The following is a 124,649-nucleotide window of genomic DNA, read 5'->3' as shown; positions in this document are numbered from 1 at the left end:
CCCAGGGGGTAAATCGATCCCAGGGAGACAACCTCGGACATTTCTTGTTAAGTTATTGGCTACAGGGGATAGGGATATGCTATTGAGAAGGGCGAGGGAATGTTCACCGGTTATATATAATGATAATAGACTGGCTTTTTTTCCGGATTTTTCAAAAGACATACAAGAAAGGAGACGCACATTTACGACGATAAAGGAGAAGTTAAGAGAAAGGGACATTAAATATTCCCTCATGTTCCCAGCAAAATTGCGGATTATTTTTAAAGATAAAACTCTATTTTTTGATACTCCAGAAAAAGCCGCGGACTGGCTCGAACAAAATGATCAGTGACTTAATAGTTGCAGAATTTGGTGGGAACAATAACCGCTACGGGGGGTTTATACCCCCAATTGCCCCCTTTTTCTTTTTCTTTATCTTCTGCTTTCTAATGGGGAGGGCCGAGTGTGGGGAGTGCGGGAGGGATGGTCATAGGAGAGAAATCTACTACAACACGTGGTGGATTACCTATATGGGGGGATGGGGTGTGGGGTTCGGGGTGGGAGATGGGCTGTGGTGCGTCAAGTTTATCTACTTTTTTTTTTTTTTTTTTTTTTTTTTTTTTTTTTTTCTTTCTTTCTTTTTTCCTCTAACCACTTTTGATAATGACAACTAGAATCCTTGCCTGGAATATACGTGGATTGGGGGATAGAGGAAAAAGACAAGCGATCTTTGATTTGATACAGGTTCACTTACCAGCAATAGTATGTTTGTTAGAAACTCATCTTACTGAAGAGACCTCTAGGGTGGTCGGCAGGGGATGGGCTGCGCACACGTATCATTCTACCTTTTCCAGCCACTCTAGAGGTGTGACTGTCTTGATACATAGACAGATTGATTTCGTCTGCGAGGCATCCTCTGTCGACCGTCAGGGGAGATTTATCTTTTTGTACTGTAAATTAAGGGGGAAGACATGTATCTTGGCTTTTGTCTATATCCCGCCGCCATTTTCCTTTTTGGTTCTTAATTCTTTGTTATTGTTTATGGATAAATGGCCAGAGTGTCCAACAACGATTATTGGCGACTTCAACTGTGTCATTGATCCTCTGCGTGACAGGGTCTCTACAAGTGTCAGGAGAGATAGCCCGATTCAGGGATCTCCCCTGGCACGGTTTTGTTCTGAGGCGGACTTTGAAGATGTGTGGGGACATCTAGGACAGGGGAAAAGGGCCTTTTCATGCTTCAGTAAAGCAGGTAAATCTATGTCTAGAATAGATCTAGCATTGATAAATAGTAAATATGTGAAACTCGCAAAACGAATGAAATATGAAACAAGGTCAATTTCGGACCATTCACCGCTACTCCTTGAACTCTGTTTAACTCAGGAAAGACACACACAAAAACCCCCTTTTAGATTAAACCCTTACTGGTTAACAGTAATTAAGACACACGAAACAATTCAGAAGGAAATTTGTCGATTTTGGGATAACAACTATGGCTCAGTAAAAATCCAAGTGGTATGGGATACATTTAAGGCATACATGAGGGGAATAATGGTCAGTAATATTGCGAACCTTAGAAAGGAGTATGGGAAAAAACAGAAAAATCTGGAAGAACTCGCATCAATGGCGACACAATCCTTTTATATGAATAAGACGGAGGAGAACAGAGAAAGTATGCAAATGGCCACACAAGCATACTCCAACTTTTTATTGGACAAGGCCCAACAGAGCCTTTTCTTTAAAGGGCAAAAATATTTTGTGGAATCTGGGCGACCTGGTAAACTTTTGGCCAGAGTAATCTCAAGCCAACAATCCAAAAAATATATAGATAATATTAGATTGGTCAATGGTAAGATGGTCAGCGGGCAGGGCCCTGTAGAGAGGGCTTTTGTGGACTATTTTTTGGATCTGTATAAAGCTGATCTAAATATCACAGATGATAAGATGGATGCCTATCTTGATGACATTTCTTTTCCAACTATCTCGGAAGCGCAAAAGAAAGCACTGGAATTGGATGTCTCAATACAGGAACTTGAGGGAGCGATTAAACTATGTTCGGCCAATTCCACCCCTGGCCCAGACGGACTCCCATTTGAATTTTACAATAAATATGGGGACTTCATTTTCCCCAGACTGCTGGAGGTCCTTTCTGATTCAGTGGAGGACGGGAAGCTACCAGATTCAATGTTGGAAGCCGTAATAACATTAATTCCAAAAAAAGGTAAAGACCCCGTAGATCTAGAATCATATAGACCAATCTCACTGCTCAACGCAGATGTAAAGCTCTTTGCGAGGATTTTTGCCACAAGGCTTTCTGGGGTTATCTCCTCCATTGTCCATCCGGATCAGAATGGCTTTATTCCAAATAAGGGCACACACCACAATCTCCATCGGCTCTTTGCTAATATCCAGGCCCCTGGAGGGACCGCTCGCTCCATCCTGTCACTGGATGCCTCTAAGGCCTTTGACCGGGTGGAGTGGCGATTCCTCTGGAAGATTCTGGTAAGGATGGGCTTTGGGGAAAGATTCATAGGCATTCTGAAATTGCTGTACAGATCCCCCAGCGCAAAATTGAGTCTTAATGGAATCCTGACAACTAGCTTTGATTTAAACAGAGGGACGCGTCAGGGCTGCCCACTATCCCCATTGCTATTTGATATTTATATTGAACCTCTTGCGCTGGCCATTAGGCAGGATTATCAAGTCAAGGGATTTGGTACGCTAGGAGCGCAGGACCGTATTTCCTTATACGCGGATGATGTTCTTTTTTTTATAGACCATACGGAAACAACTCTCCCCAGAATTATTCAAATGGTTAAGTCATTCGGTGAGGTGTCCGGTTTTCTTATAAACTGGTCTAAGACCAGTTTGATGCCAATAGACCCCCTGCCACAGAAAGAGGTTCATGTGACGCAGCTGGATATCGTTGATTCTTTTCAGTATCTGGGTTTGATTATCTCATCCAGGGTTCAAAATTTTCTACAACTTAATCTGATCCCCATGATGACAAAGATTAGAGCTAAAATAGGGATCTGGTTGAGACTTCCCCTGTCTAGAGCTGACCGAGTTTCATTGGTCAAAATGGTGATACTACCACAACTTCTTTATGTGCTTAGGAATACACCCATTTGGATACAGGATAAACATTTTAAACTTATGGAAAGAATAATTAATGATTTAATATGGGGAAGAAAACGAGTGCGAATAAAGTTAGAACATTTGTATAAATCATTGGAGTGCGGGGGTTTAAATCTCCCTTACTTTAAAGGCTATTTCATTGCTACCCAGCTATTGATGTGCTATGAATCAGAAAGTAGTGCATGTCTAGGGAAAATAGTGGGTAGCCACGTTCATGGTAATATATTCACTCTTCTGGAATCTGGGCTATTGAGGAGCCATGAGCAGGTCTATAGCGAGACTATAAAATTACTCCTGAAAGTGTGGGCTACTACTAGGACATGGTTGAAGGTAAAGGGTTCACTTACATTTACGCCTCTTTGGCATAATCTGCACCTCCAAAGGTTAGATGATATTGCAGTTGACACATTTTGGCAAAAAAATAAAATTCTGTATATTTCACAGGTAATTAAGGATAGAGAGATTAAGTCATTTACAGAGATATCACATAATATAGAAAATGTTTCATGGTTTAGATATCTTCAACTGCGTTCAGCATTATCCAGTTTGGATGATAAATCTGTGTTGGATATAGATAGTTCATCTTTTTTGAATGATTGGGTAGGGAGGACACCGCATAGAATGAAGATTTCAAATATATATAAACTATTACTTAAGGCACGATTTAGTGATACACAATCACCAGGACAAAGAGCGTGGGAGATGAACTGTCCGAATATACAAATAGAAGGGTGGGAGAATATTTTTGGGAATCTAGGTTCACTATCCCAGAACTTTAACCATGTGCTAGTACATTTTAATATTTGTCACAGACTATATGTTACCCCTTTATGGATGAATAAATGTGGATTAAGAGACACGTCTAACTGCCCTAAATGTGACACCTTAGGTGCGGATTATTTTCATATGATCTGGACGTGCCCAGAACTTATAAAATACTGGAACAGTATTCACAACTTCATCCGCTACAAATTAAAAATACGAATTCCTCTTGAACCACAAGTGTTTGTGCTTAACGATCTTTCCAAAATAAATAACCATAAGTACCAAAAGATTTTCCTAGGCAGAATACTGATGTTGGCCAGAGTTTTGGTCAGTCGGACCTGGTTTGCTCGATATACTCCAGAGATAAATACATGGATAAACCTAACTAACAAGGTAAAAAACTATGAGAAAATTATGTACAAACAGAGGGAAGCTGAGGAGAAGTGGATCAAGATATGGGGCGGTTGGAGGACTTGATTAGTTTGGATAATCCCTTTTTTTTTTTTTTTTTTTTTTTTGACGCACCACAGGTATGGGGAGGGGGGTGGTTACGGGGGCAAGGGGAAAGGAAAAAAGGAAAAAAATACTTTTGTACTGTAATTCTCTGTTCTTTTATATACTTCAAGTAATAAAGATATTAAAAAAAAAAAAAAAAAAAAGAAGGCTTAGAAGTTTAAAAGCAAATCTACTTTTTAAGGACCAGTTCAGGTCTGAAGTCACTTTGTGGGGCTTACATAATAGAAACCACCCAAAAATGACCCCACTACACCCCTCAAGGTATACAAAACTGATTTTACAAACTTTGTTAACCCTTTAGGTGTTCCACAAGAATTAATGGAAAATGGAGATGAAATTTCAGAATTTCACTTTTTTGGCAGATTTTAAATTTTAATCAATTTTTTCCAGTAGCAAAGCAAGGTTTAACAGCCAAATAAAACTCAATATTTATGACCCTGATTCTGCGGTTTACAGAAACACCCCACATGTGATCGTAAACTGCTGTATGGGCACATGGCAGGGCGCAGTAGGAAAGGAACGCCATATGGTTTTTGAAAGGCAGATTTAGCTGAACTGGTTTTTAGATGCCATGTCCTATTTGAAGCCCCCCTGATGCACCCCTACAGTAGAAACTCAAAAAAGTGACCACATTTTGGAAACTACTGAATAAGGTGCCAGTTTTATTGGTACCATTTTGGGGTACATATGATTTTTAATCGCTCTATATTACATTTCTTGTTAGGCAAGGTAACCAAAAAATGGATGTTTTGGCACAGTTTTTATTCATCTGACAGGTTAGATATTGCGCTATTTTTATAGAGCAGGTTGTTACGGATGCAATGATATCAAATATGTCTACTTTCTATGATGTTTGTTTCAGTTTTACATAATAAAGCATTTTTAAAAACAAAAATTTGGTTTTTGTATCTCCATTTTCTGAACGCCCTATTTTTTTATTTTTCTGCCGATCGTCTTGTGCAGGGACTTGTTTTTTGCAGGAAGAGTTTAAGTTTTTATTGGTATCAATTATGGGTACTTATGATTTTTTTTATCATTCATTATTACACTTTATGGGGCAAGGTGACCAAAAAATTGGTTGTTTTGGCGCAGTTTTTTTTTATTTATGCATTTTTACAGCGTTTACCTGTGGGATTAGGTCATATTGACTTTTTTATAGAGCAGATTGATACGCACGTGGCAATACCTAATATGTCTACTTTTTCTTATTTATTTAAGTTTTACACAATAATAGCATTTTTAAAACCTAAATAATTATATTTTAGTGTATCCATAGCCTGAGAGCCATAGCTTTTTTATTTTTTGACCGATTCTCTTAGGTAGGTCTCATTTTTTGAGGGATGAGGTGACGGTCTGATTGGTACCATTTTTGGGGGCATACGCCTTTTTGATCACTTGCTGTTGCAATTTTTGTGATGTAATGTGACAAAAATTGCTTTTTTTGCACAGTTTTTTTTTTTTTTAAAGGTGTTCATCTGAGGGGTTAGGTCATGTGATATTTTTATAGAGCTGGTTGTTAATATGTATACCTAATATATATAATTTTTTTTATGTATTTCACTTTAGCACAATAATAGCAGTTTTGAAACAAAAAAAAAGATGTTTTAGTGTCTCCATGTTCTGAGAGCTATAGTTTTATTTTATTTTTTGGGTGATTGTCTTAGGTAGGGGCTCATTTTTTGCAGGATGATGTGACGGTTTTATTGATACCATTTTGTGGGACATACTCCTTTTTGATCGCTTGGTGTTGAACTTTTTGTGATGTAAGGTGACAAAAATGGCTTTTTTTAACGCTGTTTTTATCTATTTATTTTTTATGGTGTTTATCAGACAGGGTGGATCATGTGATATATTTATAGATATTACGGAAGCGGCGATGCCTAATATGTGTGGGTTTTGTTTTTTTATTTCAGTTTTTTATTATAAAACAAGGGGAAAGGGACTTTTTTTCTTTTTTACTTTATTAATTTTATTACTTTATTAATTTTATTAAAAATACTTTTTACCTTTTTTTTCTTTACTTTGTTTCTGATGTTCGATCCCTTCTGCAATACATCTGTATTGTAATGCATTGCCTGTTAGTGTATGACACTGAGTCATACACTAAGACCTCTTTCACACGGGTGTCACGTGTGAGGGCCGGATAAGATGTGGGTGCGTCGAGGGAAAATGCGCGATTTTTCCGTGCGAGTGCAAAGCGTTTTAATGCGTTTTTCACGCGTGTGAGAAAAATCTGCATATTTGGTACCCATAGTCAGACTTCTTCACAGAAGTTAAAAATAATAAACAAATTTAACTCACCCCATTCACTTGGTCGCGTAGCGGATCCCCTATTCTTTCTTCAGGACCTGGGTAAAGGACCTTTGATGACATCACTGCGCTCATCACATGGTCCATCACATGATCCATCACCATGGTAAAGGATTATGTAACGGACCATGTGATTAGCTCAGTGACGTCACCACAGGTCCCTTTCCTCCTGGTCATCAAAGAAGAAGACAGAAGAGAAGCCGGGCTGTGCAAACAAGTGGATGAGGTGAGTTAAATAATTTTGTATTATTTTTTAACCCCTCCATCCTTATTTTACTAAGCATTCTGTAATAATAATGCTATTATTTTCCATTATAACTGTAACAGAACGCCTAGCACCCCAACCGGGTACCTCCGTTGATAGATGCTCCTAGTACTTCCAGAGGACTCCAAGCCCTCCACTTGACACTGTCAGCGCTGCAGACCCCACGAACCGCTGAAGCTTGGTTGAGGTCTCGCTGTCTCCTACCCACCCTGGACCTACGACAAGGCTCCAGGCTCCAGTGGGTGAACCTCTCCTAAATCCAGAGATCAGGAACCAGGAACAAGCTCTTACAAGAGCTTATACTCAGGGGAGTATTATGATATAGCAATCCCCAAGAGTGTAGTTATCCCATCCCCCAACCATGAGCCAAGACTTCATAAAGGGGCAAAGCAGGAACTCTCTTTATTTGAACACACAAGCATTGATTTATACACATCTTCCAACAAGGTTACCACCTACAGGGTTTTGTAAAAACAGCCAATCACATGCATTTACAGTATTCAAACCTTCCCAGCAATTGTACACAAAATCCCCTTCCCTCTGTCTGTAACGCAATCAACAAAATATGATGAGCATTGTCTGAGACGCAATTAACTAACACACTGGCATTGTCTGAGACGCAATCCACAAAATACAATTACCAAACGTAATGGGCTAACTTAATCACTACCAGATAGAAAACACACATTTTTCCCAACACACAGAAAACACCTCAAAACCCCACACATCCCCATAATGTATACATCCATGGATAGCTCTGATCTGGTTGAACAACATATCCAAAAATCACCCAGATCCGAGCAGGGGTTCCCGAATTCCATGGAAGTCACATTTGGCCGGCCGCAAGCATGGCTTTCCTACCCAAAACAGTTCCACAGATTTAAGTCTGTCTTCTCCTTCAAAGTTACTATGGGCCATAATCCTGGGGCAGGAGGCTGGCAAACAGCCCCCTCCAAAACACCGTGTCGAGGTTGGTTTCGCCACAATAACCATGTTAAAAGGGAAAATAATAATCGGGTCCCCATCCCGATCATCTCCTAGCAACCATGCGTGAAAATCGCACCGCATCAGCACTTGCTTGTGGATGCTTGTGATTTTCACGCAGCCCCATTCCCTTCTATGGGGCCTGCGTTGCTTGAAAAGCGCACAATATAGAGCATTCTGCAGTTTTCTGAAAAATCACCGCTCATGTGCACAGCCCCATAGAAATGAATGGGTTCAGATTCAGTGCGGGTGCAATGTGTTCACCTCACGCATTGCACCCGCGCGGAAATCTCGCCCGTCTGAAAGAGGCCTAACAGGTTGCCTAGGAGACCCAGCCTGAGGCTGGATCTCCTCGGCACCCGTAGAAGGCAGTTCCCGATGCCGTGCAAGGCATTGGGCAGACTTTGCACGGTATCGGGCTGCCTTGTCAAGCATCGGGTCCCCGCCACAGCAGCGCGGGGACTCGATGCGATCACTCACCCGACACACACCCCTTCTATGTCGCGGTCAGCGCGGACCGTGGCATAGAAGAGGTTAATCCGCTGGCATCGGCTTTTACAGCGATGCCGGCGGATACAGCAGGGGCCCGGCTACCAGGGACCACTGGGCCCCTGCAGTGATCGCGCACGCACCGCTCTGGTGCCCACACAATCACCATGACGTACTATTACGTCAAATTGCAGGAACGCAGGGGTTCCCATGACGTAGTTTTACTTCATAGGTCGGGAAGGGGTTAAATCTTCTACTTTCAGTTCAACATACATGAGTTACATCTATCCAATCAAAATGCATTTGAATTGTAATAGTTCTTATGTTATTTGCATGATTAATCTTCAGTACACAGGATGCACCTCACGACCTTAAAAAAAAATGCATCAGTGAATACATCACAGGTGCGTGTTCAGACTGGAGTCTGTCAGATCCATCTTTGCATTTTAAACAAATACAGCAGGGCAATGTTGGCAGCCTACGAGTAATTGCGATGAAAAAAGTGAGTAAACCAGTATGAATTTGTGATAGGAATAGCTTGCTTCTTGCCCGAGAAGCATACTGGATTTTGACTTTGAATTCAATTAAACCTTATGGAATGAATTATAGAACAGATTTATACTATCATTATTGATTAACAACTTGCATATGCTCTATGGGGCTTTGCTAAAACTGCCTGGTGTGATGAATAGGTGATTTGTATCAGTATGCAAATGTTGGCGAAATTACTTTGGTGTCCTTACTAGAGATGAGCGAAGTTTTGAAAAATTCGATTCGACAACTTTGCCAAGAAATTTGATTTGTTCCAAATTAATTTGTCATAATTTGCTATAAATCAGGTATACCCAGGCAACTCTGTATAGCCAGCAAAAGATGAGGATGGTCATCAGTAAGTCCTGGCCTCCCTAAGGGGTGCAGCCTGGATGGCACTGGAATAATAAAGGCTTCCATCTTATTAGTATTGAATTACATATCTTAGTTTAAGGCTGATGTAGGAATAAGTAAATGTAGGACTAAATAAATAAAACTGACGCAGCATAAGTCTCCCTGCAGTTTCCCTACACTCTCCTTCTCCAATATCCTTCTATTAATCGTTTTCAGCAACACTGCCCCTAGCACATGAGCGCTTGCCAAGTTGCTCCCTATGCTCAGCTCACGGGACAATGGCGGAGACCACGAGGGATGAGGGTTTTATAGGGCTGTGACATCACAAGTAGGGATGAGCGAACCCGAACTGTATAGTTCGGGTTCGTACCGAATTTTGGGGTGTCCGTGACACGGACCCGAACCCGAACATTTTCGTAAAAGTTCGAGTTCGGTGTTCGGCGCATTCTTGGCGCTTTTTGAAAGGCTGCAAAGCAGCCAATCAACAAGCATCATACTACTTGGCCCAAGAGGCCATCACAGCCATGACTACTATTGGCATGACTGTGATTGGCCAGTGCACCATGTGACCCAGCCTCTATTTAAGCTGGAGTCACGTAGCGCCGCACGTCACTCTGCTATGATCAGTATAGGGAGAGGTTGCAGCTGCGACGTTAGGGCGAGGTTAGGCAGATTAACTCCTCCAAAAGACTTCATTCTGTGATCGATCTACAGCTGAGGATCATTGAAGTGCTATTATTGACTTGCTCACTTTTTTGAAGCTGCCCAGAGCGTTTTTAGATCACTTTTTTTCTGGGGTGATCGGCGGCCATTTTGTGACTTGTGGTGCGCCAGCACGAGCTATCACCAAGTGTATTTAACCATCGATAGTGTGGTTATTTTGTGCTATATCCTACATCAGCTGCAGGCTGAGCCTGTGTCACCGAAGTGCATTTAACCATCAACAGTCTGGTTATTTTTTGGCCATATATTACATCAGGGGCAAGTTGAGCCTGTCACCCAGCGCCTAAAAAAATTGACCTGACATTTCTATTCAACCAAATCTGCACAGTTTTAGCTGGTCAAGTTATTTGTAGTGACCGTCAAAGCAGACTTTTTGTTCTGGGTTGAAAAAGCATTCCCAAATTTGCCATTCTGAAAATAACTAGTTTGTGGTATTTCAGGCCTACTTGAAATCTATCCCAAAAAGAAAATCTTACATTGAAGTTATTGATAGTATCATTCAGAAAAACCTAAGACACACGCTAGCGTGCTGATAGAAGTGTCATTCTGTGATTAAACCTATAACTGTCACACAGCACAAAAAAAAACAGGTCTCACATCTCTATTCAACCAAATCTGCACAGTTTTAGCTGGTCAAGTTATTTGTAGTGACCGTCAAAGCTGACTTTTTGTTCTGGGTTGAAAAAGCATTCCCAAATTTGCCATTCTGAAAATAACTAGTTTGTGGTATTTCAGGCCTACTTGAAATCTATCCCAAAAAGAAAATCTTACATTGAAGTTATTTATAGTATCATTCAGAAAAACCTAAGACACACGCTAGCGTGCTGATAGAAGTGTCATTCTGTGATTAAACCTATAACTGTCACACAGCGCAAAAAAAAAACAGGTCTCACATCTCTATTCAACCAAATCTGCACAGTTTTAGCTGGTCAAGTTATTTGTAGTGACCGTCAAAGCAGACTTTTTGTTCTGGGTTGAAAAAGCATTCCCAAATTTGCCATTCTGAAAATAACTAGTTTGTGGTATTTCAGGCCTACTTGAAATCTATCCCAAAAAGAAAATCTTACATTGAAGTTATTGATAGTATCATTCAGAAAAACCTAAGACACACGCTAGCGTGCTGATAGAAGTGTCATTCTGTGATTAAACCTATAACTGTCACACAGCGCAAAAAAAACAGGTCTCACATCTCTATTCAACCAAATCTGCACAGTTTTAGCTGGTCAAGTTATTTGTAGTGACCGTCAAAGCAGACTTTATGTTCTGGGTTGAAAAAGCATTCCCAAATTTGCCATTCTGAAAATAACTAGTTTGTGGTATTTCAGGCCTACTTGAAATCTATCCCAAAAATAAAATATTACATTGAAGTTATTGATAGTATCATTCAGAAAAACCTAAGACACACGCTAGCGTGCTGATAGAAGTGTCATTCTGTGATTAAACCTATAACTGTCACACAGCGCAAAAAAAAATAGGTCTCACATCTCTATTCAACCAAATCTGCACAGTTTTAGCTGGTCAAGTTATTTGTAGTGACCGTCAAAGCAGACTTTTTGTTCTGGGTTGAAAAAGCATTCCCAAATTTGCCATTCTGAAAATAACTAGTTTGTGGTATTTCAGGCCTACTTGAAATCTATCCCAAAAAGAAAATCTTACATTGAAGTTATTGATAGTATCATTCAGAAAAACCTAAGACACACGCTAGCGTGCTGATAGAAGTGTCATTCTGTGATTAAACCTATAACTGTCACACAGCGCAAAAAAAAAACAGGTCTCACATCTCTATTCAACCAAATCTGCACAGTTTTAGCTGGTCAAGTTATTTGTAGTGACCGTCAAAGCAGACTTTTTGTTCTGGGTTGAAAAAGCATTCCCAAATTTGCCATTCTGAAAATAACTAGTTTGTGGTATTTCAGGCCTACTTGAAATCTATCCCAAAAAGAAAATATTACATTGAAGTTATTGATAGTATCATTCAGAAAAACCTAAGACACACGCTAGCGTGCTGATAGAAGTGTCATTCTGTGATTAAACCTATAACTGTCACACAGCGCAAAAAAAAATAGGTCTCACATCTCTATTCAACCAAATCTGCACAGTTTTAGCTGGTCAAGTTATTTGTAGTGACCGTCAAAGCAGACTTTTTGTTCTGGGTTGAAAAAGCATTCCCAAATTTGCCATTCTGAAAATAACTAGTTTGTGGTATTTCAGGCCTACTTGAAATCTATCCCAAAAAGAAAATCTTACATTGAAGTTATTGATAGTATCATTCAGAAAAACCTAAGACACACGCTAGCGTGCTGATAGAAGTGTCATTCTGTGATTAAACCTATAACTGTCACACAGCGCAAAAAAAAAACAGGTCTCACATCTCTATTCAACCAAATCTGCACAGTTTTAGCTGGTCAAGTTATTTGTAGTGACCGTAAAAGCAGACTTTTTGTTCTGGGTTGAAAAAAAGCATTCCCAAATTTGCAATTCTCAAAATTGTGGTGAACGGGAACAATGAGGAAAACATCTAATAAGGGACGCTGACGCGGACGTGGACATGGTCGTGGTGGTGTTAGTGGACCCTCTGGTGCTGAGAGAGGACGTGGCCGTTCTGCCACAGCCACACGTCCTAGTGAACCAACTACCTCAGGTCCCAGTAGCCAGCAGAATTTACAGCGATATTTGGTGGGGCCCAATGCCGTTCTAAGGATGGTAAGGCCTGAGCAGGTACAGGCATTAGTCAATTGGGTGGCCGACAGTGGATCCAGCACGTTCAAATTATCTCCCACCCAGTCTTCTGCAGAAAGCGCACAGATGGAGCATTTAAACCAAGCCCATCGGTCTGTCACATCACCCCCATGCATATCAGGGAAACTGTCTGAGCCTCAAGTTATGCAGCAGTCTCTTATGCTGTTTGAAGACTCTGCTGCCAGGGTTTCCCAAGGGCATACACCTAGCCCTTCCCCAGGGGTGGAAGAGATAGAATGCACTAACGCACAACCACTTATTTTTCCTGATGATGAGGACATAGGAATACCACCTCAGCACGTCTCTGATGATGACGAAACACAGGTGCCAACTGCTGCGTCTTTCTGCAGTGTGCAGACTGAACAGGAGGTCAGGGATCAAGACTGCGTGGAAGATGATGCAGGGGACGATGAGGTCCTAGACCCCACATGGAATGAAGGTCGTGCCACTGACTTTCACAGTTCGTAGGAAGAGGCAGTGGTGAGACCGAGCCAACAGCGTAGCAAAAGAGGGAGCAGTGGGAAAAATCAGAACACCCGCCGCCAAGAGACTCCGCCTGCTACTGACCGCCGCCATCTGGGACCGAGCACCCCAAAGGCAGCTTCAAGGAGTTCCCTGGCATGGCACTTCTTCAAACAATGTGCTGACGACAAGACCCGAGTGGTTTGCACGCTGTGCCATCAGAGCCTGAAGCGAGGCATTAACGTTCTGAACCTTAGCACAACCTGCATGACCAGGCACCTGCATGCAAAGCATGAACTGCAGTGGAGTAAACACCTTAAAAACAAGGAAGTCACTCAGGCTCCCCCTGCTACATCTTCTGCTGCTGCCGCCTCGGCCTCTTCTGCTGCTGCTGCCGCCGCCTCGGCCTCTTCCTCCGCCTCTGGAGGAACGTTGGCACCTGCCGCCCAGCAAACATGGGATGTACCACCAACACCACCACCTGCGTCACCAAGCATCTCAACCATGTCACACGGCAGCGTTCGGCTCTCCATCTCACAAACATTTGAGAGAAAGCGTAAATTCTCACCTAGCCACCCTCGATCCCTGGCCCTTAATGCCAGCATTTCTAAACTACTGGCCTATGAAATGCTGTCATTTAGGCTGGTGGACACACACAGCTTCAAACAGCTCATGTCACTTGCTGTCCCACAGTATGTTGTTCCCAGCCGCCACTACTTCTCTAAGAGAGCCGTGCCTTCCCTGCACAAACAAGTGTCCGATAAAATCAAGTGTGCACTGCGCAACGCCATCTGTGGCAAGGTCCACCTAACCACAGATACGTGGACCAGTAAGCACGGCCAGGGACGCTATATCTCCCTAACTGCACACTGGGTAAATGTAGTGGCGACTGGGCCCCAGGCGGAGAGCTATTTGGCGCACGTCCTTCCGCCGCCAAGGATCGCAGGGCAACATTCTTTGCCTCCTGTCTCCTCCTCCTCCTACTCAGCTTCCTCCTCCTCTTCTTCCACCTGCTCATCCAGTCAGCCACACACCTTCACTACCAACTTCAGCACAGCACGGGGTGAACGTCAGCAGGCCATTCTGAAACTCATATGTTTGGGGGACAGGCCCCACACCGCACAGGAGTTGTGGCGGGGTATAGAACAACAGACCGACGAGTGGTTGCTGCCGGTGAGCCTCAAGCCCGGCCTGGTGGTGTGCGATAATGGGCGAAATCTCGTTGCAGCTCTGGGACTAGCCGGTTTGACGCACATCCCTTGCCTGGCGCATGTGCTGAATTTGGTGGTGCAGAAGTTCATTCGCAACTACCCCGACATGTCAGAGCTGCTGCATAAAGTGCGGGCCGTCTGTTCGCGCTTCCGGCGTTCACACCCTGCCGCTGCTCGCCTGTCTGCGCTACAGCGTAACTTCGGCCTTCCCGCTCACCGCCTCATATGCGACGTGCCCACCAGGTGGAACTCCACCTTGCATATGCTGGACAGACTGTGCGAGCAGCAGCAGGCCATAGTGGAGTTTCAGCTGCAACACGCATGGGTCAGTCGCACTGCGGATCAGACCCACTTCACCACCAATGACTGGGCCTCCATGCGAGACCTGTGTGCCCTGTTGCGCTGTTTCGAGTACTCCACCAACATGGCCAGTGGCGATGACGCCGTTATCAGCGTTACAATACCACTTCTATGTCTCCTTGAGAAAACACTTAGGGCGATGATGGAAGAGGAGGTGGCCCAGGAGGAAGAGGAGGAAGAGGGGTCATTTTTAGCACTTTCAGGCCAGTCTCTTCAAAGTGACTCAGAGGGAGGTTTTTTGCAACACCAGAGGCCATGTACAAATGTGGCCAGACAGGGCCCACTACTGGAGAACGAGGAGGACGAGGATGAGGAGGAGGTGGAGGAGGATGAGGATGAAGCATGTTCACAGCGGGGTGGCACCCAATGCAGCTCGGGCCCATCACTGGTGCGTGGCTGGGGGGAAACACAGGACGATGACGATACGCCTCCCACAGAGGACAGCTTGTCCTTACCTCTGGGCAGCCTGGCACACATAAGCGACTACATGCTGCAGTGCCTGCGCAACGACAGCAGAGTTGCCCACATTTTAACGTGTGCAGACTATTGGGTTGCCACCCTGCTGGATCCCCGGTACAAAGACAATGTGCCCACCTTACTTCCTACACTGGAGCGTGATAGGAAGATGCGCGAGTACAAGCGCACGTTGGTAGACGCGCTACTGAGAGCATTCCCAAATGTCACAGGGGAACCAGTGGAAGCCCAAGGCGAAGGCAGAGGAGGAGCAAGAGGTCGCCAACGCAGCTGTGTCACGGCCAGCTCCTCTGAGGGCAGGGTTAGCATGGCAGAGATGTGGAAAAGTTTTGTCACCACGCCACAGCTAACTGCACCACCTCCTGATACGGAACGTGTTAGCAGGAGGCAACATTTCACTAACATGGTGGAACAGTACCTGTGCACACCCCTCCACGTACTGACTGATGGTTCGGCCCCATTCAACTTCTGGGTCTCCAAATTGTCCACGTGCCAGAGCTAGCCTTTTATGCCTTGGAGGTGCTGGCCTGCCCGGCGGCAAGCGTTTTGTCTGAACGTGTATTCAGCACGGCAGGGGGCGTCATTACAGACAAACGCAGCCGCCTGTCTACAGCCAATGTGGACAAGCTGAGGTTCATAAAAATGAACCAGGCATGGATCCCACAGGACCTGTCCATCCCTTGTGCAGATTAGATATTAACTACCTCCCCTTAACAATATATTATTCTACTCCAGGGCACTTCCTCATTCAATACTATTTTTAATTTCATTTTACCATTATATTGTGGGGCAACCCAAAGTTGAATGAACCTCTCCTCTGTCTGGGTGCCGGGCCTAAATGTGTGACAGTGGCCTGTTCCAGTGGTGGGTGACGTGATGCCTGATTCTCTGCTATGACATGAAGACAGATTCTGTGCTGACATAAGGCCAGCTTCTCTGTTACAGGACCTCTCTCCTCTGTCTGGGTGCCGGGGCCTAAATGTGTGACAGTGGCCTGTACCAGTGGTGGGTGACGTGAAGCTTGATTCTCTGCTATGACATGAAGACAGATTCTGCGCTGACATAAGGCCAGATTCTCTGTTACGGGACCGCTCTCCTCTGTCTGGGTGCCGGGGCCTAAATGTGTGACAGTGGCCTGTTCCAGTGGTGGGTGACGTGAAGCCTGATTCTCTGCTATGACATGAATACAGATTCTGCGCTGACATAAGGCCAGATTCTCTGTTACGGGACCGCTCTCCTCTGCCTGGGTGCCTGGGCCTAAATGTGTGACAGTGGCCTGTTCCAGTGGTGGCTGACGTGAAGCCTGATTCTCTGCTATGACATGAAGACAGATTCTGCGCTGACATAAGGCCAGATTCTCTGTTACAGGACCGCTCTCCTCTGTCTGGGTGCCGGGGCCTAAATGTGTGACAGTGGCCTGTTCCAGTGGTGGGTGACGTGATGCCTGATTCTCTGCTATGACATGAAGACAGATTCTGCGCTGACATAAGGCCAAATTCTCTGTTACGGGACCTCTCTCCTCTGCCTGGGTGCCTGGGCCTAAATGTGTGACAGTGGCCTGTTCCAGTGGTGGGTGACGTGATGCCTGATTCTCTGCTATGACATGAAGACAGATTCTGTGCTGACATATGGCCAGATTCTCTGTTACAGGACCTCTCTCCTCTGTCTGGGTGCCGGGGCCTAAATGTGTGACAGTGGCCTGTTCCAGTGGTGGGTGACGTGAAGCTTGATTCTCTGCTATGACATGAAGACAGATTCTGCGCTGACATAAGGCCAGATTCTCTGTTACGGGACCGCTCTCCTCTGTCTGGGTGCCGGGGCCTAAATGTGTGACAGTGGCCTGTTCCAGTGGTGGGTGACGTGAAGCCTGATTCTCTGCTATGACATGAAGACTGATTCTGCGCTGACATGAAGCCAGATTCTCTGCTATGGCATGAAGAGACTGATTCTGTGCTGACATGAAGCCAGATTCTTTGCTATGGCATGAAGAGACTGATTCTCTGCTGACGTGAAGCCAGATTCTCTGCTATGGGACCTCTGTCCAATTGATATTGGTTCATTTTTATTTTTTTAATTTTAATTTTAATTTATTTCCCTATCCACATTTGTTTGCAGGGGATTTACCTACATGTTGCTGCCTTTTGCAGCCCTCTAGCTCTTTCCTGGGCTGTTTTACAGCCTTTTTAGTGCCCAAAAGTTCGGGTCCCCATTGACTTTAATGGGGTTCAAGACAAAGTTCGGGTCGGGTTCGGATCCCGAACCCGAACATTTCCGGGAAGTTCGGCCGAACTTCTCGAACCCGAACATCCAGGTGTTCGCTCAACTCTAATCACAAGGGCTGGCTATCTGCGGATCGGCTGGCACGGCATTATAGGTGATCTTGTGTTCCCGGGCTTGCCTCCTCTACACTTTCTAACACGTGCAGCCGCCATTTTAGGAAAACTGATTTGTTACCAGCGAAGAAATTTGGATTTGTTTATAATCAAAGTTTTCCTAAACTTCAGACCAATTTCCACTTCTGATACTTCGCTTCACTCAACAGTAGTCTTAACATATTTGCATAGGTTTGTATAATTATACAATTATAAATGTTTAGCTACAATTAAGAAAGCATTGTGTGTCTGAAACACGTCAGCATTTTAGTGATGTGTACACTCTGTTTTTAAGATACTTTCTATGGAAATTAAAGCTTGCAACATTTTAATGGAAGATATGCTTGCAGGACATTTTTCCTTGGATTATTTCTCTGATTACATGACATTCGCTGAAGTCAGACAACCCCTTTAACACTGTCTTATGTGCTGTTGAGGATGTGTTGTCAGAAACAGGACCATTAGATACAGCTCCAGTCAAATGTTTGGGGTCTAGACACATCTTTTCAAAACCAAATGGGAATATTTAGGCTCGGGCTATACCGCGCAACAATAAGTTGCATGACAAAAAGGGAACAACTACACCGCAACACAACAGTTGCACAAAAATACAATTGGATGGATTTTTTGCGACTGTTGTATTGCAGTCACAGTATGTCGCCTGACACAGTGCAACACCATTGCCTGTCATTATAAAAAATGCTGCAAATCTTTTCTGCAACATGTTGCCGCGTAGCCCTAGCCTTATCAAAGCAAGTGCAAAGAAAAACTGGATTAGTTGCCCATAGCAGATTCCACCTTTTATTTTTCAGAGCACCTTTGGAAAATGAGAAGATTGGCTTCTATTGGTTCCCATTTCCTTTGTACCAGTTTTGATAAATCTGTCCTAATATGTTTTATAGTTAAGATTCTCTAAAGTAGCTCCTTTTGCTCTGAAGACAGCGATGCACACTTTTGGCATTCTCTCAATCAGCTTCATGAGGTAGTCATGTGGAATTATTTTCAGTTAACTGGTACTGTATGCCTTGTCAAAAGTTAATTTGTGGAATTTGTTACCTTCAGAATGTTTTTGAGATCATCAGTTGTGTTGTGGAGGTACACAGTTCCATTAGCCCTATACTACTAATGTTCTAATCCACATTATGGCAAAAAAACACTCTACTGACTAAAGACAAACGACTATCCATCAGTACTTTAAGACATGAAGATCAGTCAATCTGGAAACTTTTTTGAACTTTGATGGTATCCTCAAGTGCAATCATGAAAATCATGTGTTTTTCCATATGTGTTTCTTTGTTTTCATGTCTCCAATATGAATCTACAATGTAGAAAAGAGAAAAATAATAATTTGGTGAACATCAGCACTATTTTGGTAAATTATGCATACTGGCAGCTAAAAAAAAATGTTATGCAGTTTATACTCTAAACTTCTCATTTAACCCTTAGGCTCCCAGTGCCGTACATGTCACTGGGAGCCTAAGGGTTAAATGAGAAGTCTATATCATAAACTCTATGCTCATGGGTCTTTAAACATGGCGACTACTCGCATGTGCAAGCAAGCAGTAAGCAGTAATGCTGAATGTAGGCATTTAACCCTTTAGATGCCATGGTCAAGCACTACCATGGCATCTAAATAGCTAAAAACCCAGAAGCATGCGATTCCAGGTTAAGGCCAGCTTCCCCGTGCAGCTATCGTGGAAGTCGGTCCTTCGATCTAATACCCAGAATTTTTGTCTGAAGAGACCGAGTATTAGAGATGCAGTTCCTACGTAGGCCTGCAGGTGGCAGGCCAACATAGGATGAAAGCAAATTCAGCTTAGACTGTAGTTCTATGGAAAGCTAAAAATAATTTGACTAGTGAATATTGTATCCTCCTAGAAGAAAATTTTAAAAAAGTATTAAAGAATAAAATAAAAAATATAAAAATTTATATCAGCACCATTTCCCTAGAATAAAAAATGAATGCATAACAAATATAAACATCTGAAAAGGCCCATACTATTAAAAAGGGTAAGAATATGGCGATGTAAAAACATTTTTTGTCTAAGTTTTTATTATCTTTTCAGTATTAAAATACAGAAATCCATACACATATACACATATGTGGTATTGTTGTAATCCTACTGACCCAGAGAATGAAGGACATAGGTCAGTTTTGCCCCATAAAAACCCATAAAGCTATGGCGGAATTGCGTTTTTTTCCTATTCCACTCCATTTGGATTTTTTTTCCCGCTTCCCACTGCATTGTATGCCATATTAAAACGTGACATTAGAAAGTACAACTTGTTCCTCAAAAAACAAGCCCTCATAAGGCTATGTGAAAATAGAAAAATAAAAAAGTTATGGCTACGGGAAGACAGAGAAACAACATGAAAAAGCAAAAACGAAAAAAAAACTCTGGTATCCAAGAGGTTAATTAGCTTCGGGTAAAGGAAGTATCTTTTTAAAAGCTACCACACAACCATATTAGCTTGATGTAGATAATTACTGTGTCAGGACTGTGTCAGGTTCTCCTCCTTCGCCTCTCAGGTTTTCTATGGCAGTTAATAACATTTTGAGAAGCCAACCCTATCTCATCTCACTATTCAGATTCATCTAACGTGTATGATGGTCTCCCAACTCTCTTCTGACAGACAATGTTGGGGGGAGAGAAGGATCGAGTGAGTTACGGTAAATTTCAATGCCTGAGTAGGGATGAGCGAACCCAAACTGTATAGTTCGGGTTCGTACCGAATTTTGGGGTGTTCGTGACACGGACCCGAACCCGAACATTTATGTAAAAGTCCGGGTTCAGTGTTTGGCGCTTTCTTGGCGCTTTTTGAAAGGCTGCAAAGCAGCCAATCAACAAGCGTCATACATACTACTTGCCCCAAGAGGCCACCACAGCCATGCCTACTATTGGCATGGCTGTGATTGGCCAGTGCAGCATGTGACCCAGCCTCTATTTAAGCTGGAGTCACGTAGCGCCGCACGTCACTCTGCTCTGATCAGTGTAGGGATAGGATGCAGCTGCTGCTGTTAGGGCCAGATTAGGCAGGGATTTACTCATCAAAAACACTTAATGAAGTGATCGATCTACAGCTGTGTATCATTCAACTTCTGCTAGTTAATTGCTCATTGTTTTTAGGCAGCCCAGAGCGTTTTTCTGTCACTTTTTTCTGGGGTGATCGGTGGCCATTTTGTGTCTTGTGGTGCGCCAGCACAAGCTGCCACCAAGTCCATTTAACCATCAATAGTGTGTTGTTGTTTTTTTGCTATATCCTACATCAGGGGCTTGGTTGTGCTTGCTATTTTATTGAGGGGTGAAATACAATTGCCAAAATAGCAGTACCCTAAATCTGGTGTTTTAGCTGTGGCTAGCCAATTGTAATACTGTCTGCTGTCTGGCAAAGGATATTTTTTTCTGGGGTGAAATTCAATTCCCAAAATAGCAATACCCTAAATCTGGTGTATCAGCTGTGGCTGGACAAGTTTTCTAGTGTCCGTCAAAGCACAGTTTTTGTTCTGAGTTGAAATTAAATTCCCAAAATAGCAATTCCCTAAATCAGTGGTTTATGCTGTAGCAGGCCAAGTTTAAATCTATCCATAAAAGGGTATATTACATCGAAGGTGCAAATTCAAGTGCTGATAGGGTCATCCTCAATAACTTCACACGCTACCGTGCATCTCCAAGTCTAATTCTGTCCGTAAAGGGATACCTGTCATCCAGGGCCTAAATACTAGGCCTACAATTTATATTCAGCTAAATCTGTGGTTATTGCTGTGCCTGTATTAGTGTAATACGGTACCTAAATAGATAGCCAGATAGTGTCAGGTGCCTGTAAAAAAAGGCCTGAATTTGAATTCAATACATTGGGCCAAATAATTTTTTTTTTATTGTGGGGAACAGTAACAATGAGGAAAACATCTAGTAAGGGACGCGGACGCGGACATGGTCGTGGTGGTGTTAATAGACCCTCTGGTGCTGGGAGAGGACGTGGCCGTTCTGCCACAGCCACACGTCCTAGTGTACCAACTACCTCAGGCCCCAGTAGACGCCAGAATTTACAGCGTTATTTGGTAGGGCCCAATGCCGTTCTAAGGATGGTAAGGCCTGAGCAGGTACAGGCATTAGTCAATTGGGTGGCCGACAGTGGATCCAGCACGTTCACATTATCTCCCACCCAGTCTTCTGCAGAAAGCGCACAGATGGCGCCTGAAAACCAAGTCCATCAGTCTGTCACATCACCCCCATGCATATCAGGGAAACTGTCTGAGCCTCAAGTTATGCAGCAGTCTCTTATGCTGTTTGAAGACTCTGCTGGCAGGGTTTCCCAAGGGCATCCACCTAGCTCTTCCCCAGGGGTGGAAGAGATAGAATGCACTAACGCACAACCACTTATGTTTCCTAATGATGAGGACATGGGAATACCACCTCAGCACGTCTCTGGTGATGATGAAAAACAGGTGCCAACTGCTGCGTCTTTCTGCAGTGTGCAGACTGAACAGGAGGTCAGGGAGGAAGACTGGGTGGAAGACGATGCAGGGGACGATGAGGTCCTAGACCCCACATGGAATGAAGGTCGTGCCACTGACTTTCAGAATTCTGAGGAAGAGGCAGTGGTGAGACCGAGCCAACAGCGTAGCAAAAGAGGGAGCAGTGGGCAAAAGCAGAACACCCGCCGCCAAGAGAGTCCGTCTGCTATTGGCCACCGCCATCTGGGACCCAGCACCCCAAAGGCAGCTTCAAGGAGTTCCCTGGCGTGGCAGTTCTTCAAACAATGTGCTGACGACAAGACCCGAGTGGTTTGCACGCTGTGCCATCAGAGCCTGAAGCGAGGCATTAACGTTCTGAACCTTAGCACAACCTGCATGACCAGGCACCTACATGCAAAGCATGAACTGCAGTGGAGTAAACACCTTAAAAACAAGGAACTCACTCAGGCTCCCCCTGCTACCTCTTCTGCTGCTGCCGCCTCGGCCTCTTCCTCCGCCTCTGGAGGAACGTTGGCATCTGCCGCCCAGCAAACATGGGATGTACCACCAACACCACCACCTGCATCACCAAGCATCTCAACCATGTCACACGGCAGCGTTCAGCTCTCCATCTCACAAACATTTGAGAGAAAGCGTAAATTCCCACCTAGCCACCCTCGATCCCTGGCCCTGAATGCCAGCATTTCTAAACTACTGGCCTATGAAATGCTGTCATTCAGGCTGGTGGACACAGACAGCTTCAAACCGCTCATGTCGCTTGCTGTCCCACAGTATGTTGTTCCCAGCCGCCACTACTTCTCCAAGAGAGACGTGCCTTCCCTGCACAACCAAGTATCCGATAAAATCAAGTGTGCACTGCGGAACGCCATCTGTGGCAAGGTCCACGTAACCACAGATACGTGGACCAGTAAGCACGGCCAGGGACGCTATATCTCCCTAACTGCACACTGGGTAAATGTAGTGGCGGCTGGGCCCCAGGCGAAGAGCTGTTTGGCGCACGTCCTTCCGTTTGCCCGCTGTGGCCCCCATTACCGTCTCCTGCGCTGTATGCTAATTACTACTATCAGAACACCAGGGAGGAGACATCAGCTTCTCTCCCTGGGCGTTGTCCAATCACTGCGCTGAGCATCACAGCCAGGGAGAAAAAAAAAAACTCACCTATGACGCTCTGCTCTACGATTGGAAAGTGCTACAGCCAGGGAGAAGGAACGCCCAGGGAGAGAAGCTGATGTCTCCTCCCTGGTGTTCCCATAGTAGTAATTAGCATACAGCGCAGGAGACGGTAATGGGGGCCACAGCGGGCAAACGGAGCAGCACACAGTTATAATAGTAAGTGCAGGGAGATCCCTGGACGCCGCTCTACATGTCCTGCTACTTAGTTAATAAAGTATGGACCCATGAAAGGTCCTCTACAGATACAGGAGGCGGGTGAGGCACCTGAGGGGTTAACTACTGCTGATCGCAGCTCCCTGTCAGAGGTCTAGTGCCAGCTATGTGATTCTGCTGCACCTGCCTGTATTAAAGGTTAATTATCATTGGTGGCGCAGTGCACCCCCCCAGTATTAAAAACATTGGTGGCGCAGTGCACCCCCCCCAGTATTAAAATCATTGGTGGCAGTGGCCACAGGGTCCCCTCTCCCCTCCTCCTCATTGGTGGCATTGGCAGCTTCTGATCGGAGCCCCAGCAGTGTAATCCTGGGGCTTTGATAGGTTACCATGGCAGCCAGGATGCTACTGAAGCCCTGGCTGCCATGGTAATCTCCCTGCTGCTGTGTGTACTATGCACAGGGCAGCAGGGACAGTGTAAAGTCCTATTCACCCTAATAGAGCTCTATCAGGGTGAATAGGACAAGGGATGAAAAGATCCTAGGTTCTAGCCCCTAAGGGGGGAAATAGTTATTAAATAAAAAGTAAACACTAAAATATTAAGTATAAATCGCCCCCTTTCCCAATTTTACATATAAAACAATAAATAAATAAACATATTACATATCGCCACGTCTGAAAAGTCCAAACTATTAAAATATAAATAAAAAAATCCTATGTGGTAAGCGCCATAACAGAAAAAAATTAATAAATAAAAACCCTAAGCCCCGCCACAGAACTCCCTCCCCCTTCCCACCCCACCCAGTCCCTGGGAAAATTGTCTTGCATGAAACTGGTTGAGGACCACTGATCTAGACAACCTACAAGACAGAACAGCATGTATACAGTACAATGTAAGATATGTACATGTATAAGCAGTCACTCAGCAAAATGATTCAGAGGCAGATTTATCAATTCTACCTAATATTTAGATCATGTAAACTAAAGTAGGCAGTCTAAAGATATAACAAATATATCACTTACACTTAAAGTATGTCTGACCTCACACCACCTATTGAATGGTTTACTTTGTGCCAAAATTTTGATGCATGTTGTAACATTTAAACCAAGCAGTAAGTGTAAGTGTGGCCTCATTCAATAACAAAAAATACCTAGTGAGGCTCCAGAAGTGTCTAAAACATATAATAAATGTTGTATAAGGCATGCACACCAGTGTTTGGTGGAAATTGAGACAGAATTCTGAGACAACAGCTTAGTAAATTGCCACTTTAGTCCTTTTCAAGAAACAGGTAACTGTGAAAAGGACACATAGCACTTCATTGTCAGCACATGAGATCATTCAGCTCACTCCTCTTTAAGATAGAGTCAGTATTTATTCATAAAACATTTTGTCAGAGAATTTTTGAAGTGTCATAGTGCCACCAAAAAGGAAGTGGAAACTCAGTCCTGTAATTTGTTTCAGAAGAACTTCCCTAATTCAACGCTGAGATCTCAAAGGGTTGATCTGCTGTCTGTGTGCAGTACACGAATATTGCCATGTCCTCAAATTCCTTTACAATCGTTTTCTGTAAGTAGAAGATTCTCTTATAAAAGGATATATAAGAATGTTCAATGAGCAGCATACAGATTGTATACATTAGATGTATTATATTTTGTGCTTAGCATGTGTATTTGGGTTGTAGAGTTGTGAATTTCTGAAAGTATCAATGTACCTGTAGTCATGAATTTGTCATTTAGTTCTAGTGTCTCAATGTTTGTACATTGTGATTAGAGTCCACAGCTTTCTTTTTCTTTGTGGAGAATGTAGCCAAGAATCACAGGCATTTTCAAAAACATTATAAGTGATATACATCTATAAGCAGCATTTACTGTGATCTGTATGTAAAATTACAAGTTCCATCAGCTTCACACACTGGACTGGGAAGTTTCTGTAACGTCTGTAAATTTTCAGTTGGTAACCCTGATTAAGATAATTCATATTCTCACTTTATAAACTGACGTTTGGCTGCACCAGCGAAGACTAATAATTCTCCGTTCACGTCATGTTTGTGATGTAGTATGTATATGACAGGAGCACTGGACCAAACCAGACATTGGTATACTTTAGTAGTTGACTATCCATCTCAATAAAAGGGGATCCCACAAAAAAAAAAACATATCAGTGATATACAGTTTTTTTTGGTACTAATACTAGCTTATTTTGTACATTTTAGATTCTTGGCAAATACATTTTGTACAAAAGAATTTGGGTCCGTCTGCCAAATGTCAAGGCGATCTCTGTAAGACGGGAACCGAACACTAAATACTACCTGTTATGTGCCATAACGACCACCATAAAATTCAGGGAGTGCAGGTTCCACGTGCATGCTGGGTCCACTCTGCATTTTACCATTTTAGTGCCATAATAGCCTCCATTAAATCCAGGGAATGCAGGTACCAACATGCATGCTAAGCCCACTCTATAACTCTCCTGGTGCCAGATGGCTTCCAATAAGTGCAATGAGAGCCCACTCTATACCTCTCCTAGTGCCAAAAGGCTTCCAATGAGTGCAATGAGAGCAGCCCCCCCCCCCCCCCCCCCTCCATGGCACCACTGCACCTGCGCATTGGGATGTGCTGACTGACCCCCTTTATCTTGCATTTGTACTACAGTTTTTTTGGGGGGGTTTTACAATGAGAGTCAATGCAGACATAGTACTATTTTCTACCGTATAGGTATACAGTTGAATACATACATTCAGTGTCAGTCGTTAATCGTGCAGCTGAGCGTATGTCCCAAATGCAGCATTAACAAAGTCTTGGTTTCATTTCAACTGTTCTCATGAACTTACAGGGAATGTGCCACCAGAAAGAGACCTATTGTTTAAATCAAGTTTTCATGTTAAACATATTTCTTTTAAGAAGTTTGGTAATTTTTTTGTTTGATAGTGACTGGCTGCCCATATGTGTTTTTACAGAGGTCACTAACAGACTTTAAACTAGCATATACACCTCTCTACAGTGGTGCAGGTTTTAGCCTGGTAAAGGTTTCCTGAGCGGGGTGGAGTGGGTGCCCATATCTCCGATCCCAGTTGTTTAACCCCATAGATCCTGCAGTCAATAGTAACCGCAACAGCTAGGTGGTCTCAGAGAGAATTAGCTCCCTCTGACACTAATGAATACGACCATGGGGTGACAGTGCCTTTATATGGTAGTTGGCCTTCAAATTAAATCTCTCAGGTCTGTCTTCTGTAAATGCCCATTAGGCCCTGCCAAAGGCTCAGTCTAATAGATTGCCTGTCAGTTTCTCTATTGACAACATAATACACTTTACTCCTTGTGGAAATAATAAGTGGAAAAATAGTTTTTATTCTGAAAAAGTAGTAAAATGTAAAAAAATATAAAATAGAAATATATGGTAATATTGTAATCAATGTAATCATATTGACAAAAAAATGTAATATTGGGACGTGTTCAGGCAAAAACATTTTTATTGTGCAAAATTAGCAAAAGTAAAAAAAAAAAGTCTACATATACTTATTTTCGTAATTGTTCTGACCAGAGAATAATGTTATCATGTTACTTCTGCTGCAATGTGAACAATGGCTGGCAGAAAAGCAGTTTTTTTTATTATACTCCACAGAAAGGGTTCATAAAAGTTACTCCATGAGTATGTACAGCAAAATAGTGCCATTAAAAACTACAACTTGTCCCACAAATCAAGCTCTCACACTGCTACATCAATAGAAAAACAATAAAATTATAATTTTTGGAATGAAACAATGAAAAAATGTTAAAAAATTGCATGATCACTAAGGTGTAAAACAGGCCGACCACTAAGGGGTTAAAGTTTTCCATGTAATTTAATATAAATATATATACACTCACCTAAAGAATTATTAGGAACACCTGTTCTATTTCTCATTAATGCAATTATCTAGTCAACCAATCACATGGCAGTTGCTTCAATGCATTTAGGGGTGTGGTCCTGGTCGAGACAATCTCCTGAACTCCAAACTGAATGTCAAAATGGGAAAGAAAGGTGATTTAAGCAATTTTGAGCGTGGCATGGTTGTTGGTGCCAGACGGGCCGGTCTGAGTATTTCACAATCTGCTCAGTTACTGGGATTCTCACGCACAACCCATTTCTATGGTTTACAAAGAATAGTGTGAAAAGGGAAAAACATCCAGTATGCGGCAGTCCTGTGGGCAAAAATGCCTTGTGGATGCTAGAGGTCAGAGGAGAATGGGCCGACTGATTCAAGCTGATAGAAGAGCAACGTTGACTGAAATAACCACTCGTTACAACCGAGGTATGCAGCAAAGCATTTGTGAAGCCACAACACGCACAACCTTGAGGCGGATGGGCTACAACAGCAGAAGACCCCACCGGGAACCACAACATCTCCACTACAAATAGGAAAAAGAGGCTACAATTTGCACGAGATCACCAAAATTGGACTGTTGAAGACTGGAAAAATGTTGCCTGGTCTGATGAATCTCGATTTCTGTTGAGACATTCAAATGGTAGAGTCCGAATTTGGCGTAAACAGAATGAGAACATGTATCCATCCTCTGATGGCTACTTCCAGCAGGATAATGCACCATGTCACAAAGCTCGAATCATTTCAAATTGGTTTCTTGAACATGACAATGAGTTCACTGTACTAAAATGGCCCCCACAGTCACCAGATCTCAACCCAATAGAGCATCTTTGGGATGTGGTGGAACGGGAGCTTCGTGCCCTGGATGTGCATCCCTCAAATCTCCATCAACTGCAAGATGCTATCCTATCAATATGGGCCAACATTTCTAAAGAATGCTATCAGCACCTTGTTGAATCAATGCCACGTAGAATTAAGGCAGTTCTGAAGGCAAAAGGGGGTCCAACACCATATTAGTATGGTGTTCCTAATAATTCTTTAGGTGAGTGTATATATCTTAGAGATGAGTGAATAATTGAAAAGTTCGATTCGGCTGATTCGCCAAATTTTACAAAAAAATTTAGTTTGTGACTAATTACTTTGTCAGGAAACGCATTTTTTTGTTAGCAGCAGTTGCAATTACAGGGAGCTGCCGCCCCCATCATTGTACCCCTCAGATGCCGCGTTCATACACGGGCCAGCCGCCGCCATCTTGCTTGAAAATCTGGAGTGAAATCTCGCACGGCTGAAGATTATGTCATCACGCCGGCAGGTGTGGTGATGTCATACGTCACCACGCATGGGATTTCGGCCGAGATCTTCAATCAAGATGGAGGCTGGAGGCCCGTCGTTAGCAAATGGAGGAGGTAAGTTTTAATTTTTTTAATTCAGTAGTCCCCTGAAATGGTCTTCCAACAGTCTTGAAGGAGTTCCCAGAGATGCTTAGCACTTTTTGGCCCTTTTACTTTCACTCTGCGGTCCAGCTCACCCCAAACCATCTCGATTGGGTTCAGGTCCAGTGACTGTGGAGGCCAGGTCATCTGGCGCAGCACCCCATCACTCTCCTTCATGGTCAAATAGCCCTTACTTTCGAAGTTTTCCCAATTTTTCGGCTGACTGACTGACCTTCATTTCTTAAAGTAATGATGGCCACTCGTTTTTCTTTACTTAGCTGCTTTTTTCTTGCCATAATACCAATTCTAACAGTCTATTCAGTAGGACTATACACTGTGTATCCACCTGACTTCTCCTCAACGCAACTGATTATTCTAATCTATAGATTAGAATAAAATCTAATTTGAAAAAAAAGGATATACATCTGGTTTTAATTGTATAAAAATAATACTTTTACATAATTTTAACTACGTTTTTTGTGAGATGGAGGTGACCGAAAATTTCAAGTTCTGGCATTAGGATTTTTTTACAGCATTTCTAATGCTGGGATAAATAACGTGATATATTAACCCAATAAGGACCCATGACATACATGTACGTCATATCTGGCCGGAACTTAAAGACTAGTGACGTACATGTACTTCATGGTGATCAGGTGGGTGCAGGATCAGTGGCAGGGGTCAGTCACTGATAGCCGGACCCCTGCTGTATGCGCCGGCATTGGTGAAAACACAGATGTTGGCGCATTAATCCTTGCACAGCCACGTTCAGCGCTGACCGCGGCATTTGTGATGTATGGGGAGGGAGGGAGTTGCCATCGGGTCCCCGCGCTGCTGTGACGGGGACCCGATGGCAGGGAGGGCAGCTCGATGCCTTACCTTATACTGGTAATACACTTACAGACAATGCATTACAATACAGAAGTATTGTAATGCATTGTAAAGGGGATCAGACCCCCAAAGGTTAAAATCCCAGAGTGGGACAAAAAAAAGTAAAAGTTTCAAGTGAAAAAAAAAAAGCGTCCTTTTTCCAAAATGAAGTTAAAAAAAAAGCGAAAAAGGGAAAAGTAGACATATTAGGTATCTACGCGTCCATAAAGACACAAATAAAATTTTTGTGTGATCCCAGGAATATAAAATGAGCAGCAGTCCCAAAATTCGGAGTAAGTCCCTTCTCCAATAAAATCAAAAGAGTACGTACATATGGGTCCGCGCTAAACTGCAATGGGGAGTTTTTTTTCACAAACAGGCAGTCTTCACAGAGATTTTGCAGCTTCACAGATGCATCCCCGGTATATGGTCTTGATATCAACCAGCAAAGCGACTTCCTTCAAGAGGAACAGATCATAGTGCAATACCCAAATCTTCTTTAAAAGGTATAATTTATTGTGCTTACAATAAGACAACTTGCATATAGCGTGTAAACTTGCCCCACCCGGGTTTCGCCTTCGCTTCATCTGGGGCGTCACATTCAAATCCACCCGAACTCTGATTTAAATAATCCCTGATCACATGAGCTTAGGATAACATGTCATTTCCGGTTTTCCCGAATTCAAATTAATAAAATCACAATGGTCTCATATATAAAAATTGAATTAAGATAAAAAAGCCCACGGCATATATTCAAAACTTACAGCAATAAATGTAGAAATCTACGCGTCCATATCGACCGGCTTTATAAAAATATCACATGACCTAACCCCTCAGGTGAACACCGTCAAAAAAATAAAATAAATACTGTGCTAAAAAAAACTTTTGTCACCTTACATCACTAAAAGTGCAACACCAAGCGATCATAAAGGCGTATGCCCCCCAAAATAGTATCAATCTAACCATCACATCATCCCGCAAAAAATAAGCCCCTACCTAAGACAATCGCCCAAGAAAAAAAAAATTGGCTCTCAGACTATGGAGACACTAAAACATGATTTTTTTTTGTTTCAAAAATGCTTTTATTGTGTTAAATGTAAAAAATAAATAAATTACATTTTAGGTACAACCTGCTCTATAAAAATACCATTTAGCCTAACCCCTCAGGTGAACACAGTAAAACAGATAAAATAAAAACGGTGTCAAAAAAGCCATTTTTTGTCACCTTACATAACAAAAAGTATAATACCAACGATCAAAAAGTCATATATGCGCCAAAATAGTGCCAATCAAACCATCATCTCATCCCACAAAAAATATACCCTACCTAAGACAATTGCCCAAAAAATAAAAATAAACTATGTCTCTCAGACTATGGAGACACTAAAACATGATTTTTTTTGGGTTTAAAAAATGATATTATTATTGTGTAAAACTTAACTAAATTAAAAAACAAAGTATACATATTAGGTACTGCCACGTCCGTAAGGACCTGCTCTATAAAAATATTACATGATGTAACCCCACAGGTGAACACCGTAAAAAATAAAAACTGTCATAAAGCCATTTTTTTGTCACCTTACTCACAAATAGTGTAATAGCAAGTGATCAAAAAGTCATACGCACCCCCAAAATCACACCAATCAAACCATCATCCCAGGTGATTTTAATTAGCAGGAGGGCTCATTCACACGAACGTGTGCTGCCCGTTGCCGTTTTGCGGATCCGCAATACATGGGCACCGTTCTGTGTGCATTCACTTCAATGGGTCCGCAAATCCGGAGATGTGGAATGGTGCGGCATGGAAGCACAGAACGGAACACTACGGAAGCACTACGGAGTGCTTCCTGGGGTTCCGTTTCGTGCCTCCGCACCGCAAAAAGATATAACTTGCTCTATATTTTTGCCGAACGGACGGATCGTGGACCCATTTAATTGATCCCCATGCAGCTGGGCCACGGTCGGTGCCCCTGAATTGCGGACTGCAATTTGTGGTCCACAGCACAGGCACAGGCTTTACACAGTTGTGTGAACAAGCCCTAAGGGTGTATAAATTCCTGCCACCTCTCAGTTGCAGTTCCTGAGAGCATGTGATAAGGTGAGCTTTCACAACTGTTCACATGGTGCGGTGCTGTGAGGTGGCCATTGTTGCTTTGGTGCTGTGCTGGTGGGGCCCAGTGACAGGGTGGCTTTGCCAGACAGCGGGGGCGCTGTTTGGCTGCTGGGTCCCGCAACCTGTTAGTGCAGTGCTGCGGAGCCGGTGGTCGCTGTGCCAAATTTAGAGTAGGTTCCCACTCAAGGAGGCTACCTTGTTGTGGGGAGTGGGCCTAATGCTTTTTGATCAAATTGTATACTAATGCCTCATGTACAGTATGCAACATAGGCATACGAAAAATTGTGCTGAGAAGCAGTTATTAGATAGAAGCATAGTATTGAGGATGTGCGATCCAGTTTCACTCTCACATTTTACATGTTTTGTAGAATCTCTCCTTTTTTTCCCCTCTGGTATCAGCTCCTCTCTTTATTCAGCCCAGGTGATTTTAATTAGCAGGAGTCTGCATAAGGGCTCGTTTACACAAACGTATGTGTTCCGTTTCCGTATTGCGGACCGCATATGCAGATCCGCTGTACACGGACACCGTTCCGTGTGCATTCCGCATCACGGATGCGGACCTATTCACTTCAATGGGTCCGCAAATCCAGAGATGCGGAACGGTGTGAAACGGATACAAGGAATGGAAAGCTAAGGAAGCACTACGGAGTGCTTCCATGGGGTTCCGTTCCGTACTTCCATTCCGCAAAAATATAGATCTTTACCTGTCTTTTTGCAGAACGGAAGGATGCAGACCTATTCAAGTTCAATGGGTCTGGATCCGTCCCGGAGCCTGTACGAACATTCTCCGTGCATTGGGGACCACAAATTGCAGTGCCCAATGCACGGAATGAAACACATATGTTCGTGTAAACAAGCCCTAAGGGTGTATAAATTCCTACCACCTCTCAGTTGGAGTTTCTGAGAGCATGTGATAAGGTGAGCTTTCACAACTGTTCACATGGTGCAGTGCTGTGCACCGGACATTGTTGATTTGGTGCTGTGCTGGTGGGTTGGTGGGGCCCAGTGCCAGGGTGGCTTTGCCAGACAGAGGGTGCGCTGTTTGGCTGATGGGTGCTGCTGCCTGTTAATGCGGTGCTGCATTGCCGGTGGTCGCCGCGCCAAATTTAGAGTAGGTTCCCACTCAAGGAGGCAACCTTGTGAGTGGGCATATGCTTTTTGATAAAATTGTATACTAATGCCTCACGTACAGTATGCAAAATAGGGGTAGGTATACAACAAATTGTGCTGAGAAGCAGTTATTAGATAAAAGCATAGTATTGAGAATGTGCAATCCAGTTTCACTCTCACATTTTACAAACTGGCATTATAACAAATAATTGTGTTAATTTTTTCTATTTATACTAATATTGTTACCTCTAGTATGTAACCTCATGTATTCCGATTTATATTGTTAGCCTGTATCACTACTTTCTTTTGTATATATGTTGCCTTGATTACCTGACGTCATATCCTATGACACCAGATTTAGCGGGCTATTTAAATCCTGTCTGCTCTATACTAATTTGTTTGACAAAGACTCGATTTGTAGAGTCGAAACGCGTCACTTATCTGTCCTCTGTGGCAATAAATAGAAGTATTGTATCTACTTCAGCGAGTGCCAGTCCTCTTCTCTGTATAGCTGCGGGACGCCGACCCTGGACACGTGCACTGCGCATGAATATTGGAGTGCCGGCTGTCTTACTCTCTGATTTTACAAACCGCCATCTCATCCTGCAAATAATTAGACCCTACCTACCCTACCTAAAACTATGGCTCTCAGAATATGAAGACACTGAAACATGATTTTTTTGTTAAAAAAATGCTGTTATTGTGTAAAACTTAAATGAAAAAAGTATACATACCCATATTAGTTATTGCCACGTCCGTAAGAACCTGCTGTATAAAAATATCACATGAACTAACCACTCAGATGAGCACAGTAAAAAAATAAAATAATAATTTTTGTTACCTTACACCACAAAAAGTGTAATAACAAGTGATCAAAAAGTCATATGCACCCTAAAACAGTACCCATAAAACAGGCAACTCATACTGAAAAAAATTAGCCCCTACATAAGACAGTCATCCAAAAAAAATAAAAACTATGGCTTTTAGAATATGGAGACACAAATAATATATTTTTTTAAAAATGCTTTATTATGTAAATCTGAAGCAAGCAACCATAAAATTTTTTAATATTTGCGTTTAATATTTTCGCGTTCGTAACAACCTGCTCTATAAAAATACCATATGATATAACCTGTCAGATGAACATTGTAAATAACAAAAAAAAAGCGGTGCAAAAACAGTGTAACGGATCACCTGGCACCCCTAGACTGAGTACCTCCGTTGACGGATGCGCCTAGCGTTTTCCTGAGGCTTCCAAGCCCTCTGGCAGACACCACAATCACCGAACCGAAGCAGCATATGAATCCTCTTCAAGCATATGAATGCTGTAGGCAGTTGAATAGGAAAACCCTACGAACAGGTTTACACTCCTAGCAGTCAAACTGGGACAGCATGCAATAAATCCTCCCCCAAGCATGAGACGACACTTCACCTTGAGGGTTAAAACAGGAACACACTGTCCTGGGGCATACAGCCTCTTTTATTTACAATCCACAAACATAGTACTGCCCACAGGGGTTTGAAATACAACCAATCAATCCGTACAATAAACACAGACACTCCCACACAAAATCCTCCTCTCGGCCTGTGATAAGATTACTGAACACAATGGCGAATATAATTATCACAGGCAGAGAAATACAGTTTTATAAAACATATCACAGGAACCCCAAAACATGCAATAATCTGGGTGAACCACATATCCAAAATTCACCCAGATCCGTCCAGTAGTTTTCTAGATACAGTTTTATGCCAGTTACACCGAAAATACACAAGTTATACAGAAAATAGTCACTAATAAATGTGTCCCCTGTTTGGTAGTTTCAAACTACTGAATGATGTCTCTGTGAACCAAATACAGGCAAGATAGCACCGTGTAGAAAAGTCAGAACAGTGTCTGTGAGTTAAAATGGCCGCCATCCATTGTTCTCACCATGTGCTTCATCCATTGTTCTCACCATGGGAATAGTAAAATCCAAGCAAGTAAGGCAAATGATGCAATCCAGGGAGAGAGGGCTCAGTCCCAAGTGCCTTAAGACCCAATAATTTAAGGGACCATAATCCCAGGGCAAGAGGCGGGCACGCAGCCCCCTCCAAAAGCTCATGGCAAACTCTGGCAAAAAGGTGAGTTTGCTACATTTCTCCCCTTTACCAAAAAGACTATCCAGACTCCAGACCTTCAATCGGTCTGGGGTTCTGATAGTCGGCCGGCCTTTCTCACCCAGTGTAGCTGTCCCAGTGTCCTCCTGCCACATGTGCTCCGTTATAAACCCATAGTCTGGTGGAAAGGTACCCAGGGCGCCCTCTCCCCCAGTTGGACAAAGCTGTTGCTGGAGGGGAAGACCGACTGTCTCCCCTTGGGATAAGCATCCCTGCTGCTGGGGAACAGGACCGACTGTCCCTACTACCCGTATTCTATGTGCAGAGACTGCAGTCCCATCTGTACCGTTGTGGAGCTTTTTGTCTCCCCTTTGTGGGCTAAGCTGCCACTGGGGAGAGGGAGTAACAAGCTCCTCTCCCTTAGATACTTTCAGCCGCTGAGAAGTAGTACTGGCTGTCTCTACTCCGGGTACATCCAGCTGTAGTAGGGGATCTGGGACGACTGTCCAGCATCTCTGTAGAGTTGGTACAGAGACCTCGGTCCCATCTGCACCATCCATGCTGAATGGGCAGAGGCCAGCGGCGCTCTGCCCAGCTGCCAGCTCTTCTGCTGGGAGGGGGCCAGAGGGGGCTAAAGACTTCTCTACTGACCCCAGTACCTGGTTTGGAGTTGGCTGTGGAGGGGAGGGGTTGCTTACCTCCTCCTCCTGGTACTGCTGCTGTTGGGGAGAGAGACCGACTGTCTCCCCTCCCTGTAAAGCACTCTGCCGCTGGGAAGGAAGGACGACAAACTTCTCATCCTGTATTACCCCCATCTGGAGTTGGAGATCTGGGCCTGCTGCCCAGCATCCATGTAGGGCCGGTAGAGAGATCTCAGTCCCATCTCCACCTGCCATCTGTGGGTCTTCCCAGGACCAGTCGATAAAGTCCCTCATTTCTGGGGCTGGTTGGGGAGTAGGAGGTACCGAATGCAGGTCTCCTGATGACGGGCTTAGTTGTTGGGGAGGGGGAACGAAACTCCACGCTCCCAATGGTGTACAGTCCATAAGCCCCATCAGGTTAGAGACAGGCGGTGTCACTTGATCATATAAGTCCGCATTCTGTTTGATCTCCCACTGCTCTGGTGGTACTTGCAGGGTATAGGGTGACTGACTGGAGCTGACCAGGTGCTGGTAATCCTGCTCCAGTTCCCATTCCTGGACAGCCAGTTCAATCAGGTCTGGCCTTAGGTCTTCGGCCATAGGGAGATCCAGCACGGCCTCTCTGTAGTCAAATATGTCCCAAAGTCGTGACTCTGCCGCACTCCCAAATTCCGGTTCTGCAAAGGCCCCCCATAATAAGCCAGGGCCATTATAATCCTTGCCCTCGGGTTTGTCAAATTTGGCCATTCCGGGAACCCGCTGAACCGCGTACCAACGTAGCGCTTGGTATGAATCATCGAGACCCAGTTCCCTCCATGCCAGTGAATCAAGTTGCCTCACCAATTCCTCCTGGGCCTGTTCTCCCAGCATAGGTATCCGTAGGGCCACTCTGGCTTGTAACCGCTGCTCCTTGCTGGAAAGACGCTCACCTCGCCAACGCTGGACACCTTCTAGGGTTTCTTCCCACATCTCTTGTCGGGCGCTCTCTCTGCAGTCCAACCTGGTTGCCTCTCCTATTGGCTTAACCAGTGGTGCCAAGAGGTTCTGTAACCTCCGGTTACATTCCTTTTCTACCTCGAGCGTCGTCCAGGGACTCGCTGGTTCTATGCCGCTCCATAATAATTCCTGTGTCTCCAGGGTGTTGTTCCTCTCACACCAGGACGCCATCCCACTGCTTGCCACCAATGTAACGGATCACCTGGCACCCCTAGACTGAGTACCTCCGTTGACGGATGCGCCTAGCGTTTTCCTGAGGCTTCCAAGCCCTCTGGCAGACACCACAATCACCGAACCGAAGCAGCATATGAATCCTCTTCAAGCATATGAATGCTGTAGGCAGTTGAATAGGAAAACCCTACGAATAGGTTTACACTCCTAGCAGTCAAACTGGGACAGCATGCAATAAATCCTCCCCCAAGCATGAGACGACACTTCACCTTGAGGGTTAAAACAGGAACACACTGTCCTGGGGCATACAGCCTCTTTTATTTACAATCCACAAACATAGTACTGCCCACAGGGGTTTGAAATACAACCAATCAATCCGTACAATAAACACAGACACTCCCACACAAAATCCTCCTCTCGGCCAGTGATAAGATTACTGAACACAATGGCGAATATAATTATCACAGGCAGAGAAATACAGTTTTATAAAACATATCACAGGAACCCCAAAACATGCAATAACCCCATAACCAGTATATCTTCGGAACCGGGGGATCTGGGTGAACCACATATCCAAAATTCACCCAGATCCGTCCAGTAGTTTTCTAGATACAGTTTTATGCCAGTTACACCGAAAATACACAAGTTATACAGAAAATAGTCACTAATAAATGTGTCCCCTGTTTGGTAGTTTCAAACTACTGAATGATGTCTCTGTGCACCAAATACAGGCAAGATAGAACCGTGTAGAAAAGTCAGAACAGTGTCTGTGAGTTAAAATGGCCGCCATCCATTGTTCTCACCATGTGCTTCATCCATTGTTCTCACCATGGGAATAGTAAAATCCAAGCAAGTAAGGCAAATGATGCAATCCAGGGACAGAGGGCTCAATCCCAAGTGCCTTAAGACCCAATAATTTAAGGGACCATAATCCCAGGGCAAGAGGCGGGCACGCAGCCCCCTCCAAAAGCTCATGGCAAACTCTGGCAAAAAGGTGAGTTTGCTACAAACAGCAATGTTTTGTTAACTTGCTTTATAAAAAGTGTAATATAAAGCAGCCAAAAATCATATGTACCCTAAAATAGTACCAACAAAACTGCCACCTTATCCCGTAGTTTCCAAAATGGGGTAATTTTTTTGCAGTTTCTACTCTAGTGGTGCATCAAACGTGACATGGCAGCCTAAAATATCCCAGTGAAATCTGCCTTCCAAAAACCATATGGCGTTCCTTTCCTTCTGTGCCCTGCCGTGTGCCCGTACAGCAGTTTACGACCACATATGAGGTGTTTCTGTAAACTACCGAATCAGGGCAATAAATATTGAGTTTTGTTTGGCTGTTAACCCTTACTTTGTTACTGGAAAAAAATTGAAAAACTACCAAAACAGTGAAATTCTGAAATTTCATCTACATATACCTTTAATTCTTGTGGAACACCTGAATGGTTACGAAAGTTTGTAAAATCAGTTTTGAATACCTTGAGGGGTGTAGTTTCTAAAATGAGGTGATTTAATATGTAAGCCCCAGAAAGTGAATTTTTAGATTTCCTTCTAAATTTCTAAGCCTTCTAACGTCCCCAAAAAATAAAGTGTCATTTTCAAAATGATCCAAACATGAAGTAGACATATGGGGAATGTAAAGTAATAACTATTTTTTGAGGTACTACTATTATAAAAGTTGAGAAATTGAAATTCGTACATTTGCTAATTTTTCGACATTTTTGGCAAATTTGGTATTTGTTTATAAATAAAAATGAAATATTTTTGACTCAATTTTACCACTGTCATGAAGTACAACATGTGACGAGAAAACAATCTCAGAATTGCCTGGATAAGTAAAAGCGTTTTAAAGTTATTGCCACATAAAGGGACACTGGTCAGATTTGCTAAAAATGGCATTGTCCTTAAGGTGAAAAATGTCAGGGTCCTTATGGGGTTAATAGCTCAGGTATATTCTTTTTTTTTTTCTTGAAGTGGTATTTCACACATTGTATTAAAGTAATGTTCAAACTGTGGCAGAATTGTGTTTTTAGGTCAAGTTTTATTGATTTTGTTTTGTGGTTTATATAAATTGCAATTATGCCATCTGCATGCAGTACTGCAATGTGGGTTTTGATAGAAACAGTTTCAGAAAGATTTGTAAAACTCCAGAAAAGCCACATGTATTTTGCCCTCTCTTGGACCTTCACATACAATATGAAACATATAATTCAATACAATTGACATTTACAAAATGATGCCAACATAAAGTAGACAAATAGTAAAAGTTAATAACTATTTTATGAATTATCACTATCCATCTTAAAAGCTGAAAATTCTAATTTAGAACAGTAAATCTTTCCAAATTTTTGGTAGGTTTAGTTTAAAAAATAAGTAAGTAAATAAATAAATGTAAAATATACTGACTCAAATTTACCACTAACATGAAGTACGATGTGTCACAAGAAAACAATCTCAGATTCAGATATGGAAAAGCATTCTAAAGTTATTACCACATAGTGACACGTCAGATTTGCAAATTTTCAGGAAGGTGAAAAATGGCACATCTGGAAGGGGTTAATGGCACAGACTAGTTTGATACCTAAAGAAAAGTGATTTTCTCCACATTCAAAAATTCATAACTTTTTTCATTTTCTATAGTTGTATGTGGGCTTGTTTTTGTGGTATCAGTTGTATATTTCAGTGGCACCATTTTGGGGAACATATAACTTATTGTTTAAATTTTACTAACTGTTTATGGGGGAAAGAAAAAAAGCTATTCTGTCTTTTGTTTTTTTCCCATTTTAAATTCTCTGCCATTCACCGTGCAGCATTCTGTAATTAATGTTACCTGTATTCTGTGGGTTGGTATGATTATGGCGTTACTCAGGGGTGCACCACCAATGAGGCCAGGTATGGTGATCCCCTCAGGCAGCACCAGGTAGGGGCAAGAGGGGGGCAGCCGAAGGGCCATGGGCTGAAGGGAAGGGGTTAGGTTAAGAAATTGGCAGTGGGAAAGGGAGGCGCGGGTGCAATGCGTGAGGTGAAAGCATTGCACCCGCACTGAATCCGGACCCATTCACTTCAATGGGGCTGTGCAGATGAGCTGTAATTTTCATGCATCACTTGTGCATTCCGTGAAAATTGGAGCATGTTCTATATTCTGCGTTTTTCACTCAAAGCAGGCCCCATAGAAATGAATGGGGCTGCGGTGCAATTTTCACGCATGGTTGCTAGGAGATGATAGGGATCAAAGCAACCCTGGACCCCATTAAAGTGTATTCACTGTATTATTTTCCCTTATAACATTGTTATCTTAATACAGAATGCTCACTAAAATGTGGATTGAGGGGTTAAAAAAATAAAAAAATGAACTCACCTTATCCAATTGATCGCGCAGCCGGCATCGTTTTCTTGCTTCTTCATTTAGGACCTGCAAAAGGACCTATGATGACGTAATCGGGCTCACCACGTGGTAAGGCGGTGACATCAGAGCAGGTCCTGCTGAATGAAGATAAAAGATTTCTTACGTCATCAAAGGTCCCTTTGCAGGTACTGAAAGAAGAAGCAAGAAAACGATGCCAGCTGCGCCATCCATTGGATAAGGTGAGTGAATTTATTATTTTTTTTTAACTCCTCAATCCACATTTTAGTAAGCATTCTGTATTAAGAATGCTATTATTTTGATTTATAACTATGTTATAAAGCAGGCATGCTCAACCTGCGGCCCTTCAGCTGTTGTAAAACTACAACTCCCACAATGCCCTGCTGTAGGCTGATAGCTGTAGGCTGTTCAGGCATGCTGGGAGTTGTAGTTTTGCAACAGCTGGAGGGCCGCAGGTTGAGCATTCCTGTTATAAAGGAATATAATAAAATGAATAGAACACCTAACCCAAACCCGAACTTCAGTGAAGAAGTCCGGGTTCGGGTCTGGGTACCACATTCAGTTTTTTCTCACTCGTGTGCAAAACGCATTGCACTCACGCGGAAAAAACGGAACATCGGAACACAATCGCAGTCAAAACTGACTGCAATTGAGTGCCTACTTGCGCGGTTTTCCCGCAATGCACACGCGACGCATCCAGATCAAATCCGGGATGCCCGTGTGAAAGAGGCCTTAAACAGTTTTTCGTTACAAGGTTTAATGAATCTTTTCCCTCAAAACCGTATAGCATTCTGGTCAGCTTCTTCTGCTCCATCATCTGCTGCTGCCGATTGCATTGCATTTCATAGTGTCAGGTCCTCTTTAATAAAAAATAAATAAATGATGTTTTTGTGCCGCTGTATTCTGATAGCCATAACTTTTTAATTTAGTTGTCAACAGAGCTGTATGTGGGCTTGTTTTATGCAGGAAAGTAGTAGTTATCACTGGTACCATTTTGCTAAAAATGACTATTCGTTCACTTTTTGATCCAATTTTTTGGGAAAAGAGATGAACAAATAAAGAAATTCTAGAATTGTATTTACATTTTTATGCCTTTTTTCTGTGTGGTATAATACACATTTAAATATCAATTCATATAGTTTTGTTGTTTTTCTACTTTTGGGCAAAAGAATAGCCACCTGCACACATTGTGGAATACGGGTGGTTTTTCGGTGTGGATTTACGGACGGAAAAACAGCAGCATATCACAGTACCAGCAAAATGTTTGAGATTACACATATCTCATGTACACTTTGTGGATTTTTTTCCGTGTGGAAATTGACCTGCATTACAGTCAATTATGTTTACAGTTTTAGCTGCGGATTTCACCTTTTTCAATGGAAGGTTGAGATCTGTGGCAAAACCGCATCAAATCTGAACCAAGAACCGCTGTTAGAACATCGCACATTTTTTGGTGTGGATATGCTGCAGAAACGCACATAAATATGCATGGAGATTCCTGCTGATCTTATATGCATTCTTCCGCACCCATTTGCAGGTCCCCTAAGGGCACCTGCACACGGTGCCGATTTGTGTGCAGAGAACCTATATTAAAACCGCACCATTTATTTATCAGGCTGATTTTCTGCAAATCTCACCCTTCCATTGAAAAGGCTGAAATCCACGCATTAAAAACGCAACATCAATTGACATGCTGCAGGTCAATATCTGCACATAAAGGGTCATGCACACGGCCGTTGGGCATTTTTTGGTACGCAAATTGCAATATACAAAACACGGATACCGGCTGTGTGTATTCGGCATTTTGCAGAACAGAAGGTCCGGCCCCTAATAGAACAGGTCTACCCTTGTCTGTAATGCGGATAATAATGGGACATGTTCTATTTGTTTGCGGAACGGCCATTCAGACAAATGGACACGGAATTCACACGGTGTCATTTCCATTTTTTGCAGTGTCATTGAAGTGAATGGTTCCTCATATGGTCCGCAAAATAAACACTCATGTGCATGAGCCCTAAGAAAAAAGTGTACATGACATTTGTCTAATCTCATACACGTTGCTGGTACTGTATTAAGCTGAGTTTCTTCAGAATGAAATCCATGTGAAAAAAAGCCAACTGCACAGGAGTGCGGGTGAACGCACATGAGATCTGCACAAATGCTTTTCTGCAGCATATCCACAGTTTATTAACAGTGGATTTTAGAGATAGTACCCCTCAAATCTGACTTAGGCCTCTCACCCAGTAGAGAGTACTGGGTGAGAGGCCTAAGTCTCTACTTTGAACTGATGAGGGGCAATCACACTGAAACAGCTATCTGCAGATGAGATGCTGGCTTATTTATTATGCAGTCATGTCCCAAGGCCGATTTAAAAGGGTCAAACATTGACTTATAGGATAGCTGCCTGTCAGGACTTGAACCCAGGGAGTCCTGTGTCCCAGGCTGCAGCTCTTCCAACTGAGCTATTTCTGGACAGCTCCTGTTCTGACCTTAAGCCTAGCTCCCTGTGCCTCTAGTTTCAGTTCCCACCTCTCTGGTTTGCTCCACCCGTTCCCTGATTGAACATCCTATTTAAACCCAGCCTTGCACTTCCTGCCTTGCGAGATTATTGTGCTCTTGTAATCAAGCTGCTCTCTCCTGCTCTGCTGCTCATACTGAAGCTCATCTTGTGCATCGACCACTGGCTTCTTCCTCACTATATTATCGGCCTTGCAATTACCCTAAGTAGTCGCAATAAAAGACTCCGAACCAGACCCGGACCATTACAGATTGATGTCATCCGAAAACCTCTTAGTGCAGTAGAGAAAGAGGCGCCGTGCAGAAAATCGGTGCCTCTATTGTGGGGACTCAGGACATTATGCCATTAACTGTCCCAACAAGTTTCAAAGGTCTATAGCCTGCACTAGTGCTAAGTCAGATAGCAATTTAGAACTTTCTGAACTGCCGGATTCAGTTATGCAGACCATCTCATCTGTAACGGTCCGGGTCTGGTTCGGAGTCTTTTATTGCAACTACTTAGGGTAATTGCAAGGCCAATAACATAGTCGGGAAGAAGCCAGTGGTCGATGCACAAGATGAGCGTCAGTATTAGCAGCAGAGCAGGAGAGACTAGCTTGATTACAAGGTGAGAGCACAATGATCTCAGAAGGCAGGAAGTGCAAGGCTGGGTTTAAATAGGATGTTCAATCGGGGAACAGGGTGGAGCAAAGCAGAGAGGCGGGAACTGAAGCTAGAGGCACAGGGAGCTAGGCTTCAGGTCAGCACAGGAGCTGTCTAGAAAGCTGAATAGCTCAGTTGGAAGAGCTGCACCCTGGGTTCAAGTCACGTTCCAGACACATCTATTTTAGTAACTTCTTGCATACCCCTTGTGATAACAATTCTGGAGCATCTGTTCTTATCCCTCTAAGTTATGCCATTAGTTTTTATTTCTACTGAAAGTTATGAATGTATTGTTTGCAATAAAGGTACAGATGGGTGTTACCAGTTGGGGGGGTGCAGAGTCTGACACCAGCAGCACTGATTAGACAGAGTCAGACACAACCGCCACTGGTAACACCCAGCGGTATCTTTACTGCAGTCTGCTGGCAATTTGTAGGCTTCTAGTGTGAATAATACAGGAATGGCACAGCACAGAGTCACAAGACTAGATGCTCCAGAATTGTTATTACATGGGGAATGCTAGTAGTTCCTGAAACAGATACTCTCAGCTAAAACTGTTGCGAGTATACTGCAAGGAAGGTCAGTGCTGCAATGACAAAGTGAAGAGGTAAAAGAAGAATTCCTTACTCTCTGACTGCACCTAAGTACTAGTGATGAGCGGCAGGGGCAATATTTAGTGAATATTTGGGCGAATATTCATCATATATTCGCAAATTTGTGATCTCCAGTCATTGTTTTCTTGATTGCAGAAATCGGCAATCAGAAAATTCACGTTAATAAAATTTGCAACAAAGATTTGCGATATAGAAATTTGCGATCAACACTACTCCTAAAGTCAAAGATATTGCAGCTTTCTCATTGACCCACAAGCAAGAAGAAGTGAGGGATCATGGGTACTGATGAAAAAAAAAATCTACAATTTTCGGAATTACGAAGATATAGCACTATATTCCAGATATTCGCAAATTCTTGAATGGCCAATATTCGCAATAAAAATTTGCGATTTGAATATTCACGATCAACACTACTAAGTACTAGTGACTAGAAGCGGGGTTCTACCACATCTGCTGTCCTCTAGGGTAAAGTAGTATCTATATGTGACATCGTCACACACCTGTACTTGCAGACGAGAGTCCACGATGTTGATGTGTAGTTGTGAATACTTGATAGTTCTCCCGATCCCCCAATCCGGTGGAAGCAGTCAGGCTGGGTAGTTGGAAAACGTGGCCCAGCCGGCAGCATGTTTCCTATTCAAAAAAACTTGCACTCCAGATCGGAGCGCCAGTGACGTCACGCTGGCTTACAGCTACAGAAGCTGTTGTGGACGAGAAAGCCGATAAGTTTCGAAAGGATCGCTTTTCTTCCTCAGGGATAGGGTCCTCTTGCCTGTGCTTCTCCTTAAAGGGAATCTGTCACTAGCAATTTACCCAATTTTTTTTTTCATGAATCCATGTTTAACAGAGTACCTTTTTTCCATCTGTCTTATTCTTTTGATTGTCAGTCTTGTCATTTCTTCAAAAAATCGATTCTTATGATATGTAAATGACGCTGTAAGGAGCCCAGAGGGGCGTTCTTCTTTCTCCACGGTGCCCAGGAACGCCCCTCTGAAGTGCCGTGCCCGCCGAAATCTGAAAACTAATAACGCCTCCAAGTTCATCTCAATCGCCTCCCAGAGGCGCGGCTAAGTGCTCAACACCCCGCCTCATCAGCGCCGCGCTCTGCGGCAAACACCCCGATCCTCCTCTCGCCGGCATCCCAAATCCCGCGCAGGCGCAGTGCCGGCGATTGCCTGCGCTATGATAAGATGACTGTCGGCACTGCACCTGCGCGGGATTTGGGATGTCGGCGAGAGGAGGATCGGGGTGTTTGCCGCAGAGCGCGGCGCTGAGGAGGGGGGGTGTTGAGCACTTAGCAGCGCCTCTGGGAGGCGATTTAGATGAACTTGGAGGCGTTATTAGTTTTCAAATTTAGAGGGCACGGCACTTCAGAGGGGCGTTCCTGGGCACCGTGGAGAAAGAAGAACGCCCCTCTGGGCTCCTTACAGCGTCATTTACATATCATAAGAATCGATTTTTTGAAGAAATGACAAGACGGACAAATAAAAGAACAAGAAAAAAAGGTACTCTGTTAAACATGGATTCATGAAAAAAAAAAATTGGTAAATTGCTAGTGACAGATTCCCTTTAAGATTCCTTTTGGGGCGGGGTTATACAAGTCAGGTTATTACAATGTAGTCTTTAAGTTAGGGTGACAGAACACAGTTTCAGTTATCAAATGCGAATAGCTCCACTTCGCTGTTTAGTCCAATGGGGGCAAGGCTATTCAAATAAAAAATCCATCTTGTCTCAGCGCGTGACAGGTATTTTATTAAATAACATTCTCTCCTTCCAGTTTTTACCTTCTCCATGCCACATACTGATGACTCTTCCACTTGCTATCATGTACCTCCAGGTAATGTCTGGATGGGGAATGACCCTCATATTTTCTCCCAATATTGTATATGTGTTCCCTTATACGTTCCTGTAGTGGTCTTTTTGTTCTGCCTATATATATTTTCACATGAGCAAATTATTCTATATATCACACTTTCACTGTAGCATGTGATATGTTGTTTTATTGTGTGTGTAAAGGAACCTTCTTTGTCTTTTATTTCATAAACTGGTTTGGTGGTTGATAATTTTCTGCAGCACATGCATCTTTTACATGGTAAGAACCCGTTTGGAACCCCTGTTATGTTATCAATATTAGCTGCCTTTTTAAAAATGGAGCGGGCTTTTTCCGGGATATGTCCACTTATAGTTTTACCTTGTCACAGGATGTCCCAGTGTTTGTTAACTATACTTCTTAAAATGCCTGATTAGTTATTATTAGAGAGGAGTGATTTTTTAAAAAATTTGATTTGGAGAGTTCGCAGAATTTCCCAAAAAGATATGATTCGTTCCAAAATTATTGGTGACAAAGCACGTTAGAAATCTGCTATTTTCTAGCTGCAGAGAGTCTGTATATTGGTGTAGAACACTGTGCATTGCAGAAACATGCATAGGTAGTCTGCTGTGGTAGTGAAACAGTACTGTGAGTAAGTATGACATGCAGATGACAGGTGTCACTCTTAGAATCACCAGGTATAAAGAACCATACAGTGGCCTAAGATTCTAATATAGAGTGAAAGAGCGCACTCCTTTTACACAGTCATCAGCTGATTCCACATAGATTTCTACAAAACCTGTTCTGTTACACGCTGATATAAGTAGTGCCCCCCTGACAGAGTGGAGAGGGTGTCAGCAGTAAGTTTGTATTGATGTCACTGTTTATTTTGCACTTCTTCTGATCCGTCATAAGAACAATCCCCCAAAAAACGGATCCTGTCTTTTAAGCACCCAGCTTACATTTTGTCAGTAATCCATAGTTATTGCTAGGGCCAAAAAAAAAAAAAGCAGGAGTGGATACTAAACAGAGACGACACGTGATTGGAAAGTTTGCATGTCTTCTGTGTTTTGTACCCACTCCTGCTTTTGGCTTCCAATTCTTGAGCGTATCCTGATGCAAAATAGGGACTGTGTGATACAGGCCTTACAAAGACAGGATCCGTTGTGTTTCTCATTTTTCCGTCCTTCTGACAGATCAGTAGAAGGGAAAAAATAAATGGTGATGTCAACAAGGCCAAACAGGGACAATAGTGGCCCTGTCAGAGTAGGGAGGGTGGCAACCACATGAGGAGTCAACACAGTGGTCCAGTTACATTATGGGAAGGGGGGCAACCGCATGATGAGTCAACACAATGATCCAGTCACAGAGTGGTAAGGGTGGGAATCGCATGAGGAGTAAATACAGTGACCCAGTCGCAGAATCGTGAGGGTGGGAATCGCATGAGGAGTCAACACAATGGCCCAGTGTCACGACCGCTAGCCCAGCAGCAGTCGTGTCGCACCAGACGGAGGGGAAGGGGGACCCTTATCTACGGATGGGAAGTAGAATGGCCACCCCTGACTAACCCTAAGCTGGCACCTGTCTGCCCTGATACCCTAGACGGGGTGTGAACCCGTGCGGCGAGCAGGATGCCTAAACCCTCAGTCGCCCTAACAAGACTGGACTGGGGAGAGGCCGATGGGAGCGCTAGTCACCATCACTCACGTCTAGAAAAAACAACAGGGGAAGACAGCAACAAACCAACAACAGCAGAGATAGACTTATCCAGTCACGAGCAGAGAAGGCGATCCCAAACACGACAGTCCACGCCGGACAAGAGCTCCACAGCAACACCATCAAACGATCTCCTTCCAAGGTCAGAGTAGCACTGGAAGTAAGGACTATATCTGGCAATGACTGCAAGTGAAACTGAAACTAATATAGTAGCTGGGAGTGGCAGACAGGACTCACCTGAGAAGGATGCCTACAAACTCCCAGTCAGGACAAAAAGGTTCACAAGGCAAAACCCAGATGACATACCCTGAACCACGGAGCAAACTCACAAGCTATCGCGAGTAGCAAGTCGCTGCGACCTTCTCCTCCCAGACCTGTCTGGATCAGTCACAGTCGTGACACCCAGTCACAGAGTGGTCCATGCTGACGTCTTCCAGTGCCTTGATGAAAAATTCCCACACCGATGAGTATGACATTTCCCCCCCCCACCACTCCGGGCTGACTGCCTGCTACCGCTGCCTTCGTGAACCCGTGCACTGCTACTTCTTTCCGGATAGGTAGGCTCCTGTGTAGCAAGCAGTCTACCCCGGGCACGTTTGGCTACAAATTTCATACTGCTGCTGACTCATGGCTGCGCTACCACCCTGCTGGCTCAGCTGCTGCCTCACGCAAAAGCTGCCACGGTCTTCTCCTAATGATGACGAAGCCCCCTCTTCACCCGGCTCCCATGTGCGATTGGCTATATCATCATCCACCACTGTCTTCACGTCATTTATATCACCCTCACCAGTCTCAGGGCCACGTGCCTGACCGCTTGCAACACCAGCTCCCACGCGACTCTCATCATCGCTACTTGCCTGCCAACGGGAGGAAGCAGTGGATTTCTCCTCCACATCTGTCTGCCGGACATACTGTACTGTAAAATTAACTGCAAGGGTAAAAGAGCAATTGTCACGATCAGTGTGCGGGAAAAACTCCACACTAAACACAGTAGGGAAGGGGAACAGTAACTGGGCCTAAAAACTAGGGAAGGAACAGGTCACCTCCTAAACAACCCTAATCTGGGCCCTAACTACCTATCAATATGAATAGACCTTGAAGGTAGGAATATTCATATGCTGTATACCTAGGCCCACTATCCCTATAAGGCCCTAGAATGAAGTTAGGACCAGAGACAACCCATTCCTCTCCAGATGGACGAATGGAAGTCCCTGTCTGAGGCCCAGATACAAACAACAGGGAATATAACAAACACAAAACAATAAGAAAAGACAAGACTTATCTGAAAGTAGAAAACTGGCAACTCCAGAAGAGCCACAGAGTACAACCGACCAGCTAGTTAGAAGGCAGGAAGAAAATCTATAAACCGCACCTCCAAGAGTGAGAAGCGGCTACTTATGGGAAAAGTTAATTATCCACAAGGGGTGTGGCATTCACCAAAACACAGACACAATAAGTTCCACAGTGAACTTGTCAATTTAACCCACAAGTTGCCAATCTCTCCGATCTACTGGTACCTGCCACGGAAACGTCCGTGACATCAATAGTGTCAGGCTGCTATTTCACACCAACTCCACAGCTACTGATTGAAGCATTAAATTAAGTGTAAAAGAATTTGAACACCCTAAAATGTGTAGTTGTGAGATGGAGAAACAGTCACCATTGTCTGAATACTGTATACGTGCATATTGATTCATTAGCACTGTTATTCTGCTCTTTAACCACAAGATGCCGCTGTTTCTTAACACAGCTAACATGTTGCAAGTGTTAGAATATTCATAGGATGTGGGGTTTGGACAGTCTGGAGAAGAACCAGGAATCTGCAGCTGCCTCCATCTTAAAAAGGAACAGAGAAGGACTGTGTGAAGAGAATCCGGTCGCATCCTGGCGTCATGGTGTCCTGGAGTGGGCGGAATCGCAGCAGAGAGGGAATGATCGTTGTCCCGTACCCAGATCCTGTCTGGAGTCAAAGGATTGTTTCTAAGAAGGCTGTTAGGAGCTTTGGAACACAGTGCTGCTTGGCCTGCAGGACCTCATGGTTGCTGAAGAGACTTGTTGCTGTCCAGTTTAAAGACCTCATTGGATACAGAACAAGACCCGGATCATTAAAAGCTTGCACGCACTAAATTGCCGATTGGCACCTAAGAGACTGTGACTAGGCCTGTTAGTTAGATAGGGACTCTGTGTTATATAAAGCCAAAGGCGTTTTCCACGTTTACTACAAGGACTCCATAACTAAAAGGGACATTGCGCAATTGAGAGCTGACAACTTGCCCACGACTTCAATTCAGTTCAGCGCATTGCTCAGGAACAATACTCTGATACGGGTTCCTGGACTAGTTATGGGAGGGGAGGTGTTCTAGAGTTGATAAGATTGTAAGCTGCTGTGCTGCACCGCATTTAGTTTCAAATTTATTTTGCAGTGTGCAAAGCAGTAATCAAAGCAAAAGGTGGCTACTTTGAAGAACCTAGAATATGACATATTTTCAGTTGTTTCACACTTGTTTGTTATGTATATAATTCCACATGTGTTAATTCATAGTTTTGATGCCTTCAGTGTGAATCTACAATTTTCATAGTCATGAAAATAAAGAAAACTTTGAATGAGAAGGTGTGTCCAAACTTTTGGTCTGTACTGTATGTGTATATATATATATATATATATATATATGAGAGAGAGAGAGAGAAAAAAAGAGGATTCGGCGGCACCAGTAAACTGGCTCAGGTGCAACGTCCAAGGGAATGAGCTTCTCACCCTTAATATATGCCAAAAATAGGACAGCACTCCAAGACTTGAAAAAACGGTGTCTTTATTCACCCATGTGAAGCAGTAGCGACGTTTCAGCTCACAACTGAGCCTTTCTCAAGCAAAGAAATACAAGCTTGTGCCTTCCTTAAATAGCACTCAAATAATCAGGTGACCAATGAACATACAGATCAAAAACATGTGACCAATTAACATGTGAAGACCATTTACCTAATTGAGTCATGTGAGCAATTACATATGCAAAATATCCTAACACTTGATACATAAGATTGCACATATTTGTGTTACATCCAAACACTTTACATTTGATAGTGTAGTTACCAAAGTGAGTATGTACGCAACCACAGTGGATTTAATCGATGTGAAATTCATAAATAATATATCAATTATTAAAATCATCAACCACGTAGACTGAGAGAAAAGGGCGTTTGACTATGTCAGATAATATCGCGCGTCCATGTGAATACTGGCCAAAATTTGCATTTTTAACTAGTACTGCAGATGCCACATAGTGTCAAAGACAAACCTCTCAAGCCAAGTTGCGCACGCAGCCCGGCTCCACTACATCGCCAGAAGCCCGGCTCCACTGTATTTCCTGTGTGGAAGCCAGCGCATGCACATAGTGCGGCATCGAATTAGAGGTGCCATCTTTGTTTCTGGAAGGGTACCAGTATTACCAATGTGTCAACCTAACTATCCGGGCCAATCAGAGAGGGATCCAACCTCCCGGATGGATCAACCCCTCCAAAGTTGTGGTCAGGTAAGGGGGACATCACACGTAAATGTGGTGTACCCCGAACCATCTCACCATTACGGTCCATAGATAGTCTAATGGGGATCTCCTATATATATCGCTTGCTAGCAGAGATTAATTTGACACAAAGTGGAAACAATAACGCAGGAAAAACCATCCAGTTAATTCTATACGCATGGAACACCGCGAACTGTCACATATATTCAAGCTTCTATATTCGCCGTCTTTGCATCAGTCTACATGGTGTCTAAAAGGAAAAGAGAAAAGAGAGTTACTCATGTGCTTGTAAATCTATATTCCACTTATAATACAGGGATTGCATTAGAAAGCATCAATCATGGAATGTCAGGCAAGCAGCCATTCAAACACATCCAGGGTTATATTCAACATTTAATCCTTTAGGTTTTAAGCTGTCTAGGGTGTATATCCACCACATTTCTTTATTTTTCAATATTTTAAGTCTGTTACCCCCTCTCCTGGGGGGAGGTACATGATCTACAATCCAGCATTTTAATTCACGTTCCTCATGTTTATGTTCAGTAAAATGATTTGGCACCGGTAAATCACGTCGTTTCTGACGTATGGAAAATCTATGATTGTTTAATCTGGTTTTCAAATCAGTGGAAGTTTCTCCCACATATATCAGATTGCATGGGCAAACCAAAACATAAACTACAAAATTGAAGTTGCACGTCAAATGAAAATTAATGGGGTATGTCCTTCCAGTGGCAGGGTGTATGAAGCTGCGTCCTTTGCCAATATACTTGCAGTTTACGCAGCTCAGACACGGAAAACTGCCCAAACCATGTTTTGTGAATTTCATTTGATGTGTTCTCTGTTTAGGGCCACAGTCTGCTCGTACTAATTGGTCCTTCAGACTGCTAGCTCTCCGGTATGATAACAGGCGAGAAAGTCTGAATTCTTGAATGTCACTGAATGTGTTCCCCAATATGCTTCAATGTCGTTTAATGATCCTACCAATAGCGGCACTTTCCTCCGTATGTGTAGAGATGAAAGGTATCCTACGTGAGGGATTGTCAGTATTCTTACCCGCTAGGGTTTCTGCTCTATCCATGTTATGAGCCCTCTGTTTATGTTTGTACAGCAACTTTGGCGGATAGCCCCTGTCTTCAAATTTCTTTGACATTTTATCAAGGGCCTCCGTCAAATTGCTGTCCTCTGAAATTATCCTTCGTACTCGCAAAAATTGTGAGTACGATAGATGTCTAACCATATTTCTCGGATGATTACTATCATACCGTAATATGGTATTTTTTTCAGTAGGCTTAGTATACAATTTAGTATGGAATCTGTCCCCAGAAAAAATGACCATGGTATCAAGGAACTGTACCTCCGTATGTGAAGAGACCAATGTGAATTGAAGATCACTGTTTTTGCTATTCAGGTAGGTGTGAAAATCAATCAATTCGTCTTCAGTGCCAGTCCAGATGAGGAAGACATCATCGATATAACGCCACCACCGCAGAACATGTCTGAAGTGGTGTGAAACATAGATGACGTCTTCCTCAAATTTTCACATAAAAATATTTGCGAAACATTAGGGCCACATTGGACCCCATCGCCACACCCCTTAGTTGTTTGTAGAAGGTATCCTGAAATAGGAAATAATTCCAATGCAGGACAATGTGCAGAAGAGATAAAACGAAATGCCTAGCAGATTCAGTCATAGAGGAAAGTTCTAACATATATTCGACTGCTGCTATACCTAGTGTATGACCAATCGAGGTGTAAAGAGAGACCACATCGAAGGATGCGAGGATATATGTTTGCTCTCTGTCTATCTCAACCACATTAATTTTACACAGAAAATCAGTCGTGTCTTGAATGTATGAGACTGCCCCTATCGCAAGATTGCGGAGTATCCCATCCAAAAAAATCGCAATGTTACTGAATAGAGTTGAGCGAACACCTGGATGTTCGGGTTCGAGAAGTTCGGCCGAACTTCCCAGAAATGTTCGGGTTCGGGATCCGAACCCGACCCGAACTTCGTCCCGAACCCCATTGAAGTCAATGGGGACCCGAACTTTTCGGCACTAAAAAGGCTGTAAAACAGCCCAGGAAAGGGCTAGAGGGCTGCAAAAGGCAGCAAAATGTAGTTAAATCCCCTGCAAACAAATGTGGATAGGGAAATGAATAAAAATAAAAATAAAATAAATAATAATTAACCAATATCAATTAAAGAGAGGTCCCATAGCAGAGAATCAGTTTTCATGTCAGCAGAGAATCAGTCTTCATGTCATAGCAGAGAATCAGGCTTCACGTCAGCCAAAACTCGAACAGTCCATTGTCATATATTTAGGTCCCGGCACCCAGACAGAGGAGAGAGGTCCCATAACAGAGATTCAGGCTTCATGTCAGCAGAGAATCAGTCTTCATGTCATAGCAGAGAATCAGGCTTCACGTCAGCCAAAACTCGAACAGTCCATTGTCATATATTTAGGCCCCGGCACACAGACAGAGGAGAGAGGTCCCATAACTGAGATTCAGGCTTCATGTCAGCAGAGAATCAGTCTTCATGTCATAGCAGAGAATTAGGCCCCGGCACCCAGACAGAGGAGAGAGGTCCCATAACAGAGATTCAGGCTTCATGTCAGCAGAGAATCAGTCTTCATGTCATAGCAGAGAATCAGGCTTCACGTCAGCCAAAACTGGAACAGTCCATTGTCATATATTTAGGCCCCGGCACCCAGACAGAGAAGAGAGGTCCCATAACAGAGATTCAGGCTTCATGTCTGCAGAGAATCAGTCTTCATGTCATAGCAGAGAATCAGGCTTCACGTCAGCCAAAACTGGAACAGTCCATTGTCAGATATTTAGGCCCCGGCACCCAGAAAGAGGAGAGAGGTCCCATAGCAGAGATTCAGGCTTCATGTCATAGCAGAGAATCATGCTTCACGTCACCCAAAACTGGAACAGTCCATTGTCAGATATTTAGGCCCTGGCACCCAGACAGAGGAGAGAGGTCCCATAGCAGAGATTCAGGCTTCATGTCATAGCAAAGAATCAGGCTTCATGTCACCCAACACTGGAACAGGCCACTGTCAGATATTTTTAGGCCCCGGCACCCAGACAGAGGAGAGGTTCATTCAACTTTGGGTTGCCCCGCAATATAATGGTAAAATGAAAATAAAAATAGGATTGAATGAGGAAGTGCCCTGGAGTACAATAATATATTGTTAAGGGGAGGTAGTTAATGTCTAATCTGCACAAGGGATGGACAGGTCCTGTGGGATCCATGCCTGGTTCATTTTTATGAACGTCAGCTTGTCCACATTGGCTGTAGACAGGCGGCTGCGTTTGTCTGTAATGACGCCCCCTGCCGTGCTGAATACACGTTCAGACAAAACGCTGGCCGCCGGGCAGGCCAGCACCTCCAAGGCATAAAAGGCTAGCTCTGGCCACGTGGACAATTTGGAGACCCAGAAGTTGAATGGGGCCGAACCATCAGTCAGTATGTGGAGGGGTGTGCACAGGTACTGTTCCACCATGTTAGTGAAATGTTGCCTCCTGCTAACACGTTCCGTATCAGGTGGTGGTGCAGTTAGCTGTGGCGTGGTGACAAAACTTTTCCACATCTCTGCCATGCTAACCCTGCCCTCAGAGGAGCTGGCCGTGACACAGCTGCGTTGGCGACCTCTTGCTCCTCCTCTGCCTTCGCCTTGGACTTCCACTGGTTCCCCTGTGACATTTGGGAATGCTCTCAGTAGCGCGTCTACCAACGTGCGCTTGTACTCGCGCATCTTCCTATCACGCTCCAGTGTAGGAAGTAAGGTGGGCACATTGTCTTTGTACCGGGGATCCAGCAGGGTGGCAACCCAGTAGTCCGCACACGTTAAAATGTGGGCAACTCTGCTGTCGTTGCGCAGGCACTGCAGCATGTAGTCGCTCATGTGTGCCAGGCTGCCCAGAGGTAAGGACAAGCTGTCCTCTGTGGGAGGCGTATCGTCATCGTCCTGCGTTTCCCCCCAGCCACACACCAGTGATGGGCCCGAGCCGCGTTGGGTGCCACCCCGCTGTGAACATGCCTCATCCTCATCCTCCTCCACCTCCTCCTCATCCTTGTCCTCCTCGTCCTCCAGTAGTGGGCCCTGGCTGGCCACATTTGTACCTGGCCTCTGCTGTTGCAAAAAACCTCCCTCTGAGTCACTTCGAAGAGACTGGCCTGAAAGTGCTAAAAATGACCCCTCTTCCTCCTCCTCCTTCTCCTGGGCCACCTCCTCTTCCATCATCGCCCTAAGTGTTTTCTCAAGGAGACATAGAAGTGGTATTGTAATGCTGATAACGGCGTCATCGCCACTGGCCATGTTGGTGGAGTACTCGAAACAGCGCAACAGGGCACACAGGTCTCGCATGGAGGCCCAGTCATTGGTGGTGAAGTGGTGCTGTTCCGCAGTGCGACTGACCCGTGCGTGGTGCAGCTGAAACTCCACTATGGCCTGCTGCTGTTCGCACAGTCTGTCCAGCATGTGCAAGGTGGAGTTCCACCTGGTGGGCACGTCGCATATGAGGCGGTGAGCGGGAAGGCCGAAGTTACGCTGTAGCGCAGACAGGCGAGCAGCGGCAGGATGTGAATGCCGGAAGCGCGAACAGACGGCCCGCACTTTATGCAGCAGCTCTGACATGTCGGGGTAGTTGTGAATGAACTTGCACCACCAAATTCAGCACATGCGCCAGGCAAGGGATGTGCGTCAAACCGGCTAGTCCCAGAGCTGCAACGAGATTTCGCCCATTATCACACACCACCAGGCAAGGCTTGAGGCTCACTGGCAGCAACCACTCGTCGGTCTGTTGTTCTATACCCCGCCACAACTCCTGTGCGGTGTGGGGCCTGTCCCCCAAACATATGAGTTTCAGAATGGCCTGCTGACGTTTACCCCGGGCTGTGCTGAAGTTGGTGGTGAAGGTGTGTGGCTGACTGGATGAGCAGGTGGAAGAAGAGGAGGAGGAAGCAGAGTAGGAGGAGGAGGCAACAGGAGGCAAAGAATGTTGCCCTGCGATCCTTGGCGGCGGAAGGACGTGCGCCAAACAGCTCTTCGCCTGGGGCCCAGCCGCCACTACATTTACCCAGTGTGCAGTTAGGGAGATATAGTGTCCCTGGCCGTGCTTACTGGTCCACGTATCTGTGGTTAGGTGGACCTTGCCACAGATGGCGTTGCGCAGTGCACACTTGATTTTATCGGATACTTGGTTGTGCAGGGAAGGCACGGCTCTCTTGGAGAAGTAGTGGCAGCTGGGAACAACATACTGTGGGACAGCAAGCGACATGAGCTGTTTGAAGCTGTCTGTGTCCACCAGCCTGAATGACAGCATTTCATAGGCCAGTAGTTTAGAAATGCTGGCATTCAGGGCCAGGGATCGAGGGTGGCTAGGTGGGAATTTAAGCTTTCTCTCAAATGTTTGTGAGATGGAGAGCTGAACGCTGCCGTGTGACATGGTTGAGATGCTTGGTGACGGAGGTGGTCGTGGTTTTGGTGGTACATCCTCTGTTTGCTGGGCGGCAGGTGCCAACGTTCCTCCAGAGGCGGAGGAAGAGGCCGAGGCGGCAGCAGCAGAAGAGGTAGCAGGGGGAGCCTGAGTGAGTTCCTTGTTTTTAAGGTGTTTACTCCACTGCAGTTCATGCTTTGCATGCAGGTGCCTGGTCATGCAGGTTGTGCTAAGGTTCAGAACGTTAATGCCTCGCTTCAGGTTCTGATGGCACAGCGTGCAAACCACTCAGGTCTTGTCGTCAGCACATTGTTTGAAGAACTGCCACGCCAGGGAACTCCTTGAAGCTGCCTTTGGGGTGCTTGGTCCCAGATGGCGGTGGCCAATAGCAGACGGACTCTCTTGGCGGCGGGTGTTCTGCTTTTGCCCACTGCTCCCTCTTTTGCTACGCTGTTGGCTCGGTCTCACCACTGCCTCTTCCTCCGAATTCTGAAAGTCAGTGGCACGACCTTCATTCCATGTGGGGTCTAGGACCTCATCGTCCCCTGCATCGTCTTCCACCCAGTCTTCCTCCCTGACCTCCTGTTCAGTCTGCACACTGCATAAAGACGCAGCAGTTGGCACCTGTGTTTCGTCATCAGAGACGTGCTGAGGTGGTATTACCATGTCCTCATCATTAGGAAACATAAGTGGTTGTGCGTTAGTGCATTTTATCTCTTCCACCCCTGGGGAAGGGCTAGGTGGATGCCCTTGGGAAACCCTGCCAGCAGAGTCTTCAAACAGCATAAGAGACTGCTGAATAACTTGAGGCTCAGACAGTTTCCCTGATATGCATGGGGGTGATGTGACAGACTGATGGGCTTTGTTTTCATGCGCCATCTGTGCGCTTTCTGCAGAAGACTGGGTGGGAGATAATGTGAACGTGCTGGATCCACTGTCGGCCACCCAATTGACTAATGCCTGTACCTGCTCAGGCCTTACCATCCTTAGAACGGCATTGGGCCCCACCAAATATCGCTGTAAATTCTGGCTGCTACTGGGACCTGAGGTAGTTGGTTCACTAGGACGTGTGGCTGTGGAAGAACGGCCACGTCCTCTCCCAGCACCAGAGGGTCCACTAACACCACCACAACCATGTCCGCGTCCCTTACTAGATGTTTTCCTCATTGTTACCGTTCACCACAATAAGAAAAAAATTATTTGGCCCAATGTATTGAATTCAAATTCAGGCCTTTTTTTACAGGCACCTAACACTATCTGGCTATCTATTTAGGTTCCGTATTACGCTAATACAGGCACAGCAGTAACAACAGATTTAGCTGAATATGAATTGTAGGCCTAGTATTTAGGCGCTGGATGACAGGTATCCCTTTTACAGACAGAATTAGACTTGGAAATGCACGGTAGCGTATGAAGTTATTGAGGATGACCCTATACACACCTTCAATCTAATATACCCTTTTATGGATAGATTTAACCTTGGCCTGATAGTAATTCCCTAAATTTGTGGTTTCTGCTCTAAGTTGGGAATTGCATTTCAACCCAGAACAAAAACTGTGCTTTGGCAGACACTAAATAGATTGACCAGCCACAGCAGTATCAACAGATTTAGCTGAATATAAATTGTAGGCCTAGTATTTAGGTGCTGGATGACCGGTATATGTTTACGGACAGAATTAAACTTGGAAATGCACGGTAGCATGTGAAGTTATTGAGGATGACACTATCCGCACCTTAAATCTAATATACCCTTTTATGGATCGATTTAAACTTGGCCTGATACAGCAGAAAAAAAATTAGTTAGGGAATTGCTAAGTTGGGAATTGTATTCAACCCAGAACAAAAAATGTGCTTTGGCGGACACTAAATGAATTGACCAGCCTCAGCAATAAACACAGATTTAGCTGAATATAAATTTTAGGCCTATTATTTAGGCGCTGGGTGACAGGTATACGTTTACGGACAGAATTAAACTTGGAAATGCACGATAGCATGTGAAGTTATTGAGGATGACACTATCCGCACCTTAAATCTATATACCCTTTTATGGATCAATTTAAACTTGGCTTGATACAGCAGAAAAAAATTATTTAGGGAATTGCTAAGTTTGGAATTGTATTCAACCCAGAACAAAAAATGTGCTTTAGCAGACAGCAGACAGTATTACAATTGGCTAGCCACAGCTGAAACACCAGATTTAGGGTACTGCTATTTTGGCAATTGTATTTTACCCCTCAATAAAATAGCAAGCACAGCCAAGCCCCTGATGTAGGATATAGCAAAAAAATAACCACACTATTGATGGTTAAATGGACTTGGTGGCAGCTTGTGCTGGCACACCACAAGACACAAAATGGCCGCCGATCACCCAAGAAAAAAGTGACATAAAAACGCTCTGGGCAGCCTAAAAACAGTGAGCAATTAAATAGCAGCAGTTCAATGATCCACAGCTGTAGATCGATCACTGAATTAAGTGTTTTTGCAGAGTTAATCACTGTCTAATCTGGCCCTAACAGCAGCTGCAACCTCTCCCTACACTGATCAGAGCAGAGTGACGTGCGGCGCTACGTGACTCCAGCTTAAATAGAGGCTGGGTCACATGCTGCACTGGCCAATCACAGCCATCTCAATAGTAGGCATGGCTGTGATGGCCTCTTGGGGCAAGTAGTATGGCGCTTGTTGATTGGCTGCTTTGCAGCCTTTCAAAAAGCGCCAAGAAAGCGCCAAACACCGAACCCGGACTTTTACGAAAATGTTCGGGTTCGGGTCCGTGTCACGGACACCCCAAAATTCGGTACGAACCCGAACTATACAGTTCGGGTTCGCTCATCCCTATTACTGAATATCGACTCAGAGCCGATACTATCGGCCGGCCAGAGGGATCAACCAGAGACTTGTGGACCTTGGGGAGCACATATATCACAGGTGTGACTGGATGTGCCACCACAAGGTACTCACAGAGGTCCTGGTCAATCACCCCCATCGCCAATGCATCGGTAAGGCATTGTCTGATGATCCTATGATCCTAGCGATTTCAAATTTAGGGTCACCATTAATCGCCATATACACTTTTGTATCATCAAGTTGTCGCTCTATTTCCGCAATGTATTTGTGTTTGTCTAAGATGACCACTCCCCCACCCTTGTCAGCAGGTTTAATTACTCAACTCTTTTTTGACAACATTCATATATGTCTCCAACGCTGGGTTATTAACCACTGGTGTGAAGGTGCTTTTACCCGACAGACTGAGTCTCCTCATGCAAAATTCACTCGCCTGAGGGGAGTCAGTCTGCAACTTATTGTGGAACCAAATTTTCAATTTTATGGACCTAAAAAAAGCATATAAATCCGTCTCAAGATTAAACCAATTAACATGCGTATTTGGACAATATGACAATCCCTTAGAGAGTACACTTACTTGAAATGGAGTTAGTAACTTTGAGGACAAGTTAATGACAGTCATTTCTTCTTTGTGTGCGGTTTGTTCTGAGAGCGCACCTTGCTGTTCCGGGTTCTTTTGACGTCTATGTCTACGTCCCCCTCTTCGGGTGCGATTTCGTTTGTAAGTTATAGTTCCTTCCCTAAAAAAGGGGTGCGAGAGGGGTATATATATATATATATATATATAGACAGAACAAAAAGACCACTATAGGAATGTATAAGGGAACACATACAACATTGGGAGAAAATATGAGGGTCATCCCCTATCCAGACATTACCTGGAGGTACACATTAGCAAGTGCAAAGGGTCATCAATATGTGGCATGGAGAAGGTAAAAACTAGAAGGAGAGGATGTGATTTAATAAAATACCTGTAATCCGCTGAGACAAGATGGATTTTGAATTTGAATAGAATAGCCTCGCCCCCAAGGGACTAAACAGCGAAGTGGAGCGATTCGCATTTGGTAACTGAAACTGTGTTCTGTCACCCTAAGGACTCTTTCACATGAGCGGATCCCGTATGTGGAATCCACTGCATGAAATGATGCCAAGCCCCGTTCCGGACAGCAGAGACACGCAGCATGAACATGCTTGATAATGCTCTTTGCCTCTGTGACCTTTTTACTACAAAATCACGGTGACAACTTTATTTCACTGTGATTTTGTTGTAAAAACATCACAGAAAGGCACGGAGTATTATTAATCATGTTAATGCTCAGTGTCTCTGCTGTCCGGAACGGGGCTTGGCTCTCTTTCACGCAGCAGATTACCGGCACGACAACTGCTTTTGTGAAAGAGCCCTAACTTAAAGACTGTATTGTAATAACCTGACTTGTATAACCTGGCCCCAAAAGGATTCTTAAAGAGAATCACAAGCAAGAGGACCCTATCCCTGAGGAAGAAAGGCGATCCTTTCAATACTCTGATTTCTGGTCCACAACAGTTACTGTAGCTGTAAGCCAGCATGACGTCACCGGCGCTCTGATATGGAGCGCAAGCTTTTTTTGAATAGGAAACGTGCTACCGGCCAGGGCACATTTTCCATTTTCCCAGCCTGACTGCTTCACCGGACTGGAGGATCGGGAGAACTATAAAGTCTTTACCACTACACCCCAACATTGCGGACTCTCCTCTATAAGTACAGGTAGGCATGTCGATGTAACATATAAATACTACTTTACTCTAGAGGACAGCAGACTGAGTAGAACGCTGCTTCTAGTCATTGGTACTTGGGTGCAGTCAGAGAGTAGGAGCAGGAATTCTCCTACTAGTTACTAAAACAGAAATGTCAGGAGAGGTGGCAGGTCCTCTTTAAACTATAAAAACTTATAAAAAAATGTCTTATATGATCTCTGACCTGGTAACACTCTAGCAGTGTCCTCATCTTGTATGTCATTCCACAGATGTAACCACATTTTCTTATCTCATTTTTAATTGAATCTATCTTAACTTTCCAGATATGTTGTTTCCCGCATTATATTTAGCTTGTTCTAACTTCTATGGTGAGTAAATTTTTCCCATTATTATCTATTTTTAGTTGCAACTGATTCAATGATGTCTATTAGGCCTCATTCACATTTCCTTGTCCGTTTCACGTCCGTGAAAAAGTCAGTCCGTGTTACCTCCTTGAAGATGTCCGTGAAGCATCCGGGTTTGGTCTGTGTTTTTTATCCTCCATGTGTCATCTGTATTCCATGGATTCATTTCCAGAACATCTCCTAACAGTGGTCAGTGAAAAACGGACGCAACATGATTGCCATCCGTGCTGTGTCCGCGATTTTCACGGACTCAGACATCAATGGACTTGTTTGGTCCTCATTACAGACAAAACCAGTGCACGCCTCCGTGATTTTTTCACTAGTCCACAGACAGTAAAAAACCCATTGAAAAGGGTGAAATTCCCAGCTAAAACCGCAAACATAATTGACATGCTATTTATATTGAAATATGTGCAGCAGATCAATTTCCTCATGGAAAAAAGAAAAAGCGCGCATATTCCACAATGAGTGCAGGTGAATGCACATACGATCCATGCGGATTTATGTGCGTTGCTGCAGCAATTTCTAACAGAGGTTTTTGGTGTGAATTGGATTCAGTTATGTCCAGATCTCACCCTTCCACTGAAAAAGGTGAAATCTGCAGCTAAAACCGCAAACATAATTGACATGCTGCGGATTTGGAAATCTGTAATGCAGGTTAAATTTCTGCACTGAAAAAAATCTACAAAGTGTACATTAGATTTGTGAACCAGTACACGGCCATGAGCGCACACTCCCGTTTTTTTTTTGTTTGCAGATGCTGTGGTCACAATTGATCCCGGTATCTCATTATTACATTAAACCTGGGTGCCTGCTGTTTTAAATAGCAGAAACCCGGTAGCTATGGAGCCCACTGTGCTCAAGAGTGGGTGCCATCTTTAAATGGCTGGCCACCAATGTATAGTTACATAAGGCAGTCAGGAAGGGGTTAAGCACCCATTTATTGTCATCCAAAGTTCATTTCACCCCTTTACCAGTTCATAACAACTGGCTAGCCTGTATTCCCGCTCTAGCATCTGAGGATTGGACTAACAGAATGAGTCCACACCTAACAAATAAATACAATTATGCATTATTAATTATTTGCTTGTGATCCTACAATTGCTGTAATGGAATACTAGATCATGAACAATGATGGATTGTTGAAGGAATCTTTATATTTAGCCCAGAAATTAATATCAGTGAATTGAATGGTGAACAGATCATCATCCTCTGTATCCTTTTGCAAAAATTAATAAAACTGTAATACCACATGAAAAGGTTACATATCAACACAGAGGATGTCCTGAGAAAGGTTATAAAGTGTAGGGCTCATGGCTCAAAATGGATTCTGCTTTGTAGGTATATGAAGATTAGCACTAGCATATATCGACTACTTCACTGGATTATGTTGTTTTCCTTATAGGCAGGCAATATACTTATATGCACTTTATACAGGTTTTTCTTATTTTCCAAAAGTGGATTCTGTTGTTCTATAACTGTATAATAGATCCTTCTTATACATGGGCTAGAATGATGGTCTGACCCATGATATGACTCTGGGCATGCACCATCTAAATCCTAAAAAAAAACACAAAACTGTTGTGGTAGCAAAACGATAATAATGACCCATAGAATACCAAAAGACTACTCCAAAATGGAGCTATTAAAAACCATACCTCATCCTGAAAAAATCCAACCTCATCCATCTACACTGAAGGAAAGTAAAATGTTTTTGTTCTCAGAATGTGATGTCATAAAGATGATTTATTTATTTCTATAAAATTTTAATTGTGCAAAAGTAATATGTAGTGTGGAGTGGAATTTGATCCGAATTTCATGAAAAATTTGATTCACCATGAATCTAAATTTTTTGGAGCTTCGTGGTAACAAATAAATTTTTCTTGAAATAGCTGTAAAAAAATAAAAGATACATAATCACCTCATCCATTTAATTGCGGAGATGAGGTGAGTATGTATCTGGCATGGCATCACGTCAGCACGCAGGGGAATTGCCACATTTTCTAAAATCAAGATGGCCGTGATGGCCTCTCTACAATCAAATGGATGAGGTTAACCCCCTGATAGGCTGAATGTAACTGTCAGATGCCGCAATCAGTGTTGAACGCAGCATCTGAGGGGTTAAATAATGGGGGAGGCCCATCATTGTGCCCGCTCCATACAATTGAATGTGATTTGTTATGAAGTAATTCGTAACAAATCAAATTTTTTGTCGAAGTTCGGTCAAGCAACTGAATTGAATTTTTTATACTTCGCTTATCACTAGTACTATGATCATAATCATAGCATCTAGTGTTGAGTGAAGTGAGCTTCGGATGCTTCATCTGAAGTCTCTTTGTTCAAAACTTCGGAATAATACTGTACAGAGATCCGTCTCCGTACAGTATTAGAATGTATGGGCTCCGATGAGCCAAAGTAACTTTTTCGCGAAATCACGCGTGGAAAACTACTTTAAAACTTGAAACCAAACTCGGCTTCGTTTCCGACTAGTACAAAGTTCGGTTTTAATTTTTAAAGTGGTTTTCCACTTTAAAAAAATCAACTACCGAAGTTATTCAATGAAGTCACGAGCGACTTCGTGAATTACCTACTTTGGCTCATTGGAGCCCATACATTCTAATACTGTATGGAAAAGGATCTCCATACAGTATTATTCTGAAGTTTTGAATGGAGTGAGGATGATAAAGCATCTAAAGCTAGCTTCGCTCAACACTAAGCAACCCATACAACCTACAACAGCAATGGCATGCAACCCTCCCCCCCCCCCCCCCACCAAAAAAAATAAAAATACTCTGTCCTGGAGCCCAAAATAGGCCAAGCTTTTAAAAAGGTTAAATAAGCTACGGTATTTAATACAGAAGAGCACATAAATGATCTTTCTGTACAGTGACTTCTTTTTTCTTTCTTTTTGACAGAGAGTAAACCAGAAATTCAAGCCTTTCCCAGCAAAGTAGTAAAGAAGGGGGGCAGCGTCACAATCAGGTGTTCTTCCGCATATTATGAAGGGATGTTTCGTTTACATGGAGAAAAAACTGCATATGTTGATTCCAAACACGATGTGCGAGAAGAAAACTTTACTCTGACAAATGTGCAGGAATATATTTCTATTAATTATTACTGTAGTCAGTATTCCTGTCATATATGGAGTGAGAAGAGTGATTTTCTTACATTAAAAGTGATAGGTAAGTAAATGTATTCAGTAGACACGTAACACAGTATGTAGTAATCATTACAATGTTAGAATGATAACCAGTCAGGAAGATTCTTCTTTAGGCCTCCTTCACATTTCCATTTCGCGTTTTCCACGGACAGCACACGTACCCATTGATTCTAATTGTCTGTTCACAAATCATAATTTTCTTTACTTACTGTGGGTCAGTGAAAAAAAATCACAGACGAGCACTACTTTGGTCTGTAATGCAAACCAAACACACAAATGTAAGATAAAAGTAATGTTAACCCTTTCATGACCTGGGGTGTTTTGGTCCTTCATGACTACAGCAAAATTTCAGGTTTTTGAAATGCTGCATGCTAAAGGTGATTTATTTATATTTTTTAAGCCTGCCAAAAATGTTTGTATCTGGGGGGTTTTCAGGACACATATAACATTCTAGTGAAATCAATAGATTTTAGGTTTTAAGTAGTGTGGTGATGTGTACAGTATAAGTGCTGGGAGGCATGTATACCCCACCCAGATACCTCAGCTGAGTGAGATTGCTAAAACCACTGCAGCTTTCTGGATTTCAGTTAAGTGTAGTTTGCCGAGACAGTTTTGTCTAAATGTTGTTCTGGACTGGATTTCATGTGGACTGGGGATGGGATTGCAAGTCCACACCCTTCCACTACATGTATTGTCTTTTGCCGGAGGTGATCGCAGGTGAGGCCTGCTGCTGGAGTCAATGATGATAAAACAACCCTCTGTGTATGACTTGTAGGGAGGAAGGCTGAGGAAGCCTGAGAGGCTCTGTGTGGTCTCAGCCAGGAGGCTTTGTAAAGCCTGAAGTTTGGGGGGCCCAGCGACGCTACTGAAAGAGGGTCGCACGGTCAGAGTGGGAGGACTTCTGGACCATCTCCCCCCAAGAATGCTGGTGTGGTCAGAGCCTGGAGACTGCTGGACCATATATGGCTGAGAAAGCCGGATATAATCCCGTGTGTGAACGGCGCTCTATAGGTGAGGTAGAGACAACACATGTATTAAGTAGAGCCCAAACGGACAGGTGTTTATTTTCGATGTTTGTGTGTGTGATGGTGCTGAAGTGCCAAAATAAAGCACCTTTTGGACTTGAACCCCGTTGTCAGAAAAAAAGGCTGTGATTGTGACCCCCTGAGAGAAGGCGATCCCTTACAGTAGGGAAAAATGGTCAGAAGTGGGGGGGGAAAAAGATTTTTTTTTTGCATTTTTGTGTGCTATGTTTTAAAGTATTTTGGTCAATAAAGAATATTCAGACTAAAATTGAATCCATTATTTCTCCTGCGTATAGTGAAATATGTATACCTTGTGTAAAGTATGACACCGCTATAGTTTTTCAAGAGTAACTAAACTTTTGAATACAATTTTAATAAGATGTCTCTAATGCCCTAATAATAGTTTTTTAATACACTTTATTAATGGATTTTGTATTTTTATTACAGTTCCCCACCCCCAAAGCGCACCATTCCTTTACCAAACTCACATTTCTGTACACCGCTGACTGCTCAGCAGTGTACAGAGTACGTGCTTTAGACATTTTATGAATGTGGCTGCAGCACAGTGAGTATGGGCAACAGCGCATATTGCTGCTCCTGCCCGTGCCTCCTGGAGGTTTACTAACTCCTGGCATAGCACATGGGTACCCTGTAACCATGTGGTATACTGTACCAGGATTAGCTTCAGGATTACTTCTGCCTGCTTCGTGTACAGAAATGTCAGTTTTAAGCACCCAGGGAATGGTGCGCTTTAAAGGGGGGGGGTTAATAAAAATACAAAATCCATTAATAGAGCATATTAGAAAAACTACACTGCCTGTGTAAGCCGTGTACCGGGGTGGGCTCCCCAGAATACAGCGAAGTCACAGACAAGGAAAACGACACTGACACCAGCTTACTATGCAAGAACAGAAACTTTACTTAGACAACGAGTAATAACATAAGCATCACCAAAACAATACAAACATGCATAGAAAATGCTATATCCCCGGACCCACAGTCAATGTCCCTGCCCACTGGACGGGCCTAGCCGATGGCAGACACAGCAGAGCCTGCAAGTCGTGCTGTGCCACTACAGAGGACACCCTAGCCGATGGCAAACGCAGCAGAGCCTGCAAGTCAATAACTGCGCTGCAGTCCAGTACAGTACAGCCTAGCAAAACGATCTAATCCTAACTAATTAATGCTAGGCCTAGGCTAGTCTCTGTAACTTCAGGCGCCACACAATATAACAATCAGTAACCAGGTGTACTGACCTGCGTCCGTTCTGGGCCCCGAGGTTGCAGCCTGCCAGGGATGGCCACCAACCTCTTAGCAACCGTGCAGCCTTGCTTGATGATGAGGCCTTCTGTCCACACACTGAACTGGTCTTCCTGGGACAACCACTCTTTCAAAAGAGCTGGATTCAGTCAGGGTATAACAGCTACTCTCCTTCTGAGTGTCCATTAACTGCCAGACATCTGCAAGCCAGGATGGAATCGGATTCAGTCCCTCACAGCACAATCCTTCCACCATGCCAGATCAACACTTCCTGGTTCACTCACAGGCAGCAGCATGAGTCATCAGCATGAGTCATCATCTGTTTTGCATATTCAAATCTCAGAGTGTGCTGGCTGTAGTTGCAAAACAGTGGCCTCTAGTGCCCGGCATGCCAAATGACAGTTCAAGTACAGACATTATGCAGAAATAGCTGTTTCACAATCTCACACCTGTCCACAAAAAAGTCGCCACCTGGATTTGACTAAGCAAATAGTTATGAAAATCCTATTGGACAATTACTGCATGGGCGATTATCTTTCAGCTTGCAATAAGTTTTTTAACCCCAGCTGGTGCAATGAGTTGCTTCTCATTTCTTAAACAACCATGTCGAAAGACACATCTCATGGTCGTGGAAAAGATGTTAGTCTGTTTGAGAAAGGTCAAATCATTGGCATGCATTAAGCAGAGAAAACATCTAAGGAGATTGCAGAAACGACTAAAATTGGGTTAAGAACTGTTCAACGCATTATTAAAAACTGGAAGGATAGTAGGGACCCATCGTATTCGAGGGAGAATTGTGGCAGGGAAAAAATCCTGAATGATCGCGATCGGCGATCACTTAAACGTTTGGTGAAATAAAATCGAAGAAAAACAACATTACAACTCAGGGCTATGTTTAATAGTGAAAGTAAGAGCATTTCCACATGCACAATGCAAAGGGACTGGGACTGAACAGCTGTGTAGAAAACTACTAATCAGTGAGGCAAACGAGAAAAAAAGGCTTCAATTTGCTAGGGAGCATAAAGATTGGAAGAAAGTCATGTGGTCTGAGTCCAGATTTACCCTGTTTCAGAGTGATGGGCGCATCAGGGTAAGAAGAGAGTCAGATGAAGTGATGCACCCATCATGCCTAGTGCCTAATGTACAAGTCTGTGGAGGCAGTGCTATGATCTGGGGTGGCTGAAGTTGGTCAGGTTTAGGTTCAGCAACAGTATGTGCTCAAAGAATGAGGTCAGCTGACTACCTGGACATACTGAATGACCAGGTTATTCCATCAATGGATTCTTTCTTCCCTGATGGCACGGGCATATTCCAAGATGACAATGCCAGAATTCATCGGGCTCAAATTGTGAAAGAGTGGTTCAGGGAGCATGAGACATCATTTTCACACATGGATTGGCCACAACCAGGGGTCGAGTCGAGGGGGAACGCGTGGGAACGGCGTTCCTGCACTTTTTTCATGGCAGGAACGCCGTTCCCTTTCAGGGCAAACGGACCAGGAGGGGAAGCGGTGAAATCAGATTCACAGGGGGCGGAGCGGGGGCGAGGCCCTGCGTGACTTGCACTGTGCACGGCAGGCTAAGTGAGGAGGGAGGGGGAGCGGCTTCAGTTGAGGACGGAAGAGGAAGCTGTGTGCAGTGGTGCTGGCTGCGAGTGACTCACTGACTGACTGACTCCCCCCCCTCCTGGCTGAGAGCTCCCCTCCTCCTATCCTGAGCCTGCGACGAGTGTGACTGTCTGCTGAGGTGAGCGTGGCTGGACCATCCGACTGGACCGGGGTCCTGGTGGTCCGGTCCAGACCAGTCTAAGTGTCCGTGACTGTCCCCGAGTGAGTCCGGGGGCCCTAACCCGCCTGGTGGGAGCGCCGGTGGCGGTGACATAGTGATAACTTAAGCCCAGCAGCCCCAGACCAGACCAGTCAATACCCCCTCCTTTAGGAAACAAATCTCAGTCAGTACTTTCATCAGATGTGACTGCAGGCAGCACAGCAGCAGGCCAGAAGCGATCGATCAGCCAGGATTAATGTGCACAGCCTGGGTGGGAGGCCCCCCTTACCCTGGTCTTAGGCAAGTGACAAACTGCACCCCCCTCCTCAATCTTAGGCAAGTGACAAACCCAGCTCTGCTACATCTACAATGAGCAACTACAACAAATGTAATGCCAAACTGCAGTTCCTCTATGTGATTGTGATGCCTTGGATAGCTTCCACTGGACCCACAGCCTGTGGGTCCAGTGGATGCTATCCAAGGCATCACATAGAGGAACTGCAGTTTGGCATTACATTTGTTGTAGTTGCTCATTGTAGATGTAGCAGAGCTGAGTTTGTCACTTGCCTAAGAATGAGGGGGGCAGTTTGTCACTTGCCTAAGGGAGGCCTCCCACTGTGCACATTAATCCTGGCTGATCGATCGCTGCTGCTCTCACATCTGATGAGAGATTTCCTAACGGGGTATTGACTGGCATTAGGGACGGGCTGGTGGATGAGGGCAGCCACCCGGTCCTGCCTATGGATCACCCAGTTTGCACTTAGCTATGCCCATGCCACGGGGTCCCTGATGTATTAACTGACCAATAACATGGAGATCCCAGTGCCAGCTGCCTTGATGGTGGACGATTGGCATATACTTCTGCTGTGGGCCACAGCAGAAGTATATGCCAATCGTCCACCAGCAAGGCAGCTGGCACTGAGATCTCCATGTTTATTTCATGTTACTTTTGCAGTTGTTTGTGTAAACTGGCACTTTACAATAAATGTTGCACTGAATTTTTAGCGAAATATTTTTTATTTTTTTTTGGGGGGGGGGGGGGGGGGGGTTTGCAGTGGATCTTGGGTGAGTTCCCACACTTTTTTTTCCCAGGACTTGACCCCTGGCCACCGCAGAGTCCAGACCTTAACCCCATTGAGAATCTTTGGGATGTGCTGGAGAAGGCTTTGCGCAGCAGTCAGACTCTATTATCATCAATGCAAGATCTTGGTGAAAAATTAACGCAACACTGGATGGAAATAAATCTTGTGACATTGCAGAAGCTTATCGAAACAATGCCACAGCTAATGCGTGCCGTAATCAAAGCTAAAAGGCATGTGTGACCTTTTTTTTTTTCACAGGCAGTGCATTATTAGGGCATTAGAAACATCTTATTAAAATTGTAATCTAAAGTTTAGTTACTCTTTCAGCTGAACATGTACAGTATTTTCCTCACTTAAGTTTATACAGAGACTCTGTACATGGCCCATAATTAGAGATGAGCAAAGTTTTGAAAAATTTGATTTGGAAACTTCACCGAAGTTAGCCAAGAAATTAAATTTGTTACGAATCGCTATAAATCAGGTACACCCAGACCACTCTTCATTGTTAATGGCCGTGTGGCACCTTTAAACAGGGGCTGTTACTGGTATGAGGTTTGGCTGGTTAGGAGGGGGAACAATATGCATATTATTGCTGTTCTGGCTCGCAATCTCCTGCAGGTTGACAGTAAACACAGAATATTAATCAGCTCTGGGATACCCACTTCTTCCAACCCCAGCGCTCTCCTGCCCTACAGGTGGGAGCCCTTTTTCTGCCATCTGCTTTTCCTCCTTTTCCACATCATCTAATATCGATGAAAATATGTCATCAGGAACATCCAGCATCTCCTCTCTCTGCATCTTGCAAAGGCCTCTTGCACATGACCGTATGCCCTCCGAGACATATGGTCCGTGAGTCGGCCACATGTCCCGGAGCGGCATTGATCGTGCGCACGGGAGTACACAGCATCATAGATTACAATGATGCTGTGCATGCCGGGCCAACCGGGGGGCTTTTGTCCCGCACTCATAAGATCATATGAGTGCGGGACAATATCCCCGCTGTCAGCCCAACGTGCACAGCATCATTGTAACCTATGATGCAGTGTACTCCCGTGCGCACGATCAATGCTGCTCCAGGACATATGGCCCATTCACGGACCGTATGTCTTGGAGGGCATGCGGTCATGTGCAAGGGCCCAAAATATGAGGTTGGTCCTCAATAAGACCTGGCCCCTCTAAGGGGTGCAGACTGGATAGTATTGGTTGGCACGCTGGCACTGAAATAATAATGGCTTCCTTCTTATTGGTATTGAATTACATATCTTAGCTTATGGCTGATGTAGTAATAAATAAATGAAACTGATGCATCATAAGTCCCCCTGCATTCTCCCTGCAGTTTCTCTACACTCTCCCTGTCCAATATTCCTCTAATAATCATTTTCAGCAACACTGTCCCTAGTGCATGAGTGCCTTCCACGTCTCTCCCTACAGTATGCTCAGCTCACAGGACAATGGTGGAGACCCCGCGGGATGAGGGTTTTATAGGGCTATGACATCACAGGTGTACTTTCACTTTGTAAGAGATGCAGCCGCCAGTTTAGGAAAAATGTATTCATTACCACAAAGCCCGAGGAAATTTGGATTCGTAGCAAATCGAAGTTTTCCTAAACTCAAGATTAGATAAGATAAGATGCCTTTATTGTCACTGTACAATACAATGTAATACAATGTACAATACAATGAAATGTTGTTTGGAGCAATCCTAGATGTCATGGACAGAGGAACAAGAACTGACATTTAAACTAAAGCATTACACTGAAAAAAAACAAAAACATTGCACTAGAAAGCATTACTATTCACAGTTCACAGCATATACAGTACAGACCAAAAGTTTGGACACACCTTCTCATTCAAAGAGTTTTCTTTATTTTCATGACTATGAAGGCATCAAAACTACCTCTTGAAGCTCATCAAGAGAATGCCAAGAGTGTGTAAAGCAGTAATCAAAGCAAAAGGTGGCTACTTTGAAGAACCTAGAATATGACATATTTTCAGTTGTTTCACACTTGTTTGTTATGTATATAATTCCACATGTGTTAATTCATAGTTTTGATGCCTTCAGTGTGAATCTACAATTTTCATAGTCATGAAAATAAAGAAAACTCTCTGAATGAGAAGGTGTGTCCAAACTTTTGGTCTGTACTGTATATAGCAAGAGCAAAGTAGGAAGTGCTTATGAGTATATATACACACTGATTCAGACACCACTTCAGACAAGAGATCATCATGGGTTCATGAATGCAGCAGTCACTTTCAGTCTGTGGTAGTTTCTATCCTAGGAAGGGGTAATAATCTCTGAGCATTTAGGAGACTGATTGTTTTGGGGTAAAAGCTGTTCTTCGACCTAGTGGTGCGGGCAGGTAGGGCTCTAAGACGCCTACCAGAGGGTAGGGGAATGAAAACTCCTGCCAGTTTGGGCTATTAGAGCAGGACCGCGGCTCTCATTTTACAGCCGGGTCCCCGCTTCCCACTGCACATGAGACCCGTGCTGCGCTTAGACTAGGCCGCTGTAAACAAGCAGCGGCCCAGCCTAAGGCCCCGTAAAAAGGCATATGGGTGGTCACTAAGGGGTTAAAGTGACCCTACTTACTAATAAAGATATTAAAACACATTTAAAAGAAGTAGTCAGGGGCAGATCCAGTGACGTCTCCTTGGATTTCAGTTCTTCATCACTTTTCTTCTTCATTTGGTCCAGACCGTCACGGGCAGGCATCTTTGGTCAGTTGTGTGTAGCCCACTCTGCTATACAAGAAGATACCAGTATTACTATATAGCACATGGGGGACTTCTGCAAATCAGATTTATACAGTTCACCAGTGGCGTAGCGTGGGTTGCCAGCACCCGGGGCATGCCAAGTATTGTGCCCCCCCCCCCAACCTGTGGAAACGCCCCTTTTTACAGATAATGTAGTAGATATCACTAGAGATGGCCTTGCGGTTCGCCCGGCAGTTGTTTTGCGGTGAACTTTGCGCGTTCGCGATTCTCCAAACATGCGAACATATGGCGATATTCGCACCCGCCATATTCTTTTGCATTGTGAAGAACTTTGACCCATGACACATCCATCAGGTGGTACAGGACAGCCAATTGAGACGTTTGAGCACATGGACATACCCCCTACCTTATAAATAAACCTTATCTGGCTGCCATTTTATATTCAGTCTTTTGCCAGTGTAGGGAGAGGTTGCTGTGTGGAGCAGGGACAGACTGTTAGGGCCACAAAAGTCCTTATAAAGACTGGTATAGGTGTGCTATCGATAGGTGTGACATACTGAGGGGTGTAATATACTAATAATATACTTTCTAACATAGAAAGTATATTATAGTGCAATTGTATTGTGCAGCAGTTGTGTGCGATTCTGCTGCGATACCTCAGCTACACAGAGTGCCAAACACTATTGGAACAAATAATTTCTATTGGTGTGATATACCAGTTGCCCCCCATCAAAAAAGTGATTGAGGCAGGGGTGTGATATACCTTCTTCCACAAATACTGCTCTTCTATAGGGACTTTTGTCACAGGAACATTTTGAAAATGACAGGCAGAGGAAGAGGCAGGCCATTCCGCAAGGGTGGTAGGGGTTGGGCAGGTGCACCAGGCCGGAGCCTAGGTGGGAAGTTGCAGAAGGTGCTTGCGATTACATCAAAGGATGCACCAGACTTGGTTGAGTGGCTCACTCAGCCTTCCGCTTCTGCACCCTCCTCATCCTCTCTATCTGCACCCTCTTCATTCTGTGTGCACCCCCAAAGACACCACCACCACCATAGCCCCTCCGCTCGAGGAATTATTTTCCCATCCATTACAAGACCTTACAGATTCACAGCCATTCTTGGCATCGGATCAAAAAGAGGAGTTATCAACGGTCGCCACCCAGCAGTCTGACGACAGTACCCAAGGAGGGTGGTCCCCGCTGTTGCTGCCTACTCAGAGATCTCTAATGTCAGTGGTGGTGAAGGTGACGATGATGACGTGTCAATAGACGTCACGTGGGTGCCCACAAGAAAGGAAGAGGAGGGGAGTTCAGAGGGAGAGAACTTACAGTGCACAGGAGGCAAACTTACAGTGCACAGGAGGCAAAAAGCAGACTGCTAATGTATCTGGAACGAGCCATCCACCATGCACATCTGGCGCTCCCAGGATGCCAGCACATGGCTCCGCAGTGTGGGCTTTTTTTAACGTGTCCGCTGCTGACAATAATGTTGCCATCTGCAGCCTGTGCTGTCAACGCATAAGTCGCGGTAAGCCCAACACTCACCTAGGGACGACCGCCTTAAGAAGGCACCTCGCTTCCCATCACCGAGCCACGTGGGAGCAACGCCGTCAGAACCCACAAAGCCACACCCGCGGTGCTCCCTGTCCGGCCTCTTCTCCTCTCTCCACCCAGTTGTCCTCCACTCCACCTTCCACTGTGCCGTCCTCTAGTTCATCTGGCAAAAGGCAGGCTATCTTGCCCCAAATGTTTGAGCGAAAAAAGATGATGACGCCGGATAACCCTCTTGCCCAACGGCTGACCTCTGGCTTGTCAGAACTTCTAGCCCGCCAACTACTGCCATATAAACTGGTTGACTCGGAGGCCTTTAGAAAATTTGTGGCCATTGGCACACCGCAATAGAAGGTCCCCAGAAGGAAATATTTCTCCCAGAAGGGCATCCCAGAGCTATATGGCCATGTTCAGCGGCAAGTGAATATATGTCTGGCACACAGTGTCGGTGCCAAGATACATCTGACCACAGACACGTGGTCTAGCAAACACGGTTAGGGAAGGTACATAACTTTTACTGCCCACTTGGTGAACCTTCTGACGACTGTCAAGCATGCAAAGAAAAAAAAGACAATACAGCAGCACCTTGCAAACCAGATAAAGTACAATAATGCCATAGTCACAAAAAATATTATAGTGCCAATGCTACGCTCATTTATAAAGTGAGATGCTTGGCAAATACATTTTGTACAAAACCATTTGAGCCCGTCTGCCGAACGTCAAGGCGATCTCTGTAAGACGGGTCCTAACACTAAATAATACCTGTTATACACCTTATCAGGAAGTGTTGGATCCACTTGCATGCTGGGTCCACTCTGCCTTTTACCATTTTTGGTGCCAAAATGGCCTCCATTACTTACAAGGGATGCAGGTACCAACATGCATGCTGAGTCCACTCCATACGTTTCCTTGTGCCAGGCAGCTTCCAATGAATGTAGCGAGAGCAGGCCACAGCTTTAGGGTCCATTCACACGTCCGTTTTTTCTTTCCTGATCTGTTCCGTTTTATGCGGAACAGATCTGGACCAGTTCTGTACCCATTCATTTTCAATGGGTCCTGGAAAAAATCAGACAGCACAATGTGTGCTGTCCGTTTCCGTTGTTCCGTTACGCATGTCCGAAAAAATATAAAACTTGTCCTATTCTTTTCCGCAAAAAACAGATCCTGGTACAATACAAAGTCAATGGATCCGCAAAAAACGGAAGACATTCGTATGTCATTACGTATGTCATCCGTTTTATGCGGATTCCGTTCCTGGAAATGACATTTTTATTTTATAAACTTTTATTCACTTTTTAAAAAAAAAATTTTTTTTAAAAGAAATCCAAACAACTTTATTATTGAAATTTATACATGTTTCCGTTTTTTGCGGATCCTCAAAAAACGGATGACATATGGATGACATACGGAAACATTTTCAGGAACAACGGATCCGCAAAAAACGGACCGAAAATCGGGATATAGAAAAATACTGACGTGTGAATGTAGCCTTATACTGAAACTAATTAAAATCAGCCTATGGGGCAGACAGGCTAATCAGGAGTGCACGACTCGGAGTGCCGCACCTCCAGCGCTGTAAATCTGCAAAGAAAAGGGGGATTAGTCAGCACCTCCCAATGCGCAGGTGTATGCTGCCATGGCTGAAAACAGAAAAAAAAAAAAAAGACAATGCAACAGCACCCTGCAAACCAGATAAAGTAGAATAATGCCATAGTCACAAAAAATATTATAGTGCCAATGCTACGCTCATTTATAAAGCGAGACGCTTGGCAAATACATTTTGTACAAAACCATTTGAGCCCGTCTGCCGAATGTCAAGGTGATCTCTGTAAGACGGGTCCTAACACTAAATAATACCTGTTATGCGCCATAATGGCCGCCATAAAGTTCAGGAAGTTCAAGCATGCAACCCGTGGCACCCGTGTAGATTTGGTGTTACCGCCACGGATTGCATGCAGGCCTGCCTCTTCTTCTCCTCCTTCTACTTCATCCTCCCTCTCCTCTTTGGCTGACTCTTCTTTTTCTGCTGCTACCGTCTCTTCCACTGCGCCCCCCCAAGCTCCCCAGAACCTATTTGACGTGCCAGGTGAGATGTTGCCATGCTGTGATGCATCTGTTGTGCCTGGAAGCCAAGAGTCACATTGGTCCTGCACTCCTTTCAGCTCTGCGGTCACAGGCTGATCAGTGGCTAACCCCGCTAAATTTGACAGTCGGTAAAGTGGTGTTCGACAATGGTGCCAATCTGCTGAGCACGCTGAAACATGGCAAAATGACACACATGCTGTGCATGGCACACATCCTGAACTTAGTCGTGCAGCGATTCATTGCCAAATACCCAGGGGGCCAGGAAAATCTCTGGCCACCGACACCACCTGCCTGTCAGACGTCTGATTTGTGACTGCCCGACGTGATGGAACTCCACCTTGTATATGCTTGATAGACTGCTCTAGCAGAAACGTGCAGGTAACGACTACCTGTACGAACTCTGCCAGTGGCTGTTCATGCGCGACGCATGCAGACTTCTGTGGCCATTTCATGAGATCACCAAACTGGTCAGTTGCAGCCAGGGCGCCATCAGTGACATCGTACGTTACACCTTCTTTCTGGAGCGTGCATCGCGTCGTGTCATTGATCAAGCCGTCAAGGAGCAGGAGCAGGAAGATGAGGAAGTCGCAATGCTGTATGAATTCCCAGGGGGTGTTACTCCATCTGAGACAAGTCAACAACAGGAGTCTGAAGAGGAGTCAGAGGAGGATAGTGCCGGGGCGGAGAAGGAGCAAGAAGAGCATGCTTTAAACTTTTCTGGGATTCCTGGTGTTGTCAGTGGCTGGGGGGAGGAGAACAAGGACAACATTATCCTGGATGAGGAGCAGGAGCCATGCCACTCCACCGCTTCCAGTTTAGTGCAAATGGGGGCCTTCATGCTCCAGTATTTAAAGAGGGAACCCCATATAAAAAGCATAAAGGGCAAGGACCAGTACTGGGTGGCAACGTACTTTGACCCCTGGTACAAACACAAAATGGCGGACATGTTACCACCATCACAGAGGGCTGTCAGAATGCAGCACTTCCAGGCCTTGCTTTGAGAAATGCTGCATTCTGCTTTTGCAGGCACTGGCACAGGAATTTCCACTCAGAGAAACAGTTGCAGGTACCAATCCAACAGAGCATGCAAGAAGAGGGCGGATGTGAGATCATTCTTGCAGCCAACCCATTGACAGCCGTTATCCAGATCCAGCCTCAGGGAACGCCTAGACCGACAGGTGTCTGACTACATCGGGTTAACGGCCGATGTGGACGCTCTGAGAAGCGATGAACCCCTGGACTACTGGGTGTTGTCAGGCAGTGTCCTGTCTGAAAGAACGTTCAGCGCAGCGGGGGGTGGAATCGTGACCGATAAGCACACTCGCCTAGCTCACAACAGTGTGGACTACCTCACATTTCTAAAAATGAATGATACATACAGTACAGACCAAAAGTTTGGACACACCTTCTCATTCAAAGTGTTTTCATTATTTTCATGACTATGAAAATTGTAGATTCACACTGAAGGCATCAAAACTATGAATTAACACATGTGGAATTATATTCATAACAAACAAGTGTGAAACAACTGAAAATATGGACCGCAGAGTGAAGGCAAAAGGGCCAACAAGTGCTAAGCATCTCTGGGAACTCCTTCAAGACTGTTGGAAGACCATTTCAGGGGACTACCTCTTGAAGCTCATCAAGAGAATGCCAAGAGTGTGCAAAGCAGTAATCAAAGCAAAAGGTGGCTACTTTGAAGAACCTAGAATATGACATATTTTCAGTTGTTTCATACTTGTTTGTTATGTATATAATTCCACATGTGTTAATTCATAGTTTTGATGCCTTCATAGTCATGAAAATAAAGAAAACTCTTTGAATGAGAAGGTGTGTCCAAACTTTTGGTCTGTATTGTAGATCTGTGAGGGAAAAAAAAAAGGCCTTTTATGTCCGCTATATGCCTAATTTTTGTGGCCTGTACTGGCCGACAGTTAAATTTTTATCCTGTGACCGCCTAATGTCCCTCCAGCTACAGAATCCTACAAAGTTGTGTGCTGTCAGGTGACGGCCTATTGGCTAATTTTTGGGGCCTGTACTGGCCGACAGTTACTTATTTATCCTGTGATCGCCTAATGTACCTCCAGCCACAGAATCCAAAGTTCTTTGCTGGCAGGTGAATGCCTATTGGCTAATTTTTGGGATCTGTACTGGCAAGTTCTCACAACAATACTTAGTGCACCAATCACTAATATCTCATGAGACCTTATAAAATGTGAAGTTGTGTGTACTGTGGGAAAAAAAAAAATCGCATCATTAGAGATTTTCGCAATGGCGCTTTTTTTAAACACTCAATCTGCATATACAGCGATTGTTCTAAGATGCATGGGAAATGTAATCAAATACACTGCTTTAATGTAAAATTACTTACAGTGAGTTCTTCCTCAACGTTGCGAAAATTGTTGCCAACCATCTTTTCTGATAGCATCCAACTTCGTTTTGGTGGAAACCAGTTGCTGTAGTAGGCCGCGCCTATTTTGCGCATGCACGAAAATTACTTTGCCGATATTTCACATTGAGAAAAATCATGAATGGAGAACGCAAATTCGAATAATACATCTGGTATGTCACTGTTCATGTTGTGGGACTAGAGTTGAGCGAACACCTGGATGTTCGGGTTCGAGAAGTTCGGCCGAACTTCCCGGAAATGTTCGGGTTTGGGATCCGAACCCGACCCGAACTTCGTCCCGAACCCGAACCCCATTGAAGTCAATGGGGACCCAAACTTTTCGGCACTAAAAAGGCTGTAAAACAGCCCGAGGAAAGGGCTAGAGGGCTGCAAAAGGCAGCAAAATGTAGTTAAATCCCCTGCAAACAAATGTGGATAGATAATGAATAAAAATAAAAATAAAATAATTAAAAATTAACCAATATCAATTGGAGAGAGGTCCCATAGCAGAGAATCAGGCTTCATGTCATAGCAGAGAATCAGGCTTCACGTCACCCAAAACTGGAACAGTCTGTAGTGTCCCACTAGATAGGCGTGGGCACTACACAAGGGTCAATTGGTGTGCGTGTTACTTCTACTCACAGTGGACAGAAATGTTATATTTTATTATGCATTTAATGTATTTTCTAATGTGTTTCTATATGCAATGTTCCCCTGTGTAAATGTGTAAGCAGGCCTAGTTGGGTGTAGTTAGACATCCCAGACACTAGAGGGAGATAGGGAGCCCCTAGTATAAATGTTCAGGCCCAGACAGGGAGAAGTAGTTCAGAGTCAGGAGTCTGCAGAGACAGAAGTAAGAAGGCACCAGCCAGAGATATGCTGAGGGCCTCCTCCTGACATGCAGCTTGATAGCCCTGGCTGCTAGCTATGACCAGGAGGCTAGTGAAGAGTCCTAGCCTGCCTGTAGTCCAAGAGAGCCTCAGTTAGCTCTGAAGACACCCCAGTAGCAGGACAGAACCTCCTGGGAGAAACCCACAGTCCTTCACCATTCAAGTAAGGATATCTCCAACCAAGATAAGTGACATTAATAGGCAGAGAAACTAGAAAGCAAAGCAAGGATTTATACGGGAGGAAGATATATTTTACCAAGGATTCAAGCCACCATTTAGGCATCCGGGCCTTGGGATAGAAACCAGACAGGAGTTCTAGAAAGGAACAGTGTACGCTATTTCTGAGGAAAGGTACAACCTGAGTCTGAGTGTGTTGTGGATTTACCCTCTGAGTATCTTGCATGATTAATACCTGCCATCTTGTGGAATAAGCCTGCTTGTGAATTACTTGATCTAAAGGACTGCATTACCATCTGTATGTACAAAGTTGGACTGTTAAGTAAAGCAACGTTTGGTTCACTATACCACCTGTGTACCTCACTTATTCCAACTATAAATCGGTGTGCCACCGTTACAGGCACTGGAGTCACGAATCCAAAAGGGACCTTGCTTCAGGCACTCAAAATACCTGTAACATCCAGGGCATCTCATCCACCATCAGGCCTGGTCCCCACAAACCGAGTGTGCCCCAGAGGAACTGTGTCTACCTCTCCTTCACTGCCGCATGCCTGCCCAGGGTTCTCCAATACAGTGAGCAACCCTTGATTGCCCATAACCGTGACCTCACTTCGCTATACCCTGCAGGTCTGGCGTGCTGCAAGTCCATTGTCAGATATTTAGGCCCCGGCACCCAGGCAGAGGAGAGAGGTCCCATAACATAGAATCTGGCTTTATGTCAGCAGAGAATCAGTCTTCATGTCAGAGCAGAGAATCAGGCTTCATGTCATAGCAGAGAATCAGGCTTCACGTCACCCACCACTGGAACAGTCCATTGTCAGATATTTAGGCCCAGGCACCCAGGCAGAGGAGAGAGGTCCCATAGCAGAGAATCTGGCTTCATGTCAGCAGAGAATCAGTCTTCATGTCATAGCAGAGAATCAGGCTTCACGTCACCCACCACTGGAACAGTCCATTGTCAGATATTTAGGCCCAGGCACCCAGGCAGAGGAGAGGGGTCCCATAGCAGAGATTCAGGCTTCATGTCAGCAGAGAATCAGTCTTCATGTCATAGCAGAGAATCATGCTTCACGTCACCCAACATTGGAACAGTCCATTGTCATATAATTTAGGCCCCGGCACCCAGACAGAGGAGAGAGGTCCCATAACATAGAATCTGGCTTCATGTCAGCAGAGAATCAGTCTTCATGTCATAGCAGAGAATCAGGCTTCATGTCACCCACCACTGGAACAGGCCACTGTCAGATATTTTTAGGCCCCGGCACCCAGACAGAGGAGAGAGGTCCCATAACATAGAATCTGGCTTCATGTCAGCAGAGAATCAGTCTTCATGTCATAGCAGAGAATCATAATTCACGTCACCCAACATTGGAACAGTCCATTGTCATATAATTTAGGCCCCGGCACCCAGACAGAGGAGAGAGGTCCCATAGCAGAGAATCTGGCTTCATGTCAGCAGAGAATCAGTCTTCATGTCATAGCAGAGAATCATGCTTCACGTCCCCCACCACTGGAACAGTCCATTGTCACATATTTAGGCCCAGGCACGCAGGCAGAGGAGAGAGGTCCCATAGCAGAGAATCTGGCTTCAGGTCAGCAGAGAATCAGTCTTCATGTCATAGCAGAGAATCATGCTTCACGTCACCCAACATTGGAACAGGCCATTGTCATATAATTTAGGCCCCGGCACCCAGACAGAGGAGAGAGGTCCCATAACAGAGATTCAGGCTTCATGTCAGCGACTCAGCAGAGAATCAGTCTTGATGTCATAGCAGAGAATCAGGCTTCATGTCACCCACCACTGGAACAGGCCACTGTCAGATATATTTAGGCCCCGGCACCCAGACAGAGGAGAGGTTCATTCAACTTTGGGTTGCCCCGCAATATAATGGTAAAATGAAAATGAAAATAAAAATAGGATTGAATGAGGAAGTGCCCTGGAGTACAATAATATATGGTTAAGGGGAGGTAGTTAAAGTCTAATCTGCACAAGGGATGGACAGGTCCTGTGGGATCCATGCCTGGTTCATTTTTATGAACGTCAGCTTGTCCACATTGGCTGTAGACAGGCGGCTGCGTTTGTCTGTAATGACGCCCCTTGCCATGCTGAATACACGTTCAGACAAAACGCTGGCCGCCGGGCAGGCCAGCACCTCCAAGGCATAAAAGGCTAGCTCTGGCCACGTGGACAATTTGGAGACCCAAAAGTTAAATGGGGCCGAACCATCAGTCAGTACGTGGAGGGGTGTGCACAGGTACTGTTCCACCATGTTAGTGAAATGTTGCCTCCTGCTAACACGTTCCGTATCAGGTGGTGGTGCAGTTAGCTGTGGCGTGTTGACAAAACTTTTCCACATCTCTGCCATGCTAACCCTGCCCTCAGAGGAGCTGGCCGTGACACAGCTGCGTTGGCGACCTCTTGCTCCTCCTCTGCCTTCGCCTTGGGCTTCCACTTGTTCCCCTGTGACATTTGGGAATGCTCTCAGTAGCGCGTCTACCAACGTGCGCTTGTACTCGCGCATCTTACTATTACGCTCCAGTGCAGGAAGTAAGGTGGGCACATTGTCTTTGTACCGTGGATCCAGCAGGGTGGCAACCCAGTAGTCCGCACACGTTAAAATGTGGGCAACTCTGCTGTCGTTGCGCAGGCACTGCAGCAGGTAGTCGCTCATGTGTGCCAGGCTGCCCAGAGGTAAGGACAAGCTGTCCTCTGTGGGAGGCGTATCGTCATCGTCCTGCATTTCCCCCCAGCCACGCACCAGTGATGGGCCCGAGCTGCATTGGGTGCCACCCCGCTGTGAACATGCTTCATCCTCATCCTCCTCCACCTCCTCCTCATCCTCGTCCTCCAGTAGTGGGCCCTGTCTGGCCACATTTGTACCTGGCCTCTGCTGTTGCAAAAAACCTCCCTCTGAGTCACTTCGAAGAGACTGACCTGAAAGTGCTAAAAATGACCCCTCTTTCTCCTCCTGGGCCACCTCCTCTTCCATCATCGCCCTAAGTGTTTTCTCAAGGAGACATAGAAGTGGTATTGTAACGCTGATAACGGCATTATCGCCACTGGCCATGTTGGTGGAGTACTCGAAACAGCGCAACAGGGCACACAGGTCTCGCATGGAGGCCCAGTCATTGGTGGTAAAGTGGTGCTGTTCCGCAGTGCGACTGACTCGTGCGTGCTGCAGCTGAAACTCCACTATGGCCTGCTGCTGCTCGCACAGTCTGTCCAGCATGTGCAAGGTGGAGTTCCACCTGGTGGGCACGTTGCATATGAGGCGGTAAGCGGGAAGGCCGAAGTTACGCTGTAGCGCAGACAGGCGAGCAGCGGCAGGATGTGAACGCCGGAAGCGCGAACAGACGGCCCGCACTTTATGCAGCAGCTCTGACATGTCGGGGTAGTTGCGAATGAACTTCTGCACCACCAAATTCAGCACATGCGCCAGGCAAGGGATGTGCGTCAAACCGGCTAGTCCCAGAGCTGCAACGAGATTTCGCCCATTATCGCACACCACCAGGCCGGGCTTGAGGCTCACCGGCAGCAACCACTCGTCGGTCTGTTGTTCTATACCCCGCCACAACTCCTGTGCGGTGTGGGGCCTGTCCCCCAAACATATGAGTTTCAGAATGGCCTGCTGACGTTTATCCCGGGCTGTGCTGAAGTTGGTGGTGAAGGTGTGTGGCTGACTGGATGAGCAGGTGGAAGAAGAGGAGGAGTAAGCTGAGTAGGAGGAGGAGGAGACAGGAGGCAAAGAATGTTGCCCTGCGATCCTTGGCGGCAGTAGGACGTGCGCCAAACAGCTCTCCGCCTGGGGCCCAGCCGCCACTACATTTACCCAGTGTGCAGTTAGGGAGATATAGCGTCCCTGGCTGTGCTTACTGGTCCACGTATCTGTGGTTAGGTGGACCTTGCCACAGATGGCGTTGCGCAGTGCACACTTGATTTTATCGGATACTTGGTTGTGCATGGAAGGCACGGCTCTCTTGGAGAAGTAGTGCCGGCTGGGAACAACATACTGTGGGACAGCAAGCGACATGAGCTGTTTGAAGCTGTCTGTGTCCACCAGCCTAATTGACAGCATTTCATAGGCCAGTAGTTTAGAAATGCTGGCATTAAGGGCCAGGGATCGAGGGTGGCTAGGTGGGAATTTACGCTTTCTCTCAAATGTTTGTGAGATGGAGAGCTGAACGCTGCCGTGTGACATGGTTGAGATGCTTGGTGACGCAGGTGGTGGTGTTGGTGGTACATCCCATGTTTGCTGGGCGGCAGGTGCCAACGTTCCTCCAGAGGCGGAGGAAGAGGCCGAGGCGGCAGCAGCAGAAGAGGCCGAGGCGGAAGCTGCAGAAGAGGTAGCAGGGGGAGCCTGAGTGACTTCCTTGTTTTTAAGGTGTTTACTCCACTGCAGTTGCCTGGTCATGCAGGTTGTGCTAAGGTTCAGAACGTTAATGCCTCGCTTCAGGCTCTGATGGCACAGCGTGCAAACCACTTGGGTCTTGTCGTCAGCACATTGTTTGAAGAAGTGCTATGCCAGGGAACTCCTTGAAGCTGCCTTTGGGGTGCTCGGTCCCAGATGGCGGCGGTCAGTAGCAGGCGGAGTCTCTTGGCGGCGGGTGTTCTGCTTTTGCCCACTGCTCCCTCTTTTGCTACGCTGTTGGCTCAGTCTCACCACTGCCTCTTCCTCCGAACTGTGAAAGTCAGTGGCACGACCTTCATTCCATGTGGGGTCTAGGACCTCATCGTCCCCTGCATCGTCTTCCACCCAGTCTTGATCCCTGACCTCCTGTTCAGTCTGCACACTGCAGAAAGACGCAGCAGTTGGCACCTGTGTTTCGTCATCATCAGAGACGTGCTGAGGTAGTATTCCCATGTCCTCATCATCAGGAAAAATAAGTGGTTGTGCGTTAGTGCATTCTATCTCTTCCACCCCTGGAGAAGGGCTAGGTGGATGCCCTTGGGAAACCCTGGCAGCAGAGTCTTCAAACAGCATAAGAGACTGCTGCATAACTTGAGGCTCAGACAGTTTCCCTGATATGCATGGGGGTGATGTGACAGACTGATGGGCTTGGTTTTCATGCGCCATCTGTGCGCTTTCTGCAGAAGACTGGGTGGGAGATAATGTGAACGTGCTGGATCCACTGTCGGCCACCCAATTGACTAATGCCTGTACCTGCTCAGGCCTTACCATCCTTAGAACGGCATTGGGCCCCACTAAATATCGCTGTAAATTCTGCTGGCTACTGGGACCTAAGGTAGTTGGTTCACTAGGACGTGTGGCTGTGGCAGAACGGCCACGTCCTCTCCCAGCACCAGAGGGTCCACTAATACCACCACGACCATGTCCACGTCCGCGTCCCTTACTAGATGTTTTCCTCATTGTTACCGTTCACCACAATAAGAAAAATATTATTCGGGCCAATGTATTGAATTAAAATTCAGGCCTTTTTTTACAGACACCTAACACTAAGTCTATCTGGCTAACTATTTAGGTACCGTATTACACTAATACACGCACACCAGTAATGACAGATTTAGCTGAATATAAATGTGAGGCCTATTATTTAGGCGCTCGTTGACAGGTATACGTTTAATCACAGAATTAGACTTGGATCTGCACTTTAGCGTGTGTGTTAAGTTTTTGAGAATTACCCTATCAGCACCTTGAATCTAATCTACCCTTTTAGGGATAGATTTAAAGTAGGCCTGATACAGCAGAAACCACTAATTTTGAGAATTGCAAATTTGGGAATTGTTTTTCAACCCAGAACAAAAACTGTGCTTTGACGGACAGTAAAACTAACTTGACCAGCTAAAACAGTACAGATTTGGATGAATATAAATGTGAGGCCTATTTTTTAGGCGCTGGGTGACAGGCTCAACTTGCCCCTGATGTAGTATATGGCCAAAAAATAACCACACTATTGATGGTTAAATGCACTTGGGTAACACAGGCTCAGCCTGCACCTGATGTAGTATATGGCCAAAAAATAACCACACTATTGATGGTTAAATGCACTTGATGAAAGCTTGACCCTGATGTAGGATATAGCAAAAAAATAACCACACTATTGATGGTTAAATGTACTTGGTGGCAGCTTGTGCTGGCACACAAGCAAGCCACAAAATGGCCGCCGATCACCCCAGAAAAAAAGTGACTGAAAAACGCTCTGGGCAGCCTAAAAACACTGAGCAATTGAATAGCAGCAGTTCAATGATCCACAGCTGTAGATCGATCACTGAATGAAGTCTTTTGGAGGAGTTAATCACTGCCTAATCTCGCCCTAACGTCGCAGCTGCAACCTCTCCCTACATTTGTATCATCAGAGTGACGTGCAGCGCTACGTGACCCTAGCTTATATAGAGGCTGGGTCCCATGCTGCACTGGCCAATCACAGCCATGCCAATAGTAGGCATGGCTGTGATGACCTCTTGGGGCAAGTAGTATGACGCTTGTTGATTGGCTGCTTTGCAGCCTTTCAAAAAGCGCCAAGAAAGCGCCGAACACCGAACCCGAACCCAGACTTTTACGAAAATGTACAGTTCGGGTTCGCTCATCCCTATTCCTGTCTTATGTAAAGGTGCCGCTGACCACCAAACGAGAGAGCAGGCATGGTGGCATCTTTCAAGTAGCACATAAAATCACTTTTGACAGCAGAACAATGTCCTGTGTAATGAGAGATGTGCTGCTGGCAATTGAATCCGTATGGGGAGAGTTATCATTAACAATCATTTGTTCCGATATAGATAGGATGATTGAGAACCCCTGCTTAACCATCAAGTAATGATCAGCAATGAATTGTTCATTCTCAATTAAATATTATTATATCTTAACTTCTAACTCTTCCAGATCCAATCAAACCACAGATTTCTTATCATCTGGATGACTCTGAAAATAAGCAGCTCCTAATAATCTGCACGGCACCAGAACCTCCAGAGGAATGCAGAGTGAAGCGCTTTTTACTGTATTCAGGGATGGTGGCAATTAAAGATTTGAAAGCTATGGGTTCTCCAAAGGTGACGTTCACAGTTTCCAACCTCACAGCAGAGTACAGATGTTCTTATGTTTTAGAGGTAAAAGATCAACCTCTTCATCTCATTAAATCACCATGCAGTAATAAGATTACACCTACAATACCTGAAGGTAAGTGGAAAATAAATCAGGGGTTCTCAGCCTTCTTTTGTGTCACAGATCCTTTGTCAGTCTGGTGAGGGTTGGCCACATATAACATTTTGATCTTTCAGTAATAACTGTAATGTGTCTATAAGTAGTAGAAAGGCCTTGCTACTAGACGGGGTTCTTTAAGGCCAAGTGTTCGACTCTATATCTAGGGTCACAGCGGATGGTGGTGACACCCTACCAAGGAAACTGGATAACTCATGGGTATTATGCACAAAGTGTGGCAGTTTCCTTTTGGTTCCTTCTGCAATAAAACAGCAGTCTCACAAGGCACGCCTGTGGGAGAGATTTATCAAACTGGTGTAAAGTAGAAAGCCCCAAGCAACCAATCAGATTTCACCTTTCATTATTTACAGCTCTTTTGGAAAATGAAAGATGGAATCTGATTAGTTACTATGGGCAACTAAGCCAGTTCTACTTTACACCAGTTTGATAAATTCCCTCCTGTATTTCTAATGCAGACTGATAGCTTCTTTATTTCTCAGTATATGGCTGGTACTTGTACACTGCATTCCAAGATAGTTATCACAGGTGCTCTGGATTGTCTGGCAATCTCAGTTACTTAGGTTTTTATAGCTTTATTTAGCTCACTGTTCCAGCAGGTCTAAGTTTATAAAGGGGTTGTCCACCCATCACTAAATGATGGGCCTATTTTAAGGATAGGTCATCATTAGCTGACTGGCTGTGGTGGCACCCCCACCGATCAGCTGTTTGGCTGTAGCTCCATCATTGCAAATCAGCGTTAGAGCCACAATATACCTAAACATTTGATCGACGGAGATACAGGGTGTCGAGCCCCTACCAATCAACTAGTAATGGCCTATCCTGAGGATAAGCCATCATTTAGTAAAGTTTATGCTTCCTCCACTCTGTAGTGGATCTGTAATTAGGCAGAGATTCACAGGTAGGGCGGTCTCCTTACCCAACAGAAAATACCAGCCAAGTTTACATGGGTAAAAAGTGTGTGCAAGTTTGGGGGCACAGCTTAATATGGGGTGTTATTTGACTCCAGTGGTTTGATAAGAGTATTTTTACAAAATTTTATTTTTATAAGAGTGAATCTTTTGCTTTTGTGGATCACTTGGAAAATAAAACTGACTAATGTACATTGTATTTCTACTCATGACCTGCCATCTGTCCTGATAGGACTTTTCAATTTACTGTTGAGTAGACAGACCTCTTCTCAAAGCAGTTTGCCTCCGTAGGGAATGTTTATAAAGCTTTCCATACATGGCCTTGTGAGTTACCGTATTTTTCGCCCTATAAGACGCACCGACCCATAAGACGCACCTAGGTTTTTGGGGAGGAAAATATTTTTAACCAAAAGGTGTGCTTTTGGTGGGTTTGGAACTAATGGTGGTCTGTGAATGCCACTATTACTGGGGATCTGTGAAGGACACTGTTATGGTGGGATCTGTGGATGACGGACACTGTTATGGGGGGATCTGTGGATGACGGACACTGTTATGGGGGATCTGTGGATGACGGACACTTTTATGGGGGGATCTGTGGATGACGGACACTGTTATGGGGGGATCTGTGGATGACGGACACTGTTGCAGGGGGGATCTGTGGATGACGGACACTGTTACAGGGGGGATCTGTGGATGACGGACACTGTTACAGGGGGGGTCTGTGGATGACGGACACTGTTACAGGGGGGATCTGTGGATGACGGACACTGTTACAGGGGGGATCTGTGGATGACGGACACTGTTACAGGGGGGATCTGTGGCTGGCACTGTTACAGGGGGGGATCTGTGGCTGGCACTGTTACAGGGGGGATCTGTGGCTGGCACTGTTACAGGGGGGATCTGTGGATGGCACTGTTACAGGGGGGATCTGTGGATGGCACTGTTACAGGGGGGATCTGTGGCTGGCACTGTTATATATGTGCCATCCACAGACCCCCCCACCCCATAACAGTGCCATCCACAGACCCCCCCAGCCCATAACAGTGCCATCCACAGACCCCCCCCCACCCCTTAACTGTGCCATCCACGGATCAGCCCCCCCCCCCCGCCGCCGCCCCCCCAGTATACAAATATAAAATGTCTTATTCAATTAAAATGTATTACATATGCCTCCTCACTCCTAAATTCCTAATAGTACCTTACATCCTATTCCTAATAGGTTCTGTACAATGCCGGCAGGCAGGCCGGGCGGCCGGCGCGTCACTCACTGACGTCACTTGCCTGCGCCGCCTGCTTCATTCATAAAGTAGGCGGCGCAGGCACGTGACATCAGGGAGTTACGATGCCGCCCGCCCAGCCTGCCTGCCGGCATTGTACAGAACCTATTAGGAATAGGATGTAAGGTACTATTAGGAATTTCGGAGTGAGGGGGCATATGTAATAAATTTTAATTGAATAAGACATTTTATATTACTATACCGGAGCGGCGGGGCGGGGCTATAGTACACTGACTGCACCGCCCCACCGCTATTACCGGCCCCCAGCTCCTCCTCCCAGTCCCTCCCCCGGCCCCTGCTCACTCATACATCGCATCCAGCGATGTTAAACTGTCAGCATTTGCCCCATAAGACGCAGGGGCATTTCCCCCCCATTTTTGGGAGGGAAAAAGTGCGTCTTATGGGGCGAAAAATACAGTACCTATGGTCACAATGCCTTATGTCTTAACTTCAATAGAAGATAATCTATTATAAATCTTTGATGGTTCTCCGCAGAACCAAAAGACTATTCTCAGTTTACTAGATTTTCCTCAGATGCTCCAGATATCAGATTAGCTCCACTGAATTAAGCTGCATTATACAAAGCACAGACTTAGTGGTGGGCCATTGTTTACACTTGTACAATTATCCAAGATCCATTTTAAGAGTTCATGTAAACACAGACCTTGCGTAGAGACCAAACTCCTGCTTGTATATGGTAATATAGAATGTCCACTACTGCTTTACTTTAATTCAGAATTTATACTAGTTATATTGCTAATTCATCTAGAGCATGGATGCCTAACCTTCGGCCCTCCAGTTGTTGCAAAACTACAACTTCCATCATGCCCGGACATGATAGCTCATGGCATGCTGGGAGTTGCAGTTTTGCAACAGCTAAAGGGCTGTAGGTTGGGCATCCCTCATCTAGAGTATAGCAAGGTATTGTGTTCAGTAGGTTACAGAGTTTACTGTGAGTTTTACATTTTACCATAATGGACCATTAAGATCCTGGACCCATTATTATGTCATAAATTCCATCAATCAGCAGGGGAGCGGAGAGCATTATTGATGATGTCAAAACAGGTCACATAGTGGTTGCAGTGACCGGTATGCAGGGGTGCATGCGAGTGTGGTGGCCCGATGGGTGTAGTAGTTGGTACTCACAGTTTTACAGAGCTCCCTGGGCCAGTGGGCAGTGATGGAATGGAAGGTTCCGGATTCCATCGGGGCACTCTCTGGGTTATAGGGGTTCTCCTGCCAAATGGTAGTGGATGTGCCCTTGGTGGAATGGGTTTTAGGTGCAGGGAGGGCAGGGCCCCTGATGTCTTCATGATGCCAGAACCCACCCTTGAGGTACAAATAGGTAGAATAATATAGAGAATAGTCCAGTTGGATGAAATAAGTCAACATTTACTGAGAATAATTTGCCTTGAGATAGATACACAAATAAGTCCATAAGCTGAATAATTATTCTCACCTCTACCAGGTTTTACACTGGATCACTTTTCTGCACACAACTCAGGGGGGTTGCTACTTGTCAGCTGAATCTTTTTAAAGCTTTCTTTTACCAGAGGCTTCTGCAGGCCCAGCCCTAACCTTCTCTGTCTGACTCTATGGTCCCCTCTATTACCAACTCTGGGCTTCAGGACACATTACTCTCATTAAACTGCCTCTCTCTGATCTGGTCTAGACTAAACTACCTCATCCCCTCACATCACTAGGGGGTGACTAGTGTATCTACATGTAAGATGCAACAGCCTGTTATAGGAGCTTGCAGCTCAATATACAGCATTACATTACAGTTAGCACAATGGACATCCTGCAGATACCCTTATGTATACAGGGCCCTACTACTGTTACAGAGTGGGACACAGCATGGTTACCCTACTACTGGCTTCAGCATGGATAGGCGCACACAGAGCCCATTTTAGACTGCAATGATTTTTTGATTTATTGAAATGTAATACATAAAATGAATATAGCAAATCTTTTAGTTTAAGTATGATATATAAGTCTTGCATGTGCATTCATGTAAAAGGGATCTGAGGGGTACCTAGGTTTTGTAACAAAACCAATACATGGAAGAAACTTTTCTATTTTCCTGAAATTATTCAAATTTCTTTTTGGATCATCTAGATAAAAAAAGAACAGAAAGTACTGGAGGTGGTGAGTATGAAACTTTTCAGACAAAACTGAGTTGATGCACAATTGATCCCAACATAAAATACAATGGTATCTTAGATTATAATACCGTACTTAAATCAGAGTAATTGCCAACTCTCATTAACTGCAATCATTTTCTTCTTTTCATTCAAAAGTAAAAGTTATTTGAGCGGCTCCCACCTGCCTGGGATTCCAATACTGAGGCACGGAACAGCTCCTTTACCCGGATTAGGAGCAAGCGAAGATAACGTGAAGAAAAACAGGTTTGTTCAGCCCATCTTGATGGTAATCCAAAGGCACTTTATTTAGTATTCAATGTAAAAACATCCAGGTACAGAATGCAAGGTCTACACGTTTCGGGCAGAAAACAATTTAGCCCTTACTCATGACGTTGTTTTCTGCCCGAAACGTGTAGACCTTGCATTCTGTACCTGGATGTTTTTACATTGAATACTAAATAAAGTGCCTTTGGATTACCATCAAGACGGGCTGAACGAACCTCTTTTTCTTCACATTATTTTCTTCTTTTATACCAATAAGATATGTACAAACAAGAAATAATAAAGGGAGTATGGAGACAGCACGTCCTTTCTGTGAGGTTTATTCCAGATGCGACGTTTCAGCTAACAAGCCTTTTTCAAGCATGCATACACCCAGTGAATGTGAGATTTAAATAGGCAAGTGATGACATCACAAAAAGGGGCCAGTCAATCGTCTGGTACCATGATGACATCATCAGTGTGAGACCAAGTCATGTGATCAAGTCATGTGATGATGTGTCAACAATAGTGTCAAAGATTGTGGACACCAGAATACATATAAGACATGCCAAAAACACAAATAAAAAAAGTCCAAGGCTGCGCTCACCTGATGTAGTGGTCTGACATCAGCTCAGCTGGTGTTAGATGCATTGCTCGCCGTGCGCCCACCATAGCACAAAAAAAATCAGTCCCAGCCTTTTTTCTGACAGTGATAAAAACACTAAAGATAAATGTAGTTGGTTAAGACATAAGGGTACATTTAAATGCGGCCACCGCATTTGTACATGTTGCAATTACATAAAAATGGGTTCCTCTATTTATTCTACAGCTACGCATAATACCTTTAACATTAATCAATATGTTAATTGCAACACTGGCTATGCGGTTTACTGCATTACCTGTTCTATATGCAGTCTTCAATATGTTGGCTGTACTACAAATACCGTATATACTCGAGTATAAGACGAGTTTTTTGGCACATATTTTTGTGCTCAAAAAGCCCCCTCGTCTTATACTCGAGTCTAGGTCTGTATTATGGCAACTTACATTGCCATAATACAGACCATGACATGTTGGGGGCCGGAGAAGCTGTTACATACCTTTTACAGCTGCTCCGGTCAGCTCCCAGCACGTCCGCGCGGCACCTCTGTTAAACTCCCAGTGTAAATCTCGCGAGACACGCGGGCCGCGAGATTTACACTGGGAGCAGACCGCGAGATTTACACCGGCAGTAAGTACCGGCCCCTGGACAGCCTCCCCTCCCCCTGGACAGCCCCCTGATAAATAACCTGATAAATATAAAAAAAAAATTAAATAAATAAATAAATGCCCAGTTGATGGGAGTCTCTCCCACTCATCCTCTGTGGGTGGTCCAATGACTGTTGATATCACCTCTCTTCTTTTCTCCTGCACGCCGGCCATAACACAGCGCATGCAGTAACACTGCGTGTATAGTATGAGCCCCAACACAGGCTGCTCTATGCAAGCATAGTTGGCATTCTTTTTCAAAGTCTTTTTTTTATCCCGTTAGGAATGGAACCCAGTACTTCTGCTGCATTTCCCACCCTAGTCTTATACTCGAGTCAATCATTTTTCCCATTTTTTTGGGGTAAAATTAGGGGCCTCGGCTTATATTCGGGTCGGCTTATACTCGAGAATATACGGGTAGCTTAAAAGTGAGAATTTGTAAACATCTCTTGGACATTCCACATGCAAAAGTGAGAAATGTCTCAGCAGCCAGTCTTCACTTCGCGGTTTTTCATCAGGGCAATACCGCAGGTCTCCAGGTTCAAGCTCTGGAAAGAGTTAATCCTCCCACCAGAGGTGGGGACTACAAGCGAAAACTCCTTAATAGGGAGTCCTATTGGATTTTTGCATGGGCTTCCGTGTCCCAACAGAATTAAACCGCAAACACGATCTAATCCTGCACTACTGATTCCTTTTCATACTGTATTTTTAGAGTTACTATTATCTTTGATACATCCAACTTTTTATTTTCACTTTCACTTGGCATTTCAACAGGAGGCGTGACTTTGTATGTTCATTCCTGCTGATCACAATCACCTGTGATCGTCAGGAACTTAGCTATTTAAGATCGTGGCCATTCAGTAACAAACTTGTCATGAATAAGGATTAGTATTAGAGTATCCAAAACGCGTAGACCTGTCTGCTATGTTGAATTTTTAACAATTCTGTGTATTGGAATAAAGAACGTAATCTTTTTTGGAAGCTGAACCTCTTTCTCTATTTTATATAAGACATGTTGTAATCAGCAAAGTTATAAATATTTCATGGCATGTTAATCCCTGCTTATTGATATGATTAGAGGAACATATAATCATCAATGCAGAAATAGAATCACTATAGTGTCAAATTCATGCAGAACATATGAGTAGAGAGCACTGGTCAGTTATGGTGGAGATCATACCTGAGAGCCATAGGCCCCTTTCACACAGGCGTTGCGGATTGGGGCCGGATGCGTTCAGGGTGCGTTCAGTGAAACTCGCACCACTTTGCAAGTAAGTTCAGGACAAGGACAACCCAAGTTGTTATCAACGCTCAGTTCAGAAGCCTGCATCTCTGATGGTATGGGGTTGCATGAGTGTGTGTGGCATGGGCAGCTTGCATGTCTGGAAAGGCACCATCAATGCAGAAAAATATATTCAGGTTCTAGAACAACATATGCTCCCATCCAGACGTCATCTCTTTCAGGGAAGACCCTGCATTTTTCAACAAGATAATGCCAGACCACATTCTGCATCAATCACAACATCATGGCTGCGTAGGAGAAGGATCCGGGTACTGAAATGGCCAGTCTGCAGTCCAGATCTTTCACCTATAGAGAACATTTTACGCATCATAAAGAGGAAGGTGCAACAAAGAAGGACCAAGATGATTGAACAGTTAGAGGCCTGTATTAGACAAGAATGGGAGAGCATTCCTATTTGTAAACTTGAGAAACTGGTCTCCTCGGTCCCCAGACGTCTGTTGAGTGTTGTAAGAAGGAGGGGAGATGCCACACAGTGGTGAAAATGGCCTTGTCCCAACTTTTTGGGGATTTGTTGAACCCATGAAATTCTGATTCAACATATTTTTCCTTTAAAATGGTACATTTTCTCAGTTTAAACCTTTGTTCCGTGATTTATGTTCTATTCTGAATAAAATATTAGAAGTTGGCACCTCCACATCATTGCATTCAGTTTTTATTCACGATTTGTATAGTGTCCCAACTTTTTTGGAATCCGGTTTGTAGAATAAGAGAGCACACATATGAAATATATGTAGTTTATTAAAGACACATTAAATGACAATAAATATAACATAAAGGCACAAAGTAAAGGGGGTGGTGGTGCGCCCCATGTGGTGGGACCAAAATCAACCTTCCTCACATATACCGAACTAACAGGGAAAAGGGGGTCACAGACATAGGGTATAAAGCTGCATACTAATGGGAGAGCTGTAAGTTCACCAAAGTAACCTATAACCATGTGTATGCTACATACAATAATACAAAAAAGTCAATGTGGTCACACACAGCACACCTACCCCCCAATAGTAACATAGATGGCAATCCGATAAATGCGGATTACCAAATAGTAACACAATCAAGGGCAGAGCAGGAATGCTGTGTGTAAGCAATAAATCATACTGAATTAACAAAGTAACAATGCATGAAACAAAAACACAAATTACCCATGGTATGCCGGAACCCAAGGTCTGTGACCAGAGCTGCACCTCGATGCGCGTTTCGCCGAGAAAGGCTTCGTCAGCGAAGAGCCACAACAGTCCTGCACTCCTTTCAGCTCTGCGGTCACAGGCCGATCAGTGGCTAATCCCGCTCAATTTGACAGTTGGTAAAGTGGTGTGCGACAACCGTGCCAATCTGCTGAGCGCGCTGAAGCAGGGCAAAATGACACACTTGCCGTGCATGGCACACGTCCTGAACTTAGTCGTGCAGCGATTCAATGCCAAATACCCCGGGGTCCAGGACGTCTTGCGGCAGGCCAGGAAAATCTCTGGCCATTTTAGAATATCTTACATGGCCATGGCTCGCCTTGCTGACATTCAGCGGTGACACAACCTGCCCGTCAGACGTCTGATTTGTGACTGCCCGACGCAATGGAATATGCTTGATAGGCTGCTCCAGCAGAAACGTGCAGTTACCGACTACCTGTACGAACTCTGCGGCAGGACAGGTTCTGGGGAGCTTTTTTCTTTTTCACCGCGCCAGTGGCTGCTCATGCGCGATGCATGCAGACTTCTGCGGCCATTTGATGAGATCACCAAACTGGTCAGTCGCAGCCTGGCCGCCATCAGTGACATCGTACCTTACACCTTCTTTCTGGAGCGTGCATTGCGTCGTGTCATTGATCAAGCCGTCGAGGAGCAGGAGCAGGAATATGAGGAAGTCGCAATGCTGGATGAATACCCGGGGGTGGGGGCTACTCCATCTGAGACAAGTCAACAACAGGAGTCTGAAGAGGAGTCAGAGGAGGATGGTGCCGGGGCGGAGGAGGAGCAAGAAGAACATGCTTTAAACTTTTCTGGGATCCCTGGTGTTGTTAGTGGCTGGGGGGAGGAGAACGAGGACGACATTATCCTGGATGATTAGCAGGACCACTCCACCGCTTCCAGTTTAGTGCAAATGGGGGCCTTCATGCTCCAGTGTTTGAAGAGGGACCCCCATATAAAAAGCATAAAGGACAAGTACTGGGTGGCAACGTACTTAGACCCCCGGTACAAACACAAAATGGAGGAAATGTTACCACCATCACAGAGGGCTGTCAGAATGCAGCACTTCCAGGCCTTGCTTCGAGAAATGCTGCATTCTGCTTTTGCGGGCACTGGCATTGGAATTTCCACTCTCAGAGAAACAGTTGCAGGTACCAATCCAACAGCGCATGAAAGAAGAGAGCGGTTTGAAGATGTGTTGGTGACTTCGGATTTGAGATCATTCATGCAGCAACCCATCAACAGGCTGTTCTCCGGATCCCGCCTCAGTGAACGCCTAGACCGACAGGTGCCCGACTACATCGGGTTAACGGCCGATGTGGACGCTCTGAGAAGCGATGAACCCCTGGACTACTGGGTGTGCAGGCTTGACTGTGGCCAGAGCTTTCACAATTTGCCATGGAACTGTTGGCTTGCCCCTTGTCCAGTGTCCTATCCGAAAGGACACTCAGCGCAGCAGGGGAGATAGTGACCGATAAGCACACTTGCCTAGCTCACGACAGTGTGGACTACCTCACATTTCTAAAAACGAATGAGGCATTGATCTCGTAGGAATTTAACACGTGATGAGTCGACTACGTTTGATTGAATTTCCTCATGACAGCTCACAAATATCCGCCACCACCCAGAACAAATCATGGTCCCTCTCTTAGGTAAATACAGTGGCATAAAAGGCCTTTTATGTCTGTTGAATGCCTAATTTTTGTGGCCTGTACTGGCCGAGAGTTACATATTTATCCTGTGACCGCCTAATGTCCCTCCAGCCACAGAATCCAAAGTTCTTTGCTGTCAGGTAATGCCTATTGCCCAATTTTTGGGGCCTGTACTGGCCGACATTTACATATTTATCCTGTGACCGCCTAATGTACTCCCAGCCACAGAATCCAATGTTCTTTGCTGTCAGGTGAATGCCTATTGCTTAATTTTTGGGGCCTGTACTGGCATACAGTTACATTTTTTATCTCTAGCCACATAATCACACTCTTGTCCTCACTCCTCTGCCTCTCATTATGGTGCATATGAACCGCATTCACCATAAGGACCTTCTAATGTCACAGGGTCATGTGACTGTGCCCCCCACCCTGTATTGTGCCCCTCACCCTGTACTGTGCCCACTTATACCCTGCATTGTGCCCTCTCACCACACCCTGTGCAGTGCCCCTAGTCATTCCCTGTACTCTTTTATCCGGTCACGGTAGGCGGTGTTATCCGGTCAATGTATGGCGGGTGGTATCCCAATATCTGGATGGCCATAACTGTATCCCTTTCCCTGCCAACGCCATACTTTTTTAGACCTGTCATGAGCGGGAAAAATATTACAGATTGCGATGCTAAGGACCTTTATGCCACAATCTGTGTCAGAAATACGCCTAACATAGACTTATTTCTATATAATAAATAACTACCTTAATGTATTATTATTCTTGAGTAGGGTTAATATCTTTATATTATATAGATTCTAGTGTATTATACTGAGCCCTGTATTTCCCAGTAGAAAATGATCCTTGGGAAACACAGTCCTCATCCCTGACCACCAGGACCAGGTAGCTCTCTGTCAGTACATGGCGGCCTCCCCCTCTCCGCCACGCCTGCTCCGCTGTGTACTGGTGCTTATTCTGACACTAGGGCTGTGTTCACATCCTATTTTTGCCATCCATTTAATTCATACCAAAAATGTAGGCGTTAACAGATGCCTCAAACTGATGACGTACAGTGGCGTCCATTCACCATACAGTTCCATGGTAGAAAAAAAAAATTTATGTAACGTGTGCATTCATTTAATGGACTCTGCAGGATACAAAACATGGAGTGCTGCACATTTGTATACATCAAACAATAGGAAATAAATTTTCTAGTCTCCAGCAGGAACATTTTTGAGAGTTTCCCTTTAAGACGCATAAAAATGGCCCCTGATTAAAATACATATTTTTGTGGGAATTTTTGCCAATGATCCCCCTCTGATATGTCACTGTCCATGTTGTGGAATATTTGTGTACTTCTAGTAAGTATTTGGTGGCTGCAAATATGAGCTGAAGGTTTTTTCAGGTTAGCCTGCCTATTAAATTGAATGGGGCCCTGCCGCGAACTTGTGGTTCGCGAACATTTGTCGCGTTCGCGAACCATCCTGGCCGACTGTTAGGGACACCAAACACAGCTAATAGGGCCACAAAAGTAATTTTAAGCACTAGTATAGGTGTGCTATCGATATGTGATACACAGAGGGGTGTGCGATCTACTTTTATATGAGTCAAAAACACATACAGTACAGACCAAAAGTTTGGACACACCTTCTCAGTCAAAGAGTTTTCTTAATTTTTATGACTATGAAGGCATCAAAAACTATGAATTAACACATGTGGAATTATATACATAACAAACACGTGTGAAACAACTGAAAATATGTCATATTCTAGGTTCTTCAAAGTAGCCACCTTTTGCTTTGTTTACTGCTTTGCCACACTCTTGGCATTCTCTGATGAGCTTCATGAGGTAGTCCCCTGACAATGGTCTTCCAACAGTCTTGAAGGAGTTCCCAGAGATGCTAGCACTTGTTGGCCCTTTTGCCCTTCGCTCTGCGGTCCAGCTCACCCCAAACCATCTCGATTGGGTTCAGGTCCGGTGACTGTGGAGGCCAGGTCATCTGGCGCAGCACCCCATCACTCTCCTTCATGGTCAAATAGCCTTACTTTCAAAAGTTTTCCAATTTTTCGACTGACTGACCTTCATTTCTTAAAGTAATGATGGCCAATCGTTTTTCTTTACTTAGCTGCTTTTTTCTTGCCATAATACAAATTCTAACAGTCTATTCAGTAGGACTATCAGCTGTGTATCCACCTGACTTCTCCTCAACGCCACTGATGGTCCCAACCCCATTTATAAGGCAAGAAATCCAACTTATTAAACCTGACAGGGCACACCTGTGAAGTGAAAAACCATTTCAGGGGACTACCTCTTGAAGCTCATCAAGAGAATGCCAAGAGTGTGCAAAGCAGTAATCAAAGCAAAAGGTGGCTACTTTGAAGAACCTAGAATATGACATATTTTCAGTTTGTTTTCACACTTGTTTGTTATGTATATAATTCCACATGTGTTAATTCATGGTTTGATGCCTTCATAGTCATGAAAATAAAGAAAACTCTTTGAATGAGAAGGTGTGTCCAAAATTTTGGTCTGTACTGTAGATCTATATAGTGATCACCTGGAAGTCAGGGGCCTAGGGGCTAGAGGCTTGCTAGGGCCATTTTTATATAGGGTAAGGTTCCGGAAGGGGTCACTCTTATCAGGGCGGGTGGTCTGTGGTCAGGCTATCAGGGCCAGAATAGCACCCCCCTGTAGGGGCAATCATCAGGGACAGTTCTTTGCCCACCCTGTCCTTCAATACCACATCATCATCTAGCCGAGGTATAGATGTTTTTTTTGCTTACCCTCCTGGATTCATCGATGTGCACTGGAACCCCCCGGATTGTGATAGGACATATGGTTTCTGATTTGGTGCCGCCGAGCACCTGATTTAGTGCCGCCGAGCACTTGTTATTGCCTACCACATCTATGCTTTTTGCTTAACTTTAATAATTTAATTTATTTTCATTTTGAAGGATATCTTTTCCATTCACACGTCCGCAAAATGGGTCCGCATCCGTTCCGAAATTTTGCGGAACGGGTGCCGACCCATTCATTTTCAATGGGGCCGGAATGTGCTGTCCGCATCTGCATTTGCGGATCCAAACTTCCACATCTGTGCTTCCGTGTCCGCAAAACAATAGAACATGTCCTATTCTTGTCCGCAATTGCAGACAAGATTAGGCATTTTCTATTATAGTGCCAGCGATGTGCGGTCCACAAATTGCGGAATGCACATTGCCGATGTCCGTGTTTTGCGGATCCGCAAAACACTTACGGACGTGTGAATGGACCCTTATAGTAAAATTATTAAAGGTTACGTTTTATCTTCATGTATATTCTAATAGATTGCCTTCCCTTGTACAATGTATAATATACTTTCTATGTTAGAAAGTATATTATAGTGCATTTGTATTGTGCGGCAGTTGTGTGCGGTTCTGCTGCGATTACTGCAGGTATATAGAGGGACAAGCGTATTGGGACAAATAATTTCTACTGTGTAGTGATATACCAGTCCCCAAAAACACTGATTGAAGCGGGGTGTTATATACCGATATACTTTCTTTATAGTGCATTTGGGTATTGTATGGTGCATTTGCACATGCGCATACGCGAAAATTATATTGCCGATATTTCACATTGAAAAAAAATAATTATGGAGATCTCAAATTCGAATAATACATCTGGTATGTCACTGTCCATGTTGTGGGACTATTTGTACACTTCTAGTAATTATTTCTTGGCTGCAAATATGAGCTGAAGGTTTTTCAGGTTCGCCTGCCATTAAAATGAATGGGACCCACCGCAAACTTGCTGTTCGCGAACATTTTATCGCGTTTGCGAACCATCCCGGCAGATGTTCATTCATCAATACTGGAGGTTGTCTGCTGTTTCATCCAGCTGAGGCTGAAGGGCTCAGGCTGGGGATTTGATCAAGTGTCTCAGCACGAGATTTGGTCCTGGCTTTGTTCCCTACATCAGGAGCTCCTAACACACAAACCCTACCCCAAGCAGGGGGTGGGCTGCACTCCTCACTAACTTCCTTCTCCACCCAGGGTGTAGGCTGTGGGAATAGTCCACACCTCCACAGAGGGGGAGCTAAGCTGGAATGAACTATTCCAGCTTAGGCTACTTTCACACTTGCGTTCGGGGTTCCGCTTGTGAGTTCCGTTTGAAGGCTCTCACAAGCGGCCCCGAACGCATCCGTACAGCCCCAATGCATTGTGAGTGGATGCGGATCCGCTCAGAATGCCTCAGTCTGGCTCCGTTTGGCCTCCGTTCCGCTCAGGAGGCGGACACCTGAACGCAGCTTGCAGCGTTCGGGTGTCTGCCTGGCCGTGCGGAGCCAAACTGATCCGTCCAGACTTACAATGTAAGTCAATGGGGACGGATCAGTTTGAAGATGACACAATATGGTGCAATTTCAAACGGATTCGTCCCCCATTGACTTTCAATGCAAAGTCTGGACGTATCCGTCTGACTAACTTTCACACTTAGTTTTTTTTCTGAAATATAATGCAGACGGATCCGTTCTGAACGGATACCATCGTTTGCATTATAGGAGCGGATCCGTCTGTGCAGACACCAGACGGATCCGCTCCGAACGCAAGTGTGAAAGTAGCCTAAGATGTACTAAACTGAACCTAAGTTCCTACCAAGCCATTGCTGCCACCTGCTGGTGAACATGGAAAATGACAACAGTAATGGTATTTAAAATGGTTTATGCACATTTGTGAATGACATAATGCAAAATCACATCAGATGACAAGGTAGAGGCTCTTAACAGATTGTAGCGGGGTAGAAGAGTTTAGTAACACAACTCTGGGGTGTTACACTTCTTGTATCTTACTTGTTTTCTTGTACTTTCAGATCCCAGGATCATGGCTGATTACACAACAACAAATAGAATACGGCTCGTTCTGGCCATAGCTCTGATTATTTTGGCCTGTGGTTTTATCATTGAATATTGGATCAGCTCAAACAAGGATGGACAGTGTTCTTGAAAGATGCTAAATCTGAAATTGTAATTAATTAGATACTGTGTCACCATCTATAATAACGCTGTGAACTTTATTTCAAAAAGTGTGTGAGCTCCGCACATGAAATTGAGAGAGGAACTGCTACTATATATTATCGCAATACAGGCATTGTATGATTTGTAAAAGAGCTATTTTTTTATTTATGTTTTAAGGTTTATCTAAGGTTTTGTATGCAAAATATTGGTACCTTATAAAGATAGATGTGTATTGTAAGATAACAAATAGCTGTATGTATTTTTATATATATTGTTTCCTTTTTTTTATAATAAGCCAGGCATTAATTACGTTTTCAATAAAACAGCTAGGTGGTATACCGTGAGTCCCTTGATAATATTATTGTTTACAGTATTTAAATCTGAAATTACTGGAGAGCGCAGTTTACATAAATTATCTTGTAAGTTGAAGATGTTTCCTGGTTAACGTTGGGAATTTTAAAGGGGTTGTGCAAGGTTTGACATCGCTGCAGCCAATCACAGACCTCGGCGGTGTCCAGCTCCCATTGCGACCATGTGACTAGGGAATGAGCGAATCTATTTGCATAAAACTTTGTTTCAAGACTGTACAGAGCCGAGCGCTCCTACAGTATTAGAATGTATTGGCTCCGATGAGCCGAAGTTATCACTTAGTAAAGTCTCGTGGGACTCCGGGTAATAACTTAAAAAATTATTTCTACTGTAAAAAACATTTCCCGAACTCGGGTTCGGTTCAAAGCGGTACCTTGGAACCGAACAGAGTTCGGGAAATGGATCTTTACAGTAGAAATTATTATTACAGTAGAAAGTCCCACGAGACTTCACGAAGTAATAACTTTGGCTCATCGGAGCAAATACTTTCTAATACTGTACGGAGCGATCCGTATAGTATTGAAACAAAGTTTTATGCAAATCGACTTCGGATGTTTCATCCGAAGTCGATTCGCTCATCCTTACATGTGACCATTTGTTATGATGCAAGGGGCCATAACACCTCCACGGCCTGTGATTGGGTGCATTGATGTCAAACTGGATGTTGCTGGAGCCCAGAAGAGCATTGCACGCCTGCAGAGAAGGAGCAGAGAGCTTGAGCCTGGAAGCAGGTAAGTCATCATTGCTTTACAGGTCCGGAAAATGAGGGGATTGTCAAAAGGGTACACGCTTCAATGTTTTTTTTATGTGGATTTCTTTGTGTTTCTGCACTAGATCCGCACCAAAAACCGCATATGTTATTTACTTTTTTGATGCAGATTTTCTGCAGATCTCATCCTTCCATTGAAAAGAGTGAAATCCGCACCCAAAATTGAACAAACAATAGACATACAGCAGATTTTTAAACTTACATGGCAGGTCAATTTCCACATAGAAAAAAAGCTATTGTCATACACTTTGCTGGAACTGTATTACTCTGCGTTTTTTTCTGCATGAGAATCCATGCGTAATCTGCAACATGTGCAGGTACTAGTGTTAAGCGAAGCATTCGAAAAGAATTCACTCCAAAGCTTAGGAAAACTTTGATTCACAACAAATCCGAATTTCTCACGCTTCCTGGTAATGAATCAGGTTCTCCTAAATGCTAAAATGGCGGCTGCATAACTAAGAGTAAAGGAGACAAGCCAGGAACACAAGACCACAGATAATGCTGTGCAGTCAGCCAATTTGAAGATAGCCATCCCCTGTGATATCACAGCCCTACAAAACTCTTATCCTGTGCGGTCTCCGCCATTGTCCTGTGAGCTGATCATAGCGAGTGACGTGCTCATGCGCTAGGGACAGTGTTGCTAAAAATGATTAATAGAAGAATTCAATACCAACAAGATGGAAGCTTTTATTATTCCAGTGCCCAGTGTGCCAACCAATACCATCCAGTCTGCACCCCTTAGGGGGACCAGGTCTCAATGATGACCATCCTCATCTTTTGCTATATTTACTTCCTAGAAAAGTCATCAAGATGCAGAGAGAAGAGGAGCTGGATGTTCCTGATGACATATTGTCATCAATATTAGATCATGTGGAAAAGGAGGAAAAGCAGACGGCAGAAGGAGGGCTCCTACCTGTAGGGCAGGAGAGCGCTGGGGTTGGAGAAGTGGGTATACCAGAGCTGATTAATATTCTGTGTTTACTGTCAAATAAACCTGCTGGAGATTGCAGGCCAGAACAGCAATAATATGGATATTGTGCCCACACCTAACCAGCCAAATCCCATACCAGCAACAGCCCGTATTTAAAGGTGCCACATGGCCTTTAAAAATGAAGAAGGACTATACAGTGCAGTCTTCGTTATTAAATGAAAGGCAGCTGCCGGCTAATGGGCCACGTGGTTCTTTACTGCAGCATGCAACCTGTCTGCAGTATGGCTGCTCAGTGTGGCCATACCCTAAGGCAGAGTGGCCTGGGTATGCCTTCTTTATAGCGATTTGTGATTAATTAATTTGTAACTAATCAAATTTCTTGGGGAGCTTCAGTGAAGCTGCCGAATCAAATTTTTCAAAACTTTGCTCATCTCTAGCAGGTACCATAAAAGTCAAAATGAATGATCTTTGCTATATATGTCAACACGTATTTACTTATGTTTTGAGATATTATACTGTAGGTCCTCTCATCAATATTTTTCTCTCTAAAGTTAGTTTACAGACCCTTTTAAAATATACTTTTATTATTATTAATACTTAAAATAAATGCCCCTTAATGGTGGCTTGATGTCATACATAGGGTGCAGGCCTCCAGCCGGCTACTCTTATTGTATGATAGCATCTGCCACGGTTATGACATACAAACAATACAATACAGACTTACACAGTGTATAATGTGAATGGGAAGGTAGATGGTTGGTGTAGGAAATTTTTCCCTAATACACACTCTCTCTCACCTCTGCCCAGGGGTCGCCCCTGATGGTCGGGTTCCCTGTCCGCGTACCTTCCCTCCTTTCCCTATAACACCCTAACAGTGATAGTGTAGTGTAAACAATTAACATATAGACGATACTGCCACAACATGGATAATTGTTGTACAAAGCAAGTGTACCAACTTGTTTCACCCATTCAAGGGCTCCTCAGGGGGTCTCAATTCCAGTAATGCGAAAAATCTAATGACACATTTTCAAGTGTTTATCCCAAGATATATGCAATAGCACTTTTTGCAATGTCTAAATAGATGGTACAATCGCCATATATACAATATCCCATCCGTCATCTCAAATAGGTATTGCAGACGTCACAATAAAAAAATGGTACAACAGACCTTATCAGATGGGGGCCGGGTATCGTGCTATCTCCTATTTTGATGATAGGTGCTGCTACCTGTAATCCAACATATATAGTAAGAAAAAAACACTAGATGCAGATATGGATGTATATAGAGAGACCCTTAGTCAAGGTCTTACTCCTTACTTCAACATCCAGGGACATTCAAGTGCACTTACAGTTTAACTTCCAGCTCCTGACGTGACTGCCTCCTCCCAGGGTCGATATGGCAGTGGCATACATGGGGAAATCTGTTCTTTTAAAGTCGGCGCTCCTCAGGCACTTCCGGCCCGTGGAACGCAAGCCGCGGTCTTACTTCCGGTCTGGTGGAACGCAAACGTCACTTCCGGTTTCGCCATTCACCAGAACACCGGCCTCTAGCGATTATTAGAGGTAGGAAGATGTCATAGCACTCCTTTCAAGCCAGACAATGAACAGTTTAACCCTTGATACGCCTCCTATATGGGGGGAGCGGTCCCCCAGTGACTTATGATGCTATAATTCTATTTAATCATCCAATGATCTAGGACATAAGGGAATCACAGATCCTTGGATACAAATCCTGATTCATAGCAGATCACAATCATGACTGTGGTGGCGTCATTTTGTATTTATTTGAGTACTTCCCGCACTCATGACCAATTTTAGAACTATCATTAATAGCGTAAACAGAAGCTTACGGCGCTTACTCCTCTTTTCAGGGTGATCCTTTGATTAAGAAATTTTTCTTTAAATTTTTCATATACAGTTGCAAGAAAAAGTATGTGAACCCTTTGGAATGATATGGATTTCTGCACAAATTGGTCATAAAATGTAACATAGTAACATAGTACATAAGGCCGAAAAAAGACATCTGTCCATCCAGTTCGGCCTGTCATCCTGCAAGTTGATCCAGAGGAAGGCAAAAAAAAAAACTGAGGTAGAAGCCAATTTTCCCCACTTTAGGGGAATAAAAAATTCCTTCCCGATTACAATCAGGCAATCAGAATAACTCCCTGGATCAACGACCCCTCTCTAGTAGCTATAGCCTGTAATATTATTACACTCCAGAAATACATCCAGGCCCCTCTTGAATTCCTTTATTGTACTCACCATCACCACCTCCTCAGCAGAGAGTTCCATAGTCTCACTGCTCTTACCGTAAAGAATCCTTTTCTATGTTTGTGTAGAAACCTTCTTTCCTCCAGATGCAGAGGATGTCCCCTCATCACAGTCACAGTCCTGGGGATAAATAGATGATGGGATAGATCTCTGTACTGACCCCTGATATATTTATACATATTAATTAGATTTCCCCTCAGTCATCTTTTTTCTAAAGTGAATAACCCTAATTTTGATAGTCTTTCAGGGTACTGTAGTTGCCCCATTCCAGTTATTACTTTAGTTGCCCTCCTCTGGACCCTCTCCAGCTCTGCTATGTCTGTCTTGTTTACAGGAGCCCAGAACTGTACACAGTACTCCATGTGTGGTCTGACTAGCGATTTTTAAAGTGGTAGGACTATGTTCTTATCACGGGCATCTATGCCCCTTCTGATGCAACCCATTATCTTATTGGCCTTGGCAGCAGCTGCCTGACACTGGTTTTTGCAGCTTAGTTTGCCGTTTATTAAAATTCCTAGATCCTTTTCCATGTCAGTGTAACCGAGTATTTTATCATTTAGTATGTACGGGTGACTTGCATTATTCCTTCCCATGTGCATAACTTTACATTTGTCAGTGTTAAACCTCATCTGCCACTTATCTGCCCAAGCCTCCAATCTATCCAGATCCCTCTGTAGTAGTATACTGTCCTCTTCAGTGTAAATTACTTTACACAGTTTAGTGTCATCTGCGAAAATTTATACTTTACTATGCAAGCCTTCTACAAGATCATTAGCCTTCTACAAGATCTTTATCTAAGTCACAACAATAGACAATCACAGTCTGCTTAAACTAATAACACACAAAGAATTAAATGTTACCATGTTTTTATTAAACACACCATATAAACATTCACAGTGCAGGTGAAAAAAGTATGTGAACCCCTAGACTAATGACATCTCCAAGAGCTAATTGGAGTGAGGTGTCAGCCAACTGGAGTCCAATCAATGAGATTAGATTGGAGGTGTTGGTTACAGCTGCCCTGTCCTATAAAAAACACACACCAGTTCTGGGTTTGCTTTTCACAAGAAGCATTGCCTGATGTGAATGATGCCTCGCACAAAAGAGCTCTCAGAAGACCTACGATTAAGAATTGTTGACTTGCATAAAGCTGGAAAGGGTTATAATAGTATCTCCAAAAGCCTTGCTGTTCATCAGTCCACGGTAAGATAAATTGTCTATAAATGGAGAAAGTTCAGCACTGCTGCTACTCTCCCTAGGAGTGGCCATCCTGTAAAGATGACTGCAAGAGCACAGCGCAGACTGCTCAATGAGGTTAAGAAGAATCCTTGAGTGTCAGATAAAGACTTACAAAAGTCTCTGGCATATGCTAACATCCCTGTTAGGGAATCTATGATACGTAAAACACTAAACAGGAATGGATTTCATGGGAGGATACCACAGAGGAATCCACTGCTGTCCAAAAAAAACATTGCTGCACGTTTACAGTTTGCACAAGAGCACCTGGATGTTCCACAGCAGTACCAGCAAAATATTCTGTGGACAGATGAAACCAAAGTTGAGTTGTTTGGAAGAAACACACAACACTATGTGTGGAGAAAAAGAGGCACAGCACACCAAGATCAAAACCTCATCCCAACTGTGAAGTATGGTGGTGGGGGCATCATGGTTTGGGGCTGCTTTGCTGCGTCAGGGCCTGGACGGATTGCTATCATCGAAGGAAAAATGAATTCCCAAGTTTATCAAGAAATTTTGCAGGAGAACTTAAGGCCATCTGTCCACCAGCTGAAGCTCAACAGAAGATGAATGTTGCAACAGAACAATGACCTAAAGCATAGAAGTAAATCAACAACAGAATGACTTAAACAGAAGAAAATACACCTTCTGGAGTGGCCCAGTCAGAGTCCTGACCTCAACCCGATTGAGATGCTGTGGCATGACCTCAAGAAAGCGATTCACACCAGACATCCCAAGAATATTGCTGAACTGAAACAGTTCTGTAAAGAGGAATGGTCAAGAATTACTCCTGACCGTTGTGCACGTCTGATCTGCAACTACAGGAAACGTTTGGTTGAAGTTATTGCTGCCAAAGGAGGTTCAACCAGTTTTTAAATCCCAGGCTTACATACTTTTTCCACCTGCAGTGTGAATGTTTACATGGTGTGTTCAATAAAAACATGGTAACATTTAATTCTTCGTGTGTTATTAGATTAAGCAGACTGTGATTGTCTATTGTTGTGACTTAGATGAAGATCAGATCACATTTTATGACCAATTTGTGCAGAAATCCATATCATTCCAAAGGGTTCACATACTTTTTCTTGCAACTGTATACAAACCGGATTCCAAAAAAGTTGGGACACTAAACAAATTGTGAATAAAAACTGAATGCAATGATGTGGAGATGGCAAATGTAGATGACAGATCAAACGTTTAATCCGAGTAAATGTATCATTTTAAAGGAAAAATACGTTGATTCCAATTTTCACGGTGTCAACAAATCCCAAAAAAGTTGTGACAAGTAGCAATAAGAGGTTGGAAAAAGTAAATTTGAGCATAACGAAGAGCTGGAAGACCAATTAACACTAATTATGTCAATTGGCAACATGGTATAAAAAGAGCTTCTGAGAGTGGCAGTGTCTCTCAGAAGCCAATATGGGTAGAGGATCACCAATTCCCACAATGTTGCGCAGAAAGATAGTGGAGCAATATCAGAAAGGTGTTACCCAGCGAAAAATTGCAAAGACTTTGCATCTATCCTCATCAACTGTGCATAACATCATCCGAAGTTTCAGAGAATCTAGAACAATCTCTGTGCGTAAGGGTCAAGGCCGTAAAACCATACTGGATGCCCGTAATCCCCGGGCCCTTAAACGACACTGCACCACAAACAGGAATGCTACTGTAAAGGAAATCACAGAATGGGCTCAGGAATACTTCCAGAAACCATTGTCAGTGAACACAATCCACCGTGTCATCCGCCGTTGCCAGCTGAAACTCTACAGTGCAAAGAAGAAGCCATTTCTAAGCAAGATCCACAAGCTCAGGCGTTTTCACTGGGCCAGGGATCATTTAAAATGGAGTGTGGCAAAATGGAAGACTGTTCTGTGGTCAGACGAGTCACGATTCGAAGTTCTTTTTGGAAATCTGGGACGCTATGTCATCCGGACCAAAGAGGACAAGGACAACCCAAGTTGTTATCAACGCTCAGTTCAGAAGTCTGCATCTCTGATGGTATGGGGTTGCATGAGTGTGTGTGGCATGGGCAGCTTGCATGTCTGGAAAGGCACCATCAATGCAGAAAAATATATTCAGGTTCTAGAACAACATACTGTATGCTCCCATCCAGACGTCATCTTTTTCAGGGAAGACCCTGCATTTTTCAACAAGATAATGCCAGACCACATTCTGCATCAATCACAACATCATGGCTGCGTAGGAGAAGGATCCGGGTACTGAAATGGCCAGTCTGCAGTCCAGATCTTTCACCTATAGAGAACATTTTACGCATCATAAAGAGGAAGGTGCAACAAAGAAGGCCCAAGACGATTGAACAGTTAGAGGCCTGTATTAGACAAGAATGGGAGAGCATTCCTATTTGTAAACTTGAGAAACTGGTCTCCTCGGTCCCCAGACGTCTGTTAAGTGTTGTAAGAAGAAGGGGAGATGCCACACAGTGGTGAAAATGGCCTTGTCCCAACTTTTTGGGGATTTGTTGAACCCATGAAATTCTGATTCAACATATTTTTCCTTTAAAATGGTACATTTTCTCAGTTTAAACCTTTGTTCCGTGATTTATGTTCTATTCTGAATAAAATATTAGAAGTTGGCACCTCCACATCATTGCATTCAGTTTTTATTCACGATTTGTATAGTGTCCCAACTTTTTTGGAATCCGGTTTGTATGTTTTTACTAGCCAATTCCATAGCATCCATCTAGACTATGGTCCAGATCCTCAGTCTGACCAGTTTCTCCTTTTCAACTGTAGGATTACTTTTTTAGACCAGACCTTTATCCTAGACCTTTATCCTATTCAATAAAACAGGTAAAAGATAGTCGCTCATTTAGGCCTAGGGGTGCTTGAGACTTCTCTTTGGAGGATTTTTTTATTCCAGTTTCCCTTTCTAGGGGACATGGGTACACACTCCAAGGCAGAAAATTTATATTTTAAAAGGGTCTGTAAACTAACTTTAGAGAGAAAAAAGTTTTTCTATATATAGCTTCACTGTTTCTAGCAGTTTTTTTTATTATCAGTTTGTGTAGACTCTGCTATGATGAGGATACAAAAAATATCTATAGATAATAAATCCTATTCTTCATCCTGCATTATTACCATAGTGATGTCACTATAATATCCGTGTGTCATATTACCCTTTTAATGACTACTGCACTGCAGCACTATGCACGCTGCAACCCTGCTTTGGGTATCGAGCACTAAATGGTGACCAGTAAAGATGGTCTCTGATCATGAAAGATGCCTCGGTCAAGAGTGAGTTCCCTCAGTCAGCCATCGCCTCCCACAATGTGATTGCAGGGGACCGATGATGTATTATGGTAGTTGGGGGCCTAACAAAGCCCCCCCAGGGCTGCCAGAAAAATTATTTATCTTAGGCTTAGTTCATATTGCTGTTTAAATGCTACTATTCTGTTTTCGGCATAGGAACATAATACCAGAATTTCCAGATTCGGCATATGCTGGACACCGCTGGCACCCAACTGATACCATTCATTATAATAGGGTGTGCCAGGTTTCAGGCAAGAGTACCGGAACTGTACCATACAAAATGCCACTGCGTGCCAGCAGGGATGGATTTGGCATTTCTGGGGCCCCAAGCAAAGCTGTGTGGGGTCCCCTGTTGCACCTCAAAGTTCCATCCCCATTGGTCCCTAAGCCTTATTCTCAGCTTAGCAGTGCAGTCTGAAGAGTTCTGCTGCTGCTCTACAGCTGGGAAGGGCCCCTCATTTCTACCCAGGCCACTATGTAGCTTAAACCGCTGCACAGTTGGTATGTCCACACCTTTACTCGGCTTTTTCAGCCAAACGCCTGATCTCTGGGGCCCCAAGCAGTTGCTTTTTTTGTGTGGTGGTAAGGTTTGCCACTGCATGCCAGAAACCTGATAGACCCCATTATAGTAAATGGGATCTGTTGGGTGCCAGTAGGTATGCTGGACCTGACAGTTCTGGTATTTTGTTTCTATGTTGGAACAGAATACAGAATTTACGCAGCAATGTGAATGTAACCTAATACGGAATTTAAGCAGCAATGTGAACACAGTCTAAATTGTCAGCACAGGCAATAATGCTCTGAAATACTTGGTATTTCAAAGGATTATAGAAGCCATCATAAGTTGCAGCAAAAGCCCCCAAAATTGTAATAACAGAAAAGACAACCTTTTTGTTTAGTTAACTTCTCCCAATAAAAATTCTTCCCGAGAAAAAAATAATGCAAAAAACAATGGAGGTGCTTCTGTTTTTTTTATCATTCCACCCAAAATAAAATTCATAAAAGTGAAATCAATAAATTACATGTACTCCAAATGTTATAAAAATGACTTATTCACCCCCCCCCCATTTTTTTTGTTTTATGCAAGCATACTGAAACATGAAAAATGATACTTATTTGGTATTGCCATATTTATACTAACCAGGAGAATAATGTTAGATTGCTATTATAACCACATGATAAACAACAAACAAAAATGCAAAAAACGGGTTTAAAGTGGATTTTTACATTCCCCTTTCAAAAAAAGACAATTAAAGCTAATCAATGAATTACATGCACCCCCAAAATGGTACACTTGAAAACATTGAAAACACATGCAGTTTTAAAGGGATTATCCCACAAACTAAAGCTCATTTCAAAACTCTTTTACTTATTTACCCAGAGAACTTGATTCCCTTTCTGTGGGTGACAGCAACTTATCAGTCCCTTACATATAGCCCCAGAGATACATATAACATGTAATACCCCTTTAATTTCTTTCTCTGCTGTCTAGAGAGAGATATAGTTATATAATTCTTTGAATTTAGAAGCAAGGTTGAATGAAACAATGGTATCTGTGCTGCTTCACTTGCTTCTATATGAGATCACTACACGTGCACCGAGGGGAGGGAAAAGAGAGGAGAGAAGCTGCTGAGCATGTCAGTCCACCACTGTAGGCAGAGTAATAAGGTAACACTGAAATACGTAAGTATTGCTGTGTAATGTACAAGTAATCAAGTGAATACAAATTTATATAAAAAACACATAAATTCACACAAGAACTTGAACAATAAAAAAGAACAACTGATATTATTACCACATCCAGACTATTAAAATATCATATCATTTGACCTGCATGGGTACAGAGTAGCTTCAAAGAGATTGTAGTGGTCCATCACCCCATAGGTTAAAACGTAACTTTTAATTCAACATGATGAGTTGCGTCAGATGGGGAGTTTTTTAGGCGCTGGACCACTACAATCTCTTTATAGATTTTTACAGTTTGCAGGAAGTGCACAATCCACCCAATAAGACCAAGGAGAAACAGGGAACACGGTTGCCAATCGTACAGAAATTTGTAAAAATAGGCGACTCTTTTCCTGTGTTAGTGAAAAAAAAAAAAGATGTGTCTATCATTTTTTTCAGGCTGGTGGTACTTGACTAGATTATTTTGATGGTAATTATCATTTTATAGCTGAGATTAAATGCAGGTAATGAGTTCATATTAGTATATTGAGCTATAGACATGTATTACTTATAACATTTATAAATAGGGATGAGCGAATCGACTTTGGATGAAACATCCGAAGTCGATTCGCATAAAACTTCATTTCAATACTGTACGGAGCGAGCGCTCCATACAGTATTAGAATGCATTGGCTCCGATGAGCCAAAGTTAATTCTTCACGAAATGTTGCGAGACTTCGCATAATAACTTCAGAAATAGATTTATACAGTAAAAAAACATTTCCCTAACTCAGGTTCAGTTCCAAGTGGTACACTGGAACTGAACCTGAGTTCAGGAAATGTTTTTTTACAGTAGAAATCAATTTCTGAAGTTATTATGCAAAGTCTCGCGAGACTTCATGAAGTAATAACTTCGGCTCATCGAAGCCAATACATTCTAATACTGTACAGAGTGCTCTCTCCGTGCAGTATAGAAACAAAGTTTTATACAAACAGACTTCGGATGTTTCATCCGAAGTCGATTCGCTCATCCCTATTTATAATTAGTGTTGAGCGCGAATATTCAAATAGCGAATTTTAATCGTGAATATCAGCACTTCAAGAATTCGCGAATATTTAGAATATAGTACTATATATTTGTAATGACGAATATTTGTCATTTTTTTCCATTCAAACACATGATTACTCCCTGCTTCTTGCTTGTGAGCCAATGACGTCATTGGCCCACAAGCAAGAAGCAGGGAGGAATCATGTGTTCACTTCAGATGGAAAAAAATTACGAATATTCTAAAAATCTAATATATAGCACTATATTCTATAGTGCTATATATTCGTTTTTGACCCACGCCTGTATTGAGCGTGTAATATTCGCATATTACGCGATCATTACCTTGCCGATTTTCTCGTAAAAAACAAAATATATGCAAATATATGACGAATATTCTACAAAATATTCACGAAATATCACAAATTCGAATATGACCCCTGCCGCTCTATTTATAATTCATTATGATCTTCTAAAGTGTTCGTAAAACATTTTTTGGGCTGTCTATGATTTTGGGATAAGATGCCCAGAAAAATGAAAATTTCTGGTTAGCAACTCTGCAGGGGAGAGAGTATTCTTTATCTGTGTATATATTGTCTCTTCTTTGCCTAAAGGTATACATACATATTACATTACTGTTGGCTGAGCCTGCCAATCTAGACTATATAGGGGTATCAAAACTCTTTCCCAATGGCAGATCGGTGATCCTTTGTTCTCACTGGAGATAATAAGCCTGCTCCCTTCTCCACTGAGAAAACATTTAAAATCAGTTAAGGAAGGGAAGGGATGCAAATGAGCTCTTAACAATCTCTGCCTCTAATGCCACCCGATGTAAGGCAGCTATCCTATAAGTCAATGTTCAGCTCTTAAAATAAGCCTTGAGACATGACTTGTATATTAAATAAGCCAGCACCTCATCTGCAGACATCTGTTTCGGGGTGATTTCCCCTCATCAGTGTAGAGCAGAGAGTACTGGCTTAACTGGGTGAGAGTTAAGAGCTCATTTGCATCCCTTCCCTCCCAGAATTCTAGAGGAGCATGTATGGCCTATAAGTCTTCACACACTGATTAAGGTGCTCTCTCCCTAAGGAGAGTTAGTCCTCCCCTGATCAGTTATGGAAAGCATACATATGTATTAGGAATGGTATGAAGTTGGGTGGAATGGCTGTTGGCTGACAACTATCTATGGTATATGGCATCATTTACCTTGTCTAGCCAGAGATTCTGCAGTACAATACAGATATTGTTAATTCCCCCACCTTCTAAGGATAATGTAAAAATTTTTAGAACAGTCTAGAGATGAGCAAATAGATTCTAAACAAATTGTATTCATTATGAATTTTTCAAAACTTCTACTTTTAAATAAAGCCAAAGTTCTGAGAAAAAGGCTGGGAAGATGAAGATGGAGGGTCACACGACTCTAGGTGGGGCAATGGTCGGTGAACTTGTACATAATGCCGTTCAGTCAGACTCTCAGCCAAATAGGAGGGATGATATTGAGTAGTTATAGAATATTTTATTATATGTTTTATTTTATTAGGTAGACTCGGCTCTATGTGTAGTCCCAAGCAGTGATGCCATTCTGAGCACAGAAACTTATATTTTGCCACAGATGTTGTGCAATTGCACTTTTTTTTTAAAAAACCTGCAAATTTTCTACAATTAATAAGGATAAAAATAAGCCTATTAATAAGCTTAGTTTTCAGTGTCACTAGTGTACGTAATCTGACATATTAGCCTGTGTCACAGGCCATATATCATAGTAGTGGACTGGATTGGTACAGGCTCAAAAGCCGTTTCAGACCTAGAGGAAGCCTGGGTGGTGGAAGTGGCAGAAATTATGTGATCATTGCTGGTGTGGGCTCTGAGCGGGTATCTACACAGTGCTAGTCATTATTATATTGGACTCTGTCCAACTGCGATTTTTCTTTGGAAGAAATTTGTGAAAATGGTCTTGTTTACACCTATTTTTAAAAAATGTTTTGTCTTTCAAAAATCTAATATTTCAGAGTTATGTAATTGACTTCGCATAAATTGTATTGGCCTCTATCCAGCTGCAACTTTTTTTTTCTAAAATAAATACATAGAAAATTGTCTCTAATTTTCTTGCCTTCACCAAGATTGTTTGACTGTGTTGTGTTCCAAAAAATTGTGTGCCTCTCCAGTGTGCCTGAATACACCAAACAATTGCTATCTGCAAGCTCTGCTTTGTCCAATAAAGTGTTTTTTTTCAATTATTACAAATTGTCTTTGAAAAAATTCCATTTATGAGTCATGTAATTCAAATAGATTGCATTGAAATTTGTCCAGTTGTGACTTTTTCCCCCCCAAAAAAATTATGAAAATTAAGAATTTCTGAAAGTTTTTTTCTTGTCTACAAAAATTGCCTCGCCTTGTACTCTAACATGGTGGAAAATGTGGGCTGCTCTTTGGTAGTGTCACAGTGAAGCAAGGTGCATGCACCCATAGACACGTGAAGCAGCTTTCAAAGCCAGGGAGAGTACTTGACTTTCACAGCCCACTGGGTCAATGTTTTGCTTGGCAGTCAGGGGTTGAGGGCAGCAATTCAGGTTATAGTCTGTGAGCAGCTACTGTTACATAATAATACTGAGGATAAATGGGAGAGCTTTAATTCCACATTGAGTAATTGCACAAACATTTTATTCCTTTAGGTAACAAGTATAAACAGCTAAAATTACCCCCCCTCCCCCATTGCTTACAGCTACTGTAAAAAAAAGCAATAAATTACAAAAAAGGGCATTTAAAAATACAAATCTGAGGGGTCCGCTGTAGCCTTTGAGGTTTACCAAAGGGCTTATTAAAATCTATAAAATGGAGATAAAATCTGCAAAAATGAACAGCAGGTGGCAAACGAGAGCAAAACAAATCCCCAACAATTCTTTAAATATATAAATGCTAAAAAACCAATGTCCGAGCAGGTAGGTCCTCTAAATAATGATAAAGATGGGTTAGTCACTGAAGATAAGGAAAAGACAGAGTTACTAAATGTTTTTTTTTTTTTTTAGCTCTGTATATACAAAAGACGAGAAAGGAGCTGATATCAGTGGTGCCAGGGCTGTCAGTACATCCAGTAATATACTCAATTGGCTAAGGCTACTTTTACACTAGCGTTTTTGCTGGATCCTGCAGGGTTCAGCAAAAAAGCTTCCGTTACCGATTATACAGTACAACCATCTGCATCCGTTATGAACGGATCCGATTGTATTATCTTTAACATGGCCAAGACGGATCAGTCATGAACTCCATTGAAAGTCAATGGGGGACAGATCTGTTTTCTATTGTGTCAGATTGTGTCAGAGAAAACGGATCCAACCCAATTGACTTGCATTGTGGGTCATGACGTATCCGTCGTGCTCTGCATCTCAGGACATGAGAACAGAACAGAATGCATTTTGGAGCATTCGGTTCTGTTCAGTTATGTTTTGTCCCCATTGACAATAAATGGGGACAAAACAGAAGCGTTTTTTCCGGTATTGAGACCCTATGACGGATCTCAATACCGGAAAATATTAACGCTAGTGTGAAAGTATCCTAGCTGTAGATATGGTCTAAGCCAAGTTAAATAAGGGATCAAAGTCCAGATGAATTATACACAAGAGTTCTTAAACAGCTCAGTTCAGTCATTGCCCCTGTTTATATTTTTTTTAAAGATTCTCTAGGTACTGGTACAGTGCCAAGTGATTGGCGCAAGGCAAATGTGGTGCCTATATTCAAAAAAGGATCTAGGTCCTCCACAGGTAATTATAGACCAGTTAGTTTAACTTCTGTTGTGGGAAAAATGTTTGAAGGACTCTTAATGGACTATATACAGGAGTATGTGACTGTAAATAATATTATAAGTGATAAACAACATGGGTTTACCAAGGACAGAAGTTGTCAGACTAACCGGATTTGTTTTTATGAGTAGTTGAGTAGTAGCCTGGACAGAGGGGCGGCTGTGGATGTAGTGTCTCTGGATTTTGCAAAGGCTTTTGATACTGTCCCTCATAGACGTTTAATAGTTACAATAAGGTCTATAGGTTTGGAAAGTATAGTTTGTAATTGGATTGAAAACTGGCTGAAGGACCCTGTCCAGAGAGTTGTGGTCAATGATTCCTTTTCTGAATGGTCCTGGGTTATAAGTGGTGTACCCCAAGGTTCAGTGCTGGGTCCTCTATTAATTAATTAATTAATCATATTGAAGATGGGATTAATAACACCATTTCTATTTTTGCAGATGACACTAAGTGTAATGACCCAGAGTGCCATTACCACTCCTTTTGACACCTTGCTACCATTTCCTATGTGCTAATATCTGTCATTTAATGTAGTTTATGTCATCTGAGAATAATGTGCATATTTACTCCATGTAACTGTTTTGTTCATGTAATGTGCCTGGTTACCACATGGTGGCAGCAACTCTTGGCAGTTCTAGTTGCAGGGAATGGACTGGATTGTCCATTCTCTCTTTGCCTCTAGAGGGAGAAAAAGAGGAGGAGTTTAGTGTTAGTGAGTAGTCTAGCCTAGCCCCTCCTGGGGAAAGGTTGTATGTTGGCTAGCAGAGTTCTGCCTGCTCTGCTAGGCTCAGAGGCTGTGCCTATAAAGTGCATTCTGGTTGCATGTCCCCTCCTGGGCTTGCATTGACTTCACCCAAGCTGAACTGAAGCTTGAGGTACTCAAAACCAGGACAAGAAGTTCCTAGGATTGCCTATAGTGAAAGAGACTACTATTGCTAACATAGCAGAGCTGAGAGAGTACACTAAGGATACAGCAGAGATAAGTTTGTTTTGCAGAAGTTCTTTGCCTGCCATTTGCCTGCTGAAACCTATTGGAAACCATGATAAAGTCGGGAAAATGTATGGATTACCGTTAATGCCAAGTAAAAGCAACTGTTTGTTCTACCCCATCCAAGTTCTTCATCCCCTTTTGCACTGCTTCGGACGACCACGTCTGGGATCCACCCATATTCAGGTAGGAGCACCGTGACAAAAAGTGCTTTACAACATCTCCAGGGATATTGTGGCTTATTCAACACCACTCTGGCCTTCCTACACTGGGTACCAACACTACCATCTAAAAAGGGGACTCCATGTCTTCGTTGCTTAACTGCAACTGGCGTCATGTTTACTTGCTCTATAGGAGGGACATATTTCGTAGAAACCTCCTAAGGGGCAAGGGATCTCCCAGGTGCTGGTCCCGACCGTGAGAATCACATAAGCTATTTAGTACTGTGCAGTCTATGGAAGATGTCCATAAAATACAAGCTGACTTGAACACTCTGAGTGATTGGGTATCAACTTGGCAAATGAGGTTTAATGTGGATAAATGTAAAGTTATGCTTCTTAGTAGTAGTAATCTCTGTGCATCATATGTCCTATGGGATGTAACACTGGGAGAGTCACTTATAGAGAAGGGTTTGGGTGTCCTTGTAAATCGTAGATTAAATAACAGCATACAATGTCAATCATCTGTTTCTAAGGCTACCAGGATATTGTCAGGCATTAAACGGGGCATGGACTCACGGATAGGTATGTAATATTACCACTTTACAAAACGTTGGTGCAGCCTCATCTGGAATATGCAGTTCAGTTCTAAACACCAGTCCATAGAGAGTATGCTTTGGAATTGGAAAAAGGAGGAGAGCGACTAAACTGATAAGGGACATGGAGGGTCTTAGTTATGAAGAAAGATTAAAAAGAATTACATTTATTTAGGTCTTGAGAAGAGATGTCTAAGGGGAAGGGGGGGGGACATGATCAACCTATACAAATATAGAAATGGGCCATACAAATAAATACGGTGAAAAACTGTAAATGTAAAATGCCCTCAAAAGACAAGGGGGCACTGCCACCGACTGGAGAAGAAAAAGTTCAGTCTCCATTCCCTGGGCACAAGTAAATGTCAAAAATAAAATATCACGGAGGCTCAGGTACGGGAAAGTCTATCTCTGGGTGCGGAATTGAACGTTGCAAAAACAGGCAAATAGTCCCTTAAAAAGTCCTTTAAGGCAAATGGAACATGATAGCAGAATATTAGTCCTTTTTCTGAGTCTGTAGAACTCCAAATAAATTAAGGGTGTTCTCAACGTTGAATTAACATGGCTGGAAATTAACTTCTCGGCTGCTGGAGCAGGAAATCTCCGTAACGGACTGGTGGTTGTCCTCTTGTACTCCTTACAGATCTGGAGTTAAGAACCATTGCAAAGGGTCAGAAGCTAACAATGTTTTTCCCAAGGACTGTATTGGTCCCTCTGGCTCAGTTGGTTTTTCCAGTTCTGGCTCAATGGGTTGAATTCCTCCTGGAACAGCTTCTTCTTGAGAAGTTTCTACTGAAGTGTCTTCTTTAAAAGGCACAATTTTAGGCGATTCCTATGTACTACACAGAATTTATCCTCTTGGGTAATCTCATACGTGTCAGTTTCTGGATTTAGAATAGCAGTGATGGTGTAAAGTTTTATCTCCCATTTGCTATCTAGTTTGCTGGTTCTATGGTTATTTTTTAACCAGACACGATCACCAATTTTGAGTGGTTCTGCCTTGGCAGATTGATTATAGTCCTTCTGTTGTTTTTCATGGGCATGTCCCATGCGTTGTTGAACAATCTCTTGTGCGTCAATCAAATGCCTTTGGTGTTCAGCCACTCAATCAGTTTTTGGTAGGGGGTTGATGGCATCAGGCACCTGTACGCCCAAAATGTGGTCAGCAGGTAAGGTACCTTGTCGGCCAAACATAAGGTAGTAGGGTGTATACCCAGTAGAACAATGAATAGTGTTGTTGTAGGTATACATCAGCTGAGGCAATAGAGTAGGCCAATCATTTCTCATGGCAGGTGGGACTGCTCTTAACATTTCAATTAGGGTTTGGTTCATCTTTTGCAAAGTCCATGATATGCTGTGGTCTTAATTTTCTGACAGTTCTTTAAAGAGTTGTGATTCAAAGGCAGATCCTTGATCTGTGAGGAGTCTCTCTGGACATCCATATGGCAACAGGAAATGTTTCCAGAAAGCATCTGCAGTTGTTTTTGCGGTCAAGTCTTTGACAGGCACGGCTACAGCAAATTTAGTGTAGTGGTCAATGATGGTCATAGCATATGTATAACCTGAGCTACTTAATTCCAACTTCACATGATCAATTGCTACTATTTCTAACTGTGTTCTGCTTACAATGGAATGTAAGGGGGCTCTTTGGTCATGTTTTTCGTTTCTCCCGACAGCACAGGTAGAACATTCTCAACACCATTTTTCAATGTCTCCTCTCATCCCGATCCAATAGAATCTTCTACGGATGGTGGCTTCTGTTTTCTGCACGCCAAAGTGTCCTGATTGATCATGGTACATCTCCAGAATGATTATTGCATCACGGCGTGGTATTAGGATTTGATAAAGACGATCCCATGTGACTGGATCTAAAGTTCTTCTTAATAGTAGGCCCTTTTGTAGAAAGAGGTGTTTTCTATGTCTCCATAATTTGGACAATTCTAGATCAGCATTCTTTCTGCGGATTCTTTCGGGGGTTCTTCCACTGGTGAAGAAATCTTGCAATTCTCTTAACACTCTGCTTTCATTTTGTAGCTTGATCCATCTTTCTTTGTCCACTTGGGATTTTGAGTCCACTTGTTGTTGAAGGTTGAAAATCTTTTTCCCTTTGACAGTGATGATGTCTTGGTGGGAAAAGTTGTTGTAGAAGGATGGCATTTCTACCTCTTCCCAAACATCTTTTTGTGAAGTATAGTCTTCTTTGGTCGGCAGACAGGATAATGCATCCGCATTTTCGTTTGCTTTTCCTGTTCTGTACTTTAGGGTAAAATTGTAATTAGCAAGGCGTGAGGCCCATCTTTGCTCCAACGCTCCTAACTTGGCGGTGTTAAGATGTGCTAGTGGGTTGTTATCAGTGAAGGCCACGAAGGGTGTTGCGGCAAGGTAGTCTTTAAATTTTTATGTGACAGCCCACACGAGTGCGAGGAATTCCAACTTGAAGGAACTGTAGTTTTGGTCGTTCTTTTCTCTACCTCTAAGAGATCTACTAGCGTAGGAAATGACTCTTTCTTTACCTTCTTGTACTTGTGACAAAACAGCTCCCAGGCTTTTATTACTTGCATCTGTGTAAAGGTGAAATGGCTGTTGATAATCCGGGTAACCTAAGATTGGTGGTTCGGTTAATTTCTTTTTCAGGAGCTGGAAGGCAATTTCTCTTTCAGTATTCCATACCACTGGTATTGGAGTTTTCTGGTATCTTTTAGGATGCCCTCTCAAAAGTTCCAAGATTGGCTCTGCAATTTGGGCAAAGTGAGGAATGAAACGTCTGTAATATCCTGCGAAACTAAGGAAACTTCTTACCTCCTTCACCGTAGTGGGAGTAGGCCAATTACGGACTGCGGCTATCTTCTCTGGATCCGGTTTAACACCTTCAGAGCTGACGATGTGCCCTAAGTATTTAACTTCTGGCGTTCAGTAGATGACACTTGGATGGTTTGACTTTTAGTCCATCCTTAATAAGAACTTGAAAAACTTCCGCCAGATGTTTCAAATGATCTTCAGAAGATTTGGAGTAGATGATGACGTCATCTAAGTACAACAGGACGGTTTAAAAAAAATTTGTGGCCCAGAAAACGCTCTATTAATTTCTGAAAAGTTCCAGGCGCATTGCAAAGTCCAAAGGGCATGCAGTTGAATTCAAATAGGCCCATAGGGGTGGTGAATGCAGTCTTCTCACGATCTTCTGGTGCCATTGGTACTTGCCAGTATCCACTGGTTAAATAAAGAGTAGAAAAGTACATCTTTTGTGAGTAATTTGGTTGATTTTTCTGTAGTCCACACAAAATCTGATGTTGCCGTCTTTTTTCCGGACTAGGACTAGTGGTGCAGCCCATGGGCTATGGCTGTCTTTGATGATATTTGAGTCTTTCATCTCTTGAATCATTTGCTTGACGGATTGGTATATAGTAGGTGGTAGAGGCCGATACCTTTCCTTGATCGGTGGATGTGAACCTGTAGGGATGGAGTGCTTTATGATGTCCACTTCCCCATAATCGGTAGAATGCTTACTGAAGGCATGGTGATGTTCCTTCACGACTTGCAATACTCCTTCTAATTGGTGTTCTGGTGTTGAAGCATCTCCCACATGAAGTTCTTTCCACCAGGGGGTATTAAAGTTTTGGCCCTCTGGGTGTTGTTTCTTGAGGTCTGTAGTCACGCTGATGACATCTTGAAAGGTACTTTGTTAACGTTACACTGTGATCACTCAAGTTGAGGAGACGAATAGGCACTTTACCTTCAGAGATGGTTACCAGGCTTCTTGCAGCTCTAACTAAGGGATAGTCTTCTAAGACAACTGGCTCTACCAAGGCTTGGTAGTCTTGACCTTGAATTCCGACTACAACTCAGCACCACAGGAGAGTTTCGGTGTTGGGCTTGAGAATCACAGGTGGATTATCTTGGATGCGGACACAGCAGATTTCTCCTTTTTCATTGGCGAATTTCTGTTGTGCACTCAGTACCAGGATGGTTTGTTGGATTACCTTCTTAGAAGCAAAAGAAGCAGTAGGCACTGACTGGTGTAAAGCTTCCAGCATTTCAACATAACAATTCCTAAGGACATTCATGCCTAGGACTATAAGAGGGTTGTTGTTGTTTTCTTTTACTTGTACTACAATAATACCTTGTTGGGATAGGATAGTTCCTCCTATTTGAATGGTAGGTTCCCAGTAACCCAGTATTGGTACAGGTTTTCCGTTACTGGCTATTAGACTCAGCCAGGATTCTGGGGGCTGGGTAAGTTGATTTTGGTCCCAGTATTTCTCAAATGCTGTTTGTTGGATGGTAGTGACTTGGGATCCTGTGTCAACCAGGGCAACAAAAGGAACTCCATTTATTTGAAGTGTCAATTCTGGACGGGATCCTACATATTTTGGCATCCACTGGGGATCTTCTGGACCTATTGATCTACCTCCCGAGGTCCCTGACCTCGGGGGTCACCCGTTTAACTGCCAGCAGGTGGCTTCATTATGGCCTGGCTTGTGACAGTATGTACAGATAGGCCGTCGGGGGTACTAGTGCGGTCAGGTGGGCGTCCGCCTGAATTTCTGGAATAAGTCTCTTTATAATCAGGAGAGAAGAGCCTTCTGGATACAGGTTTCTCATCCTCCAGTAATAGTGGCTTTTCCCATTGTTCCAATTTTTTGTGAACTTTCTCCAGACTTTTAGTTAGGAATTGAACTTGCTCAGTAAGGGCAACAACTGCGTCAGGAATTGGGGTTTGAGTTGCCTGACTGACGACAGGTAAAGGTTTGACAGGGGTGGCCGGCTGTGTCGCTGGCACTTCAGCGGATCCAACAGATTCTGTTGGTGGACTTTTTCCCAGTATACTGATAGCTAGTTCTTTAAAATCTAAGAAGGCAGCACTTGGATGCTGGGCGGCTAACATTCTTAGTTGACTCTTTAAATTGTCTGTATTGACACCTTCAACAAATTGCTCTTTCAGGGTTTTGTCCTGATTCTCTGCCTCACGGGGGTCTACTTGTACAACAGCTCTAAGGGCTTCCTGTAAAGATAATCTAAAGTCTCTGAGTGACTCACCCGTTTGCTGTTTCTTACTGAAGAACCTCATCTTGACCTCTGACACGGTCCTGGGTTCAAAGGTGGTGTAGAGACGTTCAAATATCTGCTCCAGTGTCCTTCTCTCGGAGCTTGGCCAGGATTTCACTTCTCTGAGAGCAGCTCCTTCCAATTGCGCAAGGAGAATCTCCATCTGCTGTTCTGTGGATACAGGGTACAATCTGAACACAGCAAGCATTTTTTCTTTAAAGTCCCTTAAAGTGTGAACTTCTCCAGAATAACGTGGGAACCAGGGGGCCCCAAAATAATAAAGCATAGTTAAAGGCATTAAACTTGGTGCTGCAGCAGTTGGTATTGAGCTGGGACCAGCTGCGGCTGCCGCAGGGGGTCCGCGGAGGTCAGCCTGCACGTTATCCTCTTGCACAGACATGCTGACAATAGGTAGATTACAGTTAGATAGGTTAATTGTGGCTGTCAATACTTTTTATTTAGCGTTGCTATGGGGGGACCGCCATCTTGCGGTCTATGGCCCTTTAAATGTTCGATAACGGATGAATACAACTCTCAGGCAGCGCTTACTTGAGCTTCTAATAGCGCTCCTGGCTAGCGGTGCTTCTCTCTGAAGTGGCAAGAGTGAGTTACAGTTCGCGATGGTTACTTGAGGGCAGAAAGGCAATACGATGCGATCCGGCAGCTTGCCGGTGTAAATCTTGCGATACTTTGGGGATGCATGCACGTCACACTGTCCTCCCATGCGTGGTGTCTCCCTTTGATGTGGCCACAAGCAGGGGAGGCGTGGCGCTGCGTTTGCATACAGGGCCGGCCTCTCAGAACCCACACAGTACAGGTAGGATTGGCTTTGACCAGACAGTTTTGCATAAAGGGGCGGCACAATATTTTCTCGCTCTTCAGAGGGTGTCGCTAACTTGTACACAGTG

The 124,649-nt window shown here is 43.9% G+C and overlaps 1 protein-coding gene across 2 annotated transcripts; it reads left to right on the top strand.

The window, feature by feature from the left end:
* The first annotated feature begins 24,919 nt into the window (after positions 1 to 24,919).
* On the top strand, positions 24,920 to 102,247 carry LOC121001612 (killer cell immunoglobulin-like receptor 3DS1). 2 transcript variants are annotated; one of them, XM_040432777.1, is made up of 6 exons: positions 24,920 to 25,042; positions 61,297 to 61,341; positions 64,293 to 64,559; positions 86,313 to 86,606; positions 90,952 to 90,981; positions 101,460 to 102,247. In XM_040432777.1, exons 1-6 carry the CDS (start codon positions 25,012 to 25,014, stop codon positions 101,591 to 101,593), a joined length of 801 nt encoding a protein of 266 aa, XP_040288711.1. In that variant the 5' UTR covers positions 24,920 to 25,011; the 3' UTR covers positions 101,594 to 102,247. The 2 variants fall into 2 exon arrangements, with proteins under 2 accessions (XP_040288711.1, XP_040288718.1); XM_040432784.1 differs by lacking the exon at positions 90,952 to 90,981.
* The last annotated feature ends 22,402 nt before the right edge of the window (positions 102,248 to 124,649 follow it).

The sequence above is a fragment of the Bufo bufo genome, chromosome 1, assembly GCF_905171765.1.
Source record: "Bufo bufo chromosome 1, aBufBuf1.1, whole genome shotgun sequence".
NCBI lineage: Eukaryota > Metazoa > Chordata > Amphibia > Anura > Bufonidae > Bufo > Bufo bufo.
This window is presented reverse-complemented; position numbering and strand designations above follow the sequence as displayed.

Excerpts from the sequence above, each read along its gene's own strand:
- LOC121001612 (XM_040432777.1), top strand. The coding sequence starts at position 25,012 with ATGTCCTCAAATTCCTTTACAATCGTTTTCT. Across the intron at positions 61,342-64,292 it reads AGCTTGTTCTAACTTCTATG|AGAGTAAACCAGAAATTCAA; the intron begins GTGAGTAAATTT and ends TCTTTTTGACAG. Across the intron at positions 86,607-90,951 it reads TACACCTACAATACCTGAAG|ATAAAAAAAGAACAGAAAGT; the intron begins GTAAGTGGAAAA and ends TGGATCATCTAG.